The 142,646-nt window shown below is 49.6% G+C and overlaps 2 protein-coding genes across 2 annotated transcripts; both read right to left on the bottom strand.

Moving 5' to 3' along the window:
• Positions 1-928: 928 nt before the first annotated feature.
• On the bottom strand, positions 929-2,262 carry LOC125942697 (uncharacterized). Its single transcript, XM_049660973.1, has 3 exons — positions 2,227-2,262; positions 1,938-2,115; positions 929-1,775 (listed from the first exon to the last, which is right to left on the bottom strand). The coding sequence occupies exons 1-3, from the start codon at positions 2,260-2,262 to the stop codon at positions 1,333-1,335; spliced, it is 657 nt and encodes a 218-aa protein (XP_049516930.1). The 3' UTR covers positions 929-1,332.
• Positions 2,263-21,220: 18,958 nt separating this feature from the next.
• Positions 21,221-103,940, bottom strand: LOC119457770 (max-interacting protein 1). The gene is made up of 6 exons (XM_037719469.2): positions 103,542-103,940; positions 103,269-103,356; positions 102,420-102,449; positions 49,601-49,715; positions 37,036-37,219; positions 21,221-26,164 (listed from the first exon to the last, which is right to left on the bottom strand). Exons 1-6 carry the CDS (start codon positions 103,594-103,596, stop codon positions 26,028-26,030), a joined length of 609 nt encoding a protein of 202 aa, XP_037575397.1. The 5' UTR covers positions 103,597-103,940; the 3' UTR covers positions 21,221-26,027.
• Positions 103,941-142,646: the final 38,706 nt, after the last annotated feature.

Here is a 142,646-nt window from a genome sequence, read left to right as displayed (position 1 = left end):
TTTCCCTCATCTGTGTGAACACACTGACGTCATGCAATCGAGTAACCTCGACATTTGAGCGTGAAAACATAGAATGAAAATAAGCATTGAAAGCTTCTGCTTTTCCCAAGGTATCTGTGTCATAGGCTTTGTCATCCATGACGTCAGGAAAAGCGTCACCGGAATTTTTCTTTTTGCTTTTGACATATTTCCACATTTCCTTAGGGTTAGTTTTCATTTTGTGTCCAAGATTGCAGAGAAACGTGTTATGTGAACTACGCATCATCTTTGCTATTCTTTTGCTCATTTCCTTCATCTTTGCGTACAATGGAGGATTCGGCGACTGGCAATATTTACGAAATATCCTATTTTTTCTGTTTATCATCGTACGAATTTCTTTAGTAATCCACGGTTTATCGCCTCGGCGCTGGGAAGTAATGACGCGTGAAGGGACATAGGTTTGTGTCAAGGACAATATTTTAGTTTTAGAAAGGTCCCACATTGCGTTTATATCTAGGCATGGACTAAGACGTATAAATTCTGGAAGAAAATTATCTAGTTCACATGATATTGCCGTATAATCGCCCCTTTCATAAAAAAGACCTTGCGTGGCTGCGCAGAGCGACAATTCCTGGTCGCGCAGGACACCTTGGCGACGACAACATCATGATCACTGATACCAGGTATCGAGGTAACAGAAGACACAATATCAAGTTCATTGCAAAAGAATAAATCAAGTACACTTGCACTGTTAGCCGTAACCCGCGTCGGCTTTTCCACAAATTGGAACAAGGAATGAGCATTTATAATTTCACGGAAGGCTGTGTACAGGAGTGATGAATTGCCCAGCACTGGATTAAAATGCTGCCATGTTACATCTGGTAGGTTAAGATCACCTGCCAACACTATGTACGTTGTCTGTAATGTTAGCAGCATGTTGCTTAAATTTAAAAGGGGCTGCGGGCTTCTTGAATTGGGTGGTCTGTAGAAAGAACCGAATGCCACAGACAAGCCATTCTTCAAGAGTACTTTGCACCCAACAAATTCAGTTGAGTTTGTTTCAACGTCAACCAGGGAGCTAGATATTGTATTGCGAACGAGAACAAAAACGCCTCCCCCATGCGCATTTCTGTCCCTCCTGTAGACAGTGTAGCAGGTTGGAAAAACTTCATTGCCATTTATTGTGTCGTCTAACCAAGATTCAGATCCAAGTACTACATGTGGCTTTGTCGTTTCTACGAGGGTGGCAAATTCAATAGTCTTATTTTTTAGGCTGCGACAGTTTACAACAATACACACAATTTCTTCCGTGCCGGCTGGTTGTCTAGCAAATGAGACAAGCTTTTTGAGTTGCTACGTATTAATCTTGTCCACGTTGTCGGTTTCAGCATTATAAATGAAAGTTTCCTTGCCAATTCTTAGTTTGTTATACTGTAGCCTGAAGTCCCCTCCCTTGTTTTTCGCGAAATGAATTAATTTTTGCCTCTCTTGTCGAACTTTGTTGCTATAGTCCTCACTAATAGCAAAATTTGTACCTTTCAGCCTTGACGCAACTAAGAGAATGCGTTGCTTGTCTTTAAATGAAAGAAACTTAACAATGATAGGTCTCTTTTTTGTTGACGTGTAACGACCGAGCCTGTGAGCCCTCTCAACCGAATCAGCTGAAATAGAAACGTTTAATTTTTCCTTACAAAAGTCAAGAACCTTAGTCTCTGAATCTTGCCAAGTTTCGGTGGCTGCATCTTGGAAGCCAAAAAAGATCAGGTTATTTCTTCTAGATCTATTTTCCATGTCATCTGCAAATTCATGCAGCTTGGAATACGTGACAACAAGTTTGTCGGTTTGCGCAGCTAATTGCTTCACTTTATCTTTTAACGGTAGTACCGATAACAAATTATCTTCAAGGGCGTTGAATTTATCCTCCATTTGCGAAAACTTTAGCTCGAGTGCCTCCTGACGTTTCGCTACAGAACGAAGTTCCCCAAGAATCTCTGTCTGTTTTTGTAGCACCATAGGAATTGCCATGACGGCATTAAACATTTGTTGTTCTTGCTCGGAAGTCAGAGGGCCTGGATTTTGTTCTACATCTCCTGCAAGCTGCAGTAATTTGCATACATAGCGAACACACAACGAACACTTGATTCTCAAGAAAAAAATGCTGCGCATACACAAACTCAATGCCGAGTTGGGATCTGGCGCCAATTTCCGGAAAGGTTTACCATTAACAAGACGATAGGATAAACCAACCTGTAGAAGTACGAGACGTAAGTGACCAGCGGCCATGTCGGCGCCAGATCCCGAAGTGGTATGCAGGGGCGGCAGCTTTTGTAGTGTGACGTTGTCATCCGATGTGCCGGGTTGCCAGTCAGCGTAGCGATAGCCAGAAATTGATGGTAGCGCCGTCTTTTCCAACGGAAGGTGCCGTTCTGTGAACAAGTGCAGAGCAGGGCATACATCCCAGGCGGCACTGTCAGCATGGTGGAAAGGCTGCTCCGCTCCAAATGCATGGAAAGTCGTCATCTGCAGAACCTGTAGAAGTACGAGTATAAGTGACCAGCGGCCATGTCGGCGCCAGATCCCCCTCATCACCCCACCTAGTTTTCTGCCGTCCTCGACTGCGCTTCCCTTCTCTTGGTATCCATTCTGTAACTCTAATGGTCCACCGGTTATCCATCCTACACATTACAATTCCGGCCCAACTCCATTCTTTCCTCCTAATGTCAGCTGGAATATCGGCTAACCCCGTTTGCTCTCTGATCCACACCGCTCTCTTCCTGTCTCATGCGACACAACGTGAGAATTAATATTCATCATTTCAGAGATGTCAAAAGCAGTGATGAAGGCTTTTATGTGCGACCGCTAAGTGGACTGAATCGCGGAAAAGCGAAAAACAATATGCCGATTGCCGGAATCGAACCAGTAAACTTGTATAATTTATCGCTTGCTTTTATGACTCCTAATAATACAGCAGCATTGGAACAACTCTTTCGTCGTTTCGAGATACGCTGTTGCATCTAGTTGAAAAACGGAGTCGTGAAGTATTATGAAAACCCTGGACTATTTCAATCGACGCTGTATAGTTGCCTCACAAATCCTTTTTATTGGCGCAAGAATGCCTCCGAATTGGGATGCTTTCGATATAGAGTCCCGTATATCTTCAAACTGCGCACTGAATTCAGAACGGTTCTTCAGAACAAAAAAAAAAAAAGGTACAGCCTAGTGGGATGTGGGGCTAGGCGTATGGAATCTATATCCCATGAATATTGTTTTATTCATAGGCTCCAGTGAAGCGTTATTCGACAAAAACGGCATTTCGTGTTTCCAGCTCGCGGCCGATATGGGGGGGCGCCGGTTATTCATATCCCTATTTAATAACTTTTGAAGAAATGACGACAGTACCGCGATTCCATCAGTTTATTTATTATATTTATTTACAATACCTGCAGCGCCGTTAAGGCATACAGCAGATGAGGCAATAGAAACTATACAAAACTAGAACCGCGAAAGAAAATCATGAATAATAAAAAATATATAACAAACACTATAGCTGAAATTGCGGGACATTCTTGGCCCGTGTAGAAACACTGCTTGAGCATTGCGTGCAATGAAAGCGCTTCAGACATGTTTGATGACTATACGGACATTCGTTAGGATTTATGAAAAGGTTGCGTGTGCGTGTCATGTCGGATATGCAGTTTGTGTGTTCATTCGATCACTGTATATATATATATATATATATATATAGAGAGAGAGAGAGAGAGAGAGAGAGTGTTTCAGCGAACACTTTCAACAATTTTTAAAGGTTGACTGTGGTATATGGCACAATTCTAGTTCAGGAGCTGGTCTACTCGAAGAGGCGGACATTACTTGCACAAGAAATTGAACTGCATAATTGAATAATTAACACAAAATCACTAATTAAGTTTTTAACTAATTACCTGATGACCCATATTGCCATCTACAAATTGTAGCCGTGGAGTTAGTAAGGCGGATCCACTTGGAACGAATTCTCGGGAGGACACCAGTTTCGAGATGTTAATGCCCGAAGTTTGCGGAGAAATGCATTGGTGTTCCAGTTAGTTTCTTAACAAAACGTCGCTTTATGCATTGAATCACAAGATTAACTGGAACGCCAATGCACTTTCCCGCAAATTTCGGGAATTAATATCTTGAAACTGGTGTCATCCTTAGAATTAATTCCAAATGAATCCGCGTTGCGAACTCTACGGCGGCAATTTGTAAATTGAATATGGGCCATCAGATAATTAGTTAAAAACTTAGTTAGTGAATTTTCGTTAATTAGTCGATTATGCATTTCAATTCTTTGTGCAAGTAATGTCCGCCTCGTCGAGTAGACTAGCTCATTAACTAGAATCGGGCTACCTGCCACAGGCAAATTTAATACATTTATAAAGTGTTCGCTGAAACACCCTGTATATATATATATATATATATATATATATATATATATATGAAAAACAACTGTGCCCAGGTGGGGAACGATCCCACGTTTTCGCATTACGCGTGCGATGCTCTTACCATTGAGCTACCGTGGAGTTTTCATTTCATTTCATTTCGTTTCATTTCGATTATTTATCATTTCTTTAATTCCGTTAGTAGGTACAAGTAATTTCGCCTATGTCGTCCTTGGTATCATTGTTTGTTGGCTTCTCATGATATGAATAATAATAATCGGACCCCTCGGTTCCCTTACTTCTCGTTCATTACATAACGAGGGCTTGAATCCGGCCACATTGATGCCTTCAGGTAGCATATGTGGGTTTATTGACCAGTTGCCATCACCCAAAAAGTTCACGTGCTCGTGATGCCTGCGGCAGAAAAGATGTTCCACACCCGCCCCCAAGGTTTGTGAGTGGTGGCGCTGGCTAACACTCCCAGGGTTAGTTCTAGTTGTAAAACATAAATACCCCAGAAAGTGGGGTATTATGTAGTAATTCAATTACTAAATATAAGTAATTTCCTCCATGTTTTCCTTGGTGTCATTGTTTGGTGGCTTCTCATGATATATATATATATATATATATATATATATATATATATATATATATATATATATATATATGGTGTTGGGGGCAGTGGGCATAGGGCGCCTTGTAAAAACGAAAAGAAAAAAAAAGAAAGAAAGAATAGCTTGAAACTCGAAAAATAAAGTAAATGAAAAGCGTGCGCCGCCGCAGTACAACAGACTTGATAATGAAGGGCTACACCGAGAGGCTTTATCTATAATACTAGAATGCAAAAAATAATTAAATTATGGGGTGTTACGTGCCAAAGCCATGACCTAATTATGAGGCACGCCGTAGTGGGGAACTCCGGAATAATTTGGACTTACTGGGTTTTTTAACGTGCACCTAAATCTAAGTACCCACGTGTCTTCGCATTTCGCCCGCATACTAGAATAAACGGACTGTCCTCACAGAGCGGCTTAATCCACTGGTCGGTCTACACACGTAGGCATGTAGGCTGCACTACAATACCGTGCTTCAGTGGCTGCCCGCCCACTGCGGCCTAGCGGGCAACGTTGAAGCTGGCCGGGCTGCTGGCATGGCGCATGGCTGCTCATCGCAACCCTAGCAACATCGCAACCTGCTCATCAAGGCACTGTTAATATTCCTCTGGGACACTGGTCTGAACGAGACACTCTAATTGATTGTTACTATAGTGTGCACGTGCTTCTTGTTGTGTAGTTTGTTTATGCTGGGTGCGCGTTTACTGTGTCTGAGTGGGTCATTTCATGCATCGCCCTTTATATATTAATGTTTTTTTTTTACTTCGAATTTTTTTTAGAAGTCTACAATACCAAGTCGAATCACGTCAGTACAGATTCTACACTACACTGCAGACCTGCGCAGGCAGACATCATTTGAAAGAAAAACCAGAGCAATAAATCCACTAATTAAACTGATTACATGAATTACCTTCTTCATTAGAAACTTTACGGCACGTGCTTATATTGGACAGCTGAAGGGAATCGCCATAGAAGTCTAGTTCGGTGTTTCTACATTTCAAAATGGCCAATGTAACTGGCGTCAAATTACTCGTTCAATTCACCTGGCTACTCACGTGGCACGGCGAGGTGCGTCTCGCGGTGCGACCTCCCTGTGACGTATGGGGCGACGTACAATGAAGCTTCGCCATACCGCGCGATAAAGCGGTTTCTCTCGCCCCTGCTGCTGGAGTGACCAGCGTCCAATCGCGCGTTGCGCAATCCGCCAATCAGCATCAGACCGTGGGAAGAGTCGAAGCGCGACGGCAGCTTCATTTTACGTCACTTTGCTACGCGACGTAGGAGTTGGATGGAGAGGCGCGGTGCTGCATGCGTAATGAGGTAAATAAGTAAACTGAGCGAATAATTTTACGCCAGTTATTCCGGTCTACATGGCCATTTTGAAATGTGAAAACACGGATTTGGGATTTTATGACGACTTCATTCCACTTTTCAATATAAATTCGTGCCGTAAAGTCGGTAACTAAGAAAAAAATTGTTGTAATTAGTTTATTTAGTGAATGGATTACTTCGGTTTTTCCTGCAAATGATGTCCCGCCTGTGTAGATAATTCATCTGTAGCGATGTAATTCAAGCAAAGTTGGTAGGCTTTAAAAAGTGTCCGAAGTAGGAAAAAACAGTGTGTGTTTATATAAAGAGTAGCATGCCAGGCCTATGCCAAGGCAGACATCTCCGGCGCCCATTAAGGAATGTCTCTTTGTGACGGCAATATGATTTCTGAGATGACAGCAAACTATATACCCCCTCTACATTTTAAGTTCAAATGCATTTTATATATCGGTGAAATACTAAACGTTTTTCTAGTGAAATAAGCTTCACGTCTTGGAAATATACGAGTTTAATATTTACTAAACGATCGTCTGGCACGGAACTTCCGAAATATTGGAAATATGGAAAAATAACCGCAATACCTAAAGCAGATAATTGTTCACCTCCTTCAGCTTACAAGCCGATATCTATTCTATGTAGTTCCGTGAAAATACTAGAACATATCGTATCCAATATCCATGTGTTCGTCAAAAAGAAAACAGCTTAACAACTGCCAACACCAATTCCGTCGCGGGAAATATACACTAACGCAACTCCTTATGAACATTGATGATCTCGCGGCAGAATTAGACAGAAATAATCAAGTATATATGATTTTTCTCGACTTCAGAAAAGCGGTCAACCATTCTGAACTATACTGCGTAAACTAAGGGTAATCCTAAAAATGAATCCTTGCTTGCATGAAACAGAAGCGTGCTTTTCGTACAGATGCCAGAGTGTGAATATCCACGACACAATAGCTATCATTAAATCCCTCTGAAATCCGGAATCGGCCAGGGCTCTGCTTTGGGCTCTCTTCTGTTTTTGCTTTTCATAACCGACATTACTGATAACATCCCTGTTCAAATTGGGCTCTTCGCAGATAACGGCGTCCTATATCAGGAAATTTGTTACCAACAAGATTGGGCCTTATTAAACGATGCATTAAGCCAAATAGAGGAGTGGTGCTACACGTGACAGATGTCTGAATATTCGAAAGACCGTGACGATGACAGTAACCCTAAAAAAAAACACACACACAATTAAGTTCACATACAGCCTAGCCCGCCAACCGTTCAGCTTCGTACGTAACTACAAATATTTAGGAGCAACTATGACGCCAGACTTACGGTGGAATGAACGCGTAACGTATCTGAAAAAAAAAATGGCGTTGAGGCAATTGGGCTACCTTAGACAATCATTAAGTTATTCTACGTATGAGATAAAAATTTTGGCATACAAAGCTTTTATCCGACCAACATTATAATATGCAGCATTCGAATGGGACCCTTGTACAGATACTAATATAGCGAATTTTTAATGCATACAAAGGAAGTCAGTCAGGTTTCTCTTCAACTGTTACAGTTGGCACATATTACCATCAGTACTTTTGCAAACAAACTGCACAGCTCGAGAAACTAAAAACGTGGCAGTATCACGCGCGATTAAAACCTACTAATAACTTAGTAATTATCATCAAAGCCTTATAGTTACTGGAACGCCGATACATCTCGCCACACTATTAAAGGGCCAATAAAGGGCAATATTAGGTTGTATTAGTAAATTACACTTCTACATTAAGTAGTAAAACGGCCACTTGTAAAATGAGAGGAGGCTTTGTGAGCCATACGAAATAGAAAAACAAGATACAGGTGGAAAATCGTTACAGGATGCCTACATTATATTCGGAAGGAGTCAACGACTGAGCTTAGTAAGTTTGCAGAAGGTTTTATTGCGATATCAAATACATGAACATTTCAGGCGCATTTCCGCCGTCGGCGTTGACATCGTCGTGAGATTCCGTGTAAAGTCCAATTGGGATAAGATCGCGGCCGCGCACCATCTGTTAGGTACGAGGGTGAGCCGAGCAGGATGGCGGCTTGATGCGCGGCGTCTTCTCGCGCGATATGAGGGGGGAGGGGGGGGGGGGCAGCTCAGCACGCGTCTCCTCTAGTCCGGCCGCGGCTGCGCGCACTCTATTTTGAGTAATCTGCGGTGGGTGCAAAGAATAGGCGACTCGAGATGGCTGCTGTATATTGCCGCGCATGTAGTTCGCGTTGAAGCGAGAAGCAGCACGAATGGGAATTCGCATGCCGCTTCTTCATCTAGTGATAGCGAATGCTCACGCTCATCGAGTGCTGTCCATGTTTGCCCGTACGAGCATGACACCATGCTTGTTAATTTAGTTACTAAGCGAATTGCTTCGTGTAGTTGTCTAATACATTGCTATCAATGTTTCGCCTTTCGGACGATACTGCGACATTTACCTAAGTCACAACGGGCCGAATGCGGGGTAAAACAAAAAAAAATTATTTGAAATCGTGACATCCCACTGCCTCTCCGGTGCTGGGGTTTCGGCGCGAAATTAAACAATCAAACGTTGACCTGAATTTCGTCTTCTAATAATGAACCACCTACAACGACATTAGCGAAAATACAGTTTTGAAAGAATATTTGATCAGGTGAAATCAACGAAACAACACAGTGGCCTATGAGGAACACTGCAATGGGGAGCGCCGAATTAATTTTGACCACCTGAGATTCCGTGTGAACGTGCGCGGTACAGGTTCTGCTCAAGCGGCGGCTGCATATGGCGCAGCTTAGCGCGGCCGCGCGGGCCCTGTATTGAAAGCGATCTGCGATTAGTATAGTCTAGCGCGATTTGAAGGTTATCGCGCGAGCGTCGACCGGCCTAGCGTCCGAGGGGCCTAGCGGCCCGTTTGAAAAATCAAGATTTCGCATTATTCTCTCCCTCGTTGGCTGTTCCATGACACAACAATCACCCCCACGGCGAACTCGCCACCCTTTCTATTTTAAGCCTTCCATTCGTTGCTATCAAGCGTAGACTTGGTTGCCTCTTCGCGGACGATAACAAAAGCGTCCAATTCGGGGCGTCCAACAACTGATAATACCTGTCCAATTCCTGATAGCACAGAGAAATCAGGAATTATGATCTTTAATGAAGAGACAAGTAATTACGTGGTGTCAATTCAACAGCAAGTCATACCGATCGTCAAGCAATATAAGTACCTCGGCGTATACATAAACGAAGAAAAGAATTACTCAAGCAACCACCACGATAATCTGAAAATAAAGGGGAAGCGGAATGCAGCAATAATGAAACACAGAGCACTGTGGGGCCACAATAAGTATCAGGTGGTACGTGGAATCTGGAAAGGAGTAATGGTGCCAGCGCTAAAGTTCGCAAATGCCATTCTATGCTTAAATTCGGATATATTGTCGGGGTTTGAAGTTAGCCAAAGATCAGTAGGCAGGTTGGCTTTGGGAGCCCACGGTAACACCACAAATGAGGCAATGCAGGGTGACATGGATTGGACCTCTTTGTAATTCAGAGAAGCACAGAGCAAAATTAGTTTTGAAGAAAGACTCAGGAACATGGATGAAAATAAATGGGCGGCTAAAGTGCACAAGTATCTCTACATGAAAAGCCTGGACACAGAATGGAGGAAGAGGTCACGGAAGTTGGCAACCAAGTACAAGATAATAGAAGCTGTAAATAGACAACCAGGAGTCATCAGAAAGAAAGTGAGAGAAATAGAGACAGTGAATTGGATGCAAAAAAATGAAAACAAAAAAGACCATGGAGATGTACAAGAATGAGAAGAAAGAAATTAGAAGGGAAAATCTGTACGATAGCACAAAGGGCAGTGCATTGTTATTTGAGGCTCGAGCCGGTTGCCTAAGGACCAAAACATGCCGAAGCAAATATTCGGAACTAGATGAGGCATGTGTATGCTGCAGTAAAGATCCGGAGACCACACAGCACATCCTAATGGAACGACAACCGTAGGTAACGTGCAACTCCCAGAAGCGCTTGGGTTTAAAGGGGAAGGAAACATCAACCGATCAGCAGCAGAGATAAGCAAGAGACTATTAGAGTGCTGGTGGAAAAAAAGCAGGGAAGAGATTGATACGACCTGATCTCTTAAAATTATAGGTAGCGGTACAAGGTAGATTTTGGAAAAAAAAAAGAAAGAAGATTAATGAGAAGTATACAAGAATGCTAGGATAGAGAACATGCATAGTATACCTGATTAAATCAAGCAGGCTAGGTGACTATCACTGCCCCGTTTCAAAGGGGATGCCATTAAATCATCATCATCATCATGTAGAGGTACTTGTGGAGAAGAATGTGAGAATTTAGGATTAAAATTTAGCGTTAGAAAATCAGGTTTTATGGTATTCAATGAAAACAGTGAACAGACAGTGTTGATACAGGGCCAGGAAATACCTCGGGTAAAAGAATACAAATACTTGGGTGTATGGATAAACGAAGGCGATAGATATCTGGAGACACAGCAAAAACAATAATAGCAAAAGGGAAGCGAAATACGGCCATAATGAAGCACAGAGCGCTATGGAGATACTAGGTACGAGGTGTTCCGGGTATGTGGAAAGGAGCAATGGTTCTAGGGCTTACATTTGGAAATGCGGTTGTTTGCATGAAGTCATGGGTACAGCCAGGACTCGATGGCAACCAAAGGTCAGTGGGACGCCTCGCATTGGGTGCTCACGGGAAGACTACTAATAGAGGGCCGCTGGCATCCCCCCATATCCCGACAAGCTGTGCAGGGTGATATGGGCTGGACAAGTTTTGAAGTAAGGGAGGCTCAGAGTAAAATTGATCTTGAAGAACGACTGAGGAATATGGAAGAAAGTAGATGGGGTGCAAGAGGGTGTTCAGGTATGTGTACAGGCAAAACATAGAGTCACAGTGGAGGAAAAGAACTAGGAAGCGTACCAGCAAGTATGCGACCGGTATAGTCAGCAACACGGCAACAAAGAACGTCAAACGCAAATTGAGAGAGGCTGAGAAAATGTCATGGGTGGTGGCAATGGAAAAGAAATCTGCTATGACTAACTACCTCAAGGGAAAAAAATGAACTCAGGAAAGAAACAATTTATGATAACTCAAAGGGAAGCTCCTTACTTTTCGAAGCGAGATCAGGACGCCTTAGGACGCGCTAGAGCACTCCACGGGCCGATTTTTTTGGCCCGGGCCCGGCCCGGGCCCGTTTTTACATTGGGCGGCCCGCCCGAGCCCGATAAAAACTTTTATGGCGAGACCCGGGCCCGGCCCGGGCCCGGAAATAATCTACGTTACCCGCCCGGCCCGGCCCGCCACTCCTTTACCTTAAGCCCGGGCCGAGCCCGGCTCGAAACCGGCCCGAACCCGGCCCGAGACCGAAAAATACATGTTTTTCAGAGTTGAGAAGCCCGAGAATAACTCGCAGAAAGCCCGAGCCCGGCCCGGGCCCGTGTCAAAAAACCTGAGCCCGGCCCGGGCCCGGGTCAAAAAGCACACGCCGTGCCCGAGCCCGGCCCGAGCCCGTGAAAAAGCTGCTCTACCCGGCCCCACGGGCCGGGCCGGGCCCGGGCTTTCGGGTAAGCCCGAGCCCGTGCAGTGCTCTAGGACGCGCAGTTATAAAGCGAAGTACACCAAGGACGAAGCCGCATGTGCTTGCTGCGGTAAAGTTAGGGAAACCATGAAACATGTTTTATTGGAAGGTGAAGAAGTCTATCCAGCTGCCAGTCTAGGCTCCTCTGACCTGCTTGAAGCCTTTGGGTTCAGAGATAGCAGGAGGAACGTAAACATGTCCGCTATAGAGATTAGGAAGAGACGGTTGGAGGTTTGGTGGCCGGAAAGTAGGGAGACCACAAACAACGGAGACGTACAGAAACAGAGGTCCCAGTAATGGTTCCAAAAGTTTGACGCTTGGAATTCTTTGTATTTGTGTGTTTTCTCAAAAATAAAGGTAGGACATTAGGCAAAATAATAACAAGAGCTTGGTGGCGCAACCTACCACCCTGTTTCAAAGGGGACGCTCATAGCATTCATCCATCCATGTACGCATGGTAGCGAAGCTCCCATGGAAGTTCATAACGGCGGTATCGCGTAGCGCGCGAATGTAGGAATAAATGTACTAAATGTAATATGCTAAATACGCTGTACACGCACGTATTTGGTTGCGTAATTCCTGGTTGGTGCACTGACAGCTGTGGCATTCTCACATAGAGAGAGAGAAAAAAAGTTTATTAAAATAAATAAATAAATAAATAAATGGTAACCCTCTACTGTAAGCTGGTCAGCTCGCAGCGTTTTGTGATGACAATAGAGAAACATTAAAAAAAAAACGATGCACCACTCGCGAGTACTTGTGAATGACGTCTTGCAAACTCTGCTAGAGCCAGACAGAAAGCTATTTATTGGAAAGCGCATAGTGCTTCGCCGGCGTATATTCACCTACATATACTCTGCAAGGAATGGGACGACGGAGAAGAAAGGCCCTAGAAGAAGAGGGAGGGAAAAAATCTGAGGATACCTAAGCACTTATGAGTTGTGAATGCGAAAACATTAATGTCCAATTGAACGCCTCTGACCGGAGTTTTGCGCTGCGAGTAATGTACCATAGCGGTACGTACTGCCCAAGCGAGGAAGCAGCAGCAGCAACCTGCGGTGACAACGCCGCATGCGACCGACGTTCTGCGCTACGGGAGACCGAGGAAGCAGCAGCGGCCACCAAGGCCGGCAGGCGCGAGCAGCAGCTAAGCCCAGTGGGGGTGAGAGAGAGAGAGATACGGACCGCGCGCCGGCTTCCGAGAGGGAAACGGCGGCACCCACACGTGCGCATACTGCCTCGCCGAGGACAATCCGTCTCGCCCCGCGGCGTCGTACCTGCTCCGTCGAGGCGCGCTGGTGACGTGGCGTCGCGGCGATGCCCTCTCCCCTCACGCGAAACCTGGCGCGCTATCGCCGTAGCAGGTGTTTCTTTTCGCCCGCTCTGCTCCGTCGAAGCGCGCGCGTGATATGGCGTCTCAGCCAATGGGAATTTAGGTATCATTTCGCTGCTACAGACACAGGCTTTTTCGCTCAATGGGCCATTTGGTGCTTTCGCATCAAAAGGTGCAGGCCTTGTGGTTTAATCGATAGCAGAATATAGGCGTCCTAGGCAAAGAAGGTAGGTAATCTTATTAAAACTTTACAGTTAATGCAAAAAAATATTGATGAGATGAGCAGGTGGGTTGTAGTATAGAGTGCATACCTATTTATTCCATATATAAAAACAAGACGTAGTCCAGGGCTTTGCGTTCCTTTGATGGGCGTGGCCTGGGACCCAGCATCCGTGTCAGTCAAGGGGCCTTGTTCGAGTTTTTTCATGATCATTTGATATCGATGTCGCTCGTCTCTGTAAGCTGGGCACTCAAGCAAGATGTGCTCTAGGGACTGCATTGGCGCTTCAGTTGTCACATGAACATGAACATGGAAGTGTAGTATAGCCATTGCGAAAAGAAGCCTGTTCGTACATGGAAGTTTAGTCTAATCTGCTTGAATCTACGTCTGTCCGGTCATTTGTTCTTCGTCCTTATTCCTTTGCCCCAAAACCATGAATAAAATGTTGAACCACCATCCAACTTAAACCAAGGTTTGGCTGTAGCGGAACAATTTTGGAGTTATCTTTTATCAAAGACAAAGTTTCGGTATAAATACGACCAGATTGCAAAGCAAATTTAGTAGACACTCGCTCGAAGTGGTAAACAATTTTTTTTTTCGGGTATCCACTAACGAGCTAGAAACCTAAGTCGGTGGTTCTGTTGCTTCCAAATGTGTTCGTATGTAGGGACGACATGCAACTGGTGCCGGTGTCTTCGCTGTCGTACCGTCGAATATCGCGACTGGCCAGCGCTCGATAGTAGGCGACCATACCCGGCCAGTCACAAATTCTTGCGCGCGTAACGTTCGTTGCGAGTCCAGCCCCGGTTGGCTGACGGCCGTTTTCACGGGGGGGGGGGGGAGGCAGTCGCGGCTTGGGCCCCTACGACCGGTGGGTTCTTTTCGCCGCCATGTGGCGGCCACGTGCGCACGCGCTCTCTCATGCGCGGCGGCCGCGGCCGTGCCGACCCCGGAAGGGCCGGGAAGCGTCAACAAACAGCGCGCACGCCAACGATCGGACCCAGACGGCGCCAGCGGGACGCAGAAAAAGAGAGAGAGAGAAAAAAACAATCACAGGGAGAGAGAAGAAAAACCCTGCAGTGAGAAGCGGCGTCTTTCATGGCAAACAGCTACATTCGCACGACGACAGCTCGACATTTACCTGAAAGTAGAACTGAAGGTCGCCACAGGTACGATCTATCTTTCAAGCTGGAAACTTAAAACAGCCAGGGCCGGCATTTCGAAGTGATGCCTTATGCCTTATTCTATACTAGTATTATCAGCCACCGCTCACGGCCGGCTGATCCTGTTGGTAACGTGAGCGGACCGTCGCTCTGACCACTGACCGAGCGCGAAAAGCGCGAAAAGCGCGAAAAGGCATTAGCATCGGAAAGGCATCGCTACAAAATACCGGCCTAGCTTTCTTGACGCTGGGCGAGCTATGTTCATGAACCGCCTAGTGCGCGGCTGTCTGCCCATTAGCTTCAGACTGTTCCCAGCCATCCCGACTCATGGCGTGTGCCCTTTTAATGCGATAGTGTTAACCTCGCTTATCCTCGTCGAGTGCTCATACGAAGTTTGGCTAGCACGCTGCGATGCAGTTTTCAGGGGACGGGCGCCGGGCCTTCACGCAACGAGGTCTGGTCTGATTCCATCGCAAGGAGGTCTGGTTCCATCTCACCCGCGGGAGCGGCATCGCTTAGGCGAGAAGTTTCTCGAAGTGTGCGCTCGCCCTGGCGTGATTTTTGGTGAGTCAGGAGGAAAGCTCTCCATCAGGTTATAATGCATGCGTTTAAGGTCGCTCGACTTGACCGTGTGTGCCAGTCGATCCACGTGTTTTCATTCGTCTTTGAAAAAAAAAAAAAAAACAGAACCAGAGTCGGTCATGGCGCATCCGACTGCGGTCGCACCGCGGCAGGGACGGCTTCTGCGGTCTCCATGGTTGTTTGCCCTGAACTCTTTTGTGTTAAGGCAATCCGATGGTCTGTAGGTCTCGTGCCCTTCGCTACCGACCGACATGGTTGTTTTGTGCTGAGCACAGAAACTCAGTCCGTGCTGCTCCACAGTGGTCCCCTTGTCCAGGAAGGACCGTTGGCCCGAACCAAAACCCGGGTAGAAAACGCGGAAGGGGGGGGGGGGGGGGGTGAATGTACCGAATGATACTGGATTGATGAGTACATGTAAGCTCTGGGACACGGCGCCTACGGGTGCCAAGTCCTCCTCCCATCTGACAACGGCACTAAATATCGCCATTGTGCTGGGGTATTAGAGTAATCGAAGAGGACAGTCGAAGATGCGTTGTGGCTGCTCTTTATTTTGCATTGCAAACTGGCAAGGCAAACGACATGTGCATGTGCAAACTGACAAGACCAAAAGGTCTTATAATTCCACCTATATATATATATATATATATATATATATATATTGATAAGAGGTTTATTGGCGGTGTCCTTCAAGGACGCTACGAGTTCAAGGAACGGCGAAGCAGCGTGGGCCACCGTCTTGAAAAACACTAGCGACCAGCAGCGCACGAGCGGAGCGTGCCGAGCATTGGCGATGCTGCTGGACGGAGGCGCGTCTTGTTCTTCACAATATATATATATACCTCCGGAGAAGGTTTAAGTGAGTTTATGTCAAGCTAAAACCCCCCTCCTTTGCTGCGTCGATCTTTCTCTTTCACTCGGTGTGGTTGCTCACCTGCGTACCTGCGTGCAAACTTCGCCTGCTCTCGCCGCTTTTCTCATGTTCGCGTCCATGTGTGAACGATGCCGTCTAGTGCTTTCGAAACTCGTAGCTCTTTTCGCGGCTGTACGGACGCTCCACAAGCGGCTATCCGAACAGAAGGCCACTCATGGCGACGTGCACACGTGGATAATTATGGCCGCGGACAAGCCGCGGCGCTGCAGAACGGTGCTAGCTAGATATTCTGGAAGGAGAATGCTTAGGTAACGACTGTATACAGCTTTTAAGGAAGATTTACAAAGAAAATAATGTTTAAGTTGAATTGGAAGGGATGAGGAGGGAGGAGAAAGTTGATATCTCCAAAGAACTAAGACAGGGGTGATCATTATCCCCGCGGCTGTTTATAACTTACGTGGTAAGGATGGAAGGGGCGCTAGAAGGAATCAACATGGGGTTTAACCTCTTACCAACAGGCGAGCACGACAGTAGAGCAGCAGCTCCCAGGTTTGTTTTATGCGGACGACATTGTGTTGCTTGCTAAGACGCAATGTGATATGCAACGTCTAGCTAATATCTGTGTACAGAAAGTGATGATTTAGGATTGAAATTAGCATTAAAAAATTAGCTCTAATAGTATTCAGTGAAAACAGGGAACAGACAGTGTCAATACAGGGCCAGGAAATACCTCGGGTAAAAGAATACAACTACCTTGGTGTATGGATAAACGAGGGCAATATATATGTGGAAACACCGAAAAAAACAATAATAGCAAAGGAGAAGAGAAATGCGGCCATAATGAAATACAGAGCGCTACGAGGATAGAAGAAATACGAGGTGCTCCGGGGCATGGTGAAAGGTGTAATAGTTCCAGGAATTACATTTGGAAATGCGGTTGTTTGGTTGAAGTCAGAGTACAATCAGGACTCGATGGCCAACCGAAGGTCAGCGGCACGCCTCTCAATGGGCGCTCACGGGAAGACTACAAATGAAGTCGTACAGGGTAATATGGGCTGGACAAGTTTTGAAGTGAGTGAAACTGAGAGTAAAATTGATTTCGAGGTACGACTACGGAATATGAACGAAAGTAAATGGCTTGCGAGAATGTTCAAGTATTTGTACAGAAAAAATATTGCCTCAATATGGAGGAAAGGATACTAGGAAGCTTACTGGAAGTATGCGGCGGCCGGTACAGTAAGCCACGTGGCAACAAAGAACGTCAAACGCAAAGCCAGAGAGGCTGAGGCAATCGCATGGGTGGCGGCATTGGAAAAGAAACCGGCTATGAGTAACTACCTAAGAGATAAAATTCACCGACGATTACGATACTCTCTAATGCGGAATTTGAGCGCAGCTGTATACGTGTTTTCATTTCGCGATATATTGGCTGGCGCGGACAATCGGTCTCGTGTGGCACGTTGCAAACGGAGCGAAGTGTGGCGGGCGCGACTGCCTCGCTAATCTGGAGATCGCGAGAGCCAGCGCATGGGTGACCCGTGGGCGCGATTCACAGCAGGCGCCGCCGACAGACCTCCCAGACGACAGACGAAGCGCGCCACCCTGGCGCCATCTGGTAGACATCGTCGCCGCACTACGCTTTTCTTCTCACGCTTTCGCCATACCCTCTTCCGCTTTCCGCCTCATGGTTCCGCTATAGTGCCTAGAATACTATAGTTCCGCTGCACCCTGCGCTCCGCGTTCGCTCTCGCTGCATTTTTCATCCCCCGCTGCACTCCGCGTTCGCTCTCGTGTTTGCCCGGGAGTCTCTTTCGCACATGCCCGGGAGTGTCATAGCATTGCATAACAAGAATGCTGCAAGCTATCAGTAACTTAGGTAAATGGAAATCAAGATGTACAGTACGGTCCACGTTTATTAAAGGGAAGGCCAAATTACGAATAGTATGCCAGCACTGATTGCAGGCGGAAAATTGTTTTTTAACAATAAATTTGTGTTCAATAGAATCAAGTGGTTTTTTAACGCACATCGCTTTCAAGATACGGCCCGCGCCGCCGCACAGCCGCAGCCGGAGCACGGTTTATCACGGTTCATAGTGGTTCGGCGCGGGTGGATAATGCGCTAAATAGCGATAACGGTTTATAATGCTCGGAAAGTCATCAGCGCACCTGGCGCCGTCACCTGCAGTAGAACCAACGAACAAGAGACAGTGCACGTAATAAATGTTGCCTATGCTTCATTCATTTCCTACATCTCCCTCGTCATTTCATCCCACGTCCACATCCGCTGCGGGCTATAACACTAGTAAACATTGCTTCTATACTCGCCTCTTCGACGTCGTCCCATGCAGGTCTCACTTAACAGTTCGGTGTTGCAACCGCGCTTCTCTGTTTCACGATTATTTCGCGGTCGTTCTCGCAATCATATGAAACACACCAGCGTACGACCACTGAACACCACGTCGTTACTACGAAATGCTTACGCATCTTTCAGATAAGTTCCACAGGAGATTCTACGTGGATTTCTTATGCATTTGCTTTATTTCTCCGCTATTCTTCCGTCTTTCCTTTCCCCTTATCCTTGACCGAGTGCTAAGTATCAAACCAGAATCTCCCGGCCTCTCCTACCCCGTTTCTCTCTCTTGTCTCAGAAGGCACGATAAAAAGTAAGAAAATCCAAGGACGCACCTACCTTTGCGAGCAAGCAACGAAAGCCTTGCGAACCACGGCTTTCGGAGCTCGAGTCCGCAAGAATGCAACGGCGCTGCATGCTGCTTTTGTTGTGGCCTCAACACATGGCTCATAACCACCAGGGGTATTGGCCACATGCGTATATTTGAAGCCCTTTTGTTCATTGTTTACTACATATGCTTTGCAGCAAATCCACCAAATAAAAAGACAGTGGATGGCGGAAAACAGTGAGGCCATGCTCTATGACCAACTTGCTGTACCTAGAAACGTTGCCTGTGCGTAAGACCCAAAACAATGTGTTCAGACTTCATACGTCATCTGCTGGAAGCATAGAGACGGTCACATTTTGCTGTCCGCGGAAGCACCAAGAAAGGACGCTGCAACTCTTGAACTATATACAGGAACCCTAAAGCTTGGCTCACACTGATTTGCGCTCTGAATTTTATATTCCATTTCGCGCGCCCTTCACCTCGATAACTACGAAACATACTCTCGAAAAAATCATGGCATAAGACGCTCACCGCACCGTGTATACTAAGCCGTTCTCATCGATGGGGTCGTCCGCTTTACGTGCCACGGACGAAATTGTCGGCACTGGTGATGCTTTTCGCTGCGTTTGTGGCAGAGATCCTATCGTAAAACTAATATCCTACTTATTCACACGATCAGCAGCACAAGCGTCGCTGACATCTCTTTGCCACACGCGCGTTATCAAAATGCTCGCTGTGCACCCGTCCTTTGCCAAAGTTGTATAGCCATATTCCTATAGCATGCGCAGAAATGTTTTCGACGTAGCGCAAAAAAACGGCTATTCATTTCAGTCCGCGCTCGTACGCGCAGCAATGAAACGCACCTCCACCAGCTAGTTGCGCATAGATGTGCAGTCTCATTTCATACACTGCATCACTTTCCGTGAAATGACCAGCTGCTCCTGCCACGCAACGCGTAGTTGCATTACTTGTAAGTTTGACCTGAAGCGATGTGTGACTGGTCAGCATCAATAACCAACAAATTTCTATAGGGGCATCCAAGGGACGGATTGGCGTTCCAGTTACTTTGGTGCTTTAATGCATAAAGCGACGTTTGGTTAAGGAAGTAACTGGAACGCCAATGCGTTTCTTTGCAAAGTTCGGAATCAATATCTCGAAACTGGTGTCATCCTGACAACTTGTTCCAAGTGGATCGCCTTGCGAACTCCATGGCTAGAATTTGTAAATCGCAATATGGGCCGTAAGGTAATTAGTTTAAAACTACTTAATTAGTAAATTTTCGTTAATCGATTATGCATTTCAATTTTTTGTGCATGTCCGCTTCTTCAAGTAGACCAGCTCATGAACTAGAATTGTGCTATCTGCCACAGGCAACCTTAAAAAAAATTGTTTTTGAAATTGTTCGCTGAAACGCCTGTATATTATTGCTCCCAGCGACAGTATATCTGTACTACCGTTTTGGTTGCAAATGCAGGCGGTGCACTGTGGAGGCTGCGCAAACAGTGCGATCGTACAAATTTGTCAGACCACTCGCTCTGTCGTGAATCGGTACATGTTTCGTAGCGCAACTAGCTTAGACGTGAGTTAAATACGTAAAAGAAAAACGCTAGACTAGCGTTCGTCCTTTACGACTAAGCTTGTCGGAAACATGCAACGGCGTCTGTAGCGCCTCCTCAGCGTTGTCTGTTACGTATGTAAGGGTGTAAAGATAAACTGGGCTTGCAGATGGGTACGCAAACATGCATCACGTATCCGCACATAATGTGACAATGCTGCCAATGTTTCGGAGTCTAAGAAATTACGTGCGATGCAAACTGCGAAATAAGGGAAATGACTTTGCACGGCCTTTTAACGCCAGTCACTTATGAACCGCACGACCGGCGACTTGGTTAATTAACAGTTCTAAGCTTACGTTCGTTCACGTTATATGCAGCCTTTAGCACTGCTCGCGAGTGCACGAGCATTCGTCAACCAGCGTTCGACGATTTAATCGGACCTTGCCTAGTCTCCCCGTATACAAGTGACAGCATCCAGGGTTTCGGCCGCGAAGCGGAGCGTCTAACTGTCCGCCCTCTGCTACTCGCACGAATTAAGAGGTCAAATTCGTGGATGCTGCTGTATACAGCGCGCTTCCTTCGAAAATACGAGCTAGCGTCCTGAGAGTATACACCAACGTCTAAAGGTAATTTCAGTGCATCGCACCAGGACACCGAAAGGCCGATCTAGGCAGAGGCCGGGACGCGAGAAAAAGGACACACGAAGCGTACGGCGTAAGGCGACGTGGCGCGGTGCGGGCGCAGCGTGCAATTTGGGAGGAACCAAGTAATAAGAGCGAGCGCGGTGCGACTGACGAGACGTCAGCCGCGCTGCGCTGGCGTGGGAGAGGTGGCTACAAGCAGCAAGAGGCAGGAGGCACTGTACGTGAAATAACGTTTTATTTTAGGAAAAATGAAACAGAATAACATCGTATAGACACATGAAGTATGTACAGGAAAGTTGATTCTGAAAGACGCACTACTCTTTAGAGAAGGGGGACCCCCGAAGCGCGGCCAAGGCGGGCGTCATGCGCCCGTGCACAACGTGATTGTGGGGTCGGGAGAGCTCACCCAAAACACAGAGATGCTCATCACAAAGCAGGTTAAAAAAAAAAGAAAAAAAAAAAAAAGACGCTCGCGTTCTTTCATTGTACTTGCCTCACAGTTGCTTCTATAGACATTCATTATAAATATATATATATATATGTACGTATATATATATACATATATATTATGTATATATATATATTATATTACCATTTTATGTACATATTATTACAGTCAGATTCTAAACACACAGCATACGGGCGCGCGGAAGGGGAGACGGAAGAGGTGGACAGGGAAGGAGTGTGTGTGTGTGTGTACATAACTTTGTTTTGTTGCAGGAACATCGCAAAACTGTGCTCGAGATCCTTGGAAAATGACTACTACTCGATTTGAATGTCAGAGAAGCCATGGCAGCAGACACTTGATAAAAACCATGCAAAGCAATCGTCAAGCCTAAGAATCGCGGGGAAAGAACAAGGACCTTCCCCAAGTCAAGCGGATAAAAGAATACAAACGCAGCAATAGGCTTAGCGCCGTGTCAGAAAAGCAGCACAACGAGAAGGAACTTGGGTGCTCAGGAAAAAAAAAAAAAAGAGGCTCGAAAAATGCTCGAAAGAAGGTCTTTCGCGAGCAAAGCGGGCTTCGCGCCTCGTCATATTCCTTCAAGGAAACCTTCGCGTCAAGTCAGCAGTAAAACACCTGCAAAGGCCTCCTACAAGGGGCCCGCTTGGACAGCACAAGACCACGCTAAACCACGCGCAAGCACAACACACGCTACGCGGCGGGCAAGCTACTCACTCATCCGCTCACAACGGGGTGTACGTTGCGGCCAGTCACCAAACAGAAGAAAAACAAGAAAAACAAACAAACAATGTAAACGTGTCCAACACGATTCTGGAGCCTACTGCATCGCAATTGGCACTCGGCGGGCTTCGCTCCCACAACCACGCACAGGCAGGAATCGCGGAGACCTGCTGAATGGCGATCGGAAAACGAACCACCGCTTCCGTTTCCAATCTGCGTTTCTGTTCGCCACACCACACACGACAGCCATCATAAAGCGCTTCCTCGGGAGTATCTCAACGGCATGGGAAGAAATGTGGAGAAGGCGTCGGCGAACGCACATCAGGCATCGTCGCTCCGAGCCGTGCGCCAACCGAGGCTACACGAAGCGGCGAGGCAGACCGCCTTCCAATCACTCGGACACGGCTGCACGTCTAGCTGCGAGGACGTGTGTGGCAAAGAGGACAACAAATAAGGGAAATTAACCACTATGCGAGAGCAGGCGGACTTTGTACTGAAGGCCGGGAGGCCGAGATTCTTTTTTTTTTTTTTTTTTCGTTCTTCCCAACCGGCTGTCCAAGAACCTGCCGACGCATGGTCGACTGGAATAAGAGGCTTGTCTTTGCTCTTTCACTCGAAAAAAGTTTTTTTTTTTAACTTTCCTTGCTCTTTTCCTCTTTTTTTGACCTTTTTTTCTCCTTTGGACGGGAAACTTGTCGGCTGACAACCGGGACAACACAACTAAAAACGAAAACAAAACCACGGGGTCGCACGAAATGACGGATGCGCAACACTTGACAATGCCTGCTGGGCGGGACGACGTTCGGGCGTTTCGGAGGCGGCGTATGCGATTTGGTGCGAATAATGCCCATAGGTTACGTTCGCACGCACTTCTGCATCAAGACAAACTGTCGGCGACATCGGGATTGTAAACGGCGGAGGGGGCAAGAGCTTTCCGAAACGCGAAGCCGAATGCCTCGAGCGCCGCGCAAAAAGCGTTCACTGGGACGCACCCTTCGACACTGCGTCGACCAATTAAAATGTCAACCGAAAAAAAAAAAAAAACAATATGAGACTGCTTCGCTTGCGAGCAAAATAACCTTCCGGTAGGCAACGCCTTTCAAAACGTCTGCCTCGACTCGCTGAATGACAACGGGTGGTGAAAGCGCCCGTGTGACGGTACTGCGAGGATAAAAAAGGATTAAAGAACGAACACCCGGAGAAACAAAAACTAACAAAGAACAGGCGCTACACTTTGTTCGCAGAAGACTCTCTTGTGCGGCTGGGTGGCAGCGGCAAAATAAATTGGAAAAGCGTTGCCTCGGAGGACGCTCCAGTCAAAGCGGACTCGCACCGGCCTGCGGCGACCCGAAGCCGCCGGAAGAGAAAGATCACTGGGAAAAAATGCGAGGAGGCTATTTCACGTCGAAGCGCAGCCACAGGCGAGAAAAAAAAAATGAAAAAAAAAAAAAAAAGCACAGCGAAACCCAATTGTGCAAAACCGCACAACGGAACGGGAAGGTGCACACACGCCTGCTGGGGAGCACGCGGCGACGACGCTCGCCAGGCGTCCCAGGTACATGGGTGGCAGACGCGCAGTTTCGGCGTCGCAATACTGATTCTCGGATGGCCGCTCGGGGCGGCGAGCGGGAGTCGTCCCCGCGAGAATGCAGTTGTTCCCTAACGATCCCGCACTGCGACGGATGCAAGACCTGCCTCCAGAAATGCATGTGAATGATCAAACCTGCCGCCATTCTCTTGACGTTTCCGCGGGAAAGCGAGACCACGACGCTCTTTCACCGGCAAGGTACACAAGTCTCCTCGAGCGGCGACGCCGGTTGACACCCGAAAAAGCGCAGCGAGCCCAACGACTTGCTACCACGACCGCTGCCAAATATGAAGCGAAAAGATGTTTTTTTTTTTTTTTTTTTGTAATAGAAAAAAAAAATCACGGGGATAGACATCGTTAATGAAACTTCCAAGCCAACTACTGCTCCTCGACCGCGGGCCTGCGCATCAATTGTGTAACGGCACCACCACAAGAACGAAAATGTAGGAAATGGACGACACAGGCCGCACCTGGCTGTACCCAGACGCCCGATGACCTTCATTTGCTACATCTTCGGCAACACCTTTAGTGCCCGCAGAACAATGTAAGCGTGGACGTGGCCCCAGGCTGCAACGGCCGTAAGAGCGGCTCGAATGGAGACTTCAGAGGGTCAACGTAAGAGCAGCAGCGGGCGTGGATTTGACAGCGAGTGGTGCGAGCCGTACGCTGCCCACACTACGAGACAACAACCGATGTTCGTTGTGACAGCACGATACGCACTTAAAAGGCAGGGATCGCAGGAAGCATTTTGCGCTCAACTGGAACTTTCTCGGGGTGTCAGCCAAAGTCACCCTCTAGTGTTTGCGCGTAGAACAGAAAAAAAAAAATTGTATATATATATACGATGAAGATGGTGATGGAGGGAAAAAAAAAATATGCGAGATGTGCTAACCCCAGGCCGAGAATAAAAACAAGGAAGAATGTACAATAAAATCGTCGCTAGATGCCTCTGACGGAAGGTGCAGGAAAAATAAAAACCACTGCAAGCCCCACGTGCAGAAGCCAGATCGACCTCGTCCACACAACCATATATAACAACTCTCACCCTGTTTCTCTTTGGACACACATACTCAGCCACACGCACGAGGGTGTATATAATAATAGGCAAAAGACACATGACCTGCGTACCCTCCAAAAAAAAAAAAAAAAAAAAAACATCGCAAAAATAATAAATAAAAATATAGAGTGCGCAACACTGGGGTGCTCACATTTTGAAGTCCGTATATGAACATTTTTTTTTTTTTTGTTTCTTTCGACTAAACAAGAAAGCGTGACTCCCTCGCCAGACTCGCACAAATACACACTTGACGTACATGCACACAAACACGCTCGGACAAACGCGCACGAGTGAGTCTACACAAACACACGCACATGCATACGCATGCCCTTTCACGACGAAATATTGCAAATAAATAGTTTGTATTTACGACAGAAAGGGAGAGAAAGAAAAATGTTGCCGCCCCTCAAAATCGGCACACCTCGAAACCACGGATTTTCTTTTCCTTTCCTTCCTTCCCTCGAAAAAATGCGGGTCAACACGGAGGCGTAATTCGGATGTGCCAGAGATGCTCAGCTGACATATTGCATTGCCAGGAAGGACGCAACACAGTGGGAGGGGTGTGCGGGGAGGCGGACAGCAACAGAATAAACGAAAACAAGCAAAAACAGCGCGCGAGAAAAGAGGACAGAAAAAAAAAAAAAAAAAAAAAAACTTAACCGAGACCCCCCACCGACTCGCATTCTCTCTCTCCTCTCGCACAGGCATCGTGGATAGAAGCGCGAAAGTGTGGCTAGCTGTCCACCGAGGCCCGCGGCTTCAACAGTAGAAACGGTATATTGCTTGCTTCGCAGCGGTGGCTCTTCGGACAGACCGCTGCACCGGCGTTATTACTGGACACACATCTCTCTGTTCGCTGTAACTCTAGCAGGGTGGTTTTGAACGAGGGCTATGCCATGGGAAGGGGACGGGGTGGTGAGCGCGCTGCACCAGCCGCTGGTCCTGGAGTTCACACGGTGCACATCATGCGGCCGGCGTTCTGGTAGGCAAGGTTGGGAGAGGGGTAGGCAAAAGGGGAGAGGGCAGTTCTGGTAGGGGGGGGGGGGGGAGGCGAGCCCCCCCCCATGTCGCATGGTGCTCGGGTGTGAAAGAGAGGCGAAGAGCGAGAACGTGGTCACACAGGGGTGGGTCGGTTTGTGCCAAGGGGAACGGGCCGGAGTCGTCGGTGTTGATGAAGGAGAGGGCGGCGAAGGCCTAGACGGTGTGCTCCTCCACTAGACAGAGCCTCTTGGTCGAAATGGCCATTCCGCCGTCGCTGGTCATGCTCTGGATACTGCTGTGGTCGTCCGTGTCACTTTGGTTGCTGTTGTAGCCCATGATGTCCACTTCATCTGCAGCGGGGCAAACAAGAGCAAAGTGCGCCGTCAGTCAACGGCTACGCGTGCCCCGTGCGAGACACCATCGACACAGTTCGCTTTCCCGACACAGAATACGCCGCTCGCGTACAAAGTGCCTATCAAACAATACGCGGTAAAGAAGGCGCCCCAGCGGTGGCGGCCAAGTGTGTTACACGGCAGCTTCAACAAAGGTGCCAGAGCACGGTTGCAAAATGAAGTAGGCCTGTCAGTTGGGGGAAGTGGTGCGAAAGGCACGCTACCCTACGGACAACAACATGCCGTAAAGCATCTAACGAACTCATTACGGGGCTCTTCACTCTGGCGCAGATAACACACGTTCTTTCCTCGAGCCATCTAGTACAGCAGTCACGACAAAACACAGCTCTCTGGAGGCGTCAATCAAACACGCCTTATGTCCTATTCAGCACAGTAAAAACCGCTTACAGCACAGATCGCACACGTGCGCACTCTGGGTGAGAAAACATAGTGCCCTTCCACTCTATGACGAAGGACGACCAGCGAAGCTGTTATGTGTTCTTCTAAAATGACGAAATTATACAGGGTGTCCCAGCTATCACGCAGCACGATTAAAAAAAAGAGGAACGGCGTTACGCGAAGCAAACCTAGTGTGTATTGTTTCCAGTACAGTGGAGTTGCTGCCAGTAATTTTTCGTTACTGGGATTTAATTGGGTAATTGTAATTAATTATCTAACTCTAGAAGTATTGTTCTAATTATCGAAGTATCAATGAGAAAGTTGTAGAGCAACATGAAAGCTACCGATACAGCTTTCTGTTGCTCAATACGCGCTACATAAAAGTGTTTTTCCGAGCGTGAAAGAAGACCGCAAATGCACGCAAAGTGCCTCTAGCGGCCAGTCGCGCGGCAATTCTGCGCACTCGGAAAAACGCATCTATGTAACACGTATTGAGCAACAGAGAGCTGTATCGGGAGTATTTCATCTTGCTCTACAACTTTCTATTGACACTTTGATAATTAGGACTACTCCTCGAGTTAGATAATTAATTACAATAACCCAATTAAATCCCAGTAACGAAAAAATTACTGGAGGCTACTCCCCTGTACGGGAAACAATACGCACTAGGTTTGCTTCGGGTAACGCCGTTCCTCTTTTTTAATATCGTGCTGGATGATAGCTGGGACACCCTGTATATATGTATGAATATACTGATAGTAGGTAAGTAGGTACTGTACTGTACAGTACGCAAGCTCTCCCAAGTAACAAAGGACCTAATAAAGAAACGACAAAACATGAAAGTGGCAAACTCGAGAGATCAGATAGAATTCGCTGAACTGTTGAAACTGATCAACAAGAAGAAAGTAAGGGATATTAGAAATTATAACGTAACTAACCCACTAACCTAAGACCTTAGGTGGACCTAAGAAAGCCAGTGCAGCATGTGGAACGCAGAGCCTGAATTTTCTCACACAATGCTTTCACTGAGGTGCTCTCTCCGAACCACAAAATCGTAAGGCCCAGGCCTCAGCGGTCGCAAAGTGACGGCACCGGCGAGCGCGGATTGGCCGGCCAGCAAGGTGGCGCGGCGCCTTGGCGCAAAACCCGAGTGGGCCCTGATGGAGGGCGAACGACCTCCGCGCAAGGCTTCTTCCATCAATCTCCTTCGCCACACGGTCGCTGCACTTGGCGGCTCGTAAACAAGCAAGTCAGACAAACGCGCCCACAGTGTGTGCCCTTCCCTTTGCTTGCCAAGCAAAGTCTGTGTTGTCACAAGTTCCAGCTCAGAATCGCTCACCGTCGAGTTACCCGATTTGCTCGCGCGTAAGCTTATCGACTGCAAAAAACGAGATACTACTCCGCTATGCTCGCAGGCCAAGGTCAACGTTCTATACATTAGTGTCACTTTTCCGTCCGTTCTGGGTCATGACGTCTGTGTGAAGAAGCAAGAGTTCTGAAACACTTAGAACAACTTAAGCAAGTTGGGAACGATTGATGGTACTGAAAGCGCTTCTTCGCAAAATATCTGGGGTGGTCCCGATAAATGGGCGCCCAGTGGAAAGCATCCTTCCACCTGCGATGCCCCACTCCTGCGTGGCGCGCCGCGGGAGCTAAATATACGGGCTCTCTCGGCAATCGCCTGCAGCCTCAGGGGGAGAAAAAGCGTCCCTGAATCCCCTAGAGCTTCACAAACGGGCCCTGAGCTCGCCCAAAGCTGCGCCATTGGTGGTCGCGTTGGCATGAAGTCACCGTCTCCTCAGCACCGTGGCTAATCACGTCCGCAACACCAGGAAACGTTTTCCACTCTGACCAGCGCCCACGGTGAACTGTGGTACCGCGAGACGTGACAGTCCGTTCGTTCGGCGTCCTTTTAAACTTGTCCGACAGATCCGCGTTTGAGTACACCACTGAACACTGCGATGCAACAAACCAATAAATATCCGCCTTGTCATAACATAATGAACGCTGCAATGCGTTGGGCGACATAACGGAAGCGGCCACAGCTCACGAAAAAAGAAATTCCGTAGGTGCATTCGCGAACGCAATGTGGACCGATGGATATCAAACAAGCTTTTTTTTCCCGTACGAGCGTATTACGCGGAGCCACCCTCTTTGAAACAAGTACCGAGAAAATGCGTTTAGTTCTATGCTATTGCTAGCGCATGATGTCGATTCTAATAGACTATCCCAGCAGATGGTCGCACTCCGTTCCTTTCTATTTACAACCGCCACTTTCAGTGTATCCGCACCGGTACCAGAGACACGAGCTGCGACAGGACTCTTCTGCCGAAAGTGGCGTTACGGCACGCTGGTTCACCTCCACACACTGGAAATGACGTAACACTATCGCTTACTTCCCTTTCGTGAAGAATTGCCGGAGCCTCGGGCTGCACAAGTGAATTCTCAATGCACACTTTCTCCGTAGTTCAGTCCTCAATGCCTCACTCGCAACGCACTTTCGAGCTGGCAACGAAGACACGTTAGCTAACCATGCCCACCGCGATATCTAGTGCGCAACTGGGTACCAGTGCGTGCAATCTGCGCACAGTTACGCAGGCGCTCGGACGTTAGCGTGCTTTAGCAAACGGTTACCGCCATTACATGGGTGGCTGGCGCGTCAACAGCACACTAAAACAGTCTATTTTCGGCTCTCTCCTGCGTTCGCAAACGTCGTCTGCCGCAATCGTGACGCCACTAAAAGTGGGAGAAGTCGCATACACATCGGTGACTAACTTCACGGCGGAGTGCCCTCAGTCACAGCAAGAGCACAGTGATCTGCCTACCTAAGCTCAATGAGCGCACCACCGTGACACGCTCGGCACTGACGGGAATGACGTCATAAGGAGACAATCGTTAAGACACGCTACACTGCTCACTGTTCTGCAGACCCCCTTCCATCTCGTCTAATTTGGCTTCGAGAGGGCTGTATGATGCCACTATATAATGGCCGCGCATAGCCTATGTAACAACCAAAAAGGTTAACGGACGAGCCAGAATCTAAGCCCAGTGATGAATTGAGCTTCTAGCTATCGCTCATAACAGTAGTAGGTATACACCTGCAGCACAAATGACAAAAATAAATGATCCCACGGTAAATTATTTAACGCTGTGTTCCGCAGGCAATGCATGCCCAATATTGCGAAACCTTTCCACAGCCTGACACCATAACTATGTGCCTTCGAAGTGCAACAGACTGTGCCAATAACAATTTTAGTGCTGAATTTAATATCAAGAGAACAATAAAAGTTGCAAAAAGGAGAACACACGTACGCGATTTCGAATGTGCTAAATGAAGTATCAGTCTATTGCGGCACTAAGCCCAACGGCGGAGCAAGCATAGACGCATGCCCCAACAAGGTTCCCAAAGCACCACCTACACCCACAAGCATGCATCAGCCCGAAGGTTCGCGGAAGCAGAAGGTGACAACGCTACAATTTTTGCAATAATGTTTGGGCACTACTCCGAGAGCCGCACAGCGCCCCTCGTGGCGATGAGCTCGACCACCTTGGTGGCGGTATGGACAGAATTTTTGTATTCCGACTAGGATATCTCCGCAAGCCGGTCCCGCAGAGGCGGACCGTGTAGGCGTGGTGCCGTGGGGCCCACGGCAGCGTGCATGCGAGGCGGCTCCCCGACGTGACTCAGCCGCCCCCGCCGCCGCGCGGCATAGTCGAGCCCCGGGGAGTTTTTTCCTCTAGCCGACAGAGGTGCATTGCCCCCGCGCGCAACTCGAGTAGGGGGAGGCTTTGTCACCGCCGCGTACGACCGGCAGGGCATCGCAGCGCGACCGGCACTTGGAAAAGTGCCCTGCTCCCCGCCACCGGCGATTCATGAGCATTGGGTCAACAACGCCGCGGCGAAAAGAGAAATACGAAACACGCGCGAAAACCGTGCAAGCGACATATCACGCTTACCAACGGCTTGCCAACGCCAATGGCAGGCTTTAGGGCCAGAAGTAGTGCACCAATGATTTTGCGCAATTTCATCACTGAAATGCATTCTCGAAACAAAGTAATTAGAAGCAGGCCACTTTCGCGTGACAGCGACGCCCGGATCACGGCCGTTAGGACGTTGGGAATATTATTTTTTTTTCTGCCAATGCGCACAAGCACCAGGGAACAACGTGAAGCACATGGTATAGCACTGCCTCCTGTCAGCGCGATCACACAGCGTAAGTTGCCTACGGCAATCCATGAAAAGTTGTCGCGCGTGCCCTAGAACAATGGCGCAGCAGTGGCATCGCAACCGTCACAAGACCGAGTGGCTAAGCCCGTATCCTAAACCCTCAAGCCTTTTCTTAGAATCTGGACCAGGTGCCAAAGTAAGCAGTTTACGCAATGCGAACGTCCGACGCTCTTCATCCCATCGCCGGTGCTGGAAGTAATTTTTGCACCGAGCCATTGAGCGGTAACGTGCTCCGCGGGCCTCCGAACGGTCCTCCCAAATATCGCTCGTCGATCGGACGCAGTGACGAGCACGTATATAACCGAGCGTGCCCGGCGCCAAGGTCAGTCGGCCAAGCTCTCCCACACGAGGATGGCACTTCGCCCGGAAACTTTTAATAGCGCCGCTGCGCAAACGGGAAAGATTAGAGGCGGGTTGCGGTGGCCTAGGCTGCAGTGTGAGAGCCCCAAGCGCGGCTACGCACGCCATACATGGCAACTACGGGGCCCGGGACACACACTCGGGCACCAGTTCCAAGACGCAGTTACATAACTTGGCACATGCAGGTGCGCACCGCGATACGGCGAAACTCAGCGTATGTTCAGAGGACGAAATGTTTTATATCGATACGCTATACTCATGCATAGTGGCGACCGACCTGCACGTCTGTCAATCGTCCCTTGAAGCGAGGAATGCATTGCCGATCACGCGCCGCGGTCTATAAGGTGGCATCAGGGCGGGTTGGTCAGGTGTCAGCAAAAAAGAGAGAAGAGCACGGACAGCACAGAAGACGGCGGCTCGAGTCGTCGTATTGTCTATCCCTCCCGTTCGTGTTCTATTAAATGCTAAATTCAGCCACCTTTGACGTGCCGATGAACATGAACAGTCTGGACGACTGGAAAATAGTGAAGCTGCACAAGACTCATCCGTTAGACGATTAGCCCTCGTCATCGTAGTGGACGCATACACGGCCACCACATGCCCCTGCTTGTATACAAGGTGCCGACACTGGAAAAAATTGGAGGACGCTTAAGCTTCGCCTTTAAGAGTGGAACGCAATAGCATTATCGGGCCCCGTTCGCATCGCATTTTTATTTCAGTGGGCATCACTGCAACACAGAACGTGGGAAAGCCAGCTTACAAAGACCAAGCTTACACCGATCCCCTTAAAGTCGGCTTCACTTTTAAACATTGCTGGGAAGACGTTTTTCCAGAGGCAATATAAGTCGTCTTATATTAAAATGTGAAGGCCCTAGCACCTTTTTTTTATTATTTTATTAATTGTTTGCTATTGCCTCGACGCGCGCGCGTGTCCAAAACGCATTAGGCAGGCGAAGTCACAATTTGACCTGCCGAGGATGCGAGCGCCATTTGGATAGCGCTTTCGCAAGTACCCGAGCGGTGCGCACCGTGTTGGTATGGTAGAAATGCTGGAAAAGGGGTTTGTGCTTGAGTTGCCTCGTAACAGAAGCATGTTTTCTCGTACATTCAAATTACAATCCGACGCCACCGTCGTACTTTACCATTTTTCTGACGGATTTCACTGTGAGAAATTCAATTTTTGTTCACCAAAACCCTGCACCACGTGGAGGGCCTGCGCGGCCGGGGTGGTTGGGGATGATTTTCTCCGCCACGGACGCCGACATCCACGCCGACGCCGGATTTTGTGCGACACGGGGCCCTTAACGCTGTCGCGTTAGAACGCGTGTAGCCGGGGCGTAACTGCTGAGATTGCGAGCAGAGTATGTACTTGCTCAGCGATGCACAGCCAAACACTCCGTTATCTTTAGGTAACCCGCTGCGCGGTGCAAGGCTTGGTGGCCTACGGCCTTTTCCTGCTGAACATGACAAAGCTCAGTGGGGCGAGTTGGTGTATCTTATCATAACACAGCGCGAAAGACATGCGGGGAGAGAAGCGCTTGTCCCGTCGCATGTGTCTGTCCGTCCTTGTTGGCGCTGTTCAGATGCTGAGCATGAAGTCGCGGATCCGATTCCTGACTTCAGCAGCCGCATTCCTATGGCGGTGGAATGCAAGAAACGCTCTCTTATTTAAAATTAGGCGCACTTGAAAGAAAAAAAAAACAGTGCGCGAAAAATAATTCGGAGCTTTTCACTGCGGCATCCTTCATAGCCCATTGTGAAGCGTCAGTCACATCCGTCATAATAGCCCATCAGGCATAGCCTATTGTAAGTCACCGCGATAAACATGCTGAAACCGGAAACCTGTGGAACGTGCCTCCGCAGTAACCTATCCATCGAATGCATCATGCACGATGTGGCAGTTTACGTCGTGGTTGAGCATGTCTCGGACCTCGAATACTGAATACAACGACGACGTTCTTGAAGTGAGCGAAAAGAGTCCGTAATTCCGTTTACTGATGGTGTGTCACTGCTGATACAGACTACGCCTGACACCTTAAACTGGACAGAAAGAGCGTGTAAACCATTCCGTCATCAATGTCTGTTACGTCCGTGAATAACCGCGATCAGTGTCTGCTCTCGATTCCGATACGCCTATATCGTCTTATCGATACTTGGTCAGGGAACACAATCACTGACAGTGTGGCTGAGAGGAAGAATTAAAGGGGACCGTGAGAAGTGACGAGACGGAGCGACAGACCAAGGGTGGGAGCCGTTTCTCTGGAGCAATCTCCACGTGCATTTGAACACAACTGCAAAGGAAGCTGGCAAATTGCTTAGCTTTCTGCTCGTGAACTCAGACCAATCGCGCCTTGTGTCTGACGGGGCTTGAGTCGTTTTCCCCGGCTTCATCCAAGCTAGACGTGTCGAAACGTTGCAAACATAGTCAGGGTCACACTCAATGCAAGCGAGCGAACACGTGTTTGGCGGTGTGTCAAGAGGTGAGCAGCGTTGTCTAGAACGCGGTAACGGCGGCTTCCGGGGCTCTCCGGAGCCAGCCAGCGACGTCTAACGGGAGTTGCTGGGCCCAAACGTACCCAGCACCTACCGTTAGACGTCGGACCCAGCAGCTAGCGTCAGAAGTCGCTGGCTGGCTCCGGAGAGCCCCGGAAGCCGCCGTTACCGCGTTCTAGACAACGCTGCTCACCTCTGTACATGACAGATTCATCGCGCGCGGAGGCCTTCAGGCCGCGCCTGAGTTCCGCCCTACTTCCATCTGCACTCACAACACCGCAAGCGACACCCTACACCTGCTGGGAAGCCGAGAGCGGCCGGCTAGGAGCATTCGTGGGGCGCGAGCAAACATCTGCAGCTACAAGAGGCTTCGTTTAGTAGTCGATCACAGATACTGTCGCTTTCGAAAACCCTTCAAAAATTGCATTCGTGCGCATCATCAATGGCCACAGTAGCCTGGCTAGATCCCTTTTAAAGGTACAGTCTGGCGATTATTAACTGAGAAAAAAGAAAAATGTACAAAGCTGAGCAGGCTTTTGGCCCCTCTTGTCTGGCTAAAGTGTCGGAGTGTCGGCGCGGCACTTGATGAATAATAAATAAAAGCGTCGCACATGCGCGCTCAAAAAGTCCGCACAGCGAAACGCGCTTGGCACTGCCGTTTCGCCGAGTTTTACTCTCTCTCTTTTTTGCGTGTTGTCGAATTCATTTAGCACAACGGGCTTCGGAGACCGGTTGTACCATTGCAATGTTTAGCGCCAGTCGTGTGCGAGCACCATGTCGAGCACTGCAAGTCTCCTTTTTCTTATCGACCAACAAAGCTTCTCATTCACTCGCTCAACATATAACCTGACACACTTGTCGAGTGTATCAACTAAGCTAGTTTGCGATCAGTTTCGTATCCAAGAAATTGCGTATATATATATATATATATATATATATATATATATATATATATATATACACGTTTTGGTGGTCGGTTGGTGTTTCAAGAAATAACATTTAGTTCTTTTAGGAGCAGGAAAGCGCGGGCACTCGACATCAAGGCAAAGAGCTGTACAGAATCGGCGACGAGCAGCATAACAAGGCACTTCGCTGCGCAAACTGGCCCATCGTACAAACACGATGGCGCGTGTGGTGCCGGCCAATCGCAGTGCGTAAGATACGACGAAGGAAAGAAGAAGCTGCATGAACGACCATCCGACGAACAATGGTGGCGGGCTTCACGGGTGCTACGCAGAATAGCGTATCAGTAAACAGACCAACGATACGGCAGCAGACACTGCGAGCGCCCAAGAAAGCAACTCGTCTGTGCCAGTCGGGTTTACACGCAGGGTTCAACCCTTGCGCCTGCACATGCCCGCGATATTTCGCTAGCCTGAGCAGCCATGCAGTGTTTGTGTTAAAGCGAACAAAAGGTTCTCGCCCCCTTTTCTCTTATCCGGTAGAGCAGCGGACAAACAAGAACGTAGATTACCGCGGAACCTTTCTACTTCAACCGCTGCTACACCACAGCGCTGTAACGGCGGTGCTGGGCCGGCCTTGGTCTAAAGGGTGCAACGCAAGAACGTGCAGAACGAATCAACGCAAAAACGAATTTTCGCAGTATTCGTCCGCGGTTCGATTACTTCTTTATTTATTTGTTGATGAGGTTCAATGTCCCAGAGCAACACAAGGGCAATGAGAAAGGTCGCAGCAGACAGCTCCAGATTAATTATGCCCACACGGGGTCCTTTATCGTGAAATCTAAGCTCGGCCCACGAGCGCCTCTGCGTACAGGCCCCGACGTAATGCGGCCGCCGCGGAGGGGTATCGATATCGTGTTCAACAGCGGAACGCCACACCACCACCAAGCCTCTGATCCACCAAGGGAATGGGCATTTCGCCTTGCACACATTAAGTATCACGGAAGAGGGTGAAAAAAAAATAGAAAGAAAAAGAGCTTGCACCCTGGAATTGGGAGGACCGTCCGTGTCACGGCCCACATCTCTTGAACAGAGGCCAAGCACAAATAAATAAATAAATACATAAATAATTAAATGTACCAATAATAGCAAAAATAAAGCTATAGGCGGCAATGAGCTGATTGTAAGACAGCAACAGCGCTGTCTAAATGAGCAACAGCTCTGAATGAAGACTTTACAGACGGTTACGTTCACCAAACAGTAACCTTTAGTTAGGAACCTAAACGACGCCCCAAATAGGGAATTTACAATCACGTTCGTCAAACACAGCTTCATGGATCTGCTTATGAAAATAAACAAGTTGAAACAAGACGCCGTAGACCCGAGCACGAACCGCGAGCGCGCACAAAACGGGAGTTACAATCAACCAGAGCTTACATACGGAGCCAAACGAACGTGTTGCAGCACACCGTCACATGCGCGTGCAGCAGCAGCATTCCATGGCAAGGAACAAGTGCATACGTCGCCTCACACCGATTACAGAAAACGGGTCAAACATATATCTGAGGCCAGCAGGACAGAAGAGCGGGAAAAACGATCAGATTAAACAAAAAAACAAAAAAAAGGAAAAGAAAAACGTGCTGGTGATAAAACTTGCGGTATAGTGTATGCCGTCGGTCCCACTCCAAGGATGAGTTATCGCTTTCGGCCCTTTTTCTATAATCGGTGAGGCGTGATGTGCGCAGTTGTGGTGACCACCCGTCGGGTGTCGTCGCTGCATGCGCTATGTGGTTGTGTGTACAGGGTCGACCACATCTAAGGTGAACACCCCATTAGTATTCAAGCCGGTAAAACTTCAGCGTTTATTCTACTTCACGAGTGAAATGTTCGTTATACGATATGTAATCATGGTGTCGATATAAAGACAACAATTATTTTTTAAAATTATGCACTGAACATCAGCTTATATGATGTCTTGAATACTAATGAGGTGTTCACCTTAGATGTGGTCGACCCTGTACATTCACCATTACTTTCGCTGGGCGAATAACTTCAAAGGAATTGCGAGACATATTTCGAGAATGCGGTTGTCTTCTCAAAAGATAGGCTATAGGCGGGCGTTCGAAGGGACGAGAAGCGCGTCAAACCTTTGTTTACTCTTCTCAGACAACGATATGCGCCCAATTGGGTTCCACAAGCAATAGAGGAAACTCCTGAAAAAATAAGCCATAGACGCCAAACAAACAATGACGCTGCTGTTTTGTTGTGACTTGCATCTTTGCACGGTGATTGACGCGACATCGTTGAACGCACGAGGCCGTTTCTCGAGTATACGTATAGCTTATGCGTATCCGGCCTTTGTGGCGCAGCTTGAAGCGAAACCGACAGAAAGGTTCGAAGCGCGGGCCGAGCATCGGGGACTCGCTGCGAGGAGCCGGTTGACTGACCGGTTTCCGAGGTGGACGAGCGCGACGACGATGATCCGGAGCTGCACTCGCTCACGCTGCGCCTCTTGTGGCTGGGCGGGGAGGAGCAGCCGTCCAGGTGGTGCAGCCGCCGCTTGAGGAACCTCTGCTCGCGCATCAGCTGCTCCTTCACCATCTGACTCTTGCGATCCTTCTCCTCCAGTGTCTGCGCAAACACAAGACCGTCATCATCATTAGCCTATCGCTCCCACACTACGCAGCACGAAGAAATTACAGGCTGCTTGTTCGAAGCGCAGTGCCTATAGGGTCACTTTGCACACAGACGCGTTCGACGCCGAGAAACTTGTTGCCCCGGACATTTCAATAGGACATCTACACAGCTGTTTACATCTCCGAGGAGGTGCAGCCGCAAATGTTTTAATAAAGGCACATAACATGTCTACGTCGAAATTTTATCTCTGAAGCAAAAAAAAAAAAAAAAAAAGAGAGAGAGAGAGAGAGAGAGATACATATATATTATGGAGTATATCATACCAAAGCAGCTCACAAGCTAGATGAGACGCCGTGGTAGCGCCTTAGGATTAATTTTGAGCTCCTAGAGTTCCTTAACGTGCACCCGGAACACGGTGCACGATCGTTTTTTGCATCCTGCATCCACCAGAACGCGGCAGCCGCTGCCTGCAATCGAACCCGCGACCTCGTGCTCAGCAGTAGTACGTCACGGCCACTGGCAGGCGGGTAGGTCGCAAGTAGCATCACAAGTACGGAGCCGGCCAGGCGGCGCCGACGAACACGCTCCCTGTGACGACGGGGCACTCAAGGAGGCGCCAGCCGCATTGACTGCAAGACGAAGAGCAGGCTACCAGGCGATGCGCCCGCGGCGCGAGAGAGAACGTGCGACTCAAGTGCCCCCCTTTTCCCAGCTCTCGTCGGTGAAACAAAGGCCCGTCCGCTATAGCGGCTGCGTGAAATTTGGCGCCTGCCACCGGGAACACGTTCTCCGGATGCCTGCGAACCCGAACGCCCTCGATATGCCAGAGTGTATCGAGAGTGCCTTTATCCATTTCTGGCTTGCATCAAAGTGCTCCGGTGGTCGCCTGACATCCTTTCGCGATGGCACACAGCTAACCCTGCACGGAGGACCCGCTGACATTTGCGTGGTGGTGCTAGCGAAAAATCCTACGATATAGTGATTGTTCGTATGAACCAACGCCACTTATATCAGCCTCCATTAATAGATGGCAAGGACGGTGTCCAGGTGCCCGCCTTTGACAAGTTGCCCAAGCGACAGGGATGAGCCCCGGTCGTGCTGCACAACAAGACATTTCAAGACTAGCTTGACACCACGTCCTCCAGTGGTGCCGGCCTTCGCTAATGCCCGTACCCTTGCACGTACTCGCGCAACGTAGTACGTTGCACCGCGTAAGGTACCGCGTAAGTTACACGAAAAGCCGGCTGCCAGAGTGCTGCTGCAGTGATGGCCAGAACACGAAGGCGCACGTGGCCCCTCGCTTTCTGCCACGAGCGCAGCCAGCGGATGATGGCAACATTCGCGTCACGAGCAGCCGCTCCTGACAGAAACGGAGCTAAAAGGGGGAAGACCTGGCGAACCTGGTTCGAAAAGGGGCACCGGTGCCTCCCGAACACACCCACGCCGATCACAAACCGGTTTCGTGTCGACTTTCCATCAACTGGAGCGCCCGAGAACGCGTGCGCGGACCTAGCATGGATGTGGCAGGGGGTGGCACGCGTACAGCGCGGTCAAACAACAAGCGAGCAATGCCTTTCTCCTCCATTGTACTCGCCGGAGGCGCACAGCAGTGCGAGAAGGAACTCTCCGGTTCACAACGTAGCAACGGTTCGTATCAACCCCGTCAAGACCACGAGGTTCGGTGCGTCCAAGACAAGGACGTCACCACGCTCCCGTGCGTCGTTACTGTGAATATCTGAGTAATCTCACAGTGGGAAGGAACAAAACAAGCGTTACGTTCAGGTAAACATCTCGCTGCCACAGTACTGCAATAATGCACTTCCCTACTCATCCCGTACGACATTGAACACACTCACAAGTATTTGTACCCGCTTGCCGAACACACCCTTTTTTTCCGGTCGCGCTGGAGCAAGCGTCAAATTCTAAACCACAGCATTCATATTCTGCCGTGGTGCTTGTGGCGGCTTTGCAACACGCAGCAGGAGACACTGCACTTAGATGCCGGAACATACAAACGGAGATCGCGTCCCCATTGCCGTGCACAGCATTTTGTTCAGACTCCCGCCAGAAGCCACCGACCATGGCGTGTTCCCGAGGACCTGCACGCGACGCTGCACCGCACACTTCTGTGGGGTCGATGCACGCACCACCGCAAGCAGCTTCGCCAGTCAACATGCGCCGGGCGCGTGTCCCCGTAATCTCGGCAATGGTCCGCCGAGCAAGTTGAATCGTTGAATTGCCGCGAGCCGTCTTGCAACGAAAGAAGCAGTGGGGTGGGGGAGGGGGCACCGCGTCCCCGGGTCGCTGTTATCTGGCAAGCGGCGACGGACCGACACGGAAGGCCCCTCGGAACGACACAATCTCCGCTTGTCATCGCGACACGCCAAGCATGCTAGATGATACACCAGTGAATTCAGAATAATTCCATTGCACGCGACGCCGGCATCCTCGTCCACCAGCATTGTCCTTCCTCGCAGGGGTGACGGGCGCTGTGTAGAAGCCGTGCGCTTTTGTCTTGCTTTCGTATGATAGAAAAAAGAGGATAGAAGAAAAGGAAAAAATAAGAGCGCCTATTTTGAAGCACCCTGATTCTCTTCAACTCCGGCTTACCTACAAGGCAGCGAAACTCAACGACACAAGGTGCCGTACACGTCGCAGCTTGAGAAAAACGACGCTAGCGCCGGCGAGTGACGCACATCACGAGTGCGTCACCACTAACGGTTTTAGCCGTAAGTCCGCAACTAATGTGTCGCGGCTACACGGGACGCTCCAGACGCCTTGGACCAGCCTATCAGAAACATGAGGCGTCACAGCTGTGGACATTTCTCTTTTTCGTCCACCCCCGAACCGCCTCCCAGGCCGTTATCAACACCAGATGCAACTGTGTACGATGCAAGGCACGCGCGTGTTGAAACTCAATTGAAGGATCGCGATTTACGACCAAGTATAAACTCGGAACAAGAATGCTTTTACGACTCGGCGTGCTCGCTCCGTGGACGGCGGGGGAGCCCCGCGACTTATCGTTTCCAGGCGGCGGGTTCTTTCACCGCGGCGGCGGAAGGCCGCTCTCCAAGGCGCGAGGCAACGACTTCCGAATAAACTCCGCTACAAGGCACCCGCTTCCCAGGAAGCAACGCTCCCTCGCACACAGGACCCTACGCCGTTTTCGCCGTCTTTCATCTTTCGGGTTCTCGCTATCTCTACGCGAGCGAGCACGCACGAAAGACCATTTCCCGGCGCCACGCGGTATACAGCGCCGCGGACTGACACACAAGCGGTCACAATTGAAAGATAGCAGGCCCCCAAAACCTGCGCCCTTTCCTACGCAGCTACGGAGAACCAAGCCTGCTAACAACCCTCCAGTTACAGAACGTACGGCCAACACTCCCTTTAAGTACTGGCGCGCGCGTAGTACGTACTATTGCGCTCAGTATGAGCTACAACGCGCGCCCGCTTTGCCTCGCGCTCTCGTAGCTCACATTGAGCGCGATAGAACACCGGAAGGGTGTAGAAACATGCAGCAGCGTCGGTGGCTACATCTTGTGACGCTGCGCTCAACCAAAGCGCGCACAACTTTTATTGTAAAACTTAAGTGATGGCACAAACGTCGGGTGCGACATAATCACCACCAAAGTGCTACAGATTTTTTTTTGTTTTTTTTTTATTTTTTACAATAGTGGTGCAACGCAAGAATGCGTATGGCGCGTTATGGTTCATGGCTTCAGAGAATGTTGTCACCGGTACTCCTGATACGTCTTTCAGTATAATGGCTACGCCAACATGTTCGAGCAGATGGCCGCACAATCTTTATTAACTGCTTTGTTTTCATCATGCATGGCTTCATCGGTCGTTTCCGGCACAATATGAAGTGTGTAAATGCGGTAACGGTACAACTCAATTCAAATATCTCGAAAAAAAAATAATGAGCGTCATAGTAAGACTGAAGCCACTGCTCCAAAATTCCAAACATTGGCGGCAAAAAACGTGAATCACATGCAGGGTTCTTCAAAACTGCGGCTCCTTTGAACTCGGGCCGCCTCCGGCGATTAGCCTTGTGATGAAACCTTCAAGGGCAATACACAATCCCTCGCACCCGGTGCACTGTTTGCGTAACGGGACGAAGCCACTTTGAACTAGGGCCTTAAACAAAAATATGGAGGCCACACAACGCAGCCCTTCTGAGCGGCAGTTCTGGAAGAAAAAGAGTTATTTTCAAAATAAACTTGCTCGAAAGCTCTAAGTGCCGGCTCTCGCTCCTCAGTAGCAGCTACAGGGCTAACTTAGCAACGGTCAGCAAAACAACACGTCGTTGAAAATAGAGCGAGCTTATTTCTAGGCGACGGCACCGAGCAGACCGAGGCCCGGGTCGATGACATGCTCGGTGGGCACTGAATGTCCAATATTCGAACGGCCAGCAGTGAAACACAGTAACGTAAAAAGTGAAGGCACGCTAGAAGCAAGCAACAGCTTGCACCGGGTGCATGCGATCAACTAAAAGGTCCGATTGCATTCTTTCCCTGGCGCAAGCCATCGTCACAAAACACCGCAGTACATATTGCGGCGCTAAATGGTAGGGGCAGGAATGTGCCTGCACAGAAAAGCTTATGCCCCTGCCCGTATGTGCCTTAGCGCTCGGGTGGTGTGCAAAGGAGAACTGTGAAAGGCAGCCGGCTTCACCGAGTGCGGGCAGCAGTGCCGAGGCATTCCAGCGAGTCCGCCATTGCACCACTTGTCTACGCAACCCCGATCACATTCGCTCGTTTACCGCAGAAGCCGCTGTAGCCATTGTCATTCAGCCTGGCCAGTCTAGCTCGGCGACAGCGAGTCACGTCCTACCACTACACACTAATGGCAACACGTGCAGTGGTGAGCCCTGTTAGGGTGAACACCTCGTTAGTACTTTTTTATCGGCATCATCAATAGGCGTCGTCGCATTCGGCACATTTCCCCCTGAAGTAGAAGGTATGTTGAAGTTATCCCAACTTGAATACTAATGAGGTGTTCACCCTAACAGTGCTCACCACTGTACCTCGACCGGACTTCGTGAAATACGAGGCAAGAACTGGACCTGACAGGCTACGCTCACGGTGGCTTCGACAAAAGCGGACACAGCTCATGTTGCCCTTGATTAGCTACTGAAATATGCTTTCTCATACTTTAGCTGCCAGAAAAAAAAAGAAAAAAAAAACGTTGCAAAACTGTGCAACACAAGGGAACCAAAAGCTCGCTTTCTTCCTTTTTTTTTTTTTTTTTTCTTTTTCCGCAATCGTGCCTTTGTTTAAAAAAAAATACAAAAATACCGACGGTGAGGTGCGGCGTGGCACCTTTATTGTACGACATGATGATTATGGTGATTTCATGCTTCGCCCATTGTAACGGGCAGGTGTGTGAACACCCGCGTAGCGGTGGTGACTAGTCAGCGCAGTGCTACTTATGAGCGCAATTAAGCATGCATGGACAGGCCTCAGGTCTCCGATGTGGAGCAACGCGCTGCTCAAAATAAAGCAATAAACAACCAGAAATGATTTATTAGCTCTTTTGCTGTTGGCGGTCAAAAGATAAAAATAAAAACCATGTTTGAACGCCTTGATTTTTTGCGATATGTTGTTAACATGCCGACACGTCGTAACAGAAGACTACATCATCATTATCAGCCTACTATTATCAGTGTACTGCATGACCAAGGCCTCCATCTCTAATTACCCAAGTCTGCCTGCCTGCACATTTCCCAATCTCATCGCAGCGCCTAATCCTCCGCTATCGTCGACGTTTCCCTTCCCTTGTCACCCCATTCTGCTACTCTATCAGACCATCTGCTCTGCGCATCTCGGCGAGAATACGATAAACGTTGCTCGCTAACCCATACTCCCCATCCCGTTACACCCATGACTTGCCACTCAATCACTCGCGGCGCGGTCCTTGCTGTTCTAAAAGTTTCGGCCCCAAAAGCTACCTTGAGAGTGCTGGCCATTTGCGATCCAACCCATCTTTATTCGTCTGGCAATTTCATTATGATATTGGTCCCCTGTAACATCTTGGCCACGATAAAGGTACTCCGCAGCTTCAAGAGGCTGACTACCAACAATGAATAGAAGGCATACGAGCGCTCAATATCACGATCTAACCTTATAAGCATGTTTGTACCAATGAAAGTTTTCGGTCTAGACGAGATGACAGAAATGAAAAGCGCTTCGTCTCAGTTATCTGTCCTGAGCTCCCTTAAACAGCTTGTGACCCACCTGGCCATCGCACGCAACGTAGCCCGTATACTTTTGACCAAGAGTGTACGTTCAGGTTTGGCCGAGACGCAAAGGCAAATATAGTGCACATTTTCTACCAAAACGTCGCATATAACGAAAATGAACTTTTTAGTTTATTACGTTAAAGACAGCACCTAATTTCGGCACCGTACATATGCAACGTCGCTGTCCCACATTTTTGAAGCTCCGGCTCCATCGGCACAGAAAATTGTCCACGTATATAGCTACGCCAATTTGTACGTTGCTATACGAGTTGCGGGATTAGTTTCACAGAAAAATACTGGTCAATCACGAGGCGGGCCCAGGGTCGAGCCCCGTGCCGCGGTATGCATTTTTCAGCGTTCCAGCCGTCATGCGAAGTAGCCACGCTCCAGGTAACGCAGCTTGGGCAAGGTATACACTGTAAAACAAGGCTCCGGTTATATGATTGTTGCGCCATCCACTTATATACGCTGCGGTCGCTGACCCCAGACGGCCGAAGCTTGCACAATCGCTTCAACGGAGAAAAGAGCGATACCTTTGTTCCTTTCCTAAGCTATTTTCGCCATATGCTAGAGGTCAGTGATACGCCCACACCTGTTCTTGAAAGCAGTGTCAGTTTTCGCATCGAGAGGATGCCGTTAAGGGGAACAATCGTGGTGGCATCCATGTTTATACTAAGTCGCTTACCAAACCGCAACCGCGATTTCGACGATGTGGTTGCAGGTTGGCAACGTCGTGCACACTGAGGCTGGAGCTTGTCTGATCTTTCGCATCACCTTCTGGCAAACGTTTACAGCTTTCCTGCCGCGCAAAATGCGCTCTTTTCGATGACGTGCTTCTTTAAGCGAAGTGTTAATGCAGCGTTAAAAGAAGCCCCGACTACCTTTATTTTTTTATTTTTTTTTAAAGACTCAAAAACACCTTGTAACGAGTTTGGTGCCTCCCCGGAATATATCAAGAAAATGTTTCGAAGAGACCTAGTAGGAGCGCAGCTACTATACGCGCAAAACTTACTTTTCTGATCGCCCCTCAACGTACTTCATTTTGACGGAGCGGGGCGGCACCCCGGCCACACGTTTTAGTCCTCCGATTCGCGGTTCGTAACATCGTTTGTACAGCGCGCCAATCGAATTGTCGAATTAAAAGGTAGTGTAATTAGCTATATTTGTTACGCTGCTCGATGAATTGGCCGAGGCACCATGACGTAATTACAGTCTCGACGGCTATCTAATAAAGCAATAAAAACAAGGCAAAATTTTCCTGTGAGTACTCCTTTAAATTGCGTAGAGCAATCTTTGACCCTGGGAAACAGAGGTCGCATTTGGTACCTTTCACAGAAATTTGGCGACTGCCGCTGCGTGAAAACGGCAGCCAAACGGCGACGGGGGAGCCGTAGCGGCAGCAACCCTTTCTGTCAACGAGGAAGGTGTCGGACAGACACCGCGCCGCTCCATGGGAACAACCATCCAAGACGCATACCTTCACCGGATACGCGTATATAACATGAGCCTGCCCTGCAGCGGCTATCGGTCAATAGGAGCCGTCTATGGGAATCTTGCATATGACGACATATGCCAGTCGCCGGCAGCTTCGAAACGCGTAAGGCGAAGTCCTCTGTTTGAAAAGAGGGCGTTTGAGAAAAAGGTTACATCGCGCTCCGCTCGTGGGTGCGGGATCCATTTCTGTAAGATAAAATAAGGTTTCCTCTGGTTCCTCTGGACGTTTAATTACGATACGGACACTCGGGGATCATTCGCCGCTCCGGCATTTCATTTATAACCTCCTTTGACCAGCACTGAGGATATATAGTAATTGCGCCGACGATATATAAACTCCACGGGCTGCGCACGACTACAAAATTTGTCTGAGATGTTCACATCTGCGCATGATATGTGTTTTCACATCAAGCCCGAAGGGTGATTCAGTGCCCCTTTGAAAACAAGCCCTCGACAAAAGCGCGACTCATGGTAGCGAATAAAACCTATGAGGCGACGGCATCATTGATTCTATCGAAACATAATGGCAAAGCGCATGTTATCTATAAATACAATGCTCCAATAAATGCGACCTTGGCGTCGGTAACTTGACGAATGCGCTCGGTGGGCGAGTGGTTTCCTCATGTGCTGCCAAAGAGATACGCTGCTTCTACACCCCTTTTGTTTTAATGGGCCTGACGGCGCGCCAACGTCTCCTGTCGTGCATTGTGTGTATGTCGACAAAACTGACATTTCCCTCATCATATGTGTATGCTCTGAATACAGCACCAGCAGACTATGTATATAGTGTGCTGGTGCTATATATATACAAGTCTGAACTCGGACGCAAGCCGCTAAACGCGGGCTCTTAGTTGTGCAGCCCAGTCCTTAATATATACCTTCTTAGTATAGGAAGCTATACTAGGAAGCTTATTTTGATAGGGGCGCTAAGTATCTCGGGTGTGAGCATAACGCGGCATTGTGTGCACGCATTGTGTGACACATAAGCGCCGCCGTGGCAGCGGGGTTGCGCTGCTAAGCATGAGGTAGCGTGTTCGATCCCGGCCGCATTCCGATGGGAGCGGAATGCAAAGACGCTCGTGTACCGTGCAAGGTAAATACAGCTGGTATATATAGCGAAGCTTCCATAGAAGCCCATACGTTCAAAACATGGCGGCTTATCGGTGGTTCATGGGGCTTAGCGCCATCTGGGTGAGGGGGGAACACTTCCGGCGGAAGAAAAATAATTTGACGTCATATGCGTTAAAAACAGAAGTGACGTCATTTTGTTCTCATCGGAGCGGAATTTGTTTTCGGAGGCCTGCCATTAGAGCTGTATATTCAAACGCCCCGCCATTCGACTAGATGGGCGTTCCGAGCTTTCAGCGCGGAAAGCGATGCAGGAAAAGGTCAGCCGTACGGGTGTCGAAATCGCATCGCTGCACAGAACATACTTTCTTTGTAGGCCGACGAATGCTTTGGGCGTATAGATTGCGTAGAGTGCTCGTCCTTTCGTCGGACGCCAAGCCCGTCGGCCAGCACTGTCACACGAAAACAACTAAAGTAAACAAATATCTGACGGTCGCAACTCCGTATACTTTTGACTGCACAGGTCAAGAAACAATAAAACTACCCGCGTCACCTAATTCAGACAAACGTCGACATGCAAAACAACACATATGAGAGGGGCGTATAGTAACAGGTGAACTTTACGATCGAGCGCGCCTTTCCACGCACTCCAAGCGCTGCATTGCATTGCAAGTGATAGCGGCGTCAACGCCCGCCGCAATCGATGGGCGCTGAAAAACGGTATTTATTGATAATGATCAAGTAAAATAGAGGTGTATCTTCTTTTCTCGCCATGCGTATATAAAATGGATTAAGAATTGTATTTTCGTCGAATGAATCTAACTGCGTCTCGCTTTATTTAAAAAAAAAAAACGCCTTTTTATTTCCCAGTGTTTATTCCCTCCAAACATAGTCGCGCTTCAATCGCTGCAACCATAACCACCCTTGCTGATGTCGGTGACAATTGGTTCTGAACCGCTTTTCGCCCGAAACTTCGCGACCCATAGTATGTGGATCGACCTTGTACCGTGCATTGCGACCCCCTGGTGGTCAAAATTAATCCGGAGTCCCCCATTACGGCGCGCCTCATAATCAGATCATGGTTTTTGTCACGTAAAACCCAGAAATTATTATCATTAGATCGTGATGTTGGCATGTTAAACTTTTTATTATTTTAGAACACAGAATACTCTGTGTGGGCGTGTCACGACAGAGGAGTGACACGTGCTTGAAGCAGCAGCGGTCATCCACCGCGAAGGGGCCGCAATGATTGATAACGCCCTATCGTACGAGCGTTGTCTGCAGCCCGCGTCTTCCTCTGGCAGCGTAGTGCTTATCCTTCTATTTTTACCTTCGCAGGAAACCGTCCCGGTGTGCAGTAACGTAGCACTGCAAAGCTCTGGCGCGCCAAATCAACTGAGCTAGCATGGTGAACACGTACTTTGGACGGCAGTGAAACGGTAATGTACAGCGGAGACGTAATAAGGTATTGACTAGAATTCAAGGGTTTCCAAGCGAATGTCTCCAAGTTTATACGGCCGATAAAACTACTATCCTTACTCCGTATAGCTCTCTACTAATTTGCTATCGCAATTGATGCTTGGCCTTTCGGGCGAAACTGCGACTTTGTGTACGTGAAGCAATCGCGTGTGTGTGACGCGACCATGTTCGTTACGACGGGATCACGACGACGACGGTGGTGGCACAATCTACGACTGTTTCGTTCTATGCGCCATTACGCGAAAATCCGTCGGCGTGACCGAAAGATGGTACCAAAAATTGCCGACGCCAGAAAGAGTAAAAAACAGGTGAAAAATGGTTCTACAAACGGTATAAGCAATGGGTCTACAAAGAGGTTTACAAACGGTATATATAATGCTTTCGCATTCCAACACGTAAGCAGTCTTAAGTCTCTTTGCCGATTATTATCATTATTATTTTTTTACTCCGGCGAAGAAAGGTTACCACCCATTTCATTACGACTTGGGCAGATTTCAAAAGAGCCTAACACAGCGTTTAAAAGCGCTATAGCCGCGTACACAATAGAAGAATAGGATAAACTGGCACATTGTCACTTTTTAAAGCAAACCGTTCGTATGCGATGACGTGAAGCTTGTCAAAAGATGGCAATAAGATTGACTATATACAGGGTGTTTCAGCGAACACTTTCAAAATTTATTTAAGGTTGCCTGTGGCAGATAGCCCAATTCTAGTTAATGATCTTGTCTACTCGAAGCGGCGGACATTACTTGCGCAAAAAATTGAAATGCATAATCGACTAATTATTAAAATTTACTAATTAAGTTTATAACTAATTACCTGATGGCCCATATTGTAACCTACAAATTGTAGCCATGGAGTTCGCAAGGCCCACTTGGAACGAATTCCCGGGATGACACTGCTTTCGAGATATTAATTCCCGAACTTTGCGAAGAAATGCATTGGCGTTCCAATTAGTTTCTTAACAAAACGTCGTTTTATGCATTGAAGCACAAAATTAACTGGAACGCCAATGCATTTCTCCGCAAAGTTCGGGGATTAATATCCCGAAACTGGTGTCATTCCGAGAATTCGTTCCAAGTGGATCCGTCTTGCGAATTCCATGGCTACAATTTGTAGATTACAATATGAGCCATCAGGTAAGTAGTTAAAAACTTAATTAGTGAATTTTATTAATTAGTCAGTTATGCATTTCAATTTTTTCGCAAGTAATGTCCGCCGCTTAGAGTAGACCGGCTCATTAACTAGAATTGGGCTATCTGCCACAGGTAAACTTCAAGAATTTTTGAAAGTGTTCGCTGAAACACCCTGTATATCACACGCGCATTTCACTCCCTACAGTCTACGTCACCGAATGGAAACTGGCGCGTGCGCACGGGCTCTCGTTCGTGCTATGTGACGTGCCCCACGCGCCAGCCGTCTAGAAGTTAGCTCGGGTTGGCACAAGTGAGATATAAAACAAGTGGCCTATAGTGGTTTACAGCATCGGGCTGTTGCGCTGAGGTTCGATCCTACCATCGGACATTTCAATTCCATTTTATTGAGTGGGCCCGAAACAATACGAAAGAGGAACCTACTTCCTACGCAAAGTGTCTAAAGTGAGCCAAAGAACGCTTCGCATCAATAAACATACGAAGTAGTGCCATACCATTCCAGCACGAAATGGGCAGGGAACATATAGAGCGCTTGTTAGAGTACGCTGCTGCTGCGCGAGACTGTTAACGGCATATGTGTCCAAAGTAAAATGATGGCTGCTCTCTAAATACGTTTCCGCGAGCCGTATCGCAACCAACAATTTCTTGAAGCCTGCCTAGGCCATTAGCAAGACTGTTACTCAGGTTCTCCAGCTACTTCTATTTCAGCTGTATACGGGCACGCCGGGTGCACACGCGTCCCGCCAGTCGCGCAAGATCCGCATCTCTCGAACCGGCGTAACACAGCCAAGGATACGCCTCGCGAACAGTTGGAAAACAGCGCGTTTGTAAGCCAGCAACAGCCACCGAGAGGACGTCAGGGCCGCGCCGCGATAAGGCAGGGAAGCGTTCTCCCCGACCGGAATCGAGAGCGCACAGCTGCTACAGCCAGCTCACCTTGATGAAGACTTTGGCCTTGTTCAGCAGGCCTAGCGTAGTGTGGCGGTTCGCCTCAGGTCCCAGCGGCACCATTTCCTTGAGCTTCTCAAGGCAGTTGCGCAAGTGGGCCCGTCTGCAAACAAAGAATCGAGCACCGCCGTGAGCAACGGTGTCACACATACCGGGAACTCATACAGCTGAGAGCACTAACATTTAACTAGTCGGCAAGGATTCATTATGAGTACAGCAGCGCAAAACACGACAAGGACTGACGCGTCCTGTTTACTTCCTCGTCCTTGTGTTTGGCGCATGCCGTATTCATATTATAACAGGAGATCGCTGAGTGTGGCCTTGGTCCTGCGGTGGACCTAAAATAGGGGATGATCATGATGGAGTACATAAATATATTGCTACAGCAAGGCGTTCCAGATTCATTTGTTTCATTTACACTGCAAAAATAGCGTCGCAATGCAGTCGACGAGATCATATCGAACGAGCTCATTACGCATTTTTCCATGTTACGAACGAAACAGTGAGCACAAAAGTATAGCCGTGTAACGCAGCACGATCTAAGCCCACACATCCGAACATTTCCGCTGTTCGAGCGAACAGCAGGAATGGAAATGAAGGAACGGCTGGGTTTTGGCCCGTGGCCTTCGCGGTCCGTGGCATCATTTAGAACTTCAACTTTAAATAAATGAAGAAAACTATATTGTCCTGAAAATCTATAACCGGTGTAGAATGAGAGCTCATCCGCAAAAAGTGTCCATGAACTGGGCTCCACAGCGTGCCTCACACAGAGAACTGCAACTCCAGTGCCTCACTCGACGGACCACGGATTAGCGGGTTCGAGTCGCTAATCCGCCACTCCGATGAGCGACGAGGCGTGAGAGCCGAAGCCTGGCAGGCAACCGTGCGCTTCCCATTCGGCAGCTGGTCGCGATCGGGGTCACTCGCCGAGCACGCGCAGCCAGCGCGCGCCGCGCGCGCAGAGAAAAATTAAGACGGGCGCGAGGGGGAGCAGTGAAGAAAAAAAAAAAAAAAGATAGAGAGAAAGCCCTTCCCCCATCCCCGAACCCCACGTAAGAGTCGCGTGCTTTCTCTTTCGCGCGCGCGAGCCCCAGTCCCAGCGGTTGATCACAATGGCCACTTCGGAATCCGCATAGCGAGCAGCTGGCGCGCTATACAGAAACGAGCAAGTCTGGGGCCCCGCTAGATGCGTCAACGTAGCGGGGCAACACCAGCAGAAGGCGAGAAGACCGCGAGGAAAAGTGGCACGCGTCAAGGGCACACAGGATATGGCTGCTGCTTCCGAATGCCATTCACCATAGGCGCTATCACTACCGGCGGTAGCCAAGTCCACCGCAACCAATCGTGGTAGACTCAACAGAACCCCGCATTCTTATTCGCAAACGCAGTACCAAAATAAGCTCTCGTGAGGCAAAACATAGCGCGCGCGCCTCTAAAGGCGGCTCAAAACTATTGCGCTTTTAAGAGCTTACAGACACGACAGCAATCGCCTGGAATCGATGGCGTCGTGACCTGCCGCAATCCCTCTAGATGCCGCTCGGGCCTCCCTCCCTCTCCCGTGGGGAGCAGCGGCACCGCTCCTTTGTCACGGGGAGGATGCGGGACTCCGACTTCTTCCCCCTTGGTCTGTTTTCGCAGAAACCCATCCGCGCCTTCTCGACGTGCACAAGTGGCTTCCTTCACTCGTCCCGCGCGCTAATGGCTTCGCGCGAGGGGGAGCTTGCAACGGTAAATCTGCGCCGCAGATCGCAAGGGCGGCCGGGGTGCCCTCGAGGGAGCACCAAAGGTCGCCCTCCCCGTCCAGGTGAACCGGACACCTGGGCCTAACGGAAAGCCCCTCGCTCGGCCTGCCGCCAGATGTCGCCAGTCGGCAACAACGGTCCTCGTCCCACGGAAGCGCGCGCCATGTCGCTGTGGCGCATACAGCGCCCCGCTCAGAAACCACCATCCGAAAAGCTCTACTTGACGTAAAAGATTTTCACTAACAGTGGATCCAGTGTGTGTCACGAAAGTATGCACGCCCGTGACACGGCCAGAACTCCGGAACAGTTACACAGATTTGCAAGGTCTAAGTGCCACCACACTACATTCAAGTGCAATCTCACACCGTCGCAGACGAACATGTTCGCAAGGGCACGCGAAATCCCTGTGATCTGCAGACGACGTGCACCGCTCATTCGCTTCCGCACAAGTCCGCAGCATCAGGCTAAAGTCATGAGGCGCATATCGACGTTCCAATTTTCTCCGGCATCGACAAACGTTCTCTGATGTTTACAGGGTGAGAGCGGTTTACAGGGTTCCGGGAACCCAGTAAAGAACCGGGAGCTGGCCGGCACTGCCCTAGATGTCATCGCAACCCCCTGCAGCCGGGACCCTAGCTAGCAATCATGTTTCATTCGGGGTATGGAAGCCAAGAGAACGTCCTCGGCGTCACAGGTAACACAATGGCGTCGACACGAACGCACGCTGCTGCGCTAATTCGCACGCAAGGGCCTTCTCCCACTGCTTGGCGAGAAGCGGCGACACGCACCAGCGCGCCGGCATCGCGACGAGCACTTTCCGCACGCTTCACGCCGCCATCCACGCACGCCGGGACTTAATAAAGCGCATGCGCTGGTTGTTCCGTGCAAAGAAAGCAAAGCTCGGGACCACACGGAACGCGCTCGCGCGTATTACGGCCCCACAATGGACCCCCTCGCAAGTCCACATCGAAATGGCCGATATTCAGGCCTACACCGGCACACTCACATTGCGACACATATAGAGGCGAATACGTCCTATAAATACAGGGAACGTCCGGAACTGCTCAATTCACCAAATTCAGCGCCACTGCAACCTATAATACAGGCCTTTCAATGCTCGTGTTAGCGCTACGTTTCTGCGACTGGTTATAGCGAAGATATATTTCTTGGCCTTAACTAACGTCCCCTTCATTAAATGCGCATATAACGGCATGGTGTACACAGATGCTTGGGAAACGGGCAGGTAGAACACCTGAGGCCAAAGAAAGATATCAAGCTGTTCGTAAAACTTTTGTGCGATGTCAAGCTGCGAGAATTTGCCCTTCCCATTTTTATCATCCATAAGCAATTTTTGTTACATTTTATTTTTCATAAACTTATTTCACACCATTTGTATTAACGCGGGAGCTGTACGGACTGCGAACCGAAAGAAACAACGCTCATCTTGCTTTTCACAATAAATACTACGCGTGTTTACGGTTTCTTGTTTTGCTATACAAAACGCTTGCCGCCAAACGAACAATCGCTATACACGGGTCAATTCCCAGGGCTGGATATATTCAAAATGATATAACGTCAGGTGAGGCACGACTATATACGATAGCAACCAGCCACGGCGGCGTATTGGTCCATTCGAGAAGCGTGACGAGAAACGGAACGAATGCCAGCACTGCAGCGGAAGTTCTGCGCCGAAATTACATACATGGAGCCGCCGGAATGCCGTGAACACAAGCGTGGCGCGATATAACTTGAGCAACGAGTTTCCCTTCGTGAATGCACATATAAGCGGTGAGCATGGAACCGTCAAACAATAACTCGGGGAATAATTTAAACCCTTTAGCATTAATTAGTAATAACTAACGTGGTTACCGTCCAAAGGTTGTTACAGTATACATGCTACGATGGACGCCGTATAGTAGACGGCTGCGCATTAATTCTGAATACCAACAGTCCTTTTAACATGAACCCAAGCTTAAATGCGCGAGCGCTTGCGCATTCCGCTTGCCCCGCTGAATGCGGCCACCGCGGCCTCGAATCGAACCGGCGACCTGGTGTTAAAACAAGAGAAAGCACTGTAAAAAGAGTTTGCACCCTTTGGGTCGTATTAATTGTCCCCAAACAATAATCGTCATCTGCCTTGCTTGCGTTTCCTTCCTTGAAAACTCAGCGCTCGCTACTTTCCTGCCGAGAATGCTGTGTCGCGCTGATAACGCGCAAGCCTTTCGTTACTATATAGGAAGTACCGGGCTCGCAGCGTTAAAGAAAGGAAATGCGCACAAGACAGATGACGATTATCAATTGTTTGGGGACAAGATACGACACAAAGGGTGTAAACTTTTTTTTTTTATAGAGTGTAGACACCGCAGCGTGAAAGCGCTAAACTGCGACCGCAAGTAAAACTGTTTGCAAATTTACGCCGCTCGCTGCAGCGAAGTATTAAAAAAAAATAAGAAAAAAAAACAATATCGGTGTTAAGAGATCAATGTTTCCTTAGCTTCAGGCTGCCTCGTCCTGAGATCAAGACCACTCAAGACATTCGAGGCCCCTGGTCCCGGGTTGCTTGGCGGAGCATCAATCCTTCACGCGGTCATCCAGCCTAATGAAGGGACGACTTAATCTGCGAGCACGCAACAAACCGGGCTCGGCTGAGGCGCGACGACGGACGCGGCCGAGCAAGAAGACCGCGGCCGGTCAGAAAGGACGAACGCGCGTCAATTTGGGGCAGCCTGCCGCCATCTATCATCATTACGCGCATGCAGAGATACCGCCCCCTCTCCACTCCTGCAGGGCCCCGCGCCGCTTTTAACGCTCGCGTGACGTCTCCGTAAGATGGCCGTAACAAGGTATTGCCCTCCCCCTTCACAAAGCGTGTTCGCTACCGAGCCTGCGCACGGTAGTTGGGAGTGTGTACTCTCACCGACGCCGAGCGCTTGGTATATAAGCAAAACCGCTAGTCAACATGGAACTGGGACCGAATCCAGCCGATAAAATGTCAGAAGGACGCAGTCACACCGCGCGAACTTAGGATAACGCAAGAGGAAAGCAGAGGGATTTATAACGGAAACATTGCTCAGAGAGCGCGCGCAACAAATGCTTACTGGAACCATCACCCTGCGTCGTGAGCGAACTCCGCCTGCGAGGCGCACAGGAGAGGTCATCGGTAAAAAGCGCACGTTCATTTGTGGGCCACGCGCGAACCGCAGCAGTCGAAGCGGTCCTTGCGCGAACACCAGCGGTGCGGACGCGGCGGCTCCTTGAGCATGCCGGGCACGTAGTACGCCCGGCCGCAACGCAGCACATAAAACAACGCCGCCACGGGGAAGTAAGTGTGTGTGTGTGTATAGGCACGTCATGCACTGCGCCGGGAAATGACGTCCCCGAACGGCCGTGCCCCGGCAGAATCCCGGCGGCAGAGGTGGCCTTGGCCTGTCCGGAATGCGATGCGCGCAGCTGACTCACACGCGACACTGCAGTCTGGTCACCGAAGGCCGGAACTGCAGCCATCCGCCGTTTTGAAACGCCCTCCGTTTCGACGGGTCTCGTCCGTTTTGCTTTATTTAGTGATTTCAACAGCTTAAAGGCCCGATTGGGTATTACACAAGAAGCGGTGAGCGGAAGCACTGACAAAAAGTGCGGCGCACTAACAGCGAATCACGTGCATTCAAAAACCGACCGACAGCATCGCGGGGATCTGCGACGGGTGCCGTGCAGGCCCGCCTTCGCCGAATACACGCCCCAGCAGGAGCGGCTTTCCCGCAGCTGTTCCCTCTGGATGATCGCGAGCCGCGCCTTTGACTTTTCAGAAAGACCGATAAGTCGGCCTCTACATATTAAATTTCTAAAGAACTTACGACAGTTATCATATTAGTTCGGCGAAACCCAATTTACCTAGCAAAGCGAAGATGAAATAAACCACGGCATTGAACTAAAGTCCAAGCAACTTGGACTTTTGTCAGCTATTTGTTTGAACGGCGTCCGCCAATTACCGCAAGATCTGCGGCGGAACTTCGCTAGGGCATCCGCATTCGTGAATCCAATAGATCTTTATAGGGCCTGTTGCTTTGTTCGGCGAGCGTGTTGCTGCACCCGATTCCGCGAGCAAAAGTCACAATACATGACATCGGCGCTGCAACACTTTGTATACCGGGAGGCCAGCTGAGCGCACTCTGTCGCGCCGTAACTGTAATCTGCCTAAACTGACGTCGCGGCGGCCCGCTATGCTACACATTCTCGCCTCCTCCTGTTGATAATCTTCAATTTGGCTGCACTTTGTGAACCAGTTCTCGAGTGTACCGCGCGCGGTGCCGCCCGAGTTCACGTCGTGCAAGTGCATGCATCGCTTGGGAGCGCCTCGTGGCCCTTGCAAACCGAGGAGAACCCTGTCGTCCGCTGCGGGCGCTTAAGCCTTTTGGGTAAATGAGCAAGTAGGGCGGATAATGTCGTTATCGCAATAATCGCTATCGTGATAGCTCATGCGTCGTGGGAACCGAATGACGGCCACAGGAGCAACTTCTATCGTCGGAAAACGCGTTTCGAGACAAAACCATACGATCGGAAGCAATTTAGCGCGTTACAAGTCTTCACTAACGTTTCTTGACAACCATTCAGGCACCGAAATTTTACCTCCCATCCTTATGAGCGATAGAGTAACTGCCGTAACCAAAGCGGGAGATATTTATGTTCGGAATAAATGTACACGACCGTTAAACAGAAGAACTGAGAGAAAATAACCAAAATTCAAGTGTACGCGCGTGTAAACATACTTCACGAGATAAACAGGGTTGACCAGCCGCGAACGCGATCAGATTCGGTAACGACGAGACGAATTTCCCGTGCACGATTCACGTACGCGGGAGTGCGCGCTCCGCTCTCCGAATACTGCGTTTCAGCCATCGAGCCGTTTGACATGTTTTTTTTTTTTTCTTCTCTCTTTCGTGATAGGCGTATTCAAACACTGGCGACGCTCCGGCCGACAAGCAGCCCACCGACAAGCAGCAGCAGCAAGGGCCGCAGGGCTTTCGAGTTGAGCGAAGGCGGCTGACAGCGCGTCACACTGCAACGCTTGCGGCGTTTGCTTTCGTGGAGCAGCGGGCGAGCTGCTGCTGCTCATCGGACCAGCGACTCTTGCTGCTGAGGCGCGCGTGCACGACCGCGTCTCGAAAAGAAAAGAAGAAGAAAAAAAAAAAAAAAAGAAAGCCTGCTATGGTGGCGCGGGTTTCGTCTTTCCTCCAGAGGCCGCGGGAAGGCGCGTCTGCGGCCGCCGGCGAATCGGCGGTGATGCATGACGAAGGACCCGCGAAGAAGCCAACGGGGACATGCGCGATTCCACGCGAGACGACGGGTGAGTGACCCAGGTCAATGCTGCCGCTTCCCGCTCGGGTGTCGCTGCACCGGGGTCGCCGCCGCGGGCAATGCGCGCATCGCATACATGGCAGAAAGCCCCGCAGTCAGTGTTCAACGAACGGCGGACGGAACGATGCACGCGCGCCGAGGATGCGACAGCATGATTCTGCGGTGTTCATTTTCTCAATATTGAAGAGCTCCCCTCGCTAACAAGGCCTACATGGACACGCGCTCAGCAACATTCGTGCTCCAGAGACATCGAAGCGGCCAGGCAAGTTAGCCATCAGCACTACCACCGTTCAAGGCTGCAGCGCCGGCTATAGGCACGAACGAGTGCAGGCAACCGGAAGACGCTTTCCGAAGACACGAAGTTCCTCGGATGCCCATCAAACGAGGACAGTCGCAGCAGCAGCCAACGTGGCACCGTCAGGCGTGCTTCTCAAACTGATGCTTGCGAGGAGCTAATTCCAGACCGCGAGTGGCATTTTGTTTCCTTTTTGGCGAAGAGAAGGGAACGAGGACAAGGCCTTCGACGTCCGCGAAGTGGCGGCGCCCCGATCGTCGTCCGCACACAATGCGATAGGCGAGCGGGCGTGCAGCGGCGGATGCGCACAGCCTACGAGGGGCTCGCGTTGGGGGCTGGGCGGCCTATCGCGCTTTCGATCCGCGCGCGGACAAAGCCTGTCCGGCAGCCGCCGTGATGCGCGAGAAGCGCCCGTCACGAGAGCCAGTCGGAAGGGGTCACGACCCTTCATCATACGTCACGTGATGCACGCCGCTCCCAAATGTAGTGCCTCCCGAAACTGCTTCGCGGAAAACCGGGTTCCCTGGGACACGCGCGTAGCCGCGGCTATGCAGCAGCACGAGGGGCGCAAAAGGACACCGAATCCCGCAATTATTCTCGCAAGATCCGCTACCCCGTGGTTATACCCACGCAGCTGCTTCGCAGCACCACTTCGTCTGTGGCTGCCCGAGTGCGCAGTCTCGAAGAGCACAGGCGACCATTGTCGTTGAGCGCAGCAGCCTCCGTTCTTGAAAACGCCTACGCTTGCAGAGTTGATGCAATGAACCGCCGCTATGTGTTCCGTTCCCAGCCATGTTTGCTTACACACCACTGTCGCAACTTTCTATTGTAAAATCGTTCGGTGAAATTTACATCCATTTTCGTGCAACAAATTCAGCAACTCTTTAAATCACAAATGTGTTTCAGCTTGCCAGACCATCTCGGTTGTATCCGTGGGAGTCCGTTACTCAGCGGACGCAACAGCCGTGCGAGCAAGGCCGCTTCTTCGCAACACCTGCCCTTCGAGTGACACCCACCACGAGAAAGGATCGCACAAGCAACATTTGGAGCGCTTGTCGTCCTCTGCTTTAATCTCGACGGAGAGGGCAAGTACACTTGAACAGCAACAATGAAGTTCGAGTGCCCACAATCCTCTTTCGGGGTTGATGACATCTAGCCTAGAGGTGTTTTTGTCATCGGTGCCAAAAGGCGCACGCGGCCTGAGCAGTCGGAGCGATGCCTATCGCTGAACCCCTACCCCGGTCGCCCTCCGCGTACTGAACTACAGTGAGGTCACAAACCACCAGCGGCGGATCGCATTTGGCCGAGTTCGGACGAGAATCCTCTCCCAGACAGCCGCACGGTTCAAAGTAACAAGATAGAAAACAAAAAGCCACTTTGCTTGGTAGCGCCGGTGCGTCATTTAGGACTTCGCTCTGCTTGCTCTAAAGGTGCCGCGGTACGGACTGACTCTATACCGAGTCCGGTCACCACTGTAACACGATACCGCGCCTGACTGCGAGCGCTTTCGGAAAGAGTATACACCGTGTGTCCCAGCTAACGTTAGCAAAGCTGTTCAACGAAAAAGAAAAAAAAAAGATTTAAAAGACGCAAGATACAATTACAAGACCTACGGTTTCGGTCAGGGTTCTGACAACCAAACACCATATGTCTTAGAATTGTATCCTGTACCGTGTTTTTAATTTTTTTTTTCGTTGAACAGCTTGGCTACTGTTAGCTGGGACACTCTATACAATCCACCGAAACTCAATTTAAATAGAGCCACTCAATTTAAATAGAGCCCAACACCAGTGACATATCAACTATACAGCAAAGTGACTTACTTCGCTGGCTTTTGACCATCCCTGGCTTCGGCTTTTCTTTTTTTTTTTTTCTTTTTTTTTTTCCCTGGAGAAATCACGAACGCTCTCTACTTTTCAGCGAGTTTTATTCGCAGCAGAGCGGCAGTTGCGGCCATCGCGAGCAGTTCCGGCCGACGGTCTCCTGATGAAGTTGATGTAGGAAGGAGACTTAAGAACCGCGGCTTCCAAAGACTAAGTTGCAGGTATACCTTTGCGCATGTTACCTGGATCGTGCTAAGGCGAGTGTTTAACGAAAACTCGCCAGGTCGGCATTAATCACAGTCAAAGGTAAAATGGACGCCGACCAAGAACATAAATAATAACGACGTTTCGGCACCCGTACGGAAGTCTTGTTCACAATGAAATGAAAGGAAATTGGAGCACGATTATGCACGCGTGAATAGATGGCGAAGGCAGCGGCCATGAACGGTACGAAGGCTACCGTCATTGCGGTGCAGCATGGAATGAGTAGTTTTGATTAGTAATAATTCGAGATGAAGACGAGAGGTTAGATTTCACGCGCCGTGGTGGCGTAGTGGCTTTGATCGACCTTGCCCTGCTACACGCTAAAAAAATGTTTACACCCTTTGAGTCGTATCTTGTCCCCAAACAATAATCGTCATCTGCCTTGCTTGCGTTTCCTTTCTTGAAAACTCAGCACTCGCTACTTTCCTGCCGAGAATACTCTGTCACGCTGATAACGCGCAAGCCTTTCGTGACTATATAGGAAGTACGGGCTCTCAGCGTTAAACAGAGGAAATGCGAACAAGGCAGATGATTATTGTTTGGGGACAAGATACGACAAGATATGGTATGGTAAAATTTTAGTACGGTCCCTCGGAACGCGCGTCAGCACGTAGCGGGCCGCTCCCACGTCGGTACAGAAAGGCCGAGCCTCTCTGCTGCGTCGCGGGTCCGATGGACAGCCCATAGCTGCGCTTCAAGATCGACAAGATCACAAGACAAAGACCCAAAGGGTGTAAACTTTTTTTAGAGTGCAAGCCCGAGTGCGCGGGATCCAATCCCGGGCGCGGCGGCCGCATTTCGATGGCGGCGAAATGCAAAAAACGCTCGTGCATTGGGTGTACGTTACAGAACCACAGGGGGTCAAAATTTATCCAGGAGTCCCCCATGACGGCCTGCCTCAAAATCATATCGTGGCACGTAAAACCCCAGAATTTATATATGTTACATTTGTTTCAGTGGTTATCACGCGTGCACAGTACAGTCAATATCATGGCCTTTTGACAATGTTCAGCCATAGCGCTCGAAGACACTTCCTTGCTTTTTTTTTTTTTTTTTTCATGTCGTGGCAGCGTTCCTTGAGGCGCCTGTCAAAATTTCCGGTTTTGCCCACCGAGGTATACACTTGATTGCAGTCTGCACAGAGAATATTGTACACAACTCCCGCATGGTTTCCATTTGGAAGCTTTTCTTTCGCAAGCCCGTGACGAAGCTTTCTCGCCGGCACCTGTGCCACATACACATCGAAAGGACCAAGGACGCGAGCTATGTCCTCGCTTGTACCGGGAGCGTACGGTCTCGCAGCACGTTTCCGGGGGACACATTTGGAGGACGGCATAGCGGACGTTGCACCGAAGCTACAAATAAAATAAAAAAAAATTTAATTCCGGGGTTTTACGCGCCATAACCACGATCTGATTATGAGGCACGCCGTAGTGATTAATTTGGACAACCTGGGTTCTTTAACGTGCATGCACCCAATGTACGGTACACAAACGTTTGTTACATTTCGCCCCCTGTCGAAATGCGGCCGCCGTGGTCGGCAAACCCGCGACCTCGCGCTTAGCAACGCAACCCATAGCTGCAAGCCACCGCAGTGGGTAGCTACAACAAATGAAGTGGGATAGATCGTTATTCGAAAGTTCGAGGTGAATGGCTTCCGAGTCATGTTTTCTAGTCGCTAGGAGAGCTGCAGGTTCGCTGAGAACTGTCCACGAGTGTTGCAGCGACGCAACGCTTGTGCTGCCGGCAGAAGAACTGATTTGAAGTGCAAATAGGCTCCTGTGTGCGTCGGTTTTCTGATCACATTAAAACGCAGCCCTGACCCTTCACGTTGTACCATTGTGCTTGCATCTACATGGCAAATGCATGCGACGAGTAACGCGACACGACCATGAAGACTCCTGTCGCATCTTGTCACGAGCCCACATTCACAACACGAGCTTTAGAAACAGTGGACGCAAGCGCCTTGGCGTATACCCAAGAATTAGTGTGCAGGACCGAACACTGCTCAGGTTGCTTTGTACGCAGTGCCGACAGCGGTCAGGTGAATCTCGGTCCGTTATTTATTAAATCTACAAGATCACTTGTAACAAGGAAGCGCTGGACCGTTCGAAAAACCGCAGCAGTTCGTGGGTAGCAAAGTGGCGCTCGTGACATGCTGGCCGTCGCCACCCTCTTGGGTAGAGACTAATGGGCTTTCAACTTAATAGTCGGCGCCCTTAGCACAGAAGATTGATCGTCGCAGTAGCGCGATCAAGACCGATTTATTCCAACGACGACGGCCAATTTAGGTGGGCATTAAAAAAAAAATCCATAGGAGAACCGGTCCTCTAGCAAAAACGTTCGGCAACGTATCAGCGCACCGGCCATTTGTCAGGAGGTGGAAAGCAACCACTCGGCTTCCCAGTCGGCCAATTAGGCGCGAAACCCGCCATAAGCCACCAGCCGGTCACGCGAATGATTTCCACGTATGAGGTGGCACGCTGAGTAGACGTTGCCCCCGATCATGAACAGCGCACTGCCAACACGCCGACGAGGCTCACCACTATTTCAATATGCTTCCTTTCATTCGCCATGTTTATTGACACGAGCGCGTGAAAAGGTACACAAGGAGTCGCCTTCGGCAGCATAAAATGATCAACTAAGTTGGCAGCCCAATAGGTGACTGTGGTATGCCTCAAGGTCATATTTGTGAGACGAACAGTACAATAAAGAAATGTCTTAGAGGCCAGCTAGTGAAACGTGGACGTTCTTGGAGAAGGTGCCGAACGCCCGTTCATGTGCGCCGAACTGCCCGTTCCGGACCGAAATGCACCACGCACCTGCTGAGCTTACACGCGCTAGGCGGGCAACAAAGGATAGAAGGCTGGATTTGAAAAAAGGTCTGCAAGCTGTTTACTAATGTGATGCGCACTTTTTTAAAGTATACTGGCTTCTTACAGCAGCGCAATAAAGCGCGCTAATGGGAAGGCGATATATTCGTCGCATCAGTCAGCGCCGCAAAAGAGAAACGTCTGCCGCAAATGCCTGATCTATTGGTGGCCCCGGAGAAAGCACGTGCCCTTTAGAGACGTATCGCTCATAATGCACGCCCTCGCTCGCAGGCGGCCAGGCATTGCAATTCTAGTCGGCACGCCTAATTCCATGGACTGAATTAGGTTTTAGGCTGCACGTAAAAGGCACTTCCCTTCCACTGTCTACGTGGCACAACACTGTCTATAAGCACGGTGCGTGTTATCGGAATTCCGTTGCTCACCACAACGAAGACCGCTCGAGAAAATGTGCGCTCTTCGTCGTTCGCAATGGAAAATTTATTAAAATACCACTTACGCCAAAATTTCAAACTCGAAATGTTGGTGTTGTTCGATTCTCCAGCATAAATAGGTACCTATGACCGAGCGTTAATTGCGAACGTTTGGACATATTTTCATATGGTTTTAAAGGCAGCGGAGCGGCTGGTCTGAGTTGGCAGCACCTCGCGACATCATAAATATGGCGCGTTCAGTGGCCGCTCGGGCTCTCTGTGCCGTTTTGTCGGCTCTGCGAATATTGTCGAAGCCATAGATAAGGATACTCGCGCGGATCACGAATGGACGCTGTTGTCAGGCTGGTCATCTGCTCGCGAAAGACACACGGTATACGATCCGGCGTCCAAGTTGTACCAACTACCGCATCCAACCGACTTCAAAGTTCAGACAGGATGTGGTGTTGGATTGAACGCTGTAGGTACGAACAAGCAAGCAACTCGTGCAGATTGCGTGAGGATCTGCAACGAAGCCGGCGGTGTGCCGGTCATTCGCCGGTCCATCACCACAGCCGAGGCGTTCGCGTCTATCGCCGCTCATGGAGGCATAAAAATCGAGTAGTTTGTTACAGGAAATGGTAACTAATAGAATAAATTTATGTTGAAAGTGCTCCTGTTATGCAGAGCAGTGCCCAATACTAATACACGGCGTTATCGGGAGCCGCAATGTCGAGGGCATTTCGCCTCGAAGACGGACAGCACACGTTAACCGACTCAGCGAGGCGGTTCGTCCGGCTTAACATGCTTGCTCTGCGCACCCACGGCATCGATAAAATAAGTTTATTTTACTCGACCACGAGATGATTGTACAAATGTTAATCATGTTTGCAAAAATAAGCGCTCTAACGACGAAATGCGCCGTCGGCGGATCGGCCTACTGGCTCGATCGGCGGATGTCATCGGAGCCATACGTCAGTGGACGGCACGCCGTTGTGAACTGTTTGTCGCTCGCGGTGACGGGCTTTTATAGTTGGTGTAATAGGAAGGAGCGTCATGCAAAGACGTGTGTTTTTTGTGCTTCCTGACGACGATACGAGTTTTCCGAGCGTATATAGATAAGCGGTAGCAGACGAACCAACAGGCGCGATATTACTTCTCCCGTTAGTCCCTTTCAAATCAAGCGTTTGCCCATGACACGCAGTTTTTAGTCCTTGGTGGACCAACCATTTATCCTTGGCAAAACACTATTCGAGTGGCGCTGCGATCATGAGAACTCTGAGAGGGCGCGAACCTTTCCTTATTGTTGCGCGCAGCGGTTCGCGTAACTTCTTGAATATACTTGTGCCAGTGTTTTGCAGCCAGGCCGCAAGACTGCAACGTCGGGCCGCGCAACTGTGTATATCCAAACGAAAGTGCCGCGAAATCGTATGCGCTATAGAGGTTGAAAAATGCGAACGTGATAGTGCAGAGACAGGATAATATCCATCAAAACGGCACCTGCTCACATATACCTTTACACTACATAGGGAGGCACAAGCACGGCACACAAAGCAGGCGACGAATTGTCACGGGTTTATAGCTGAGTAAAGATTACACTGTACTATCCCGTGCAACTTTTTAAGCTGTAAAAGCAGCTGCATACCGAAGTTTCGGTTCTAAGAAAGCAGCGTAAAGCTTGTGAAAGAAAAAAGAGCATAAAAGCCTTGAACGAGCATTCAACTCTCGGAGAGAAGCACTTGCATGCATGGGTATTCAGAAAAAAAAAAAATAAAAGGGGGAGCGACATGCTTAGGAAGCTTAGTTTTTTTTATTAGGTTCGTCAGTGAGCCTGCTTTTTTTTTTTTCCTTTCCTTTCGTTATTTTTTTTTTAAGCATACATGTGAGACTCCTTTCGGCAAAGCTGGTACTGCCGCAAAGCTGGTACTGCAGGCGCGCGCCAATGCGCACACAACGGCCGACGGGTCAGACTGGTCAAATTTCGTCAGACTAGGTTTCGGAACATCAGGAGACGGGCGGTCGAGCCGGTCAAATCCAAGTAGGCACATTCCGCAAACACGGGTCGACGCGGAACCACTCGCTTCAAATATGGTATCTATAGAAAGCGGTTACGCGGGCGCAGCTTATGAAGAACCACTCGAGACAGGCGGTATCGGCGACGCTGCCGACAGCAGCCGAATGTCGGCGTAATCAAAAGCGGTTCTGCATCTTGCAGAACGGGCGGAACACAGATATCGCAGATATGCAAAGAAAAGCGCAATCGGCGCTATCTCCACCAGGAAGCATGCGCAGCGTGGCAGGTATCCAAGACGGGCTGTCGAGGGGATCCACTGTGCGCGCCGCCGACTCGAGAGGGTAATATCGGAATACTGCCGCCGTTACGGCCAGTCTGTTTCCCTGCCCCGCCAGCAGACAGCACGACGCTAACTAAACGCCTCCAGGCCACCCTCTTTTCCACTGCCGGAGATCTGCTGCCGATAAAGGCTTCGGCGTTAGCACGCGACAGCCGTCCATGTAACCTACACGCCGATCACGTGGCTTCTACGTGACGTTGACGCGTGGTTTGTAGCGCGCAGGGGGAGAGCGCAAGAGGCGCGGCGAGCGAGCCTGGCGCGACGCCAGATGACACGCGAAGAACACAAACGCGCGCGACGAAACAAACGAACTAAAGGGGTGTGCTCCCCCCCCCCCCCAACCGCCCCCCCCCTCTTCCTCCTCCCGCCCTGGTCCCCAAGCACCCGACTACAAAGCAGAGAAGGCGCGCAGTCACGCCGATACCGAATCACGCGATGTTGACGCGGTCCGCCGCTTTCGTAACCGACGCGAACGGCCACGCCCGTCGGCTGTTCCGGCTTGTTTGCAAACGGGCCGCGCGCTCTCGGGAACGCGCAGCCGCTGCTGCTTCGATCGTATACAGCGTTCGCATACGGCACGTTCGCCTGAGCTGCACCAGAGATGGTCTGTCCTTACCTTAGGCGCATCACTCCGGCTCCAAACATGGCGACCCTCCTCAGCTAAACGAGCAGATTTTAAAGTTAAAAACTGGTACGTCTGCATGAGGGCAGCAAATATGCGAATCGCTTGCTAGGACCCGGCAGCGGGTGAGAAAGTAACGCCACTCGTGAGAGGCCAAGTTCTGCTAACGAGCACGTGGCCTTTAGCAGTACTTTGGAGGACGCAGAGGGAACTTGCCGGCGGCAGATGCGCGCACGCCTCCGCAAGTAAGCTCCGCGCGAGGAACAGCGCGGAGCTCCAGTACAACTTCCTCACGAGCGCAACAAGGCGCTGCGGAGAGGTCAAGGCTTAGCCTCGGCGGCGCACGAGCGCTTGCTGAGACCTGAAAGCGGTCAAACCCACGACTACTCTCGGGAATACTTTTGCCTGCAGCCAAGGTATGCAGTGCCAATAATACGCGCAATTCCTCGATGAACCGTAAAGAGGTAGACAGCTTGGTTGAAGGGCAACAGCGGCGCGTAAAGCGGCTTCTCAGGACCGACTTCTCAGGCAGCTTCTATAGGCACATACCACTCGCGCATCATTCAGAACTGGCCGCCAGAAGCAAAGCATGTTTTGCACCTATTACGGCGGTTACGTGTTTCCTTTCAATGACTACGCACCCTACATCATGCGGTCAGACATAAGCGCAAGTAACTGCCGATGTCGGCTAGAAAGTGTGCTGACGGCTAGCTAACATGTCTGCAAACTGCCAATTTTCGCATAGGGCTCAGTGAACCCTAGCTGTACGCCACGCGAAATCTCGTTTCTCGCCCTGCAGCGGCGTCGTTTCGCGGGTCGTCTGCCGATTTGGGACATGAAAGGCCACATATTTAACCCTGCCGGGATTGCGGCTCCCGAGCCCGTCCTGGGCCGCGGTGCCCAAGTCTCGTAATGCTAAACCTATGCCCGCGGGTGCGCTGAGGTATTTTTAGGATGCGGCATGTGGCCGCCCGTTTCGTCGATGAGATTCCTTCGAGCGCGGCGCGGTACGAGCCGCCCGAACATCGCCCATCCGAGGAACACCAAACGGCTTCGCGAGCACGCAGCCTTCGAACGGCGCTGGCTACACGACGCCGGCAGGACGCTCATAAGCGCGCCAAAGCTAATGCCGTTAAAGCTTTGAAGAAAGTTCCATGGCGCTTCCAGATCTCACGGGCGATGTTAGCGCGTGAACTTAGCTTAGGTTAAGCTTCTTCGTATAGCTTGATAGCTTGTGAAGCAACTGGCAATCGCCTTTTGTCTAAGCGAACTTGTTCCGCGCATGTTGGAAAACTCAAATATGTGCACACGCTACGCAAGACTCTGCGCAGCCACGCTGTCTGCTCGACTAAGCTGGGTGCTTCTATGATGCATGGGCTGCGTCTTCCCCGCTTACGTCTTTTCAACTCGAATTGTTCTCATTAAGTCGGTTGTTCTCGGGACCGTCTCATGGCGCCAGTTTTCTACGTTCATTGGGACGGCTGTTCTCTCAGCTCCATTCGGGGCTCTTGTCGCTGTACCAAATTTTTCTTTTTTTTTTTTTTTTTTTGCGACACCGGGCCTAGCTCGGCGGGCTTGCGCGTGGCTTAGTCCGCTCGCTGATTGGGAGAAGTGGGATGACCGATTCCTGAAGCAGTGCACAATTTGCGTCCACAAACGCGTCACGAGATCGGTGCCCATTCTCACCTGCAGCAATCGCCAGCAACAAAACGGCTAACGAAATATCATGAACGATAGTACACCCGGTAAACGCACTCGCGCCACCATGAAATCGACTATATATTTCACGTTAATGGCCGTGCCATGAATTTTAGAACGCATATTTGGAGCAGCTTAATAATTACTCGTAATAGTCGTAATAATGACTAAAGTAGCAGCCACGAGATACACATTTACGTCGTATTCTCGACCTGGCCGACGCGGCGGTACGTGCATTTCACGCTGCCTGGGCTGTTTTCTCAACAGACTGCATTGCTTTGAAATAAAGTTATCGGTAATAAGCAGTGCACTAAATCTGGTGCATATACGTACACTCTTCGTTTACACATCATTATATACTATTCCAGATGTCACGCTTTCAAAACCCGCGTGCACTCTGAAGAAGGTCCAAGACAAAGACCTCTTCAACATACAGACTCCGTCGCACTGCCAGCGTCATCCCATTTCTTTGCCGAGGGCGCTCGCGGTCAGCGTCGAGACCTGGGAAGTCCTGATGAGATTCTCGACCACGCGCGAGCGAGGCGCACGCACGGATGAAGGGATTAGGCGCGCTGCCAGCGACGACAGCGACAGTTGTGGGCCGCTCGCGCAAGTCTTCTCGGCCTCCGCGAAGCAGTCGGCTTTTGCTAAGCCGTCCTCCCAATCCTCGCCGTTCAATGACAAGGCCATAATAACTAGGGCTGGGATTAAGCGGGCTGGCAGAAGCGGCCCCGAGACGCCAGCCGCTGACATAATCCAGCGGCCGGTCCCAGGGGCGCGCTGCCGGCTCAATTAGCGAGCTGGTGCCCAAGGAAGAACGCGAGCCTTGATGCTGACGCTCTTTGCATTTAATCGCACGAGTGGATGGTTACAGGGCGCGGCACACGGACTCACTCGGTGAGCGACGAATGGCAGAACACTTTTCGCGGACGCCCCGTGATTACAGCAGCGCGGGGTGTTATCGTTACCGGTGCTAAGACTGAAGGGCCGCTTCCGAGGTGGACATTCTACGATGGCGTATCAAAACGCATACTTAATGTAGTTTTTTTTTTTTTTTCCTACACAGCGACTCTCTATCCTTATATAGTGCAAGGAAGCAGCTACAGATAAAGCAGCTTTGCTCATTAGTGCAGCGCAATACCGGGAATGTGAGAAGTGGGAGGCGTTTTCTTGCTTCCGCGGCGAGCGCAAGCAAGCACATCGGTTCACATCGGACATGTTTGGGCTCTCGCTGATCAAAGACGAGGGCACCGGGCGCTGACGTCTGCGCGTCGCCCAGGGGCGTTGGCGTGCGTTCGAACAGCGGACCGCGTCTCGGGCCGACGACGGCTGTTTGCCCACGCTGCTGCTGGGCCAGAACCGGTTGCCAGCGACGTGAAAAATGAGGCTTTTGTCGAGCCATCGGTTACGCTCGTTTGCGTCCGCAATCAAGCGGCCCGCGTCTTGGCGGCACCTGCGCGAGCGGTGGACCCACTCGGGACTCCCGCCGGAGCTCCGGCTGAAACAATGCGGCCGGCCCGGAAAAAGCGAGCGGCCACAAAGGGCCACCTTTATCGTCGTCCGGACGGAAGCCCCGCGACAAAAGGAGGATAACCAAAGGCTCGGGTCAACCAACCCGCGGGGGCCCGCTTTCACGTGATCCGGCTGCTGCCATTAGGAAAGGCCAAATGAGCGTCCGCCAAATCCTTCGGGGCAGTACAATGGCGACGCCGAAGCAGCGCCGCGCATGACATGCGAGCCACCATCCGCTCCAGCATTCCTCGTGCGCAGGCGTCAACAGCAGCACGGATGGTCGAGCCGCCAACGGCTGCAGACACGTGCCGGTACGACGAGGCACGCAACCGTCGATCACAACCGACACTCTCCGAGAGAACAAGTGCCAGCCCCACCATGGATATAAAAGTGCACACAAACACACGGCGGATATGTGTGACCCACTCAAGCTTTACGAACTACTGCACTGTTTGTTTTTGAGCGAGCGTATTTCCTGAGAAATGAAATGTCCTGTTGGCAAGCCAACACGATGCTTGATGCCCATAACAGCCGGTATACACCCTGCTACTCACGAGGTCTGTGCAAATGACTTGCAGGCAGCTGGTAGATGGGCGCGGTCTACTTGTGCGGCGGTGAAGCGGCCTAGAAAGTCGCTGCCTCAGCTGTTCTTGATGCACACACGATTGTCCTCGCATATGGCCACGACCGCTGCTGGTGACAGCAGCTGCGTACTTTACGCCACCATGACGCATATGTTGTACTAAAACACCCGGTATAGTCCTCAGGCGACGGGCCCACGTGGCCACCTGGCAAGCTTGGGCCAGCTATAATTAGCCACTTAATTCCCAAGGCTGCTGGCAAACGAAAACATGTCGTAGTGCTGGACACGACAGACGGCGGCTAAAGCGCCAGTCAATCGAGAACTGCTCCTAAAGATATTTTCCAATTCGGTCCCCGGTTTGGGGCAGCTTTTGCAAAGCGGCACGAGAGATTGCTGGCGGTGGTGGCCAGCCGCGGAGGATCGCAAGCGCCGCGAGCGGCCACGGAAGGCCAGGGCCAACCGGTTCATTTCCGGAGGCCGCTGCAGCCGGTGGAAGACAATCCACGCAGCCTCCCGCGCCGCGCGCAGAGCCGGCGTGGGCCGCGCAGCCTTGGCGCAGCTCCCGAAGCCCCGATTCCAGGTCACGCGGCGGCGAGGCAGAAAAGCGAAACCACCGCGTCTTACATAAGCGGCCGACGTGTTTGCTTTGGCGCGGACGCCAACGACATCGTGCCGCCGACCCCGGGCTCTCGGCCTGCGCTCTTCTTGACGGCCCCGTTTCGACAGACACGCCCCCGCCGCGGCCACAAGTGCTCCTCTCGCGGAGAAAAACGGGTCGCAGTCCCTGCGTCGAAGAACGCACGGCCGGCGCGTTTCCCCCAGAATACTCGGAAGAGCCGCCTCCTGCCGTGGCCCATACTACACACGTGGCCGCAACAAAAAACGAAAAAAAAAAACAGAAAAACAAACGAAAACAACGTATGCGCGCACAAAGTGGACGACTCCAGTGAGAGCGGAAATAAGAGCATGAGGAATGTTGCAAGACCACCCACCACGAAATTTACTGCGTCAAGTTCGAACACCGGTTCAAACATGTGAAAGCGGTGGCGTCAATTCCAATGCACATTTTTGCTGTCATGCGATGAAAGACCTAGGTCAGCAGACGCTTGTGGGCTAATTACAATAAACTGCGAGGAATGATGTGAATGGGCGTACTCGAGGAATGATGGCAAGATCAAGGCATACCAATAAACCCGAGAGCGGAGACAGAGGAACGGAGGGAAGTCAATGGCGTGCGAATCAAAGCGACCACACAAACGGCATTTTGGGCGTGTGACATGATGATATCAACTTTTATTGAAATTGAGAAAATGTCCGAAGATGGGTGGGGCCCTTAGTCCAGAGCTCTATGTGCTGGCCGCTGCTGCATTGGCGCGCTCAACCAGGCGACATTATACGTCTGGGTGCGAGCTGAGAAGCGCAGCTTCCCAGGTCTCCGGTGAAGGGGAGGGTGGGATGGTTGGGATTTGCAGGCCCACGTGACGTGGTATAGGGAAGGGTATTCCGAGCAATGGTGGTATAGAACTTGTGGAGGAGGGCGAGGTGTCTATAGGGTGAGGGCTTGTAGATCACTGCATCTTTCCGCATTAGGCTCCTGTGTGGACGGGGAATCGTTTTAAACGTCTTACCATAGTATTGCTCGGCATCAGCGCGTCCATTTAGTGTTGTATCTCATTGCAACGCTGTTACCGTGCCGGAATTGCGTATACGCCGTGTTTCAGTTCAGTCCCCAACGCCATGGCGTAACCTTCGGTCCAGTGTCTACCAGACGAGCTGGTGCTGCACGATACCACGGCGAAAAGAGGTCGAAGATACAGTTACAACCCACTACAAGGTGGCGTCTTGCGCTTGTGTGTCCTACGTGTCCCGTACTATTGAAGCAATTTTTTTCGCGCTAAGAGATAGACATCAGAAGCACCATAGTGAATACTAATTAGTGCAAGGGTAATCAACGCCATATCCAACGGGACACGACATTTCCCGAGAAAGTCGCGCGTGGCAAAATCACCAGCCGCCCGTGCTGGCAGAACACGGCTCGACAGACGCTGCGGTGCCCAAAGCGAACGCCGGGGTGTTGGGGCCGAGGGAGGATGACGAGCGGGGGGCCAAACTCTGAGCCAGGCGGGGGAGAAAGCCGAGTGAGCATCGCGAACAAAACAGCCACGTCGTCCTTTGGCCAAGCGGATCGATTCCCCCCCTCCGCTGACGTCACGGTGCTGCTGCCGAACAGCTCTCAGCCCTCGCGAGTGTGCGCGCGGGGTGACGCGGAGCGGTTCTCACATCAGCGAATCCTGACACACAAAGAGGGGAGGCAACGTGCGCATGGCACCGCTACGCGCCGGCCGGTTTTCACAATGAAGCAGGGAGCTTTACGCGGGGAGCGCGGACCGTTATGGCCAATGATCGACGCGTACGGGGCACGCGACATTCATTTCCAGCTCGACTTCTAGGGGTAATTCAATTGCAAGATACGACGCACATAAGTTCCGGACAACACGAAGCAAGCTCGTTCGGTGTCAGCAACAGTCCGCAGACAATGTGCTAAAATCAAAAGTTGGTTGAATTCCGAAGTTCGAAAGTGTCTGCTTCGCTCGCCCATCACCTGGAGTTTTATTCTTTTGAGACAAGTTGTAGATATAAAATCGACGCGCCCGATGAAAGGCAGCAAACAAGCACACGCGGACCAGCAACGAGCTACGGCGCTACGACAGGGCGCTTGTCGGGAGTGTTTTTTTAATCTTTTTTTTTTTTTTTTTCAATGCAACTGCAAGATAAAGGCGTTTGAACATGCATGTGATAAAAGTGTCGTCAGGAACCTCTAACGCGCGCTCGCAGTCACCTCGGAAATGCGACCCGGCACACAGACAACGTACGTTTTCGTACGCAGAGGGGCAACAATGTCCTTTTCCGTCCTCAGAACAGCGGAGCCTTCTCCAGCCCCGCCCCCTACATTTATATTTTATAACTTTTTTTCTTCTTCTTGCGCTTATATATAGGCACATAATGTCGCCCGAGAAATCGGGGAAGAAAAAAAAAAAGTTTAGCAGCGGGGGCACACAGAGACCAAGCTTTCACAGCCCTCAGCGCCGACAAAGACCAACGGAAGGTGTCGAGCACCGGAAACCAACCGCGTTGTAAAGGCAACGGAAGACAGCGCGCGGGTCTGCTCTCTCGCAGACAGACTTTTTGTTATTGATCCTGTTCACCTAAACGATAGTTGCCAGCGCATTCGAAAGTACGCACTACAAAAGTAAATCGATGTGCTTCCGGTGCTCGTGGGAAAGCAGCTAAAGTCCGAAACAAACTTCAGCGCCCAAGAGGAGCAGCAGGCTCATTAGATCCCCATACAGAAGAATCTCACGTCGCTAACATCTGTCCACATTGCTGCTCGTGGCTCACACTGCGGATGCGAAAAAAAGAAAAAAAAAAAGAACCGTTTGAGAACGTTATCAGAAGAACACTGACCAAAAACCAGACCGAATGATTGTCTCCTCGTCAAAAGTGATGGCAACGCCACCCCGCGCGGCAACGCGGCTAAGGACTGCCAGGTGGGAAACAAAGCATCGCAACAAGCGCTGGTTATCAGCGGCATAGTTCACCAGATACTGTTGATGACTGCATAAAACGAAAGTTCTGCGCCTGCAAAGTGTTCTTTTCTAAAACAAAAAATGGTATAGGGTCTTTTAAATGTAAATGCGACAAGACAGCTTTAACAGACGGTCGCCAAACGATGCAAGCTACAAGGAACGGTCTTATAAAGGCCAACGCGAAAGCGCCATACTTTCCATACTTCTTCGCCATACTTCATGGAAAGTGATCACTCATCTCCATAATGTTATACCCGGGCTGCTTGCAATGTTAAATGTTAGGACACGCGTCGTCTAGAACGCCCTGCAAAATATAGTTTGCGAGCATGTTCGCCAAGGAAGCTACGGTGTGCACTTCATGCATAGCTACGTCACGGACTCCTATACACGTAACGTAAACGCAGACAACTCGGCGCTTCATTGTGCCTGCTTCTTGCCCTCTGGCTTCGCGCTGTTTCTTCAGAATAAGCCAATGTGCCAACTAATCCAAGTGGACGCAATTCAGGCAACTGCCACGCTGCTTCGGCTGTCAACGTCCCCCAGAAGTGTATTCCGCGACTTTAGAGGTGTGGGTCCTGGTAAACACTTCTCCACGGCCGCCGGCCATATCCGTGCTTGCAGCCACGCGAGACGAGCGCAGGCGCGAGCAGCTGACGAGACCCGTTCACCTTGGGGGCTGCACAACATAGGTGCACCGCTCCGACGCGCGCTGTCGACGCGCAGCGACCAGTGTGCCGCCACCGCGCCAATCAACGAGTACTTTCGGCCACACACAGACCAGCCATTTGGATCGGGGGGGAAATCTACGACTTTAAAATCGGCAGAACGCCGCGGCTAATAAAAGAAAAACGGCAGATCCCGCGCATGTATGTGAATCGGTGATAACCGAAGTTTTCTTTAATGCTTACTGAGATGTCTTCACTTGTACATAGCTAAACGCTCCTCACTCAGTGCACGCTCTGGTCCTGTAGCCGACTTCTGCACTGCTTGCCGCTGCTTCTTACCAGCAGAGGTGACGCCAGCGCTTACCCACACTTCCTCTCTGAACGAAAGCTGGGGCAGCCAGAGTACGCTCACAGCACAAGTGATTTTGCTCTATTACTAAAGTAAATGGTAGGCTAATTGGAAGATAAAAGCTCGTTGTTTCTGGATAAAGTATTAAATATGGCAAAGTACTTCTATCATGATCTCTCATAAAATTTGTCAAGACTGAACGGCTAAAACCAGTGACACAAGGATGCACGTCAAGTATGATCTGCACGGCAAAATTAGCCATCTTAAACTCGCGCGAAGGAACTAGTGCGAAGAAAGCACTTCGTTTTCTCCACTATAAGCTAATGTTTATTTTTATTTTTTCGTGCCCATCCTAAGATGGCGGCGATCCGGCTTCACTTTCGAGACATCTCCACTCCACAAGTTATATTTATACCCTCATTGGGGTCCATACCCAGGGTGGCACACAATTGCACGTATACCCAGTGGCCCAAGATATGTCTATTCGTGCATAAATCGATCTAGCGGCCCAAATTGTAGTATACTCAGCAAGACAGCGACCAACAGCACCCGGACCTGCCTATGTTTCTACATCTAAAAAAAAAAAAAAAAAGGAAACCCGGAAAGTGGGGAGAAGAGGCGAGTGCTGTTCATAACCAAACCACAGACAGTTGTTGGAATAAGCGCGCAGTTAACGTTTTCAAAGTACTATACTTGAGATAGTGCTATATATAGCGCGACGAACAAGATACATCGCAGGAAAGGACGACGGACACGCCCGACATTTCGCAGCGGTAGCTGCTGTAGGTCTTCTGGACTCTCGGTAACTCTGTGCGATGCATACGGCGTATACATGCAATAAAGCTCCAACGTAAAGCGTGCCTAAAGCTTCTCAACGCAAGTGCCAGAAATTATTTCCCGTCAGCACGGTTGGTGTGACTATGCCGCTCTGTACAATTGTGCACACTGTACACTTCCTACGTTTGAAGGTACACTTTCTAGACGAATATCGAAGTTGCTAGACGAAGTTAATAGACGTACTAAATGCCCATCGAGGTGCGCTCACGCGTATTATGCTGAAAGGTCACACCTCCCGCAAATCCGTTTACCTTTCCAAAGCACAACTACCTGAATACTTGTGTCGCACATTTACCTCCGTTTTCGAAACTCAAAGGGACACGAATAGAAAAGTATGAAGGAGAGTCTAATGGAAACGTGTTAGCTGGACCACGCGCTTGAAACAAGCGATCGGACCCGTTCGCTTTTGAGTGACCCCAGAATTGTTCTCTCTCGTTTTTCTTTTCCCTGGTTGCAAGAGACGCGCATGCGCTCCTTTGAGCTATGTATCTGATGACGACCCCAACCAGATAAGTTTACTGAGAGTGATAAAGCCAGGGAGCTACGTTTACGCACGCGTGCAGTGCTGCAGAAAGACACGGCAGTGTCGCCTTGTGGGCTGTCTAGAAGATGCCAGCTGGTTTGCATGCACTCGTCCCGTTTCCTGCGACCATGCAGCCTCCTCTGTACAAGAAAAAGCAGCAGCCCTGACGGAGGCACAAGCGTTATCGTGACTACGCCGCGGCCGCACTATCAGCTCCGTCGAGCTAGAAGATCTCGAACTATCGAGGTGGCGGCCGCCTCGCCGGCGTCCTTTAAGAAGCCCGCAGTCGGCGGCCGGTCACGCTGCACAGCCAGCCTTCTCTGTTTATAAACAGTGGCCAGCGTACACATTGCAAACCTGTTTCGCTGTCGGCAGAACCGCACTGCGGCGTCGACAAAGTTAACCGCCTCTCTTTTCCGGAGAGGACAGCGCTAGGCAGGGAACCCTTGCTTTTGCTGCGCCGTACTACTGCAAGGCTTGTGACGTTGCACCTTCCTTCGGGGTCGAGACACTGCACTGACTGCCCCAAGTCGCTTTCGGGTGCGAAAGAAACAAAATGGCGATGTTACGTGTGGTAGCACTGACAGCCTGCCGGAGGCCCCGCCGCCTGCGCTTGCCGAACAAAACGCGTCTGTGACACTTGGCACTTCTGGTGTGTATCGCTAAAATGCAATGAGCCTGCATGCTCGTTCACTCCGTTCCGTGCAATCGATCATTACATAACGCCTACGGGAAGATCTACTAGTACGTTCCTGGCAACTGCACACTTACTCCAAGCGCTTGTCGGATGCCCGATTCGTGCCTTGACGTAAACAGATCATCTGCATCTACGAGTGCATGATTCGATCACAGCAAAATACAGCTCGAACGGAATATCTGACGACTAGTTTTACCTCACGCCATAGTTAGTCGGCGACGCACAAGTAGTTGGAAGGTAAGGGTACAACTGTATCGTTACCAGTTGACCGCCTTTACATTCCAAGCTTAAAGGCACACAGCTAGTTTTCAGAGCAACTTAGAAATGTGTAGTTAAACTCATAATATATTCACAAGTCATTATGTTGTATAGCGAAGTGCAACGGCTTGGCCAGGTCAAGTTACAAATAGCCGCGATGAACTTCGAAGAACATGGTCTGGACGAAAGCCAGTTAATTTAATCCGTGGAGCATTACGACGTACTTCCCAAGCGCTCACAGATACAGGTTGCGAACGTGCTTAAGTGCTTTCAGTGCCTCAGTAGCTGTGATCGCAGCCAGAAATTGCAATTACGTTTAATTTTGTCTGCGGCACTGAACGCAAAGCGCTTTATTTATTTATTTATTTATTTATTTATTTATTTATTTATTTATTTATTTATTTATTTATTTATTTATTTATTTATTTATTTTTCAGCAGAATGTGGGTCGCCGGTAACGTTAGGAGATGACGAGAGCAATAACGCGACGCCGCCGAACATAGTGTAAAGCTCGAGAAGAACCTTTCAGGCGCGTCTTGCAAAATGTCAGAAAAGCTAAAAGTGCGCTCGGCCTCGAGGGCGCAAATGCCCTGGAACGAGGCGTTGGCAGGAAGCCGCGCAACCGGAAAGCTTGACGAGCCTAGTTTTACACGCTCCGACCTATCGGGCTGCCCCAGTTTACGGCATTGCGACTCTGTCCGCCAACCCGAACTCTTGGCGAACACGCGCCAGTGTTGCTCGTGTGTTAACGAGCTTGCAGCCGCTGTGGTGTCGCACGACTCTCAGGAGCTGGGCTGGATAAATCGGCGGTTGACACTGAATGAAACGTGAATCGAGCAGCCTGACTTCGCTATACCCGCGCGGTAGCCGTTACATGGCGTTGTGCGCTGCTGGGCTCCAGGTCGGGGGTTCGATGCCGGCCGCGGCGCTCGTGTACCGGGTGTATACGCTAAAGTACCCCAGGTGCTGGGGTGGTTCTGGCACGTAAAACCCCAAAATTTAGTTTAATTTGAACGCGATTTCACTGTTACCGGCCATGCGTTGGCTGGTTCTGCGCCAACATTACGGAGGGATTAATAGCAAGCTGCTAAAGTATTTCGTTACGACGTGCATGTTCACACTTATTCCGACGTGACATGGTTTTCTGCCGGCGCATTTTCAATCTGTCAAGTACTTACATGATTGAAAGGCTGCCTTTTCATATACCGGCAAGCACAATGCGCCAGTCACCATCCCCTCCAGCGGCATGGTCTTGCTCTCAGTAACATTCGTTCGCGCGCTCAAGCCTGGTTTCGCGCACGAGTTTGTACTACCTTCGTAAAGGCGGCGACGTGAGCTGATACGTTTCCCGCCTTATTTTCTTTTGTGGCTGTTTAATAATCGTTTCTTACAAATAATGCACCGCCAAGGACGCCTTGTTTCTCGCTCTTCCGTCATTCTCGAGCTCTCGTCATGTGGCAGCCGTCGTATGTTTACGCTGGCGGTGTCAGCTCTATAGAAGCACGTTCATTTCCGCAGAAAAGCCGGCAGTGGCGGTGTTCGCGGGAAGCCGGATGTAAAAAAAGCAAGCTACCCGCGTTGTTTTGGAGGTTGTTCCGACCAACCGCTCCGACACGCCACTGATTTGCGAAGCACAGCCGCAATGCTGGACAATTGAGCAGTGAGCGGCTCAACCGAAACAGTGATATTTCCTAAAACAGTTCGGCGACCTCCGCGACACACCGCAGTAACGCAAGATTTCTCGAAAACATCGGGGCCCAGATTAAAGAAAACTTACACGACATCTTGTGATTCACTATCACCGCGGCAATCATCTTGTTCAGACAACCGTCTTAGGTAACTGAAAAGAAGTTTTGTGAATGTGGGCCCTAAAAGAGAACGAGAAACGACTGTAATGAATACTGAATACCAGCGGTAACCTATTCCCTAGTCCACACGTATAGGTCATACGAGTGCTCCAGATTGCAAAAGGCTGCCGGTTACGCACACCACCACTTAGTCCACGGTACTCCACGGAGCTCTATGTTTGGTTCCGTCCCACCGCAACGGTGGATAGCAGCGGGTTATGCATTCTGCGCAGCGCCCACAACCCAACGGTGGCAGTATGCAAAGCGACCGCGTTCGTCGACCATGAATTAAGTCCCCCTGCATCACCCGGCGACGGTTAACGACATTTCTGCGCCGGTAAGGCCGAACGAAGTGGTCGCGCAAGCCTCCGGTGAAGGACCACGAAGATCAAATCGGTATAGCATTTGCAAGACATCGCGAATGTGGGCATAAGCGCGCCGCGGAGAAAATGTGCGCGCAGCGCGACAGGCGCTCCATCGCGCAGCGCGCCGCGGGAGAGTGCAGCGGCCGCGAACAAGATAAGCCTTTCGGCGACCGACGAACCCGATGCCATGTAATCGCATGCCCGCATCGACAGCAGAAACAACGCGGAAACATCTGCACCGCGCATGTGGCGAGCAGCAGGGCTGCCTCGCGCCGCGGCGCTGCCGACACGCAGGCCAGGAGGTTGGCGACGGCTAAATGGCTGCGTTTGTGACGCAATGTTAACGTTAACTGAAGTTTACTTTGTCGCTACAGCGAACACAAAGGCGCTTTCGGAGGAAAGGCGATATGCGTGCTTTACAGATGTCTTGCAGCGCGCAAAGCTCTGGCACGGTGCTGGGATGAGGCCGAGACGCTTTGAAGTAGGCAACGCTTTCAAGTGGGCGTTGCTTCTTTTGCGAGTATAGAGAAAAATAAGTATAAAAAGAAATAAAGTAACATTAAATGTTGGCGTTTTACGTGCCAAAAGCACGATCTGATTATGAGGTACGCCGTAGTGGGGGGGCTCCGGATTAATTTTGCATGACCGCTTGGGGTACTTGCACACGAGTGTTTTTGCATTTTGCCCATCGAAATGCAGCCGCCGCGGCTTCATGCACAGCAGCGGAACGGCATAGCCTGGGGCTACCGCGGCGGGTTGCGCGTCTAATAATAAGCTGCAGTAAATGTTTATGCGCACAAGTTACACGCACTGCGTGATGACGAGCCAAGCTTTATTCGCCTTCAAAAGCACACACACACACAAAAGACTACATTGCAAGCACATGGTGACACGTAGCAACAAACATAACAACGTTCAACCCATCACGTTTAGCTTTCTTTTCAACCAACTACGCTAGCATACGAGCAACGGGCTGAAATGTGTATACGTCACTTGTCACACGCGCTGTAAATATATATTCAATTTTCGCAGAAAAGTGGGTACAAACCGATCCACAGCTCTCCGGAGTGTTTTTCACGCAAAATGCGTAGTGTACGTAATTCCACGCGGCATTTCCGCTTTACGCAGGCTCGGTTTCTAAGAACGCTGTGGCAATGAAGGGAAAACAACACGGGTGGCGGAGCTTCTGTATGCTGTGTTGCTGTGCCAAGAAGATCGGCAGCGTGTGACAGCACTTTTGGCTCCAAGGAGCAGATACTATATAGAGTAGCTTCCACGTGCGACGATTTCTACTTAGTCCAAACGCGCAAAACAAAATAACAAAAATAAGTCAAACTTAAAGCTCAGTGTTTTATTTTGCCTTATTTTTATGGTGCAGTTAAGATGTTTATGTTCTCTCTTCTTCAGCTTAAGCTAAGACGGATGAGAATGCGGGGCTTCTTTGCAAGAGGGCGATCATTTGCATGCGCTTTGTCTACGTAGCTTTCCCTTCATTGTCACAGAAAGTTGCCCGCTAATTCCGACGCGCCCTGAAAAAAATTGCACATGCCCAATCGCGCTCTTTTTCAAAATATTTTTTGAACACACTTTACAACTCACTTTACAGAGTACGAGAACGAGAATTCCTCTCAATAGGCGGCGCAGTACAACGTGCTGCAACTCAGAAAAACGCTTTGTTCCGCTCCACTCACACAAGCAATCACGCGCTTCAACTTTTTTTTTTTTTTTTTTTTTTTTTTGCAATCGATTCGCTCTCGCCGTCACGCTGAACACGTGCAGCGACGGCCCCGAAGCGTGATTACCGGAGATGTGCATACCGTGGTCGCGATCGGCTATGTCGCCCTGTCGTCCTTGGAAGCGCCGATACCATCGGCAGTTGGCCTATCTGCGGCCCCCACGCGTAATCGCACCCGCACGAATATGGCTACCGCGTTCGCATACACCGGCACAGCAGTATCGCGATATCATCCACGCGCTGCGCCGGAGCTGTAGTCCACCTTGTGACCTGTGTTAGCCTTCGCCAGCCACCGTACTTTCGCGCCAATTCTGCGGGGCGCCATCTGTAAGAGCAAACATTTGCCGACAGCGCATATGCTTCTGAAGGTGTCATTCACACAGGCAGCAGCAGCCGCAAGTTTTTCTAAGAGCGGTGGTCGCCGTTTGGCTGGAGACAGTGTTCGCCGAGGCAAGAGGGAAAAGCAAACGCCTCGCCTGCGTCGCTGTGGACATAGCCTCCTTTTTTTTCGCGCGAGCACGAGAAGAGCCGGACACAACGCTGAACCGAGCGAGAGAGCCAACGGGGCCAGCCGAGATAGGCGAGACTCGAGTGTAGCGCACACGCAGCCAAACCGGGCCACACACACTGCCGGAGAGAACCCGGCATTCATCAGCTTAGCGTGAAAGGCAACAGCGCAGAAATTTTCTGCTCGTGCCTCCGTTGACCCTCGCTTTTCGTCGGAGGTTTGGTTAAGGGTAAACTCGTGCACGCCCAAACAGCCAAAAACGGCGCGACACTGGGTGAGACCATCTAACTCCTATTGCTGCTATACGTGCGGCAGAAGCAAACATGGCGGCGTCTGTCACTACGTTCCCCTTGAAAGCGCCGGCAACCAAACCTAGCGCCGAAGTTCCTTGGCGTTATTTTCTACGAAACGCTAAACTGGTCACTCCACATCAACAAACTTCGTACGTGTATTTCACGGTCCATTGGTATCATCGGAAAAATCAGGCGTTTGTTGCCACTTTGGGTAGCAAATCAACTCTACTATACGTTAGCGTACTCACGAATCCATTACTGTTTGTTAATTTGGGGCACGACCACTAGAACAAGTAAAGAACGTATTCATAGAGTGCAAAATAGGATTGTACGCGTAATCGAAGGCGTTCCACGTCGAACGCATTCCGCCCCACTCTTTCACAAAGCACAACATTCTAACGTTTGAAAATATGTTTTACAATAAGATAGGGACAAATGTTTACGACCAAATGTGATCAAATGCGGATGCATTCCTTGAAGCTTTTCGGAAACAGCATACCTATAGTTTTAGACGCAGTACCTATTACAGTGAGAGAATCCGGACAAATTACGGCAGGCAAAAACTTACATGATACCTCGGCTACAGAACACACATCTTACTACCAGCACGGTAGAATTCCGTTCAGCAGCGCTTTTTAACAAGAAAATGCACGCTTATCTACTCACGCTTCAGGTGCGATTTTTTTTTTATCTGTTCTCTTTCCGGAAGGGTGTTAATTACATAGGTGCGATGCACGAAGCCACGCACAGGTGTTGCAATAGTTAACCTCAGTCTGATTTGTGGCACTTTTAAAGTGTTTATGACCCTATATCCGCTGCGATCGAGATATTGTAATTTTAGTTCTACGAGCAGTCTGTAAAATGCTAACTGCGTGCTTTCTTTTATTTCATAAGTGTAAAACTTTTGTGTGCTTCTTTCATTGCCATATTGTTGAAAAATGTATCAGCGCATGGTGCTGAGCGTTGTGCAGTTTGGCGGTTAAGCATGTTGTCAAGCATTTGGTTGCCTAGTTGCCAATAATTTGAACATCTGAACGAGTGAGAGAGCGCGCAATAAAGAGCGCGCCTGCGCGGGGGGGAAGAAAGAAAGCCTCTATGGCGCCGCACAGCTGCCGGGCCACGCGGCCGGCGACCCTCTCTGCGCGACACGAGGGTTGGTCTGCAGGCGACCTCTACGGCGGTGCCGACGACCACGGCTCTGCCTGTACACGACGCCTGCGCATCCGTTCGCCTCTATAGTCGCAACCACGAGGCTTCCAACCGCGTGTTACAAAGGGCGAAAAAGTTTTACTCGGCTTTGGGCACGGTCGTGATGAGGCATACTGCGGCTCGCCGTTGTTTTCTCGCGTTATCTTTCTGTACTGCACTTCCCGGTGTCTCCCGCTGTTTGTAGGCTGGCACTGATTGGTCGTGGCCAGCTGAATGGAACGCGTCAGGAACCGAGTGGGCTTAAAATAATTTCGCCTTCGTTATGGTTCCCTCGATGTAGGAAGGGCGGTGTAGATTTTAAGATATTTTGTGGACTCATTTTCGTCTTATACATTATTTGCCTCTTTTCTATTATTTCGGTCTCGTGACAGTCCAGATACCCGCTGTAACGCAAGCCAGTTACGATGTTGGCGGCATTTGCCTTCTGTGGTTCCTGTATGTTTAACAATATTCCTCCACTTCCTCTATGAAGACACGAATAGCCTTCAGGGAGATATTGGATTCGCGCAGCGTGTAATATTTTGTCCAGGTGCTGGCGAGGGCTTTTAACGCGTTAGCATTAGGAGTGTCAAAATGGAAAAAAAAAAGTATGTGTGTGAAGTGCGGGAAGCTGGTCACGTGGCAGAATATATATAGCTCAACTGAGGGTGGTGTGGCCCGGATCACCCTCTGTTGCAGTTCGACGTGTGTCGAGTGAGCTCCTGGACATCACTTCGCAATGTGAGGTGAACACGGTTTAAATCACGAACCCAGAACAGGTGCGACGTAATGTTGGTGCATTTCTCTCGCATTTACCGCTAAATCGCCACTGAATTTTCATTTAACATGTTCTAAACGTATTGCCGGGTTAAGCACAATAAATCCCGACCAAATTATGCGATTTCCCTAGCTGAATGGGACAGGGACACCTAGGTGAATTTTTCGGGACAAAGTTTTGCCGGATGACCTGATCCACCAGCATGATGTACGAAAAGTGTCTGGCTTCCGTGAGTCGCTCGCAAGTAGGTCTACTTTCCATGTATGTGTTTCGAAACTATTCTATTATAAATTCTAGAGAGTTAGATTTTACTTGAGATAAATGCCATAACAACTGAATACCGGTGCTGAAATGGATTCCGCTGCCATGGCCTGACGATGCGGACGAACTCAAGTAAAATACCAGGGAGCAAACGCAGGGCATAGCATATATGCAGTATAAGAGAGCGAAGAATGAAATTATGCGGTTTTACGTGCCAAAACCACGATCTGATTATGAGGCACGCCGTAGTGGGGGACCCCGGAAATTTGGACCACCTGGGGTTCTTTAACGTGCACCTAAATCTAAGTACACGGGTGTTTTCGCATTTCGCCCCCACCGAAATGCGGCCGCCGTGGCCGGGATTCGATCCCGCGACCTCGTGCTCAGCAGCCCAACACCATAGCCACTGAGCAACCACGGCGGGTGTATAAGAGAGAGAAGGGACAAGTACCAGATTTGCAGAGAGCGACTGATACGAGAGTGAGAGCGCTGAGCCAGAAAAGCAGCGATGACGAATCCCACATCTACTTAAAGTTACAGAAGCCCTTAAGCATGCAAGAATTGAAGCATGCCGCGGTCGTTGCAGACTGTCAGGCCGAACCACACAAATTTCGGATATTTTCGCGTGTCCCTGCTGCGTTGCGTACGAGTCTTGGATGAGTCCTCTTCGTATTCGTCTTCCATGGGCTCCTCGGTGGCCGAAGCTCGACCGCAGTGGAGCCATTCCGCGCCTGGAACGGGTGGCCCCTCGGTCGCTCGCCTCGGGGACGACGCACGCTCCTCTCTTATAAACTGTCGTGTAATCAGGCAGCGGCGTGCCCCGGCCATTTCCAGTGTTTTCCTCGCGAGGCCTGGGAAGGGGCGGCCGCCGGAACAATGGGGCTGCCTGCCGGTGGGGGCGAGGGAGCCTCCGGAAGAACAGGTCCGGCCGCGAGGGAGCCGCGTCTCCGGGGTCGGTCGTTGGCCACGCGGCCGGGAAAGGGGCGCCAGCGAGGCCGCCACCCCTCCGCAAACTATACAGCGTTGCAGGGATTTCCCCGCGAACGGCAAGCAACGATTGCCCCATCTCTAAGCTCATCCGTAAATGCGCCCCTTGTTTCTTGAATGCTGAATGGCGGCGCGCATGAAACAACCCAATCTCAACACCCACACGCCGCGACGCCCGTGCGCTCGCTGACCCCGACTTCAACACAGCCCGCGACGCTTTGCTGCCGGTGTGCTCGCTTATAGCCGAGCCGCGGTAGCTTATGGCGTCGATCACGAGGTCGCCGGTTCGATTCCTGGCCGCGGCGGCCGCATTCCGATGGGGCGGAATTCAAGAACGCTTTGGGGCGCGTTAAAGAACCCCAAGTGGTCAGAGTTAATCCCCACTATACTATGTCCGTCACAGCCCGTGCGTTGCTTTGGGACGTTACAGCCGTGGTTTGGTTCGATTTGCGTACGGGCTGTTTGGTTGTTTATATGACTATGGTTGTTTCGTTCACTTTATACGCTCGATATCTTCACATTGTGTTTCTATCGTGTTTCCAGCATATGGCTAGGATGCCACCGATATCGCCAGGATCGGCCACTGGGCGCGACGGATGATAAGAAATGAAGGATGAACAATGAAACGGACCGATACAGCACCATTTTTAACACACTTGTGGGGATTAAAGTAGAACAGTACTTTAAAAAAAAAATCTGAGCAAGTGCAAATGCTTTTCTACACTGCGGAGGTCGCAGACACAGCTGATGACCGAATACACACTCCCGCCAGCTAACCTAGGTCAAAGGTGGACACGCGTATGAAGAAGATAATGTGGCCTCATTCGACGGCTACGTATCGCGAGCACAGTGCACGGATGCGAAGAAAAACTCGGCGAGCACCGCCGTTGTGCACTGCGGCTACATCGGCGCCACATTAGCGAGGGCCTACGGATTCTAGCCTTCCGCGGGGCCAGCCACTCGAGAGAGTCACAGTCCCCCTTGGGCAGACACGGGGTCTCTCTTCCAAGCAGCTAGCCGCCTTCGTCGCCGAATAGCGCACGGTGCCTGCAAAGGACGCTTCTCCCCTAGCGACGATCGTTATCCGCCGGAAACCCCAAAGGCCGAGCTGAAGAAGAAACATGCAAGCGCGAAGAAGATAAACAGTGAAAACACAGAGCCTATCTCCTTCCCTGGCGCAACTCTAAGGGCAGGAAAACAACGCGCCCGGCAGCGCTTTGCGAGGGGATAAGACAGCGCGCGCCGCGTACCTCGTTCGGCCGCACATGGCCCAACAGAGGAAGCCGATCAATGGGCTTCGCTAGAGGTGGATGCACACCCGCGGGAAGTCAGCTTGCGGTGCCCTGATGCCCGGCGTGATTCTGAGCTCTTGAGCCACGTCACGCTCGAGCGGTACACGAATTCACTCGACGATTGAGTCTGTATAGTGTACACCCGCCTTAAACCGGCACACGGCTACGAGTGTCGCATCACGCGTACCACATTTTTCACAGTGGCTTCACAGTGGATTGCGAAGCAGTAGCTCGAGAGACATGCTGGCCGATAGAAATGCTAAACTAGGTAGTAACATGATGTCAAGCACTCGCAGATCCGGGGAGGAGGAGGGGGGCGGTTGAGCTATCATCTCTTCTGCGCTTGACAACATTGAGCGTACAGTGCACTACTTTGAATCCGCCCCTAATGTGAAACGTTTTAAGACATGAAAAAAAAAAGAATAATAAACAACGATGTCCGAAACAAAAAGCCATAAGCAATACCTGAACCCAAGACTGGCAAGAGCTAGGTTCCAGAAAACGTACACGTAGCAAACTGTTTGCTCCGTCACTGAGCGCAAGCGCCTGTACGAGTTACCAAGCAGGACACAGCACACGCCAACCAAACCTGCCAGGAAATTACGACTATGACATATGACACGCGACTTTGGTACAACTGCACGTCCGTATACGGCATGCTCGAAAAGTAATACGGTCCTGATGCCTGGAACAACGCAGACCCGCCACGACAAGACACACTATAGCACATATTTATTTTGTTTACAATAACGGTAGCACCATTACCAAGTCGACTTTCCGCTGTTTTCTACGGGAGGTTTCCGAAGCTTTCCATACACCACGCGCGCGTCTCCAGCGACGGGTTACATATTCCCGTGACCGAAGTCGCTTTACAGGCATCAAAGGGTGGAGAACATGCCATGGTCGTGCACACAGATGACACCGCGAAGAACGGCTTCGGCCAACGTCGTCCTTGGGCAGCCTGCACCAGCTAGCTATTCCTGGCGGCTGCACCACCGTACAACACAAGCAGGGCCACCCCCCCGAAACGACACCATGCAGGCCCGCGAGTGCGGGGTGGGTGGCGCCAGCGGCGAACGCGTACGGAGCAAGGAGAGCGCTTCCGCGACGTGGGCTCGGCGCAATTAGGATCGGCCTTGGCGGGTGCCGGCTTCGCGAGGCCTTGCATGCGCACTGCCAAGGACGAGGAGCCCCGCCGGCAGCGGCGCGTGCGAAACCCACGCCGCGGAACGACAAGCGCTGCTCGTGCTGGTCGCAGCAAGCACGGGCCGCCCGCTGAGCGCCGCAGCCGAGAGGCCGCACTCGGCTTTGTAACCCCGTGGCGCGCACGTTTCGACGGCGACCGAGGAGTCAACCAAGCGTACACGCCGCGATGCCACTGAACAAGAGCGCCATGCGGTGCACTATATACTCTCTAATCGAACGCTCCTGACGAGAGCTGCCAGTGGCACCGCGTTCGGTTCTCGTCACCTTCCAACAGCACTACCCGCCCGAACAGCCACTCCTGCTGAGCGGCCTTTTGAGAAGACTGACTGGTGCTAACTACCATGGCTGATGAAGCTGCGAGCGTGTCAGACAAGCTTCCACCTCTTCATTAAGACCTCAGATTCCTCAACTGACATCACATATTACATATAACGGGGGAAAGGGGGCAAGTTGTCTATAGCGTATATATATAGTAATTCGATCGAGAACCAAGTCGCTCTACACACAGTAGCAGGAAACATCCGGCGACCAATTTCATAAAAAAAAAAAAATCATCGAACATGCTTAACTGTCTGCATTGCATGTTTCCATTCGAGGTAGCAGGAAGAGACATACAAGAAAATTTAGCCATGGACGCAACTTTCAAATCAGCATTCTAGTCCTCATCTGGAGGCGATATTTTCCCTCGGCTGTCTCCTTTTTGTATTGCTCCATTTCTATCGCAAAGCACGCACTCGAGCTTGCACAGATGATCGCATACGCCTCAAGCTACGAAAGCAAATGCACGTTCGAAAGGAGCAAAAGCCCGCCAGGCTCTGATAGCGACCGTCTGGGAAAGCTCACTGCGCAAAGTAGGCAAGTCACGTTAGCCTGTCTCACATGTTTCTCGGTCGGCTTCCAGTTGAACCCTTTGGGGGTCACCGAGCAGTAGGGAAAGTCTTTGAGGATGCAACGCGTATCGCGAAGGCGGTTGCACCGCTGGGGTCTACGAACAGCCTTGAAGCGCGGACACCTGAATAGTCGCTCGGCCACGCTCTCTAAATTGCTGTAAAGACGCGGCCACGGCAGCGCGAGCACCAGCGAGAAGCATCCCAGGAGGAAAACACGGCGCCGCTCAAACAGCGTGTCGCTCGCCACACAGGCGCCGGGAGCAAGCGACACGGAAACATCATCCCGCAGACATGATGCGCTGTGCACCTCAAATTCTCGCCCTACATTTAAGTAAACACCGTGCCAATAGCTGTCGGTCCTTAGTTTACTTTATACTTACTTTTTTCCCGATTTACTGTTACAGGTGCTAAGCTAAATCGACCGGACTGCGCTCCAGCCGTGGTGAGACTATAAATCTTGCCGCATGGCCAAGCGGCTTCGACACACCCAGTTAGCCACGAAGCATCGCAGCCACATCTCTTGCAATGACGCTATAGATAGACCACCTGCGTATCAACGCTTCACAGTTGCAAATGACATGATAAAATGCTTAGCGGCCACTATACCGCGTTTGTATACTACCTGCCCCGCCCGCCTAAGGCAACTTGCACCGGCAAGAGGGCGCTACGATGTTCTTATCACCCCATTGTGGCCGACACCGGCCGCTACGGATGCGAAGAGAATGAGACTATATAAAAAAACACGGACACACTTCATCGTTCGTCTAAGTGTCACGAACGGTGCTATGTCGAGGAGAATGTTCGCGCTTCGAATTCCGATTGCAAGCATGCAGAGTCACGCGGAGCATGAGCACTTAAACATATTCGGATCTGGGACACTCGCTTCGTGATACGCGATCGGAAGTGTCCCGCCGAATGCTCGTCGCAGCCTTTCCAATTTAATTTTGCTTCCACTGCTCGTTAGGCTCTGTGTTCTGGTGATGCTGTCAACTGTGAAAAGTTTCAGCGCAGGGTACCTAACGTTGTGTTCCACGTAACTTGCGCAAAATTAAAAAAAAAATGCAAATGCACGTAGCTGGACAGAACCAAGTGAATGTTGTCTGTCGTCGCTTGGAGCAAGTCAGACTATTTTTCGTATTTTACATAATTACGTAATTAGTTATTCATTAATACAGAGCAAAAGTGTCAATGAGAAAATTGTAGACCAACCTGAAAAATTGCCGAACGTGACTAAAGTCGCGGGGCCCTTTTTCGTGTTTCGCGGGTTTTCTTTCAGGCTTCGGAAAAAAAAAAAAAAGAACCTCTTACGTAGCACGTATTGAATAACAAAAAGCTGGATTGGGATTGTTCAGTGTGGTCTACAATTGTATCATTGACACTTTTGCTCTGTATATAATGTTTAATGAAGTTGATGAATTAATAATTACGTAATTAGCAAGAATGCAAAAAATAGACTTGCTCCAAACGACGGCATTACCTTGAAAGGTCTGTCCAGCTGCGTGGTACTTGCGTTTTTCTTTTTTTTAATTTTGCCACAAGTTATATACGAGGGATACAGCGCCTACAAAGTTAAGCCAATTGCCACTGCTGTTCGGTATGGGAATGAACACCATCATTAGACTCTTTGTAGTAACATACCGTATACAGTCGACATTCCGTCAAGTCTTGTTTTAAGAAAGAAAAAAGAAATTGAGGTACAACGGGTGCGCCGTTCACGTTGGCGTGAGAACGGAGAGGGGCGCGCGTTACCGTATATAGTTAACGCATAAAATCGGCTCTTTGGACAGACTACAATAGTGGAATACTAAATTGTGACAGCCCTCCAATAGTTACAGCCCTACAGGTGCGCTGAGAAGCTCTCGGGAGAGCCAACTTCCATAAATCTGAACACTTTTATTAATGTATTTAGCAAGAGAGCTTTCTTATTCCTCTGAAAACTCACACCGTCATGACATGTGCACAGCCAAGAACTTGAATTGTTAGGCAGTGAATAATAAATTCCTTCTTGTAGAAGAAAAAAATAACCCTGTACATACTGCCACATGCTCATCTTGATGCTTCTATATAGTACGCTACACTCGCGCGTACTCTGACGTTCGCTGTTTGCCCTGAGAAATTAAACGAAATATTTAATTCTGCCGTTTGTAACGTTTAGGGGTAAAAACTCGCAACAAGCCCACATTTTGTTGCATACGCCCCCTTTGGGGCTTATATTGTCCCACACAACGATAATCGCCATTTTGCCCGATTTTCCTTTCTTCAACGCTGCGCGCCTGGTACTTGCAGGTCACGAACGTTATCAGCGTGGCATAGCATTCTCGACAGGAAAGTAGCAAGCGTAGACTTTTCAAGAAAGGAAACGCAAGCAAGGCAGATGACGATCATCGCTGTGGGACAAGATACGCCACAAAGTGCGCAATCTTTTTTTTAAGAGTGCGTTGTAAAACAAGACGTCGGACATTGATACCCGCTTTGCATACGACACTCCCCCCCCCCTCTTTTTTTTCTCTCTCCTTTATTTTACTCTCCCTCCTTTCAAAAATGAAGGCGTTGTGAGCCTCAAGGTATGGGCGTAAAGCCTGTCACAATTGCCCAACTCTTTCGCAGTTGAAATAAAGCACATTATACCATACCAAAAGATACCACTGTCGTTTGCAGAACGCGCCAGCACTAAACGAGTACATCCAGGCGAAGGTGTCGCCACCTCTGGGCAGGGAGCCATGCGGCAGCTCTTAATGTCAATGGCGTTGCTTACCATTTGGGAACAGATGGTGACACCAGCTCACTAGTCTGCTCGAAAGCGACATGGTCTCCCTTCTAACAAGCAAAGCCGTAGCCAGCAGTGAATGCACGATGGCTTTTAATACCATGCTCGCTGGAGAGATTGCCTGTATTTCATCCGAAATGTTGAAAATCCGAAGCAATCTTGGACGTGTGAGCGAAAATTAACGTTTTATGCATGAAACATTCTAAGGAACGATGCCTGCGACAGTACCCCGTAAAGAAATGGTGCGCAACATTTACGCGGGCAGTATTCCGCACTGCATGAAGCAAGGCCCGGGAGGTCTTTTAAAGGAACGCTGAGGAGAAACAATACATGGATCTATATTGATAAAAAAGGGGTGATCGGATAGTGAAATTTTCGAATCGAATACGCATATTCGAGAAATACGACTCCACAATATCGAACATTTTCTCTTTTCTGAAGCAACATCAACTAAATGCGACGTTCAAAAAAAAAAAAAAAACGAAGGGGGGGGGGGGGGGGGGGGGGGGGGGAGAGATGCGCGTACATGCATTGACGCATGCATGTAATACCATTACCGTATATACGCACGAATAACCAAGGAGCTTGTAGATAATAAACTTCTTTCAATTATCTGAGGCACCACGGCAATGGCCATAATAAAACAAGGAAGCAGCACGTTGCCAGATGCACGTACACTGTTGCGTTCGTAGAAATATAGAAGTAATTCTACAGCATCGCAGCTTGTTTCAAAGGTATGCAAACTTGGTCAGACTGGCCAAACATTAAATCAGAGCAATTTAGTATATCGGCTGCCTAAAAGCGAGCCATTCTTATTGAATTATTGAACAAAAGCTATTTGCCCCGTTCACTCGCTCAGGAACTGGTGGTGTTCCTGCGCAACAACCGCAGCTACGCTGCAGTGTAGAATCATCCGGAACAGTGCTCAGTTACATCGTTCTGTCGCCATCGAGGGTGCAATAAGTATATTTATCCCGGATAAATTCGAAAGAGACGAATATTCGACAACTTAGAATGGCGAATTCTCGAATCAAATAGCAGGGAAAATTAGATTCGAATTTGAAATTTCGAATATGCGGCCACATCCCTACTGATAAGTAATTCATTCAAAACTTATTTTCGTTCCTTCAGCAGTAAAAATGATTACAATATAGAAAAATGAAGTCTATATAAGTTCCCTTGTCTTTTTTTTTTTTCTTGCGTTAATCCTCACGCCGAAACTCCAGCCCCGGTGGGTCAGTGTGACGTCAAGGGAATTTCAATGTATTTCCTCGTATATGAGCAGTTGCGGTGCAGAAATAGTTCTCGAAGCTTGCGATGTGCACTCTCCGACTCCCTTGTTGTGAATCTTTACCGATAGAAAATAAACTACGGTATGTCCGAGGAGACGTCGTCAAACTTCAAGGCACGGCATCGACACTCGTCTTTCGTTTCTGCGTCTTTTCTGGCTTATCAAGACAGAAGTGTGGCTAAGAGTGACTTTTTCGGTAGTGTAGAAGGGTAATTTTTATAAACTCAATTCATTTTTCCTTTAGTGTCCCTAACGATATCGGCCGCAAAAGGTGCGAGACTTATGACCCTAGCAACGTGTAATTTCATGCATAATTGATTGTTTCAGACGTTAAGCATATTCGAAAAGACACGTGAATGAATTTCGGCACAGAGGTTTTCAACCAAGTGTATATACCGGGTGCCCAAAAGTTTGAATGCTGACGAAATGCGGCGTAATTACGGTACATTTAAGTTTGGAACAAAATTGTTGTCGCCTGTATTGGGGATAGATGGGGGATCAAACAGGGAAAATGCTCTCGATGTGCGTTACCCTCTTCCATCCCAAATAACTTCGCTGAAGCCTTCTACGGCACCAAAACAATGCCGTGCTGTACGGTTCTCTGGAAGCACAGGCAGACACGCCTCGCAAATGCTGGCGGCACGGCACTAACCAGGGACGACGGCGGCTCGTTCATCTGGGGCATTTTATGGGATACGGCCAGGACCCCCCCCCCTCCCCGGACCGGCTTCTCGTGACGTCGGTGAGAGACACCTGTCGCCCGCGCCACGCGAGGAAGACAGACGCGAGGCCGGGCAAGCCAAGCAGCTCGCATGGGAGGCGCTCCGAGGAGGCTCGCCATGCTGACGTCAGGGAGAACAGGTTCGGTCACAGCGGGCGTGTACGTGACGGCGCGCCGCGCGGCCACGCGAAACAAACGGCCGCGGCTTCTCCCTCCGTTGCGTCAGAACGAACAATGGCCTGCCAAGCCGGCCGATTCTTCTTGACCAAAACGCTTCCTCTCGATGCACGGCCCAAACACCCTCGATGCTCGCATGCTGTTAACTTTCCCTTTGGACTATAGTGTGTCATATTCGACCTGTTCGAACAAGTGCAGCGTCACACGAAAGGGAAGCAAAACGAGCCCCACGGCTGCGCATAAAAGCTACAAAGATTTAAGCTGGCTCTTCCCGTGGAACGGTTAATTAGCGGCTACCACTGTACAACAAAATGTTTGATACAAGAATTATGAGAAGAGTGACGTCTTACAAACATGTACAGAAATTTATGGCGCACAGATAGCAGCAACGAAAGGAAACGCCAGCATACCATCGCTAAATAGCTTCGCATTCAAATATAGAAACAATGCAATGTGAAGACTCAAACCTTCCGGATATGTGGTCAGAAATGTAAAGTAGTCAATTCAGAACATTTTCTAAAATGGAGAGCAATGCGAGTTTGCCCAAAGATGTAGGGCAGAACTGACTATACATCTGACCTCCCTTCCCCCCAGCGGTTTGTGTGGAAACCTTGCGAAACCAATGCCGAACGCGACTACAGTTGTCTGCGAGATAACTTATCGCACTTCCTGCAATACGCTCAGACCATGCCGCAATGGCGCGAGGCATCCCGTCACCTACGCACTGCTCCCTAAAGGTGCGGCGTTTCCTGTCGTGTCGGAGGCTGCATCTATATGCAAACACGCTCGACTATCGTCGAGTTTCGGCGCATAATAGGCAAGCACGTACGGTTGCCCTCATTACTTCGAAGTCCGATGACGACTGCCGAGAGCAGAACTAGGTGTAGCAATTCCTTTCGTGCTATCATCAACCGTGAGGCTCACGTACTAACGAATACGGTTTGCAGCGAGATCGTCATAAAGAAAGCGGTAAACAAAACAATTCCCAATTCACTCCTCCCCGCTCAAACCGATTCGTATCCAGCACGGAACAGCTGGCCGATATATAGACGCAGAGTCGAAGTACATATGGTTTATCGGTATGCGGTATTGTGAAATTCTGACTCGTCTGCAAGATAATCCACAACCTGAATATACAAGGTGTGCGCAACTGCACGGAGTGGGTGCCAGGATGTTGGAGTGCTCCGAAGCGAGCAACGACGAACACGAAGCGCAGCACGCGAGTTGCGAGGTGTCAACGTACCGGTAAAACGCCCGCTGTGAACGACAGCAGCGGAGTTCGGGAGTCAACGCTCCGCGCCAAATAAAAGTCAGTTCGGGTCAAGTGCAGAGTGGCGAAGCGAAGCTTTTGTTTATTTATTTTTATTTTTTGCCCGTCACACACACACGCCAAAAAGGGCAGCAGCCGCAGCAATTGGAGCAGCGCGCTAAACGACAGCTCAGCGGGGGGTCAACGAGAGACAAGCTCTTCCCGGCTGTGCCGAGGGACCGCCGCCGCACAACGGGGCAAAGAATGGCCATTTCTCACTGCGCGTCACGGGCCTGTCAGGGGAATGCGCGCGACACGCAATCGTGCACGCTCACCGCTCGTCTTTCGCGTCCATCGCACTCGGCAGGGAGCGCGAAACCTGGCAGCGATATATTAAGTATCCCTCGGAAAGCGCAGCACTACGCCTAACTATATATACTATCGTGAGTCGCAACAAAGTATATCGTATGCCAGCACATCTGCTAAAACCAGTCGCGAAGAAGTGCTGCGCTAGAGAGACACTCGCAAGGATGCCGAGAACGTAAGAACGGATGGATTGCGTAAGAACGTCTCCTCTGAAGTCCAGGATCGAGCTGGTTCTCAGCATCGTGCTCGTCCTATGTCACTGCTCTCGTCGATGTTAACTTCGCGCTTTTTTTTTTTTTTCTTGCCATCGCGAAACAAATAGCACCGGAAACACGCTATTATTAAGTTTAGGGATGCCATGCAGTCACAAAGACCAAGTATTCTCTAGAATGCATGGACGGAAACGCGCAATCTTTCCAGGAAAAAAAAAAAAAAAGAACTGCTACTCCCTACGCTTCGTTGTCACAGTTAGTCCTGGCAATCGAACGAAAATATGCGCGCAACATCGCCTCCATAGGTCAAACACGCAATGTGCACACGTTCCTTGTGCGTGCTCTGCGCGGTCAGTAGTTGGAAGCTGATGTTGACGCGACGAGCGCTGTCGAAAACGCCGAACCAGATGGCCTTATGAAGAGGGCGCTAGAAGTAGGCGGGTGGGGGAGTTAAAAACATCAGGCCTCGGAGAAACGCTCTCGACGACCGAGGGTCTGACACCGAGCCCTTGTTGTGCCCTCGATCCGGGAAAGACTGCCGCAGACTTTCTCCACCACGACCCGGAAGCCGACATCAAAGCAGGCCACGAGGAAGAATCGCCGCCGCGTTGCGCAAGAGGTCGGCCCGGGACGACTTCTCGAATCTGGGACGCTGCGCTGTCAGTCGTCGCCGAGCATCTGTCACGAAGTCCGCTTCCACGCGCCCGTGCGACCCTGCCAGGCTCCAGCAGTGTCTCTCTACGCTCGCGATCAGACGTCGCACTTCATTCCCGCGGATAAACCACGCTCCAACGGACGGCGCCCTGGCAAAACAACGGGCCTTGTTTCTGCAGTGTGCACGCGTATTATTCATCGCACGCGATGGCTTGGCGTCTCAAAACCGACAGGTACACGGGAGGATCGAGATCAGAACATCTGCAACTACAAACATGCTCAGCACACGCGCGGTGTCTCAGTTAGCGCACACTTTTTATTTCACGTTCTACTCCCTCCCAAACGCGGCACATGCGGTTGCGAATTGAACCCGGAGCAGCAAGACCCGCAAGCACGACACAGAATAGCCACCTCGGCAAATGGCAACGACGTACCGACAATTGTTTTGGTATCGCACGGCTGCGAATATTGTGGGATCGGGAAGCATGTAAAGTGCACCAGCGTTAGCACACCCGCTACACCATCCACAGATATATGAATAGGGCTCATATATGCTCACTTGTCTAGAGAGCGCGGAGCGGTGCGCTCAGCAGTGCGTTTGCGCCATCCACCGTAGGTCGCTGGCTGTTCATCAAGGGTATACTACCGCCCTACGCCAGGGGAGCCTCAGCACAAGGCAAGATATAAAGAGAAAGCCTGCTTTCTCTCTCGGTGTGACCTATCTAGCACTCACAGCGGCGGATGTGCTCGCGACACAAAAGGCAGCGCTACTAGTGATGGTCAGCAAGTAAGGCACCGCCTTGCTGAGGAGGAAAGTGTATCCACCCAGCCACCTCGACTATAGAAGGTACAAACACACTGTAAACACGACAAGTAACGTGGCGGCTGTACTGACGGATCAATGTTAAGTGAAACGACCATGGCATCCTTGAGGGAGGGACGAACGAACGATATAGCTTACAGAGCGCTACAGGATTAAATTCTGCGCTAGTACGGGTGATGTGGCGCTTGACAATGGTCAGGGCCGAGATCTTGTCGGGATCCGAAATTGGGCTTGTCGGTCAGTGAATGCATGTTCCAAAGACAGCGCCAAAGACGGTACTTCGAGACCGAAGTACACAACATCATTCGTGTTATGTATTTATGTCCTAAAGTCCTGGCAAAAAAAAAAAAAAAAAAAAAAAAAACAAGTGTTCCAGACCGACACAAGTGTTCCGCGGTTTTATAATGGCAGAACAGCGCGCAAGTAAACTTCAGCCTCTGCGGGGAACATTGACATCAGTGTTACAGCTTTCGACATCTACATTTCCATGCAGCACACGTCGCAAACGCGAATACACTAAAAGCACGTGAAATATATATAGAATGTCGCTTTCAACATTTTTTTTTTTCTTTAAGCGCATAGTGAGGCACATTCAGCGAATCTCGACTCGTGTTCACAAAACTTGTTACGTAAGAGCGATTCCTTACTGACCGGCGTTTGGGCGACCGCAACTCATGATATATCTATCGGTGCTATTAAAGGACAACACTGCAAAAGGTAGATTGTGGCTTTACTCACTACACCAACCACTGCTGAAAACGGTCCAGGGTTGAAAGCCCGCGCAGTGCACGCAGTCCGTACCAACTGCCTCTGCCGTCTCCCGGCCACACACGTGGCATTAGTGACGCGCGAGAGAAAAAAAAAAAAAAAATGTAACGGACGCGCTAATGCACAGAGGCCGACAACAAGGCCCGACTGGTGAGATCTTACCTTGCAGTTATATTTAATGACATTAACCGCTTATCCGCTAACAGTTGTAATGAAACAAAGTAAAAAACAAAATAATGGGAAATAAGAGCACGCTTCGAAAAAGACGCGGTGCATGAAAGCGTCAGTAACTGCCAGGTGGCAATATTCCGCTCGTAATTTTGGATGCGTTGATTGGTTTAACGGCTACAGAGTGTCGGCCACTATAGACATTTGCTGCGATTCATCATGTCGCAGTTGACAACAGCCAACCGGAAGACGGGCGTTTCGTGGCGCCTTTCTGCCATGTTTAACGATGCAGCATGAGCTTTTGACACCATACGGCTAGGAATGCATAGCACACGTATGAAAACGTTCGGAGATGCAGTTTTCGCGCAGATATGACTAGGCTTAAAGCTCTTCTTTCGACAACGGCCCAAGGCTTGTAAACGTGGGCACATGCACAAGATCGATTTCGGTATTGTTCGCAAGATTCACGTAATAAAGGAAAAGGCAAGCCACGCGTTAAATTTACGATGAGTTAGAGGCAATTTTATGACGTTGCTGCAACGTGACGAAGGCCTATCGGGCGTTCACATGTCTAGCCCAAACCATTCCTTGGAGTTTCGTACGCTTGATGGCACATTCAGTAAGACTTCAGAGCCAAACGCATCAACGAAAGATTTATAACCTGCCCATGAACAAGCGCGAGGCCGAATGCGAAACAGTATCGAGAAGCAGTCGCACTAAAGCGAGAAAAGCCAGCAACGGCGAGCGCAATCGACGCTCTCCGTATACACCCGCTACCTACAGATTTCGGCACAGCAACAGAAATAGTTCAAATCAGCTGTATGGTCAATTGTTCAAAGAGCGCAACACCAATGACAACACAAGCGGAGTCCTTTGAGAGCTGCGCATAGGTGGGATGGTTGCGTTCCGGCGAGTTGTAAAGCCGCATTTCGCCAAGCATGCGTTCTGGCTTCATACAACGAAGCATCACGAGACAAGATGAGTAGCGGTGCCCGCTATGCCAATGCGGTGCACTCTGAACACAACCAGCTATTCACAGTGCGTTGCGCGAGCGAAGTCGGATGCTCGTCGCAAGAGGCGTGTCGCCAGAGAGGGCCGAGAGGAAACCGGAATGGAACCGACGCTCGGCTCAAACGCGAACAAGCTCTGACAGATCGACCGACACACGCACGCCTTCCCACTGTATTCCACCTCGACAACTTACATACAGACTGCACAAAACGTTCTTACGCTAGAATTGTTCGTAACAGCAAATTCTAGCCAATCTTGACGATAGCCACATTAGCGAAGGCTTGCCGACCAATGGCAAAGAGCACTTGGGAACGAAAAGATTTTGCAAAACGAAAAGGGGTTTTGCAAAAGTTGAACTCACAAATTAGTGGTCTATTTGGGAGCCATGTATATTATATCAATTTTGTCCGCTCTAGATGTACTATTAGGTGCAATTTACAGAATTGTGATATCATTTTTCTTTGCTGAGTTACAGTTGTAAGATTGATAGTTTCGTATTCTGAAAACTTGCGATTTTTGTTAATTTTTATTAAAAATTGATGACCTAAATAAAAAATTCGAAGAACAGTCACTAGAGTTTAACTCTACTTTTAAATGCAACAAACCGCATCAAATTTGGTGCAGTGATTGCTGATAAGAATGATTTCTCCTTTCCCATGTATTTAGATAGGAGGCCCCAGAGCTAAAGCAGACGACATTGAGGGTGCATCTTGTTTGAAACGCCAGTGTAAGGTCAGACACTTTTTTTTAAACTGAATATGTTAAAGAAAACAATATTTGAAGCCCTCCACTACGGTGTTATTTACTCATAACCCAGGTACAGGACATTTGGGACATTCAGCGACATAAATGATTAAATCACAAAGTGTTGTCATTGATGCAAGAAATAATTCAATTCAGGAAAATAACAGTGAATGCTCGCAGTCATTAATAGTTGCAGTAAAATAATCAGAAATTATCATAATCAAAAAACACTGCAATACACATAAGTGCACAGAGTCTCAGAGCCTATGAGACTCTGTGCAGTTATGCATAGACTCTATCAGAGCCTATGCATAACTTTCTGACATCTTTACCAAGTGCATCCTAGTCATCTGAAGGTTTATATACATGAGTAACTACCCAATTCACTGCTTCTGCCAACATCTGTTTGAGGAACCCTCACTAGACGCCATTTCTGCTTTTGCACTAGTCTTGCACTTGTGACAGCTATTTAAGCGTTATCACGCATGCAAGCACCTAAGAAGGTGGCCTATAATTGGGAGCAGCATGCAGATCTCCCGTGTGCATTACCACAACAATGCACTTAAGAATTCCATGATATGCACCTACGACAGGAATAATTTCTTATTCCAAGGCCACTTACTAGCCTCATTACGGTTTTTTTTTTCATTAAAAATATGCACAACATATGAGGCAACACTATTATTTCTCATTGTTTTCACTTAGAAATAAATGATACAGTCCTCGGTACTTTAGGCCGCACGATATTTTTACATATGACCGGTCAGTTTAGTTAGGGACATCCGCGCCCAAGAACATATTTCTCTCACGGTACGCACTGTTAACGGGAAGCTTTAAAGTTACGTGCCTATGGCGAAATGCTCTTGTATAGTAAGCAGTGGTGCGATTTTGTGGCGATGCCTTTCCCGATGTTATTCCTTTCCGCGCTTCATCAGTGGTCAGAGCCAGGGATGAAGTGGAAGGCATCGCTACAAAATCCAGGAGTTGCAGCTCGTTTAACAGACGTAAAAAAGTCTTGCCTAGCCAAGAAAAAAAAAAAGAGTTATGACAAAGGGGAAAAAACTGATCATTCCGCGTTTAGGCAATTCTTATCGCGTTTCCCACCCTCCCCACATCGGCCGTCCCCCAATAAGGGAGACACCATTGAAATCCTGGAGCCAACTTCACAAAGTTTTTTCGTTAATAACTGCAGTTTGCCATTGGCCGACCACTTTCGCTAATCAATGTCCAACGTCACTATCGGTTTACATCTGAACAGTTCTGGCGTAAGAGACTTTTTGGGAATACGGCCTCTGCTACATGCGACCTTCAAGAAGGTAGAAACTATGGGTACCGTCAGCACACGCGTAATCTTCCAGTAGTGAAAGTTTTAAAGTATTTTTTTTTTTTCAGAACAGAGCGGAGCAAGTTTTCGTTCACATTTGGGGCTAATGAAGCTAAACGCGGCAGCCTAACACTAAGCATTTAACAACAGTGGTGTGGCTTTACGCCCCAAAGCAGTGCATGCCCGTGAGTGACGGATTAATTTCACTATCTGGAGGGGGGGTGTTCACCGAAGTATCGGTAGACGAGCGTTTTCACATTCCGCTCCCATCGCAGCGGCCGTGAGTCGACCCCGTGACTTCGTGCGCGGCAACATATAGCGCCGCAGCGACAGAGCTAACGCGAATGGTACGGTGCATTTCCGAACGTGTTGCACAAGGATACCGTACATGCTAGGTAGATAGAACATAGCGCATTGACCCCACATTTGCCCTTCGCTTTCGTTCTCAGTTCGGTAGTGCGGTGCCATTTGAGTGCTCGAGTGTTCGACGCGCTTCTTTTGATAATGTCATTCACCCCGCGTCTTGCTCACTTGGGCCCAGGTACACGAGCAATGATCCGTGCTCAAGCACACGGATCACTGGCTTTCTCGCGTACGGCGCCAGCTACGTCAGCACACACGAAGCTGAACAAAAAAGCAAAAACAACAAATGGGGAAACACGGCGAGTGAAGCAACGAAAACACGGAGTGGCCGACCTTAACGTTAAGCTCATGACATCTCGAGACGGTGCTGAAGAACAGAGTCAGCGGCTCCCAAGGAAAAACTACACGGGTGACCGAGTTGCGAGCGATTGCGCTACGGAGGAGACGAGGCCTGCCTTCATAATTAGTCACGCACTCAACATGCAGTTAAGAGGTGCCGGTTTGACGTCACGGTCCTGCCGAAGACCTGAGCAATGTGCCCTAGCACTGATTCTTAGCAGAAGTGAATCAGCTGCCCCCGGCAAACACAGACTGGTGACGAAGGCTGCAATAAATGAGCGAGGCAGAGGTGACATATACTCATTTACAAGAGCACTCTGAGAACAGGGCCGGTCAACGACCTCTCAAAATTTGCACCGCAACAAGGCAGCGTTGACACGCACAGCACACGAATTCATAACGCGGGTGCGAAGTGACAGGTTCTGTACGTGGGTAATAGAATGGATACAGCCGAACGGAGCTGCGTTTGCAAGCTACTAAGTGTAAGCCGTCAATATGACTAAGTTGTACAAGCGCCTTCCCACTCAAACGTTCTAAAGACTGAAGAAGCGGTCTATTATGAAGAACGAGTACTCGGCGAACCCAATCACCCATGTGAGAACCGCAAACAATACTCAAAATTGCAAGGTCTCGAGCGTGCAAGCACCCGTTAAGTATAAGTCCTTCGCAGGCAATTCTCGAAGTCAACACATTAAAAAAAAGTGGTGAACGTCAGCACTCGATGACCCCCACATTGTGCACCGCGTACCGTATGCATTAGAAAAACACCAGTGCTGAGCTGAGACCACAGGCACCTGACGTAGAGTGCTTTCTTTGCACTGCTAATGCGAACACTCACTCCGCTGATTTAACCGAGTCTCCATGCAATGCCAGCGACGACATGCCGGACGCATCACCGTGCCGGCTGCGACGTGCAAACAGGAGGACGCCCGGCCTGTTACAACAGGCCATCGTTGCTGCAGCGGAAACAGCGCGGACGAGCGGCGCGCGCCGTCGCCCCAACAAAATATTCTCGCCAGCACGTCGGCATGCACGCACAAGCGGGGACGCCCTTGAAACGGCGGCTGGCGGAGCAGAGCCCACATAAAGCCTGTATGCCGCAATAATTGATAGCATCGATCTAGAGCGTGTTACTACTGCGTGCACGCCGAGTGCATTTGTGCGTCGCGAGAAACGTCGGCGGCCGGCGCAGGGAGAGCGGCGATCGATGGAGCTTGCCCGACGCTTAGCACGCGGCGTTTCGCGCCCCGCCGGCCCAGCAGCCCAAAAACCGCGCGCAGCTGGCGTGACGCGCACCCCGAGCGCCCCACGGTTTGGCGACAGTGGCCAGGTCAGACGCGCGTGGCCGTCGCCCGACCGCGGGCCGCTCCTGGCACCAGGCCGGGACACCTGCTCGCACGACCGACGTACGATTGCCCACGACCGCCGCGGGCAAGGGCTTAAAAATAGAGCCACATTCCCGGCTCGCGCCGCACACGACATAACCGTCATTCGCGCTTCCCCACCCCCAAGCGCCACGGTGCGCCGACGCAAAAGGCTCGCCCTGAAGGTCGACTCCAGCGGCGAGCGGTCACTGCCTACCCGAATCGGTTAGTATGCTGGGCGCTTTCGAGCGCGCGCGCGCAGGCACGAAATTTGGCGCCAAACCAAGCGCGACGCCGCCGGCAAGGCCCTCCCTCCTCCACGACTTTGCCATTCAACGGGAAGGAGCACACGCTGCTCTGGAACGACAGCGGAATCCGTAATACGCGCGCGCCAATAAAAACAAGCCTCCAAGTCGACAAAAACAACATGCGGCCGTCAGTGCACTCTAAATCGATGTCAAACCGGCAGCGAGTTTCACGACTGACACGCAGGAGTTCGCCCCTTAACCACAAGCTCGTCAGAGTCGAGAGGGACGCGACAAGCTGCGAATTGAAGGTCACTGAACCTCTTGTATCGGCAAATATGCTACCTTGCACGAAACACATTACTGGCAAAGACAATGCCAAGCACATATTTTAAAGGTAAGTTTTAGCACTGTGCATTCTTGCGTGAGGGGCATAGCGGATGCTAACGGAGCACAAAGTTGGTCTCACCTGTTTTTCTCCAGCTCGTTATGAGTGGTCCTGCGAAAGAAGAATATAAAAGAGTGAGGTACACGTACGCCTCGCTGAACTAAACGCTCAATTTATTCAAAGTCCATTCATGCACGCTTTACTTCTGCATTCTCCAAAATACACCGCGGAGAGAAGTGCACGCCCGATTACGAGCTAACAAATAACGTAATGTTTCCCTCACGACCGCGGCCAACCCCGTTCGTTCTAAAAGCGCTCACGTCACTGCGTTCCAAGCTTATGCTGCAATGGCTGATCAGCTGGCACGATGGCATGTGACCCAGCGGTAGGCAACCAGCGCCGTCGGCGCTCAAAGCACACATCTGCGCATCGCGGCGAGCGGCTGGAACAGGGCTCGACGCCCGCCCCGCTCGCCGCCGAGCCGCAACGACGCGCGCGCGCGCTCATTTTGGAGGTCCGGCCTCAACGTCAGCGATTTGGGCCGAGCCGCTAACCCTAGCGAAATCGGGGTCTAATGACATTTAGGCTTACAATACCGTTAGCGGGCCGGGCGAATAGCGGGGACCAGCGCTCACTTTTTCATCGCCGAAGCACAGGCGACAACCACTCGCAGCCGGCAGGCGGCCGCTGCAACTGAGCGCAGGCTCCGACCGTGTTGCTACGGGCGCGAGCGTCATTTTAGGCGCCGATAGCATCGGAAGAGCAGTCGCGCCGGGCTCGCTGCTATTGATTCGCTACCTTGTGGACGCAGATGCCACCGCGCTCTCGTCAAGCAAATGCAACGAAGGGGGCTACGAGCAATGGCCACGCGTGCCGTCACGCGATCTCTGAAGATGGGCGAGCAGGTAAACATCGCCGAGCGCTGCTGACCTGTTCCCTTGAGTCTTCTTCGCCTTCGGCTTCTTCTTCGGGAGATCGACAGGAATCGGCATGGTGGACGCATAGCCATGCTCGGCTTCTGCAAGAAAAAATGAGAGAAAAAAATTGTGGCCATCAGGAGGCTAAACTCGTAGGCACACGCCCCGTGTCAAAATCAGCTGATCAAAAAACGGTTGGCGTCCATGTTGGAAGCGAACGTGTGCCCTCCGGAGATCGGCAGCGGAGCAGAAAGTAGATCGGCTAGGTTCCACAAGATGCACTTACCCCGCTCTCGCCGTTCGATGTATTCAGCAGCTTGCAGCAACGTGTGGATGCTCATAGTTAATCCAAACCAAAGCGATCACACTCGCGAAGAAATATGGGCGACAAACGAAGGCAGCCTCCGTGGCCGACGCAGCGATCGTGACGGTTTGGAACGCGCGAGAACGAAGCCCTCTCGCGAGCGCACCCGCAAACAAACTGACGTCGCGAGACGTCACGCGCTCACCCATTCGCTCCGACCGGGCCCGAACATTGCCGAGCTTTTCCGAACGCGCTCCTGCCGCTCGCACCCGCGCCGAGCCATTTCCGAAGCGCTGCGGCCAATGGGCGACTGTGTTTATAAGGCAGCGCCACGCTCGCATGGCCACGTGGTTTCCACGCCCTCAGCTGAAGTACAGCTGTCTCGCTTAGGAGCTGCTCCTGCGCTTGTCCATGGCTGCCGCGTGCCGGCGCTTGCTGGCAAAGCTCTGGCGTCGCTCATCGTGATCGACTCGATCGATGCCATGCGTTGCTTCGCCGTGATCTGTGGCGGGGTTTACCAGACGCCGCTGATCGTCGGTACAGTGAAACGCGTGTGTTAAAACACATAACAGTGCCTCAAAATTTTATTCCGCCGTTAATGTTGCTCTCCGCTTTTGCGAGTTCCTTTCTCGTTCGGCCAGACGCCACTGAAATAGCCTTGGAAAATTTCGTTCATGTTTGTTCTTTTTCTGTTTTTAATGATGCAAAATTAGCCTTGGCGATAATCCAGGCGCTGATACGGTTACGCAAGTGTACGAGACAGCGGAACGAGAGCGATGGGGAGCAGTCTTTTCGGACAAAAGCAAGTACTGTGCTCCTGATTTCGTTACTCCTGTGGCGCTTTAGGCGTTTAGAAGAAGTGTACATAATACATGTGCCCGAGTGGAAGGTCTCGCGTTCACTGTCTCTGTGTCGCCTGTCCGTGGTTTGGAGGCTGCGCCTTCCCAGGTGTTCAAGGTCGCCAGGTTGAACGTACCGCCGCTGTCAACGGCACGAGGACATTCCGTCAAGGGACACGGCAGCCTCCTCCCGAATCGCGCACACCCCGGTGCGGCCGGCTCGTCGGCGGCAGCGTGACCGCGCCTCCAGTCGAGCCGACGCGCGCTGCCTCAGCTTTGTCGTCTTGGTTGCATGTTGTTATCGCGCTACAGCTGCGGCCGCGCCCGACGTCATCCGCGGCGGCGACCTTGGAAGAGCAGCAGCGGCGCTCGGTCGACGCCAAGCAGTCTGAATCGGTGGCGGCGGTTCCGCAAATAGGCGCGCGCCTTTGTCGTCATGCCCGCGCCACGTACCGCGCGCTCGGGCCCTGGATACAGGGACGACGCTGCTACGGGAGAAGCTCGTCGATCGCGCAGTCGGCACGCTCCTCGTTACGGCGGTCGCGCGCTGCTCTGTTTCTCGGCCGAGGTTCGCGCTCCATGCGGCCTGGCCGCCGACCTTGGAAAGGTTGCTTTTCGAACGGCCCTGCGGGCGCGCGCCCGAAATAGCTGGCGTGAATGCTTAGGTGAGGACCACAGGGCCCGCCGCCGTCCGTCGCCGCCAGGGTTTAAGCTCCCGCGCGGGCTCTTCGAAGCGGTTTACGAATGCTACCACACCTGATCATCATCTCCAGGTCTCAGCGCTGAGTGTACCTCTGTAAATAGCACACTTTACCAGACATGGGCCGCGATTTTGTAGCGATGACTTATTCTACTCTAGTCTTATCATCCACCGCTCACGGCCGGTCGATCCCGTTGATAACTCGAGTGGACCGTCGCTCCGACCACTGACAAAGCGCGATAAGCGCGAAAAGGCATTATTACCGGAAAAGCATCGCTACAACATACCGACCGTGCATATGCTCTTCAAATAACACTAAAATGGAAATGGGAGGCGAACATGAGTGGTGTATGAATTGCGGTATTCTGCTCTTTGTCCACACGGAAGATAGTGCAGCGTCATCAAATATTTTAAAATAGAGCGGCACATAAGGAAACGAAGAAGAATAAAATACGGTCGCGCGCTCCGCTGTGCCTTGCAGAAAGATAAGCTTCGCCCAAGAGGACTATTGCAGCTGGTGTGAAGAATTTCGACAGTTTCACTGAAAGCGATGCAGAGTTTACAGTTGCGCTGAAGGCATCTCAGAACGTAGGCGGGATGAGGAGCGTACCAGCAGTGGGGCACCTCGACGGCGCCCGCGAGACCGAAGGTAAACCGTCCGCGTTGGTCAGCGTTCACAGAAAGGGTTACACAAATTTAGCTTTACGTTCACCACGGTGTGGCACAGTTGCTCTGCACGAACGGTATAATGTGTGCGCGTACAACGCTGCCGTGCCTCCAGCAGATCTGATTGAGCGGTGCGTGATGCTTGGCATCCTCGCTTTTGGAGTCAAACGCTCATCGCGACTCCGGAGGACTTCTCATCCTCCACGCTCGGGCCGCGCATGCGCCGTCGATAGCAGGACAGCACGACAACAGCGACCGTGCAAATGCGTCTCGAGCGTCAGTATAAATGATAAAAAAGCACCGTTTCAAATAAAGTTTTATTCATTCATTCATTCACCTCTCCTCAGCGTTCTATAAAACGCGAGACTCAGCTAGATATATTCACCGCATTTACAAGAATGCGACCTCGGCAGCATGGCATCATCGTTCCAGCGATTCGCATTCATCTAAATGGGGATGATGCGCTAGGAAGACGCATCGATGAGCCAGGATATGCGCCAACCGGTTCGCGCATCGTCTCATTACGACGTGAACGAAAAAGAGACATCTCGATAAAACAGGCGCAATCTCGTTCCGGACACCTCTGCATTAATTAACACAAATTCTCTAATTAACTTCTCAATGAATTACTTTACAGCACATATTACAATCTACAAATTGTAGCCGGTGAGCTTGCAAGACGTATCCACTTGAAATCAATGTCCAGGATCGTACCAGTTTCGAAATATTATTTCTCAAAGTGTGGTATGAAATACATGGGCGTTCCAGTTACTTATACTTTTTATACTTATACTTATAGTTTCTTAAGAAAACGTCGCTTTATGTATTGAAGCACAAACTTAACTGGAACGTCAATGCATTTCTCCGCAAAGTTCGGGGATTGATATCTCGAAACTGGTGTCATCCTGATAATTAATTCCAAGTGGATCCGCCTTGCGAACTTCACGGCTGAAATTTGTAAATTGCAATATGGGCCATCAGGTCATTAGTTAAAAACTTAATTAGTGACTTTTTGTTGATTAGTCGATTATGCATTTCGATTTTTTCTGCAAGTAATGTCCGCCTCTTCGAGTAGACCAGCTCATTAACTAGAATGTGGCTATCTGCCACAGGCTACTTTAAATAAATTTTGAAAGTGTTCACTGAAACACCCTGTATATCAGAAGAGAAGCTTATAAACTAATCTTTGGTGTCTACTTGTACCGACAAAAAATGACCCTCCATACAATTAACAGCCTGATCCTTCAGTTCTTTTCTAGCCCGGTACTATTGTAACTAAGTTCGGAGAGGACGAAGACTAAGTGTCATCGATTTTCATTGATGCTGAAATAAAATGATTGATTGATTGATTGAAGTGAACTGAGCAAACTCCGCCTCTACCTTGGCCTCCTCAAATTCTTATCGAACGCTGTGCTGTACCTGGATGCGCGAGTGCCTTCGTTAATGGCTAGGTTTCGACTACTCCCAGTCCAAACCTTTCTACGACTTCATGAATCACCTTTGAGAAGACACCAGACAGTGTTTATCAGTCAGCCCACTTTATTTTTTAATGTCCATTGGCCCCGTTTTCATACGCCACAGGTAGTTTTTGCGCAGGCACTACTCGAGCCACTGAATGTTAAACTCCATAAAATAACTCCAGCAAAGTCTACTACCGTCTCTCTGGAAATATTTTTGATAACATCTACCCAAATAATGCAAAACTTTTATCTTCACGAATTCTCAATGCCTTGCAGGATGATCACTTGAGTCATAAGCAGACCAACGCTATAATAGATACAGATGCTTCACTGAGCAACGAAAATGCAGGTGTAGGAATATTTTGTCATTTGCTAGATTGGTCCTATTCGATTAGACTTCCTTATTTTACACCTATCTACGTAGCCCAATTCTTAGCTGTAGTTTTAGCATTGCGCGAATTGAACCCCTCTCATTCATAAGTACCTACTATCACCGCCTCACTCTCTCTATGTTCATCGCTTACGGCATGTAGCGACTCAAACATTTTGCAAGCATTATATATCTTGGCTCCGTCTCATTTGCGTTTGCTTCGTTTAATTTGGGTGGCTGGGCAAAATAAGGTTTGCCTTTGAATGAGCGTGCAGACTCATTAGCAAAGGCTTCCCTGGGTGGCCCTTTAGTACCTGCCGTTCCCCCAACCGCCTATATCACTGCCGCTAGGTTTAGGAGATTAACAATGATGAATGAGATATATAATTCTAGTATGGATTCGCATTCTGACTACCACCATCTACTGTTCCCTTGGAGTCGTAAATTCTGCCCAACGCGCGAATTGGAGAATACACTAAAGAGGCTACGCTACCGCATCCCGGCACTAAATTTCTATACACACAGGGCTGGTTTGGTGGCATCTCCTTTGTGTATACAGTGCGGCGAACCAGAAACTATTGATCACTTTCTCCTTGCTTGCCGACGATTCTCCTCAGTAAGAAAAAGGGTACTTGAGGACCCTTTAAACAAGCTTGGCCTCAGCATGAACGTCTTGCTTTCGTTTGGAGCTTCCACATTGGGGTACAGCAACCAGAATGTTTGCACTGCAATGCAAAACTTCATCATTGATTCGAATCGGCTGCCTTCCTAAAACAGTCAATTATAATAATAATTTAGAACACCGAGCAGAATTCAGCTTCCCTTTTTCTTTCTTCATTCAAATTTAAAAACATTCATTTTCTCCAAACCGCCCAATTCTTGGCCGATCCCCCACGGTGGGTATGTGCCACTTGTACAGATGATGGTGATGATGATGATGATGATCATGATCATCATAATCATCATCAAACTGTTCTCTTGGGCGTTCTCAATGCTTAGAATTCATTTAATATCTAATTCTTAAATAAGAAATGTCTATTTAAGTATGCTTCCTTTTTCTACCCACTGCCGCCCGATTCATGGCCAAACCCCTCCCCCGTAGTGGGTTGTGCTATATGTATAGGCACCAAATAAAACTCGCTCACCTGCTCTCGGGGTTGTAGCCAAGGATAGAATAGCTGCCGATTTATCATTATTAGTTAACTGTTTTGCTAGTGTTGTAGTTGTTTAGCAAGTGAATTTGCTGCTAATCAGACACGTACCTATTTCTTCACCCGGCCCAGAGGCTTTCCTCTGGTCTGCTTCTATTCCTCCGCAGGACTTACCTATGGATCTTTTTTTTTTTTTTTTTTTTTTGCGCAATGGCATCACATCAGTTCCCGTGGCTCTAGTTCCAACTAATGACTGCATCATACTGATGAAGAACCTGAAAGCGATTCAGGCAGAACTGCGATCGGCGACGGATCATTTCCAGAGCGTCACTGAGGTCCGCCAATTTGGCAGAGGGGGTATTATCTGCTTTTCCTCAGACCAGCCCTGTGTACAAGACCTCCTAAAGTGTTCGCTGTTTGCTTCCAATCCGGTGAGCGCAGTTATTCCACCTCACTTGACATGCGTGAAAGGTCTTGTCCATGGCGTCGCTGTCAACATGACACCAACTGAAATATTAGAGATGTTTTCACTGGAAGGTGCAATTTCAGTTTATCGGTGTGGACGTACGTGTGGCCGACAAGATCAGGATTCCTACTGAGTTGGTCATAGTCACATTTGCTGGGACAACTCGACTGACAGAAATTAAGGCTTGGCCCCTAATCTACAGAGTGGAACCGCTAACCCCTTCGTCCCCTCCAATGTGTAAAGTGTTGGCGTTACGGACACACTATGAAGGGATGTAGGTCTGCCCCCAGGTGCCGAGTTTGTTGTGAGGACCATAATTCCAGCGACCTCAAAAGCAGGAAAGAGAGGTGCTGCCTCTGCAATGGCGCGCACTCAGCTGGTTATTCAAAATGCTCTGCAAAGGCTCGGGAAATGCAAATTCTAGAAATTGTTGAAAGAAGACGTTGTTCCCGTAAAGAAGCCATAGCTGGAATTCAGGCTAGGACACAGGGATACGCTGGGGTCACAGCCAGTCAGACGGTGGCAACGGACGTGTCTCTTTCACTTTCTATTGCCGATGTGGTCGAAAGGGCAATGAAAAAGGCCATGGAGCACCTAGCTGGAAACCTTTGCGAGTCCTTGTCACAAATCCTAAATAACCAGATGGCACAGATATTCGGTACCACGACTGCTATCAGAATACCTTCTCCAACTAACTACTGAGTGCCCACGGCCGTCAAGCGTAGAAGTATCTATAGCTCTTAATCTCACGTCCCATGATGTTCAAGTTGCAGGTCCTTCTATCGATGCCAATGGGAGTCTCAGTAAAGGCATCAGTGATGACGCACAGGGCTCAGGTGAAATGGACATAGATCCACGATTCCTAATACGATCTTGATCCCCTTTGTCAAAGAAAACTACTACTCCCATTCACTCAAAGACTAAAAAATAATAATAATTGAAAGATAGCGTTACAAAGGAAGACTTCTTAAAAGAAAACATCTTAAGTAAGGCAGTTTCTGAGTGAATTCTTTCGCAACCATAGGATTCCTCAAAGTTCTTCACTGGAATTGCCGTTCACTTCACTCTGCAGTAATAGATTTATTGTACTTGTCATCGAAATTCTCACCGGATATAATTGCATTGCAAGACACCTGGCTTTTAGCGCATCAGTCTTTTCAGTTACATAACTATATATCTTTCCGACAGGACCGTCCATCGAAAGGCGGAGGTTTAGCATCTTTGTCAGCAATAAAATTTGTCTCAAGGCAAAGATTTCATATAAATATACGTCTCCTGAATGTAAAATTTTTGCCTTAGATATAACCTTACCAGGGTGCCAACCGTTCACTTTTGTAAATTTATACTTTCCTGCGGGTGTTCAAAAACACTCGATGTTTGGATTACGCTGGGACCTCATGGTGTAAAGACAAAATTCTTGTCGGATATTTCAACTGCCATCATACGTGTTGGGGTTTTCGAACTACCTATGCGGCAAACGATTGTGGGATTCGTCATTAGACAACAATCTGTCTTGTCTCAATACTAGAATTCCTACATTTATTTGAGATCGCTCCTGCTCAGCTTTGGATTTAAGTTTCGTAAGTTCGGCTATTCCAACGCAAGTTGGAATAGAGGCCTTCGTCCTGCAGTGGACATAAAATATAGGCTGCTGCTGCTGCTGCTGCTGCTGCTGCTGCTGCTGCTGCTGCTGCTGCTGCTGCTGCTGCTGCTGCTGCTGCTGCTGCTGCTGCTGCTGCTGATGATGATGATGATGATGATGATGATGATGATGATGATGATGATGATGATGAAGTTCGGCTATCACTAGTTCATCCTGGACAGCCTTGGACTGTACCACAAACAGTGCCCACTTTCCAGTAATGTTTGAAATTGCTTGACCAATAATTCCATCATGCACTCAGGTCCGAGTATTAGTGAATTATAATAAATTTAAAACCGATCTAAAGATACATTTGGCTTCCCACTTGGAAGAAGGTTGAAGACACCAAAGCTATTAAACTTTGCGCTGTAATCAAAAGGACGTACAAAAACACTGAATTTAGTGTTCAATCTGCAAAGAGAGCATCTTATAGGTCTTGGTGGAATTCAGACTGTACGCGAGACTACCGACAACGACAGGCAGCTTGGAAGCAGCTTCTTTATGATCAGTCCCCGAAAAATTGGTCTGATTACAAATTTCACGCTGCTGTATTTAAACGCACAGTCGCGCAAGCTAAGGAAGATTACGATAGGAGTCACTATGATTTCCTCTCAAAACCTAATAACAAAAAAGCGCTGTTTAGATATATCAGATATCGGAAAATTCTGCCATCACCAAATAATATCGACTATGCAAATCTGCCGTCTGATGAAATGACAAGATCTCTAAACCTTATTGTTAAAGGCTTGGAGAGTAGATTCACTTCATCTATGTCACATAATTTGCAAAAAAACAGCTCCAACGTCAGACTTTACTGGAGTTACATTAGCTGATCTAGCTCAAGTGATTAGAAACTTACCCTTGTCAGCTCCTGGTCCTGATGAAATTACTGTTCATATGATAAAAAATTATTCGATATATCTCCTTGTGATTTTCTAAACACTATAAACTATTCCTTAAACAACGCCTGGATATCATACGATTGGAAAGTAGCTAAATTAATCCCGATACCTAAAAAGCAAGGAGTAGGCTATAAAATAGAAAATATCAGACCTATTTCATAGGTCTGATATTTCATATATGAAATATCAGACAATATCAGCGCGAGCATCCCTGAGTGGACCAATAATGTCGGTTCTTCCAGTAGTTGCGCACATAACAGCGATTAGATATCGAAAATATTCAATCCGTAGAGATGCCATTGAATCAATAACAACATGGACTGAATTTCAGCACCTCAAATTTCCGTGGAAAATCCAGTGGTGTCAATCAAGACAATCGGAAGTGGTGATCACCAGATCGCACTGCCGTGTCCCCCCATGAAATCTATATTTACACAGGACTGGTCTTGCGATATCACCCCTGTGTCAATACTGCCAAGAAACAGAATCCCTTGATCACTATTTTTTGCTATGTCGCCGTTATACAGTATTGAGAAAAAGGCTCCTAGAAATTCCGCTTGCTATAAACTAGGGTTAATCTTAACATCAGAAATAATATTAACGTTCGGCGCATCAGTTCTGGGCTTCAGCCACAGGGATATATTTGATGCCGTTGGTGCTTTCATGCAATCAAATAAACGAATTAGTTGTTGAATGTTTCCTTTTATTTTTTCATTTCTTCCTTTTTCATTTTTTTAATTGAATATGTAAAACTTCAAAACATTAAGTAAAATTTCAGGCAGTCAATTCTTGGCCAATCGGGGCCCCAGTGCGGGTACGATACATAGTGTGAGGCCATCATCATCATCATCATAATCATCATCATCATCATCATCACAAGCGTAGCTTCTTGGTTTTGTCATAGTGGAGGCTTAATTGTGCTCCTGGGACGACAAGCCGTCCGCGGCGACGACAGACGACACGCCATCACTTGCGTCGAGCACGCCTCTTCGCACTGCGTCCCCCAGTGATATAGTGTAAGGCTCGCCACGTTGACATGGAGATGTCCGGTTCCTGTTTCTCCAACAGCGAGCAAATGGACTCCGACAACTACTACACCATCGTGGAGGGCAAGCGACTGTAGAGGAAATACCGCAGGACAACCAAAGACGTGAGTGAGCAGGGCCCCTACCTGACAGGATTGTTTCTGTGCCTCTCGACGACTCTAGGAATTTAAATTCCGTACACAGACATATTCTCAACACCAACGTTGGTAATGTGGCTCCGAAATGAATTAACGAAGTGCGTTTCAACACCAAGAAAAACGTAGTCACAGTGGAAGCAGCGATGCAGGCTGCCCTAGAGAAATTGAAAACCATGCGCATAGGACACATAGAAGTCCGGTCGTTCATTGTGCACGGTGGTCGCTCTAGGGCAGGCCTTATTTACGATGTGATTGACATCAGCGACCATGAGTTACAAAGGCTTCTGTCTTCAACAGTGAAGGTCCTGGACTTTCATCACTTCGGTCGCTCGACGAGCGTCAAGCTTCTTTTCGAGGGAGACACGCTACCTGACCATGTCAAGGTGGGCTACGGGAGACACCCGGTGCGCCCTTATGTGCCGCGACCAATGCAATGTCACAAGTGCCTAAAGATAGGTCATGCCAGCGCTGTCTGCACAGGTCAGACGGCATGCCTCCGCTGTGCCGGCAGCCATGACATGTCTTCATGCGCAAAAAGAAATTTAGTGCTCGAATTGCGATGGACCCCACGAGGCCAATTCCAAGGATTGCCCTGAACAGGAAAAGGGAATAAAAATATTGAACCTAATGAGCAAGACAAGTATGTCCCACAAAGAAGCGTCCGCGTCAGTGCAACGCCGGAGGAGATGATCGCGTCGTCGACGTGGACATGCTGTAGGGCGAAACGACAGCTCCCTGGCTCCAATTCCGCAGGTCCAGCAGAAGGTAGTTGAATCGGCATCAATAGATCTCACCGAACCAAAGTAGCCTCAACATCGTTGAGGAACCGCTTCGCGTCCTGAAAAGGGAGCGGGCCGAAAGAATCAAAGACGCGATCACGAAAAGGCGCAATCGACTCGAGACGTCCGGATAGGATGATGCAGAAGTCAAGTAAGAAGCACAAGAAGAATACCGGGGGAAACACCACCATAATTTACCAATGGAACTGCCGCGGGATTCGCAACAAAGAAGCGGAACTACTGTTACACATTGACGGGCAAGAAAACAAGCCTGATGTAATTGCTCTACAGGAAACAAACGGGAAACCAAGACTCCCGGGGTACGTCACTTACATGGACCCCACGGAGAACGGAACGGCGGTGATCGTCCGCAGCAACGTGGCATCATACTCAACATGTCACGGCGCAGGGTGGCTGCGAGCACACGCTGGTAGAAATTCATACAAGAGAAATTGGCAGCTCAGGCAATCTATTCGTAATGAGCGCGTACTGCCGGCCGTCACAACGGCAGTACGAATTTACCCGCATCGTGAGCGAGGCGAAAGGGTTGGCGGGGACCAGGCCGCTCCTGATCCTCGGCGACTTTAACGCCCCTCACACAACGTGGGGCTATAAGTTCCAGTCCAAGAGACGAAAAGCGTTGACCAAAGCAATGCAGGGTCACGAGATGGCCCTCCTGAACGAGCCGGACGTAACTACCAGAAGAGGCAACAGTGCCGCGAGGGACACTACGCCAGACCTGTCGTGGTTATCGGGCACACTAGACGTCTCCTGGAGATGCGAAGAAGTGGACCTGGGGTCTGACCACAGCGTGATCGGCATCACGATTCGAGGCTCCCGATATCGGGCTGTGCTGGGGACGACGCGGATCATGGATTGGGACAAGATGAGAAAGTTTACCCAAGAACAAGAAGAGGCGTCCGAGGAAGAATCGGGACAAGCTGAAAGAAAACAGACCTACACCGAATGGGCGAGGGACCAGACGAAGGCCCTCCAAAATTTTACCCAAGAAATCGAAACGACGTCGCAGACACCGTACGTGGACGCCAGACTGACCCACATGTGGGTGGCCCGGCACTCACTAACGTGGCGGTGGAAACGTCAGAGACACAATAGAAAGCTGGCCAAGCGCATAGCAGTCTTGAAGAAACAGATCGCCGAGCACGCGGCCAAACTATGCAGGGAAGATTGGCTGAAGACCTGCGATGGCCTGCAGGGCAAGCTCTCGACGTGGAAGACGTGGTGTCTCTTGAGGCACCTGATCGACCCGCTGATGTAGCAAAACTGCAACCAATCGCAACCTTACCAAAGTATTGAACACGTACAAGGGAGACGGCTGCATGCTCCTGGAAGACCGCAAGGCGAAGTACCTAAAGACAGAGAAGGGCCAGTACCCGGTGCCCGAGAGGTACGAAGTACCCGACAACGAAGAGCTGGACCGGCCGTTTACCATGACGGAACTGTGGACAGCGATAGATGAAAGTAGCAAGAGAAGTGCACCCGGCAGGGACGCCATAACTTACAAACTACTCGGTAACATGAGCGGGTCAGCGGCCCGCGGCCTCCTAGAGCACAGGAACGAAGCCTGGGAGAACTCGCGGTTGCCGAAGGAATAGAAGGACGCCGAGATTCGCTTCATTCCAAAGCCCGGCAAGGCCCTCACGATAGACAACATGCGGCCCATCTCCCTCACGTCCTGCGTGGGGAAGGTGATGGAGCGCATGGTCCTTCGCCGGCTGCAGAAGCACCTCGAAGAAACGGATCAGATGCCGGAGATGATGTACAGCTTCAGGCAACATCTCAGCACCCAAGACGTGATGATCCAACTCCACGAACTGGTCGTCAAGCACGCAACGAGGCACGCGCCGCGCGGGATACTTGCCCTCGATGTGAAGGGAGCGTTTGACAACGTGTCCCACGCGAGCGTGTTGCAAAGTCTGAACAAGACCAGGTGTGACCAAAAGACATTCGGCTACATAAAAGATTTCTTGTCAAACCGAACGGCGACCATCAGGATAGGCGAGGAGAAGTCGGACCCTGTCGAGCTCGGCGATAGGGGCACCCCTCAGGGATCGGTCTTGTCGCCCCTGCTCTTCAATCTGGCCCTCGATCCTGCCCCTGACCGATCTACTCAAGCAAATCGAAGGCGTGGACCACGCGTTCTACGCCGACGACATTATACGGTGTGGACGGCCCGAGCCGGGTCCGATGCCTGGATGGAGGAAGCCTTGCAGCGGGCGGCAACAACCGTGCACGAATACGCCAAGTCGTATGGACTTAGCCGCGCTCCCCAGAAATCGGAGCTGCTCATGATCCAACCGGGAAAACCAAAGAAGGAGCTGCCGCCGAACGTGATCATCACCATCGACGGAACGGCCATAAAGCCAACACAGCAGATTAGGATTCTCGGCTTACTGCTTCAGAGCGACGGGAAGGCACACGCCGCCGTCACAAAGATCAAAACTACAACCGAACAGATACTTAGTATGCTTCGGAGGGTGTCTAACAGAAACCGAGGCCTTAAAGAGGACGATGCCATGCGCTTGGTACGCGCGTTCGTCGTGTCGCGGGTTACCTACTCCGCCCCGTATCAGCTGACGAAGGCGAATAGGGACACTCTAAACTCGATGCTTCGTAAGGCAACGAAGCAAGCACTGGGCATGCCCATATACTCGTCCACGCAAAGACTGCTAGACATGAGCGCCCACAACACGGTGGAGGAGCTCATCGAAGCTCAACTCTAATCAGAGAATCCGGCTCAGTCACACGGAACATGGACGAGCCGTTCTACGCAAGATAGGATGGCAGATCGAGCCAGTACCCATCAAGGCGGCCCTTCCGGAAGACTGGAATACGACCATTCAGACTAAACCTCTTCCTCGGAACATGACGCCGGGCAAGGACGACGAGAGGTGCACCGCGCGGGCTAAAGCCATTGCCCGGAAGCTGGAAGAGAACCCCAGGGTCCTCTACGCGGACGCCTCGCTCTGAAAACACAATGACCGAGCAGCGGTGCTGGTTACGTCAAAAGACAGGCTGATCGTCAGCGCGTCCCTGAAGACAACAGACCCCGCAGTTGCCGAAGAAGCGGCCGTGGCCCTCGCACTCGCACAGCCGAGCGTGGACACCGCGGTCACCGACTCAAAGACAGCCTACGGAAGCTTCCGCAGGGGGGTAATCTCCTCCGCGGCCCGAGCCATTCTATCCAAGTGCAAGCCTCCGGGAAGAGCCATAAAGCTCCTGTGGGTCCCGGCTCACTCGCAGGTAGCAGGCAACACTATCGCCGACTACCATGCCCGAGAAATGTCAATCCGGGCAGAGTACGAGCCGGAAGAGCTACCGCACCCGGTTACCAGCTTTCGGGACATTACCCGGATGTACCGAGAGGAAAGGTGCAAACTGCCAGAACCGCACCCCAAACTCACCAGGCAACAACAGACCATCCTGCGTCGAGCGCAGGCGGGTTCGCTTGCGCATCCCGTACTGATGAACCGCATGTACCCCGCGGAATATGATGCGCTCTGTCCTTTTTGCAAAAGGGAAAAGGGCACCCTGCCGCACATCTTCGCCGAGTGCACAGAACTCCAAACCCCCCCGTCCTCCCTTTCCCGCCAACACCCCTAATCCCCAACTCCTTGAGCGATGGGAGACCTTGTCATCCAGTCCCGCCCTACCGATTCAGCTCGCACTGACTGACAGGGGCCAGGAGCTGCTGGGAACATATGGGTCCCGTAACTAGAGAACCACCCCGTCTGGTGCCTGTGGGCACCACCAATAAATTTTGGGCCCAATAAAAGTTTATTCATCATCATCACCAAACCATTGCTTCAAGCAAGCCTCGCAAGCCTGGAATCGAATGTATGACCACGCTTGCCGCCGCGCACACGGGCCTTAGACTGTCAGCGCGAGCAAGGACAGTGCACTGAAAAATCACCATCTGTCTTCAAAGCCATGCTGCGACAAATAATCAACGCCTTGCAGCTGCTACCGTCTGGTTTAAATACGCCAATGGCGCTAACATCGGCAAACATTATGAAAGCTATAGACAGTCTCCTATAGGACACACAGAAACCTACCTCTACCTCTGCCCGCGGAGATGACTGTGCTGTGCTGCAAAGTGTGCACGTACGCATTGCACATGAAACAGTGTGCTGTGTAGGCTTCATCGTGTTCACCATACCACCACCCTTCTTCTTCACATCCTATCTCTGTTATTCCCCCAAACCCCTTCCCCTGCCTGGAGTAGCAGGCTAGAGGCATTTCACTCAGGCCGACCTTTCTGCCATCAATAATTATTTATATCTCGAGCTAAACAAGAAACAGGCGGTGGTCTGGCGCCTCCTGCAAACAAACATGTTTTCTAACCCGGTGGCCTGCAGCAGGTTCCATCCAGGGCAATACAATAATCAATGTAAATTATGTAAGGGTAGGGCGGATCTGCCACATGTTCTATGGGCATGTTCGAAGGCGGCTCCTTTCGAGGGCCGCAAAATTCAAAACCGGCAGCAGAGGGAGACCCTGCTGCTCAGCGCAGACCAGCAAGACCAGGTCTGGGCCGTCCAGCTAGCCGAGGCAGCCGCTGAGACCCAGAGAATCTCGGCTGTCTCAGGACCTAGTTAATAAAGTTCTTTGTCTGTCTGTCTGTCGGCTGTCTGCTAGGCGGTGGGAGGCTGCATCCGCCCCCGTGATTGCTGGCATCAATTAAAGTTAAATTAAACAGTTCATATTAAACAATAATTTAATTTTGCCTAAGGTATGTATTAATTATGGTAAGCAGAATGCCCATTTTTCATTCGTTGCTTTTTGGAACACATTACCACCAAGTCAGGTAAGCCATTTGAATTTAGGAGAAAGCTGAAAGACTACATTTTATCGTCTCCAACCATTTGGTCGCTGCTTCTTCGTGTTCATTTTTCTTCTCAGTAATTTGTACATTTAATTAATTGTACTGCATACAAGTAAAAGCTCTGCTAGTTGTGCTTTACATTGGCATCTATATACAATACTACTTTTAAGCGCCCTGCGAACGGCGCTGGCGAACCCTCCCACTGCTAATTTTGTACACATGCATGCATCTGTGAAAGTGGACTGGAGGATATGGTAACTGTGGTAGCTCAATTGGTAACCAGACGCGTGCGTATTCCGCAAGATGTGGGTTCGGCTCAAACCTGCATGAGGCAACTTATCTTTTCGTCCAGTTCCATTTCCTTTTAGCTTATTATTTAGATATTTCAATTAAAATAGGAATTAATTTCCTTTAACCTTTCTTTCTCTGGCTTCACTGTCTGTTTATTCGTATGGATTCACGTGCCTGTACTCTTTTGTATTTTGGTTAGTCTAATTTCTTGTACTTAGTGAAATGTAGTTTCTTTTTTTTTCGTTCCGAGTATTTATTTATACAGCTACGCAATAACCTACAGCACCCACATTGGGCATTACTGTAGGGGGAAACAATATGAATAAGGTACAAAAGTAAGTGCAGTCAAGAGAGGCACATTAAGAATATTGTTTAACACAATACAGGTGATCAGTTTTCATATAGAAAGGTACGTAAAAGAAGAAGATGGCGATGTGACGATACATTCTGGTAATGAATTCTACATCTACATCTAATGAATTCCGCACGGTCAGAGGACAACAACAACAACGCTCGATCTGTTTGGTACGGGGCAAATAGCATGTTTGAAAACATTAATACGGCACGTTATGCTGGCGTACCTTCAGTACATGGTTTATACTCGTCTAGACACGTAAGAGGGATTTTCGATGTATACTTGTTCGTTTATTCTAGTACTGTTATTAAAGATATTGTAAAACAATGAGATCGGCTGATATTGCCTTTTTTTTGTCAAAGGCCATCCGAGTGCCTTCGCTTTTTGAAGACGTTTTCGTAACATCGTAATTGCCCGAAACAGACTGAGCTGCTCGTTTCTGGACGCGCTCGTGTTTTCGTTGGCGGATCCCAAGCAGCAGATGTGTACTCAAAAGGGAGGGGGGGCTGGCTGACACACGGACAGCGCAGGCAAAAGGAAATGGCAGCATTTTTGTATTTTTTAACGAAAGAAAGGGCACATATTGTGCTCTCTATATTTTAATTGTAAACAAAAATTCATGAGATGTTACGCACATATCATTAATAGAATATTTTGTTGTCGTGTATCTCTCTTGATGCTAGTCACGGACCCGGCATTCCCCACCAGATGCGGGACATCGTCGAGCCGTGACACGACACCGGATCTCACCTTTGTCAGGAGCATCGCAGCGGTTAAGTGGAAGAACCTCGGGGTAGGCTTTGGTAGCGACCATTAGATCTTGGCCACACACCTCCAGGTCGAGCAGAAGAGACAGCGCATGTTCCAGTACACAGACTGGGACAAGTTTCGCAAGATTAGGGAAGAGCGAACGGAGAGTGAGGACAAGCCTAGCCTCGAACAATGGGTGGCACAGGTTAGAGACGACATCAAAGCTACCACAAAAGAGGTTTGTACCGACCTCCCGGTGGAAAAGATGGACAGTCGTCTGGCTCACCTGTTGGAGGCCAAGCAGTCCCTCCTCGCCAGGTGGAAGGGACAAAGGCTCAACCGCAGGCTCAGAAAAAAGATCGCAGAAATCAACAGAACTATAGAGGAACACTGCAGAGCCCTCTCTAAACAGCAATGGGATGAGGTGTGCAACTCGATCGACGGGCAGATGCGTAACGGAGGAACCTGGAACCTCCTAAAGCATCTCCTCGACGAGACGAACACTAAAACCAACCAACACAACACACTGGCGCGCACCCTACACGCAGCCAAGCGAGAATATTCGAGCGAGGAAATTTTATCCAGACTCGTGAAGAAATACCTGTCTGTCGCATCGGGCCCTACACCACCTTCACCTGACTACGACGGCTCCGGGAACCCTGAACTTGACGCAGAATTCGGGATTGAGGAGATCAGGCAGGCGCTCCACGCCCTCAACGGCAGATCGGCTCCGGGTCCAGACAAGATCACGAACAAAGCTCTACGGAACCTGGACGACAAGTCCATCGAATTCCTAAAGGACATCATTAACCAAGCATGGAGCAGTGGTATAGTTCCGGAAATGTGGAAATCGGCCAACACCATTCTCATCCCCAAGCCAGGCAAGCCGCCCAGCCTCGATAACCTCCGCCCAATTTCGCTCACATCGTGCGTGGGGAAGGTTGCTGAACACGCAGTCCTAAACAGGCTTTCTCGCTACCTGGAGGAGCACGACATTTACCCATACGACATGATCGGCTTCAGGGCTGGACTATCGACGCAGGACGCGATGAAGCTCATCAAGCATCACATTATTGATTCTAATACGCGGGACACGAGAGCCATACTAGGTCTAGATCTGGAAAAGGCCTTTGACAACATTCTTCACTCGTTCGTTTTAGACACAATCTCGAGCCTTGACCTGGGGAAGCACTTCCATTTCTACACGAAATCTTTTCTGTCAGACAGAGAAGCCACCCTAAAGATTGGGGACCTGACTTCAGACATGATCAAGCTGGGGTCTAAGGGGACGCCACAAGGGGCAGTCATATCCCCAACCCTCTTTAACCTCGCCATGATTGGTCTATCCAGGAAACTCTCTGCTATTGACGGTATCAGTCATACCATATACGCAGACGACGTTACCATCTGGTGTACGGGAGGTAGTGATGGACAGGTAGAGACGGCCCTGCAAGAGGCGATTGATGCTACCGAGAGATACCTCGAGTCCACGGGCCTTCGGTGCTCACCTCACAAGTCGGAACTGCTACTATATCGACCCAAGCGCAGAGGCCCCAAACCAAAGGGAAGGAAGCCACTCGCCGAATGCGACATCAAACTACGGACGAACGACGGAGGCTATATTCCGAGGGTGGATGCCATCCGAATTCTCGGCATGATGGTCGAGTCGAGTGGCTCTAACAACCAGACAGTGCTGCGTCTCACTAAGAAGACGGACAATGCCATCAGATTAATAAGAAGAGTGGCCAACCGGCAGCAAGGCCTCGGAGAAGACAACCTCGTGAGATTGGTGCATGCGTTCGTAATGTGTCATTTCACTTACGTCGCGGCCATGCACAACTGGCAAAGATCGGAGCGGGATAAGCTGAACGCATTAATCAGGAAGGCAATCAAGAAAGCCCTTGGCCTCCCCATATACACACACACGGAAAGCTTACTTCAACTCGGCATGCATAACACGCTCGAGGAATTGGCGGAAGCGCAGGAGAGGGCCCAGTTCGTCAGGCTATCTACCACACAAGCTGGAAGAAACATCCTGCAGGAGCTGGGCGTTCCCCCTACAGTAGTCAAAACAAAGTTCTGCAGCATCCTTCGAGAGCAGCGGGACCGCATCACTGTCGCCCCGATCCCACGAAACGTCCATCCGGAACACAACGTGGGAAGACGTCGGGCGCGCGCGAAGGCCCTCCTGGAAAAGGCTCGTGAACGGGCTTCGGAGAACAGTTTTGTAGACGCAGCTCGCTACGCCGACGGACAGGCCTTCGCTGCGGTTAGCGTAGACCATGAAAGTAAAGTAACGAACGCAATCTCGATTCGGACGACGTCCTCTGAGACCGCAGAGCAGGCTGCAATAGCGATGGCCTTATTGGACGACAAGAGGACATCAATCTACAGTGACTCGAGATCAGCCGTTCGGGCATTTGCCAAAGGAACCATATCCGAGCTGGCCCTAGGGATACTAGGAAGCAAGCAGAGCAAGCCACACACAGTGATCTGGTTTCCAGCCCACATGGGACAGATCGAGGGTGCCCCGCCCAACCTCAATGAGTCGGCACACAATGCTGCGCGAGGGATTATCAACCGCGTAGCTACGAGTACCACGGGGCAGCTTGACGTTGGGGGTACTGATTATCGGGACTCTCCTCTCTCGTACAACGAAATTACTAAGCATTTTTACTTGGCTCGTAGGATCTACCCCCTTCCGCATTGTAAACTCAATAGACCTCAGGCTTTAACACTAACGCTTCTACAGACGGGGGCATACCCAAACCCCCTACTTCTTCACAAAATGTACCCCGAAATTCAGACAACAAACACATGTGCACTATGCAATGACTTAGCGAGCTTACCTCACATGCTCTGGCGGTGTCCCGCGTTAGGCCGCGATGAAAGCAACAGTTCTTCACGTTGGGATGCGGTTCTACGCAGCCCCAACCTCGAAGAACAGTTATGGGCTGTCCAACGGGCCCGCGACGCGGCGGAGAGGCTCGGCCTTTCTGTCCCGACGTGAGAGCGGCCCGCTGCGCGCTAGCACGCGCCCTAAAGGACACTAATAAAGTTCTTCATTCATCCATCCATCCATCCATCCATCCATCCATCCATCCATCCATCCATCCATCCATCCATCCATCCATCCATCCATCCATCCATCCATCCATCCATCCATCCATCCATCCATCCATCCGTCCATCCGTCCGTCCGTCCGTCCGTCCGTCCGTCCGTCCGTCCATCCATCCATCCATCCATCCATCCATCCATCCATCCATCCATCCATCCATCCATCCATCCATCCATCCATCCATCCATCCATCTCTTGCAGTGTGGTACATCTAGCCTACCGGGCTACTGCAGTTAATTGCTCTATAATAGCTTATATAAACACCAATTATGTGCGCGCTTCATCTTGTTTTTTTAGAAAATGTGCACACACAAGAAAACACAAGAAACACCTGAAGCTGAATTTTCAGCAAATCACATTTATTACTCTTCATATTTGCACATTTTTATTCACAAAGGTATCCATGCTGCAAATTCTCATTAAAAGCGCGCGTGCAAAAAGAAGAAAAAAAAAACTACGTGATTAGAATATAGCATTATACACAAACAAAATATAGCACCTTTATTATTTCCATATTTTTACCCTCAGCGGCAGATTTAGTGTAGAAGAAAGAGGGAAAGCAATCTAACTGGAATCGCACAAACATAAGCACACGAAATGCATACACGTTAAGTCCCCCGCTCTTGGGGTCTGCTTTTAATGCATGCATCACTTGAAAACCGAGCCATTAGTTTTCGTCAGGGCGGTGTACACTTTATGAAAAAAAGTTACTACAGCCCTATTATTGTATATATTGTATACTACACACATGCTCAATATATATATATATATATATATATATATATATATGAAGAGCTCTACTTTTTTAAATGCGAGAGGTACGAAGATCAATTCTCCGCACGTGTATTTACAGCATTTGCAATATACCTATACGTAATGATGAAGCAGTGCGCAGGTTTGCAAGCGAAAACTCTGGGTTGTCAGTCCTCCTTGTCGTCACGCGAAGCTCAATGAAGTACCTCGTGTTGTTATTTTCTGCTTGAGAGTGCGCTTACAGTCCGCGTTGCAATCTACTCTGTGCGTGAAAACAAACAGCGCTCAAAGGGGGACAGGGAAGAGCTGTGCGCGGAACACCGTGGTATGCATTGCTCTCAGCAGAATGATTCTTTATGCGCACAAGCTTATTCAAGGCAGTGCCGTTTTATTATACGGCTCTAAACGGCCCGCCTATGGATTCACGTCCGATAATTCAAGGCAGATGTAACGAGCAGAGAGAGGGAAAAGGAGTGCACGCAGTCTGCTCCAGATTTCAAAGGTATGATGACAGATGCACACCTTACTGATATCGCCTCGAACACCAAAAGCGGTTGTTCTCTCAGCGGTCCTGGTGACAAATAATTTGATCACGTTGAGGGCGATCCTTTCCTTGTGAACTGGCAAAGTGAGAAGATGTGTTAACCTCCTCTGCGATATGCGGTGCCACAATTAAGTTTTCATTCGGCGTAAAGCGCTGAATGAGCGTTCTGCCGAAGCTACAGATGCAGATAGCAAAAATTTGGACAGCGAACACAATGTACACTTCACTGAAACTTAAATGCAATAGCACTGGGACATTGCAACCCAGTGCTATTGTTCGGCGGCAAAAAGTAGAAAGCCCACCAGATGGTAGCACTTCTTTACAGCCCTCTATCATACGGCATTTAATTGTCTTACCTGTTTCGTATGGCTTTGAGAAATTAATGAAAAAAGCGAGAAACCCCGTCACACGTTTTCAAACTTCAAACTATCGTGACTATAAACGGACGGCGCCTGCGAGAACCCACACCTGTGCAGAATACATATTATGCAGGATGCGGCACGTTTTTCTTTGTGGCGCCACACATCTGTCAAGGTTCGTAAACACAGTTGCAGTGACGGGCGCTTAGGTATACCACTAGCCCGTCGTGGACAGGTGTGTCAGACTCTTGTTTTTAACGACTAGCCAGCGCACGTTGCGTCGCAGTCTCTGCTGAACTCGCTGCGCAGTATATATTACCCGCGCCGACCAAACATGGGCGATAGCGTCTTTGTACTGCCTCGTCTTCCCCTAATCGAAAGGCAATTACGGCTGAACCACTCACTGCTTCCAGTCGCTGCATCAGGACCAATATTCCCAAAATCTCTTGAGTGCATTCCATGATAAGCTATCGCTGCGACAATTTTCTCGCGATCATTTCGACGATATCTTAAGTCGCCGCTCATCGGGCGCCGGACAAGCAGGAAGCGCTCTCACGTAAGAAAAAAAATTTCAGAATATCCCTAACTGTTGCCAATGTTCGCCAACTGTAGTTACAGCAGAGGTTCGCGCTGTGTGTGACTTCATGTTCGTGAAAAGCTGAATTCATGCGCACACACACGCGCGCAAATGCTTATTTCTCAGCTTCTCCTTACAAGGGGTGACGATATGTCGCTGTGGATACAGGTCGGGTAGCCGAACTCAAGTTCTAGCGAAATAATTACTATATCGTGAATACGGGCCCAGGGCCAGTATTCACAAAAATGTTCGTAGGCTAGAGTGTTTTGTAAGAACAGGTACGGACCTATCGTGATAGGAAAGAAACATGGCGAGTATTCACAAAAAATGACTTACGCAGGAATTTTTCGTAAGAGCAAATTTCAGCCAATCCTGATGCTGGGATTTTTATTAGCGAAGACAGCTGGCCAATCTTGAAGAGCACTTACGAACAAAACGCTTTGTGAATTCGGGCCCATAATATCGGCGAAGGCAGAAGGCTACCGACAAAGTGTTCTTAAGAACGAGGGCCCACGGTGTTCACAAATAAGTTCTTACGCTGTAGAACGGTTCGTGAAAGCATTCGCATGCCAGCACATCCTAATGTTTGATATATAATTAGCCAAGGTGGCCAGTCAATGACACACAATATTTTCAAATAACACATAACTTTGTGAATTCAGGGTCGGCATATATGTAGCGATTCTATTCCATTCCTGCTTCTTTCCCCAGTATAGTCAGAGCGGCGCTCCGCCCACCTTATCACCGGGATCTAATTCTGGTCATGGACAAGGATTATATAGGGTTGTTAATATCGATGAATGATTAATCGATTAATCGATTAAATGTATCCCGCAAAACGATTAATCTTCATCGATGTCCACCTTTCATTTAATCGACTTAATCGATTGCACGTGTTTGATTAATCGTTTTCGAGAGTTTGACAGAAGTGGTGCGAAAAATGTGAAATCGTGCTGGAATGGCGACACACGAGCAGTGAGTATGCGGCTGTGGTAGAGCGACTGCTTTGCAGAGTCCGGAGCGATGCCGAGACGAGCGCTTTCCCTCTCTTCCCCCACACCGCACACGCAACCACGCCGCTCGATGACAGAAGCTTGAAATGCCCGCGCAGTTTGAGGCACGCAATAGCAAGCCAGTCGTTGATCGTCGTGCCACTGCCAGTCCACTAGAGAAAGCATACGCGCTGATTTGGAGCATGTATTTGACGTAGCGATGGAGTTGATGTCGATCCCAGCAAATCTATAGCGTCCGAGCATCTATTCTCGCATGCTGGTTGTGTGGCCATTCAAAGAAGGTGTCGCGTTCACCCAAACATCCCAGCCAACTGACATTCCTTCGCTTTGTAGAAAAGATCATGTGGTCTAAAATTCTAAACAAGCACTTCTCTTTATCCTAAAATCCTTATTCAGTACCAGTATACCCCTATGCATATTGCAATTTCTTGTTTATTTCAGCTGCACTTCACCTTTCAATTTTGCCATTTTTCTTATTTCTTGTTTTTACTGTATACTGTACAGGGATTCACTAGTGCCATTTACCTTGTTTAATCCACGGCGGCCGCATTTCGATGGGAGCGAAATGCGAAAACACCTGTCTACTTAGATTGAGGTGCACGTTAAAGAATCCCACCAGGTGGTCCAAATTATTCCGGCACTACGGCGTGCCTCATAATCAGATCGTGGTTTTGGCACGTAAAACCCCACAATTTTTAATCTCGTTTAATGCTGCTCTAAGTACTATTTAATAACATATATTGTTTATCTTTTCAAAAGCCACTACTGCCACCTATATTTAGCCTTTAACAAGTTAAATATTATGCTTTATCAAACATTTATAGACTTCAAACTTAGTTCCACCTCTCAAACATTAAGATAGGGTACTACAAAAATGTATAACTGGGTTTCAACCTTTTCAAAAGTCCCCTGCAAAATTTTCGATTAATCAATTAATCAATTAAAAACCCTGCATCGAAAGCGATTAATCGTATAAGGGCTAAAATGATGAATAATTAATCGTTAATCGAATAAAAATATTAATCGACCATCCCTAGCATTATACAGGGTGTCCCAGCTATCACGCAGCATGATTTAAAAAAAGAGGAACGGCGTTACGCGAAGCAAACCTACTGCTATTGTTTCCAGTACAGTGGAGTAGCCGCCAGTAATTTTTTCGTTACTGAGATTTAATTAGGTAATTGCAATTAATTGTCCAACTCGAGAAGTACTGTTCTAATTATCAAAGTGTCAATGAGAAAATTGTAGAGCAACACGAAAAACTCTCGATACAGCTTTGCTCAATGCGTGCTACATAAATGTGCTTTCCCGAGTGTGAAAGAAGCCTGCGAATACACGCAGAATTGCCGCGCGACTGGCCGCTCGAGGCACTTTGCGTGTATTCGCGGGCTTCTTTCACGCTCGGAAAAGCACATTTATGTAGCACGTATTGAGCAACAGAAAGCTGTATCGGGAGTTTTTCGTGTTGCTCTACCATTTTCTCATTGACACTTTGATAATTAGAACAGTACTTCTCGAGTTGGACAATTAATTGCAATTACCTAATTAAATCTCAGTAACGAAAAAATTACTGGCGGCTACTCCACTGTACTGGAAACAATAGCAGTAGGTTTGCTTCGCGTAACGCCATTCCTCTTTTTTTTTTAATCGTGCTGCGTGATAGCTGGGACACCCTGTACAAGAAACGAAACGAGCGGAAGGAATACTTACGTCATACCTGCCCAGCCCGAGAGACCTTAACGCGCGCGCGGCCCTACAGTACAACAATGCGTATCGGCTATCATTTGGGCCGTATCACGTCCATGGTGTATAATCACAAGGTGGTGCACTATACAGGGTGTCCTATCTATCATGTACCAAGATTTAAATATATGAAAATTCCACGTAGCTGGACAGAACGAAGGTAATGTTGTTTGCCGTCGCTTGGAGATACTCAGATTATTTTTTGCATTCCGCCTAATTAGATAATTAGTCTTAATAAAATTAATCAACTTCTTAAATATTATAATTTTATTAAACGTGTCAATGAAAAAATTGTATAGCAACACGAAAAACTCCCGATACAGCTTTCCGTTGCTCAATACGTGCTACATAAATGTGCTTTTCCGAGTGTGAAAGAAGCCCGCGAATACACGCAGAATTGCCGCGCAACTGGCCGCTCGTGGTACTTTGGGCCCCAAGTGCGCCGTATTTTGTAGTGACTCTTTTCATTTTCAAATCTTCTTGCTCTTCGTTTGTCCTTCGTAATTGGATCGCATGAATCCGCCACTGCTATCGCCGGAATTAGTCACACTGCGGAAAAAAATGACAAGCAATGAATACAACCGGAGCAAACGATTGCCTATAAAATATGCCTCCAAATGTTTAGATGCTCCAGTCCTCTCTGGAGCGCTCTTCGACACACTCCAGCGTATCAGCACGAAAGCTCTCGCGCACGCTCCCCGCCTTCGAAACGCGTGGCTGCGACTCGAACCCACGACCCTGAGTCAGCAGGCGTGGCGACCGCTCCCCCCCAGAGGCATGGGCGGACGGGTGCGAGCTCAGCTGATGTCGTCACTCTCTGGAAATGTATTCGATGCGAACAGGAGCCGCTTTGCGATGACGCAATCGCTGTACCTGCTGCGGATCGTTCGCCAAGCGCTGCTTGCGCCGAATATGACTGAAAGGCCCCTAATATATATATATATATATATATATATATATATATATATATATATATAGAGAGAGAGAGAGAGAGAGAGAGAGAGCATCCTTCGCCGGCAGTCACGCTCCCGTGTCCTCAATTAATATTCATGACGCAGTGGTGCGCCAAATGCGAATTAATGATGCCTTCGACGACGTCGCTCGAAGCCGTCGTCTGCGAACTGCAACATCATGCGCTGTCCGGGTGCTCTGTGCACGCAGGAGCGAAGCATAGCTGCTCTAAGCGCTCCTCGGCAATGCCCCGAGCGCTTTCCACTGCCGCCTACAGCGTCTGAACCGCAGGCGTAGCAACGGACATGGTGATCTCTATATACACCACATGACCTCGCCAGTTCATGACGTCGGGAAGCAAGGAATATGAGAATAAACAAAGAGACAAGCAGGAACAAAAATCAGCTGCACAAAGTATGTGCAAATTCGCATGCCGTTTTTAAAGGGCTCAAAAATTCCGTAACTACGACTGGCAAGAATTTGCAGAACTGGTTCAAACTGCGCTCTCATTATGCATTAAAGTATCGACGCATGTACAGCAGCGGTGTCGTCTTTAGAGGAAGCTCTAGCTCGGGCTGGGGCTCCTATCTAATTACCGTGGGAAAGGAGAAATCGTTCTTCTCGGCAATCACTGCCCCGAATTTGGTCAGGTTTGTTGCATTTAGAAGAAAGAGTTAATATCTAGTGATTGTAGCAAGCGTATTTTTTATTTAGGCCACCAATTTTTTTTACGAAAATTGTTGACAATAGCAACAATGAAAACAAGAAAAGACTATAGAGTATCAAGTTTACAATTCTGTAACTCAGTAATAAAAACACGATATGACCATTGTGTAAACTGCAGCTAATAATAAATCTAAAGAGGAAAAAAATTGATATACTGTCGTAGCGCAAGCTTTGGTGTGACGTCTTGTGATAACGTGCGATTAAATATTGCACACGGCCCTGTGACGTCATAGCGTTCTTTGTATAAGAACAAGTCGTTCTCGGCAATAAAGCGAGTTGCCTTTCTGCTCCTGGACCGTTGTCGCTCGTCTGCGTTAGTTCAATACTATATCCCACACTGAAATATACCGATAATTTGCGAGCAGGCTTTTGAAAAACCCTCGCAAACGTTGTAACAAATCCACGTAAACTGTATGTAATTTATTAAATTTCTCCGCTTGAGATGCTCTAACAGAATCAGTTTACAGAACTGCGATGTGTGTTTTTGATGCTGAGTTACGTATTTGCAAACCTTGTGCTTCAATCTTTTTGTTTTTAAACTTCCCAGTTTTCGGGAATGTTTGTAAAAAAAATCAAGCTCTTGAATAAAAATTTTGCTTCCAAAAATTCACTAGTATATAAACTTCCTCTTCTAAATGCAACAAATTGTATTTTAATCAGTGCAGAGGTTGTCTTAGAAAAGCATTTCTGCGTTTTACGTGTATTTGGATAGGGAAATGAGAGTTGGCCCCGAGCTAAAGCTTCCTCTTAAGTCTTCCGATGGAGGAGGAGGAGGAGGAGGGTGTCTACTACTACTACCTAGTAGTAGTAGTAGTTGTTGTTTGCTTTGACATAAAGGTATTCAAAGAAATTTGCAGCCTTCGTGACTGCACTCTACTTCAAAAAGACATATCCGCCTTCGCCGATAGTTGCGTGCAGAGCAAGCTAGTGCGAAACGGCCAAAAGACGAAAGTAATGTCATATACGCGCAAAACAGATGAGTTCCGTTTCCCTCAATACCTGGGCAAAACCACGCTCTTTCGGAAGTGCGAAGTTACTGACCTTGGAATCTTCTTTGATTCCAAGCTCACCTTCAATCATCTTTGATTCCAAGCTCACCTTCACGCAGGTGAGTTTGGAATCAAAGATGATTCCAAGGTCAGTAACTTCGCACTTTCGAGAGAGGGTGGCTTTGCCCAACTTACCTTCACGCAGCACGTTAAAGAACCACAGGTGGTCAAAATTAATCCGGAGCCCTCCACTACGGCGTGCCGCATAATCAGAACTGGTTTTGGCACGTAAAACCCCAGAAAGAAAAAGAAGAACACCTTCACGTACCACATGGAATGTATCACTAAGTGCGGCCTGTGGACCCTGGGCACAGCAAGTCAAATCTCGAGGGAGTTCAGAAATGCAGGTGTCTTTCTTAAGCTGTACACATTCCCCCACCGACTTCTGCTGGAATATGCCGCTGTAGTTTGGAACAGTACTTGACGGTCTAACAAAGATTGAGTAGACAGAGTTCAGAGGACATTTGTCCCTAATGCACCGATATCGGTGCTTCATGCAGGTCGGCCGTGAACAAAAGTCTCACTCTCAGTCCTCGCTCGGTATAGAAAACCTGGACTACAGACGCAGGAAAGCTGACTTAAAGGGATACGGACACAAAAGTTGGCGGGTGGTTTTTTGCGTCGGAACAAAAGTTGAACTGTTGAAAATGACGAATACAACAAGCTGCTTTGAAAAAAAAATAACGAGAAACATGTTTTTTTTTTTTTCGATTTTCTGTTGCACCTTGCCTCCAAGCGGCCGCCGGCAGAAGTTGAAATTTGACGTCATAACACCCACCCGCGCGCGCGCGCGCGGCCGAGGTCGGTTACAGCCGTCGCAGTGTTTCCGGGGGTGTCGGTCCCTTGCAGCCTTTGTTTAACCTCTTTCGGCGATCTTCGCACGTGGTACGTCTGAAACATTACCCCGTCGGCGCTCCTCACAGGTGGTGCGTCTTACATGCGCCTTCCCGCGATCGTCGCTCGGTATTGACGCGTTCGTCGCGGCGTAAGGAAATGCCCAGACATTGCTGTTATAACAGCGTCGTCGGTCGTGACACGCCGTCGCACACGTTTCGCAGAGACGAGAAGGTGTGTAAACTTTGGATACCTGCCTGTCAGCCATCACGCACAGCCTGAAGACCTCTAAGGAATGACTTCATTTGCGCGGACACTTCGTCGACGATGATTATGTGACCAGCCCGGCTGTGCTGAAAAGCCTCGGCATGCCGCTCAAAAGGCAATGCCTAAAGCCTGACGTTGTGCCATCGGTCTTCTCACGAAAACGCAAGGCACAAATGATCAGCGGTGCGTTGGAAAAGAGGAGGCGAAAAGATGTCGGTACTGCTTTCGTTCACTTGCAGCCTTCTTGAGCAGTGTGAGGGCGAGGCTGGGTCGAGATGCCTGAGGCTGGGCACGAAGGCAGTAATGTCTTTAAAAATGTTGGCAAAGCATAGTAAAACAATACACGGCTAGCGCGCGTGAGCACGACTCGCGAGGTCAGTCCTACATGGCAGCGGGGCAGACACACACACAGCTCTGCTTCTCCACAGGCTAACAGCGGGAAAGACAGAGAACACCAGACAGGTTCTGCCATCTGTCGGGTGGCTGGCGAAGTGGACGTGAGAGTCTCGGAGGTACTGATACCTCACAGCAGTTGCTCACGCCGACGGCATAAACTACTATCGAGTCATCCACGCAGTGCTGAAGTACCCCGTGACGGCGTGACGTCACGAGGGTGTCGTGACGTCACGCCTTCCAACTTCCCGTGGGTCGGGCGGCGAGGCGCGCGCTGACAAAAACGCCACAAATAAAGCCATCGGCTCAAAAATGAGCTAAGTGACTACTTCTTTTCGGCGTAATTACACACTGAGGATTGATTTTCAGCATTTTCGTAAAATTTTCAGATTTCGTGTCTGTACCCCTTTAACCTTTTTATTCAAGCTTGTAAATGGTCTCATTGATTGTACGGAAATGTTGGATAAGGTTAGTACAAGAATTCCTCGAAAAATAACTAGGGTTTCTAGACCTTTTCATGTATAAACTTCTGGCGTCTGAAAGAATCACTTGGCCAGGATTCTGCGGGCCTGCAGAGAGCACTGACATAAAATCGGCATGTTCCACAGACATTTGCCCACTTTCCAAGCAGCACTCGAATACATTTCATGATTTATTGTCAGAAATTCCAATGTTCTTTCTGTGAGTTATGTGGTGCACCGTTGGTGCATGGCGTGTGCGTTCTTCATTCTTGTTGGTTGGTATGTATGTGTCCGCCTTGGGGTTCCATGTTCCTTCAGGAAACTTACGGCTGCAGCTCCTGGAGGTGACGCTGCTATTACGACCTGCCCTCAAATTCCTCTGTTGACTCTCCCTACCAATCAGAACCTGATCGACGTTGAAATGGATGGCCTACCTGTTACAGCTTTGATCGACACCGGTGCCCATATTTCTGCTGCGAGCTGTCACCTCCGTCAGCAGTTGAAGAAAATTATGGCCCCTGCCCCATCGCGTGTTGTAGGTGTGGCCGACGGTGGTATGTCTCCCGTTGCTGGTCTCTGTACCGCACGTGTCAGTGTTGCCGGCCTCCAAACTTCCGTTTTGTTCACCGTCCTCGCCCACTGTTCCAATGACGTCATCCTTGGTCTTGACTTTTTATCCGCCCACTCCGCTCTCATCGATTGTTCTGCTGGTATACTGTATAGCTTGACCTACTAAATGTATTGATCAACCCGGGCCAGTCAGGAGTTGGCTCTGTTCTGCTGAGCACATCCGGTTGAGGCCGCAAGCTGTGACTTGTGTTGCTGTTACGCCGTCTCCACCAGTACCCGAAGGTGACTATGTGCTCGCTCCCATCACTGTCGTTCTGTTGACGCACAGTGTTGGTTTTCCACACAGTGTGATAACTCTACGTGACAATTTCGCTTGTCTTCCTGTGGTGAATTTCGGGCTGTGCTCACAAGTGCTCCCACAGGGAATTTCCCTCGATATGCTGACGCCCTCCTATGACTACATTATTTCGGCCTTGTCTCCACCTGATGCTGCTCGCTCGCACACCGCCGATATCCCGTCTCCTCACCAGATCGCTGTCCTACCGACCTGAACAAAATCATCGCTCCAGAGCTTTTGCCACATCAATCTGACGATCTCCTTCGCCACCTCTCCTCTTGTCGCGACGTCTTTGACCTTTGTGACCATCCTCTGGGTCAAATCTGCGCTGTCATGCACCGCATAAGCACTGGCGATGCCCATCCGATCCACCGACGGCCATACTGGGTATTTCCAGCTGAGTGACACGTCATTCAGAAGGAGGTCGACAAGATGCTCGCCAAAGATATAATCGAGCCGTTCTGCAGCCCTTGGGCTTCTCCTGTGGTTCTTGTTAAAAAGAAAGACGACAGCTGGAGCTTTTGCGTGGACTACCGGCAACTTAAGAAGATCACCAAAACAGATGTGTACCCGCTCCCACGCACAGACGACGCCCTGGATTGCCTTCATGGCGCCAAGTATTTTTCTTCAATCGACCTTCGGCCATGGTAGTGGCAAATCGCCGTTGATGACATGGACCATGAGAAGACCCTTGACGTCCTTTATAAGTTTAAAGTCATGCCCTTCGGCTTATGCAACGCCCCGGCCACCTTCGAACGCATGATGGACACCCTTTTACACAGTTCTATATGATCCATTTGCCTGTGTTGTCTTGATGGCGTCATTGTACTTTCACTGACATTTAAAGCACATCTTGATCGACTCTCCTCTATTCTTTCTGTGTTTCGCAAAACCGGCCTGCAACTTAATTCGCCCAAGCGCCACTTCGGACTTCAGCAACTTACAATGTTCGATCATCTCGTCGACTCGGCCGGTGTTCGCTCCGACCCTCACAAAGTTCGAGCCATGCAGAAGTTCCCCGTTCCGACTTGCACAAAGGAAGTTCGTAGCTTTCTGGGACGGTGATCCTACTTCCGTCGTTTTGTCAACAATTTCGCGGAAATCACACGCCCTAGCTCTCACAAACTTACTGAAGAAAGGCGTTTCATTTGTTTTGGGGTGCTGCACAGGCTGCCGCCTTCTCTACCCGCATAACGTCGCTCACTACACCCCCTGTCCTGGCTCATTTCGACGCCTCCACTCCAACAGAGCTCGGCACTGATGCCAGCGGCCACGCAATCGGTGCTGTTTTCGTCCAGCATCAGAATGGGCATGCCCGCGTTATCGCCTATGCCAGCCATCTCCTTTCCCCAGCCGAACAGAACTACTCCATCACGGAACGGGAGTGTCTTGCTCTCCTTTGGGCGGCGGGCAAATCCCGCCGCTATTTACATGGCTGGCATTTCACCATCACTACCACTCACCACACACTTTGCTGGCTTTCGTCCCTTAAGGATCCCACTGGGCGTATCGGCTGCTGGGCACTGCAGCTCCAAAAATACACCTACTCCGTTTCTTATAAGTCTGGCCGATTGCACCGGGACACGACTGTTTGTCCCACAATCTCGTGGATCCGCCCGAAGCCTCCGATGACGCGCCTGCATTAGTACTCTCGCTCTCCTCTTTAAGCCACATCCGCCATCAGCTGCACCCTGATCCCATCTTACGTGAGCTTATTCAGAAGCTGGATTCCGCAGCACTCGATCCATCCCTTCGCCTATTCGCGCTTAAAGACGGCACAGTATATCACTACAACGTCCACCTGGACCGACGCGAACCGTTGGTTGTCGTTCCTACGCATATACGTTTGAGCGCTCTTGGCCAGCTTCATGACGCCCCTACCGCTGGTCACCTTGGAGTTTCCCGGACCTACGACCACGTTCGGCGTCACTTCTTTTGGCCCGGTCTTTACCGCTCCGTCCGTCGCTACGTCGCTGCATGTGAACCCTGCCAAAGCCGAAAGAAACCACCTATGCCTCCTGCTGGCCTCCTTCAGCCCCTTGACGTCCGATCTGACCCCTTCTTTCAAGCTGGTCTTGACCTCCTCGGTTCTTTCCCTGCCCCCACTTCTGGAAACGAATGGATTGCCGTTGCTACGGACGACATCACCAGGTACGCAATTACACGCGCTCTCCCTACCAGTTGAGCTACGGACGTCGCTTACTTCCAGCTACACGATGTCATCTTCCACCATGGAGCCCCTCGTCAACTCCTCTTCGACTGTGGCCGCTACTTTCTCTCCAGAGTTATCAATGACCTGCGTCGCTGCTGCGCGACAAAACACAAATTTACGACGGCTTACCAACCGCAAACCAACGGCTTGACTGAACGATTCAACCAAACGCTAAATGACATGCTTTCTATGTATATGTCTCTTCTGACCATTAAGACTGGGACGTTGCGTTTTGTTTTCCTGGTACTCGGTACCCTGCCGCGTCTTAAGACGTGTAACATACGTGCTAGAGTGTTCCTCTCCCTCCGTTTCACCGCCTATACAGACGTTGTTCACGTATCCCGCCTTAAACCTTACCGCTCGCCCGCACCATTGCAAGCACCATGACGGCGCTTCAGCAGCCGTGGGTCATGTCACGGTACTATTCCTCTAGACGAGCCTCGATGAAGAAGACGCTTTTGATCTGGCGCGCAGTCTCGACCATATGGTTCAGCGCTTGATCGGCTTGTAAATATATTGTAAATACATTTTCATGTTGTGCCTGCCTCCACGTAACAATATTTTGTGAACCGCAATTGTATAGAATGTGCACTTTTTTTTTGTTCACCCACCGTTATTGCTTAGTGGCTTTGGCGTTGCGCTGCTAAGTACGAGGTGGCGGGTTAAAATCCCAGCCGCGGCGGCCACATATCGATGGGGGCAAAATGCGAAAACGCCTGTGTACCATGCATTGGCTGCAAGTTAACGATCTCCAGGTGGCCAACATTTCCGAAGTCTTCCATACGGCGTGCCTCATGACCATATCGTGGTTTGGGCACGTAAAACCCCACAATTAGCTTTACATTTAACTTTTTATTCCTGTTTGTTCGTGTATATACAGTAGTGAACAAAAAAAATAACATTTTGCATTTGGGTCCTGCAAGCTAAACTGCTCAGAAGGTTGGTGCTGCGTTATGCCAGACCACTAACCTAAAACAATAGGTGTGAGACACGGCTGAGACAATAGGCTGAGACACGCACTACCATCATACTTTATTTACACCGCATAGCCCATCTACCGCGTACATAATTTGCGTATTCTAGTAATGTTTCACAAGGAAACCGTAATATCAAACAGTAGTGAAAATACGTGCGTGCTGGTGAGAGAAATGTTAATGATGAGGGGCGCGGGGTGTTAGCCGAGCAATAGCTTTGACATGCTGCTACAGGTTTAATATGTAACAATAGGTCAAAGTACGAGAAAAAAAAAAGAACGCAGACCCATCTACTCGCATAAAAACTCGGAAACGGGGAGCAGTGAGCAACATGAGATGAACAAAGTGGAAAGTGGAGCTTTATGGCACCTTCAATAAACAAAATGTTATACGCCTCTTATCAGCCAACAAGACCGAGATGAATAACATTTTGGTTGTTGATGACGCCATGTCACATGACGGGCGGCGGGCCAGAAATGCAAGTGATGGGCTTTTATACGACCCAGTGAAGTATGCTGGGCTACGACGTGCCCCGTAGCTGGTCCTCTGGTGCCTGTTACCCGCACTGAGAGCACAAGGTCTGGTCAGCCGCGAATACGACTACTTGCGATGAGTTGCCAGTGCTTCCGCAATTATGCCATCCCGCGGCACCGCGAAACACACTGAACTGCATCAAACATCATCAAACATGTTTATTAGCGGGAAGAATACAAAATTTCCCTGCGGGAGACAAAGACTAAAGGCGAGAAAGCCTGACGAGGTCTTGGCACCGACGCAACACTCACGCTATAGAACGCGTGCAGGGCCAATGCCACTAAGTGATCGTAATGATTAAGTTTCAGATGAAAGTCGTTGGCGCGCTGCTAACATTTTAGCGCCATCGGCTCGGCTTGCACTGTAAGCACTGGACGACCCGGATACGGTGTTTGCAAGCATCGGGTAGCAAACGCGATGGCTCTACCGACCTAATCGTTCCAGTGACAAGTTAATGAGGCGTCAGTTTCGCAGTGGTATGCCCGCAGAATTAAATCCCATATTTCTAGCTTTCAACGGCACGTCTTCGCCTGTCGTTTCCTTATTGATGTCTGTGAATTGAACATATATACAGGGGACATATTCTGCGACGATCTACTTCGGTGGTACCATCGCCTTGGCCAGGCCTTAGCCATCAGGCGCGCACTGATTGGCTGGTTGAGCAAAATCGGATGACTTCTGCGACGATCCACTTAGGCGATACTATCGCCTTAGCAACGCCTTGGCCATCAGGCGCACGCTGATTGGCTGGTGGAGCAAAATCGGATGACGTAGAGCTCAACCAGCCAATCAGCGTGCGCCTGATGGCCAAGGCGTGGCCAAGGCGATAGTATCACCTAAGTGGTTCGTCGCAGAATACGCCCCCAGAAAACATTCCGGCTCGCATGCTACACGTTTTTCGCGTCATCGACTTACAATCACCTTAGCAAAGTTATCAACATACCGTGCGAACTGGCTTATGTTCTTCATCCAGTACAACCGCATGACAGCGATTAATATGTCTGGCTGACCATGAAATAACCTGTGACGATACACTAGCACCACCGCTGCCACATAGTTTCTGCCGCGTCACCGCTTCGCAAAGCAAAGCGCTGCTTCTGGACTTTAGCTGCATGCACGGCTGCTTGCCGCGTGCCTTCTTGGCCTCGACATGAGCAGCTGATGAAGGCGCTCTGAGAACGGCTTGGAGCGTCTTTCTTGGCAGCAAGGCGGATATAAGTGCGTCCCTTCAAGACATGAGACCATCATCAGACTTGCTGCACGCTTCACGGAACGCCATGCCCTAGTTACGGCTGCTGCTTACCTTAAGACACTGTTGTAATGCATTTTACGCTTGCTATTTGCTGAAGGACTGAACCAGCATATGTTGGTACTCTGTGTATAGATCCGTCGCTGCGCAGTCTCACAAACACAAACCCACGTTGACTCCATCATGTCTAGCATCTCTTTCAAGTCGTTTTGACACTGAGATATTGGTTCAGGAACAGTTGGAGATTTTAACAACCCTTATTCAACATCGAAGAAGCCCGAAGGTAAATTCCCGACGAAATCCTAGTCATGTTTGGATCTGACCAAAAGTTTTGCGGTTTCATCATCATCATCATCATCATCATCATCATCATCATCATCATCATCATCATCCTATATTTATGTCCACTGCAGGACGAAGGCCCTGTGATCTCCAATTACCCCTGTCTTGCGCTAGCTGATTCCAACTTGCGCCTGCAAATTTCCTAACTTCATCACCCCACCTAGTTTTCTGCCGTCCTCGACAGCGCTTCCCTTCTCTTGGTATCCATTCTTTGCGGTTTACACGACGCTGCAGCTCTGACTGTTTTGATTTTTTAACCACTATAATACACTTTCTTTTATACGCGGGGGTTGATCTCCTCTAAAAGTAACGCATGAACTGCCGATTGATGGAAGTATTCGCTTTCACATAAAGTTTTTATGTTGCAACGACTATGTATGTACACTGGAAGTACGAGCCTCGCGCAAACAAGCCACTGCTCCCATATCTGTCGGCGCACTCTAAGTTGGTTAAGAGGGGAATCGCAAAGACATGCTTGTCAAACGCATTATGTAAGTCATGCCCTGAGCAGATGACCGAAAGCTTTAACGATCAGATCCTCCGTCTTCGATTGGCAGGTGACCCTACACATGTTCTTATTAGCGTTGCTGAGGGTCTGCTCAAGTCGAAGTTGTCAAAGAATTCCGCCAGTCTGCCTTCTGTAGATTCGAGGAGTGTAGCTGTCATCCCGTATATCCACGGCCTATCGCACCGTTTAAAGAAAATAGGTCAACGTGCGAATGTTAGGGTTGTGTTTTCAGTATCTACAAAATTGCAAAGTCTGTGTAGACTAACCAGGCCAGGCCTGTCTGAGAAGCGCATGTGAAAAAGAAGAAGAAAAAAAAGCACCAGGACCCGTTTGTTGAATGTGCGGGAGCAGTTGTTTAAAACCTTCCTTTAAAGTGTGGGGAAAATTACATAGGACAAAGCGGAAGGCGCCTCAACGAGCGTTTAAACGAACACCGGTATAACGTAGCGGAAAAGCGGGGTGGGGGCATTGTAAGTGTGCTGTTACCGGTGCGGGTGATGGTTACCACTCGACGTGTGCTCCAGCATACAGGAACTGCTTCATTGTGGGAAGAGCCTGAGGAAGATTAACTCGCGAAATTATCGAAGCGGAAATGATTGATAGGCTCGGAGATAACTGTGTTTCAAAACTATCAATTGCCCTTTCCCGCAAAGAGTTAGCTTACCTGCGTAATGGTGTGTAAGGTTTTTACAAACAGCGCATGTATGATGATGTATGCGAAAAAGTTGTACATAAGTGTGGGACCTTTGCTCGTAATAAAGATTGTTGCAAGTTAGCGCCTGTGTGTGTCACGTCTTCCTTCGTCCTTGTCTTTTCACGCGCTATGAGCCTCACGATGTCAAGAAGGAGCATCCCTCGCTTCTTTTCTCATGGACTAAAGAACGTTGCAAGCCGGTTTGTGGTTGATGTTGTTTTCAGCGCCCCTAACAAGCTACAACGACTCTGCCAAGCTGGGGCAAAAAAGAATGACAAGGCAGAAATTAAGTGCATATGTGCTTTCAAAGAAAATTCAAAGTTCGCCAAATGTAAAACAGCTGTAGTGTACTTGTTGCCTTTAATTGCGGCCAGAGTTTACATAGGGCAAACTGGCTGGTGTGTTAATACAGGCCTGAAAGAGCATCTTCAATCACTGGGTAAAGATAACCGTTCACACATAGCCGACCACAGCAAACTCTGTCATTGCGATCGCGTATTTTGTGATAACAGCGTTGCTGTTTGCACCTAAACTAACACGCGAAATAACTAAGGCATTCCATATCTGAAAGCTCATAGATTTGTGCGTGAGTGAGCCACCTGTAGTACTCACTGGCAAGGAATTCACCTTTTTGAATTACATGTGGCTTTTTGATATTTGTTACTGTTTCTGTGAATGTTCCGCACGCGCTCATTGCAGTTAGCCGGGGTATATATATATATATATATATATATATATATATATATATATATATATATATATATATATATATATATATATATATATGCCTAATCTTTTCCTAAAGTAAACTTAGTTTGCGAGTCAGCGCTTGTTTATAAACTACCTATGTCCTTCGTTCTTTGTGCGTGCTGCAGTTTTACCATGATAATTACTAACTCGCCCATCTTTCAGTTCTTCTGCAGTACAGCATTCTAGTTGCGTCCAGCACAGATTAAAAAGTTGTCGCAGTTTCACCCGAAAGGCGAAGCATCAATCGCGATATCAAATTTGTAGAGAGCTATACGGAGTAATGATAGTAGTTTTATCAGCTGTACAAACTTGGACATGCAGCAGCACCGGCAACGCACAGAACTGTTGTCGACGCCGTCGGCGTTTTGCCCGCGTTCGCACAAAACGTGCGCGGCGTTGGTGACTGTTGCCGGAGCCTCTGGGGGCGGCTCGGAGGTTTTCGACGAGACCAGAACGGGACACTCGTCGAGCAGCGTCGGAAGTCTTTATAAATTTGTAGAGAGCTATACGGAGTAAGGATAGTAGTTTTATCAGCTGTACAAACTTAGACATGCAGCAGCACCGGCAACGCACAGAACTGTTGTCGACGCCGTCGGCGTTTTGCCCGCGTTCGCACAAAACGTGCGCGGCGTTGGTGACTGTTGCCGGAGCCTCTGGGGGCGGCTCGGAGGTTTTCGACGAGATCAGAACGGGACACTCGTCGAGCAGCGTCGGAAGTCTTTACAAATTTGTAGAGAGCTATACGGAGTAAGGATAGTAGTTTTATCAGCTGTACAAACTTAGACATGCAGCAGCACCGGCAACGCACAGAACTGTTGTCGACGCCGTCGGCGTTTTGCCCGCGTTCGCACAAAACGTGCGCGGCGTTGGTGACTGTTGCCGGAGCCTCTGGGGGCGGCTCGGAGGTTTTCGACGAGATCAGAACGGGACACCCGTCGAGCAGCGTCGGAAGTCTTTACAAATTTGTAGAGAGCTATATGGAGTAAGGATAGTAGTTTTATCAGCTGTACAAACTTAGACATGCAGCAGCACCGGCAACGCACAGAACTGTTGTCGACGCCGTCGGCGTTTTGCCCGCGTTCGCACAAAACGTGCGCGGCGTTGGTGACTGTTGCCGGAGCCTCTGGGGGCGGCTCGGAGGTTTTCGACGAGATCAGAACGGGACACTCGTCGAGCAGCGTCGGAAGTCTTTACCACTTTCTCGCCTCACAACGTTTTTATATAAATAGGCATTTTGTGCCCCCACGGCCTTTCGCGTGTCTGAAGAAGTCGCGTTTGCTCTACATATATGGTGATTGTAAAGGACGAAAGAGACGCTTAATTCTGCAGCCGGAGCACGGCGCCGAACGCGCGTTTGTTCTCCGCCATGCGTTCACTCCCCGTGAAAGCGCGCGTCCCTCGCGCCCTTTCACTCGCACATACAGCGTTCGGCGCGCGGTGACAATTTCATCGCCTTGGACGTCATACGGAACCTCACGGCGACGGCGACGGCGACGGCAGAAATCTGCTTTGGAGTGTCCATATAATTGCTATCGCAATAAAATGTTTTTGATAAGCAACCTATGCAAGAGCACAACACCATACGACGATATGACTATGCAAGAACTAAGACTGTGCGAATCTGATATTCGAACATAAATATAGTGAAACTTTATTTGTAACATCCTGGGGGGGACAATGCTCTAAGGAATATTTCATAAAAATAGTGCGACCCCGAGTTAGCATCAGT

This window comes from Dermacentor silvarum, chromosome 1 (assembly GCF_013339745.2).
Source record: "Dermacentor silvarum isolate Dsil-2018 chromosome 1, BIME_Dsil_1.4, whole genome shotgun sequence".
Lineage (NCBI taxonomy): Eukaryota > Metazoa > Arthropoda > Arachnida > Ixodida > Ixodidae > Dermacentor > Dermacentor silvarum.
Note: the sequence above shows the minus strand (reverse complement) of the source record. Positions and strands in the feature narration are given on the sequence as shown.

Excerpts from the sequence above, each read along its gene's own strand:
- LOC119457770 (XM_037719469.2), bottom strand. The coding sequence starts at position 103,596 with ATGAGCATCCACACGTTGCTGCAAGCTGCTGAATACATCGAACGGCGA. Across the intron at positions 103,357-103,541 it reads CATCGAACGGCGAGAGCGGG|AAGCCGAGCATGGCTATGCG; the intron begins GTAAGTGCATCT and ends TTTTTCTTGCAG. Across the intron at positions 102,450-103,268 it reads AAGAAGACTCAAGGGAACAG|GACCACTCATAACGAGCTGG; the intron begins GTCAGCAGCGCT and ends CTTCTTTCGCAG.
- LOC125942697 (XM_049660973.1), bottom strand. The coding sequence starts at position 2,262 with ATGGCCGCTGGTCACTTACGTCTCGTACTTCTACAG. Across the intron at positions 2,116-2,226 it reads TACGTCTCGTACTTCTACAG|TGTTCGTTGTGTGTTCGCTA; the intron begins GTTGGTTTATCC and ends TTGAGAATCAAG. Across the intron at positions 1,776-1,937 it reads ACTTCGTTCTGTAGCGAAAC|ATGACATGGAAAATAGATCT; the intron begins GTCAGGAGGCAC and ends ATGAATTTGCAG.